Below are 144,179 nucleotides of genomic sequence, written 5' to 3'. Positions count from 1 at the left end.
CTTGTCAATGTTTTCAATAGGAATAGGTGCTGTATTTTGTCAAAGGCTTTTTCAGCATCTATTGAGATAATCATGTGATTTTTGTTTGTTAGTTTATTGATATAGTCAATTATGTAGATGTAAATATTTTTGTACAAGCCTTTTCACTTATTATCTCTTTGGGGTACAAATCCAGCAGTTTTATGGCTAGATCAAAGGGCAGCCAGTCTTTTAAAGCCCTTTTGTGTATCTTGATCTTACTGATGTAAAAGGAAGAGCATTTGACTTGGAGTCAGAGCCCCTAGCTCTAACTCTAGCCAACTCTAGGATTACAAAAGGATGGCTTCCCCCTCTCTGAAGCTGTTTTCTACTCTATGCAATGAAGATTCTAATAATATTCTCACTACCTTCCTCCCAGGATTGCTGTGGGCCTTTGTAAATGCTTTTTTAAACTTCAAAGAAAGCACTGCATAAATGAGAGTTATTATTCAATCGATAAACATTTATTAAATGCCTATTAGGTGCCAAGTTCCCAGGACAGAAGTATGAAGAATGAAACAATCTCTACTCTCAAGGAGCTTCCATTCTAATTATGTTCTATCATTATTGCTTTCCAGGAGGGTGGCAGATTAAGGTTGAGTTCTGAGTGCTATGTTAAATCACATTCTTTTTCTAAAGTCCAGCTCTGGTGTCTCCTCCTGGCTTCAAGACACTGCAGGATTCTCGAAGGTTAGGCTAGCAAATTGAATGTTCAGCAGAGTATTACAAAGCCTGGAAAACTTGGAACAGGAGTTTCCTGCAGATTATGTATCTATGGACTGAGGATCAGCCTGGCTAAATACCACTGGACAGTGATGTAGAGATTTTGTCTACCTAAAAGCCATCCAATGATAGAATGGAGACATTTAATGTCAGAAAGACCTGGGTTTGAATCCTGCCTTGGGACACGTCCTAGTTCTAGGACCATAGGCAAGTGATTTTATGGTCTCTGAGCCTCAGCTTCCTTCTCTGTAAAATGGGGATAAGAACTGAATTACCTGCCTAGTAGAATTTTTGTCAGGCTCAAAGGAGATAAATAATGTATGTAAAACTATTACTATATAAACTTCAGTCATCACATCACCTTGCTCTTATTGAATTGATTAGACTCTACATCTGGAAAGGATGGGGAGACTAACACCTTGTGAAACTTTGACTATTTTTTTGAAGCATTGAAAGAAGCAGCTATGTTTTCTAAATGAGGTTGTGGTTGTTTTTTGTTTTGTTTTGTTTTGTTTTTCAGAAATCAGCCTGAATTTTAGTTCATAAGCCTCAAAATTGTTCAGTCTCTCACCTCTATCACTGTGCTAACTGTTTCCCAAATTAGCTGAATGCTCCATCCCTTTGCCAAAAAAAAGAAAAAAAAAGAAAACTGTGGCTTCCCTTAATTTCTTTCTTTTTTAACTTGGCAATTTTGCTTTCTTCACTATGAAGCCTTATTTAAATGGGAGAAACGAGGAAGAAGGAGATAAGGAAATTCAACAAGTGAAAAATAAACCCACAATGGAAGCTAAATTAACAGACTTCAGCAACTCTTCCTTTAATGGCCTTGAATGTGTAGAGCTCCAAAGATCAATACTGAATGCTAAGTGCTCAGGGAATAATGGGCTTCAGAGAAGGGGGAGGTGGAGACAAGTGAAGCATCATTTCAATTTCATTAAAGACCTGGGGGTGACATCCTGACATTGATTTTTGTTCCCAGAACTTTTCACTGATTTAAATTCAAGGTCCCTTCATGAAGATCTATGATAGGAACTGTCCGAGAGGGAGAGGAAGAAACAGAACTGACCAAAGGCCTCCCAAAAGGTAAGACCTTCAGGTGATACCAGTTGCTTTTGTCTCAGTAAAAAGAGCTATTACAAGAGGGAAAAGAAGAAGAAAAATCAAAGGGAGGCAAAGTGAATGAGGATGGATGAACTCAGTCTTCTAGATAAGAACTGGCTTCCAACACGGTCATAACTAGGAATTCTGTTACCTAAGGTAAATTCAATTGAACAGGGAATAAAAATTGGGGAGAGGCAGAGGACAGTCTGCTCCAGTCATTGAAGCAGGGAAGGCACAAGTGGGAGCATAGCAGAGGGGTGAAACTATTGTGATCCAGTGAGGGAGAGGGACAGGATTGTTACAATGCTTCCTAACACAGGACCAGTAGAATATCCAGAGGCACAAAGACAATGGACTGGAGGACCAACCCAGTAAGAAAGCTCATCCCTTCTCTCAGCTGTTGGTACATTTCAGCAAAATGCTTATTGTTCCCATTCTAGGTATAGCTCTGGAAAGAGTCGACTCAAAAATGCTAAAAAGAAGATCTAATACAGGAACTGTCCAAGAAGGAGAGGAAGAAACAGAACTGACCAAAGGTCTTTTAAGAAGTCCTGCAAGAGGACTCTCCTGCCCCCTAAAAAGTACCTTTTCCACCCATTAGCCCACTTCCCCATTAATGTTTCATCCCTCTAGTGTAAAACTTTGATGCCTCATTAAAATGCTTATTTTTTCCATTTCTGATTTTCTGCTTGTTTCTCCATTCTACTCTTTTACCCTTTTTGATACTTTTTCTCTTTCAAAGCCTTCTAGGAATTGACAAGCAAGGAGTGAGGGTCCTCTCTTCCACAGGACCCTGCCTCTCTTTCCTCATTTTTTACAAGGCATTAATAAAAATCTTAGCTCAAGCTATTGTGAATGCATGCATGGTTTGTTGATGGAGGATAAGGAAGGTACATTGTTCTGAAGCCCAGTAATAGAAGAGGACAGCACAGTGGATGATGTACTAAGGAGAGGTGACGTTATGCTTAGACTAAAGACTGATAAAAGCACTTCAGCTGGATGACAGCCAATTGAGACTGCCCTCCTAATGGATAGTGCAAACACCGTTTGGGGACATTTACTGCAGAATAGGATGGAGGAAAGGCACTGAACGTGAGCAAAATATCATCCTTCATAGGTAGGAAACATATTGTGTGGCAGGAAAAAAAATTGCTCAAGAAGTCTCTCTTGAAGGAGAGTGGTTCTGAATGTGTGCCTGGTTGGACCGCCCCAGGGGTCTCCTGGGAGTTTTTCCCCAGTGGCCCACTGGAGTAGTGGAGCAGCAGAAGACAGTTGTATGGAGAAATAGGGTAGGCAAGGGAGCGTATTAAAACACTAATCTCTTTAGTAGGAAGAAATTTTTAAAAAATTTTAATTAAAATTTTAAGACATTTTAAAATTTCAGTTTTTAACAGTATGAGCAATATATTAAAAGGATCGCTTCATTTTTTTTTCTTTGTAACCCCAGCACCTACTACGGTACCTGGAACATAGCTGAAGTCCCGTAAATGTTTATGACTAATAGATGCCAGAAATGTAAATAGCAATATTCAGCGACATTTCCATCCTTCTCTGAGCTAGCATAGAGCCCTGTGCTTACTTCAAAATCTAGGCAATCTGTGATTTCAGGTGCAGTTCAGCCCTCTTCTAACAGGAGGCAGATATAAGCCTTCTAGGTTTGGGTAACATTCTTCACTAGTTACTTGGCTGAAACAAGCTACTACTTTGGGATGAATCCTTTGGAAAGCTCCAAATTCACCATGATAGTGGCCCTTGGATGGCCATGGGCAGATTGCTAGGCACATACTCTGCTTGGTAGGACTTGGGTTGAAGCTGAGCCCCACAGGCTTCACAAGAACCACAGGCTAGAAGGGGCAGCTGGGTGGCTCACTGGAATGAGAGCCAGGTCTAGAGTTGGAAGGTCCTTGGTTCAAATTTGGCTTCAGACATTTCCTAACTATGTGACCCTGGGCAAGTCACTTAGTCCCTATTGCCTAGCCCTAACTGCTCTTCTGAGGTACCAGAACCAATATACTTTGAACCAATACTCAGTATTGATTCTAAGCTGCAAAGTAAGGGTTTAAAAAAAAACACAGGTCACCCCACTCTATGATGAGGCATTAGAATAAGACATTAAGACCCTATATATAGTAGATACTCTCTCTAAATATATATATATATATTTACATATCATATGAGTTTGCATATATAAACAAATGTACATGTTATAAATAAATATATATGTATATATATACATATATATATATAGTTGTTGAGTCATCTTCAGTCATATAAGACTCATTGTGATCTCATTTGGGATTTTCCTGGCAAAGAAACTAGATTGGTTTGCCTTTTCCTTCTTCAGTTCATTTTACAGATGAGGAAACTGAGGCAAGCAGGGTTAACTGGATAAGAAATAAAATAAATATAAAAAGATAACTTTAAAAATATTATGTTTTTTTATAGATTTATCAGTACCATTAGAAAATGAAGCCACGTGGTCTGCTCACTAAGTCAGTTTAAAAGACCCATCATTACCTGCTGCCACCATGCTGCCAGATTGGAAGCAAAAAAGAGAGTGAGTCCAGCCACTCAATTTTATCCTCCTGTCTTTTTCATCATGTAACTGTCTACGTCATCATGTAATGACAGGAAGCCAAGGGGCTCGTGGGAAATGTAGTTCAAAGACCCCAAAATTTCCAATAACAGAATTGTCTTCTCCAAGAACACATAGCTAGTAAGTATCTGAGGCCAGATTTGAACTCAGGAAGAGAAATCTTCTTGCCTCTGGGCCCATCACTCTATTTACTATGCTGCCTAGCCACATATATATATATATATATATATATATATATATATATATATATATATATATATAGAGAGAGAGAGAGAGAGAGAGAGAGAGAGAGAGAGAGAGATGGAAAGTAGAGGGAGAGGGAGAGAAATGGGGGAGGGAAAGGGGAGATGGAGAGAGGGAGAGCCTGAGAGTGGGGAGAGGGGAGAGGAAGGGGAAAGAGGGAGGGAGAGAGAGGGAGAATTAAATGAGGTAGTATACAACTGACATTACTGAAATGAAATAAATACCTTCAGGACTCAATCAGCAGCCATTAAGTCCTAGAGACATAGACTTAGAGAATAGAAGACCTCCTGATTTAGAGACACCCTCCTATTTTACAGATAAAGAAAGTGAGGCCCTGAGAAGTTAAAGTGACTTGCCTAATACCACCCAAATAGAAACCTTAATTCCAAGGTGGATGCCTCTCTAACTCCAAATCTAGCATTCCTCCCACTGTATCACGATGGTATCTGTTTATGATATGCTACACTCGCTGCTTAGATTAATTTTAGACATATCTATCTGAGAAGATCAGGGATATAAGTGCTCAATCTTCTTACTTTGTGTTTTTATAATTAAAATAGGAAGATTTACTTAAAATCTTGGACATTCCTTTTGTGAAGGGGGGAGAAAAGGCTCCATCTATTGCCAATAAAACTGATGACAATACCAGCTTCTCTCTCCCCATTCTGAGACGTCCAGTAGCCAGTCTATAAAAACAGGACTAAGCCGGGCTTCTGGGCTAGTGTTTATAAAGCAAACTTTAGACAAGGGGACGATTGTACAGTATGAGAAGAAAAAAGCAAAAAAAAAAAAAAAAGCCATGCAAGACCTCTTAAAGGTGGCAAACATCTTAAGGTACAGCATACACTAAGCCAATGGTAAGGGATTGCCCTCTGTCAAGCTCAGTAGCACCTGGATACATTTTCTGATATCTTGAGTCGTTCCTAGTCTCTCAGAACATGATTGTGCCCTGGCAATATTTTAGATTTTTAAAAAATTAAAGATAACAATAATTTCTCCTTTTAAGCGCTTACAAGTTATGCAGCAAGGAAAACAAACTCTTAGGTACAATGTAAGTGTTCTTGTTATTAAACTAAACTGTTATGACACTCTGCTTTCATAAACTCTACTTTCTTGTTAGCTCAGAGTTTTCAAAATTGTGAGGCTCCCCCCCCCGGAGTGCTCTGACACCCCCAGAAGGAGGGAGTAACAAAGCAATAGCTGTAATTATTAGATTTGTCTCTAGTACAACTCCAGCATAAATCCCCTTTTTTCAGTGAAGACAAAGTTCAAATGAAAGTCAACAAAATTGAGATCAAATAGCATGGCAGATACCTTAGGGCTCCTTTAAGGCTGACTTACAGAAATCGGTTCAGAATGGCTGAAAGACTTCAAATACATAATAGGCAGTTTAGTGATGGCTTGAGTTAAGCCAGATCAGGGTCATTCAGTTCCCTAAACAAACATTACATAAACTTTTCCCACTGCTTACTTAAAACCTTATGATTGAAAACCCTCTGATACAATCACATCAGCATCTTCCCTTTGCAAAACAAGCTGGAACAAGCCATGGGGAAAAGCACTTTTAGAAAGAGTGGCTGGTGTCATCAGAGTTTTTGGTAAAGGAGAGACAAGTATGTTAGCAAGCTAGCCAGGAGACCTTGGACTAGTCACCTCACTGCTTGGTGCCTTGGCTGACTCATCTGGAAAATTAACAGAGTGGACTGAAAGGTCTCAAGGGTGATAACACAAGTAAAACCTAAGGGAATTGTGTGTCAACTCTGGGAGAAGGGAGGGAGACAACACAAATCATGAAACCTAGGAAAACATGTATAGATTTGTTACTGGAATAAAATAAACTTTAAAAATAAATAAAAAATAAAAGGTCTCAAGGTTCTTCGCCAGCTGCCCTGATATTCAGTTGCTCTCTGATAAATTCAAGAGTACAACTGAATATCCTAAAATATTCCTCAAACTTTCTGCTCCAAAAATACTATAAATTTGCAAATAGCTAGAACTACAAAAGGAATGAGTGTTAGTTTTTAATTCTCCTTTCTAAAACAGTTGATTATATTGACTGTAATAAGTAATGGTATTAAAAATATTAATAATAATAATATTGACACTTTTTCCACCTAGATTAATACCAGTAAAAAATCAGGGACAACTAATCTGTCTGAGCAATTTATAAGATGTTCTGGGACAGATCAGATCTCTATAGCAAGACTAAAACCAAGTTCTGGGAAAGAGAATCCCAGAGTCATCTTTGACTCATCTCTCTCCTATAGCTAATCAGTCATTCAATGTTATTGATTCCTCCTTCAAAATATCTTTTATGTCTTTTGCTTTCTTTCAGTTTCTACAACTGCTCCTGCAGGCCAGTATCTTTCCATGTCATGCCTGTATTAGAAGGTTTAAATAGAAAGGCAATTGCCTTCTTAACTGGTCACCTGGACCTGGAGTCAGGAAGCCATGAGTTCAAATCCAGCTTCAGAGCCTTCCTATCCATGTGACTCTGGGCAAGTCACTTAATTGGAACTGGATTTGGAAAATGGGGTTTTCTTGGTAGAGATACTAGAGTGGTTCTCCATTTCTTTCTCTAGCTCATTTTACAGATGAGGAAACTGAGGCAAACAGGTTTAAGTGACTTGCCCAGGATCACACAGCTAGCAAGTGTCAGGCCAAATTTGAACTCAGATCTTCCTGACTCCAAACCTAGTGTTTTACCGACTGTACTGCCTAACTGCCCAAAGAGAAAACTAAGTTTCAAGAAATGAAGTTATTTGCCCCAGGTTTCACAGGTACCAAGTAGTAGAAGACTTGAATTATATCTCATCTAGTACATTTACTTGTTATATTGCCCTGGGAACATGCTCTCTTCATCTTGATGTCATTGTTTGTAAAGTGGGGATAATAATAACCTCCCATGTTTTGGTTTTTAAAAGATTCTTCAATTACAAAAATGAATAATCTGGAAATTGGTTATGAGTGATAACACATGTATAACCCAGTGCAATTACTTGTCAGCTCTGGGAGGGGGAAGGAAATAGGGGAGGGAGAGAAAATGAATCATGTAACCTTGGGAAAATATTTTAAAATAAATAGATTTTGAATTTAAAAATTAAAAAAATAACCTCCCAAGATTGTTGCAAAGATCAAATGAAATAATATCTGTAAGGTGATACATCAGTGTTCACTATTTTTATTATTATTCAAACCCATGACCTCTGATTCCAAATCTAGACTTCTTTCTCCTCATTTGGGGCGTCTGTTACATCCTGCCCTTTATTGTTTTCCACAGACTTCCTGCTATCTACAGGCAGTGAAGATAGCACAGTGGACAGAACCTTGGTCCCAAGTCAGGAAGACCTGAGTTCAAATCTGCCTTCTCCTTGGGCAATTCACTTAACTTCTGCCTCTCTAAGTTTTCTCATCTATAAAGTGTGGATAATCTTATCTATCTCCCAAGGCTGTTGTGAGGATAAAATGAGTTAATATATGCAAAGCTCTTTCCAGTCTTAAAATGTTATACAAATAGCAGGTATGTATATGGTTTCCTCCTTGATACTAGAAGGCCCTTGAGGACAAGAACCATCCTTTCTACTTCTCTAGTTTTCCCTCACAGTCCTTGACTCCTTGTAGGCAGTCAGTGAGAACTTGTGGACTGGCAGTGAACATAAATGCCTGAAGATATTTGCAGATTCAATTTCATTTTCCACACAAAACTAAAGGATGGTCAACTGACAGGGCATCGAGTATGAATGGACTGTTTAATGGATTGGATTGCAGTTAAAAAAGAAAATAATTATCCAGCCAAAACACAGAGTAGAGGCGGTCATATGTTTCCAATCTGGCCATCTAGAGCCAGTTCTGGGTTGGAAAAGCCCAGTTCACTGCTGAGATGCCTATGTTTGCAGGAGGCCAGTGTTTGCAAACTCTCCTGTGCTGTTTGGCCAATGGTTTCTTTGGCTCCAAAACAGCTTTTAGCTCTCACTATCATCTGTCTAAATAGATTTAAGGAGAAGCCAGGAACCTCACTGATAAATGTAGTGCTTTAGAAAAAGCCTTGAATTTTGAATAGGAAGACCTGAGTCCAGTTCCAGGACAAGTAACCTCTTTAAATGGTGAAAAGGATCACTTGCCCTAGTCATCTCACATAAGGTTATGGAATCAAACAAGACAACTTGTGCTTGGGTCAAAGGGTTCTGAAGGGGCCACATAATCGCAAAGTCCTTTACTTCCCTTCTCAAAATCAGCTGTACAAGTACAAGAGAGAAAGAAGTGGTGAGAAAGCATGTAATATGAAAAAATATCTAGAGAAGAGGGAAAGCAAACCAAAGAAGACACATATTTACCTGCTTCACAATTTTGTCTATGACTAATATTGACTGTGGTGGATTCTTTTATATTCTTTCTTACAAAGAAACAAGAAGGGACCTAGAGCAAAGTACTTAGAGGTTTTTAAGAGCCATCAAATTTATTATTTGCAACCACAATTGAAACTTTGACTAGGACCTTAGTTGCCAGATCTGATCTCCCAGGAAGGACTATTTGGTGGCCCTAGTACACAGTAAATGGTGAGTGTTGTACTCATTTTCATGCTTCATTCTCATGAGGCATTCCCAATATTCTCACCACTTTTGGGACCACTTTGGTGTAACTGTGCAAAAACATTTCCAGGTTTTGTTTTGCCTCTCTCAGATCTATAGAGGTGGTATAGGACAAGGTATCTCTGCTCTAGATCCTGCTCCCTTCCAGGGTACCCACTTGGTACCCTGGAAAACTATATGTTAAAAGTTCCCAAAATTTTCCATCTCCTGCCTGATGCTGGAAAAGCTAGATAACTGTAGAGTTACTCTCCTTAGTGTCTCTCTACCTGTGACATCGAAAGTGAGAAACCAATTGGCTGTCCCTGAGTGAGACCCCTTCTTTGTGAGGATTCAATGAAGATCCCTGACCCTTGATCCTTTTGTTGCTGTCCCAAGAGGTTTACCTTTGACTTCTCTAGTGTATAGGCTGTTTTAACCCATAAAGTAATCTTAGTTGGCTAGTTAGTCAGCTCTAGCATGGAAGGAGAGGCAGGAGAGGAAAAGAGGACGAAAGCCAGCAATCTTCCCTGGTAGAGAAGATCTAGGCAGCCTCCCACAATCTTAGTATCCCTAGATGTTCCAAACTAACAAGTTGCCTCTGTGCAGAAGTTTAGGACACCTTTCCTCTTGCTGATGTGGTCCAAAGACCATCACATCTAAGGACTTGTCTTATTGCCCTGGCTTTGCCTCTCCATGCTCCTACTCTGAACTTCTGCTTAAACTTCAAGTGTTCCATTGTATGAATTCTAATAAGCCAAATAAAGGTATTTTGCTTTGCATATCACCGACCAATCTGACTCTTTTGTGATAACTACTTAAATCCTCAAAACTATTACAAGACATTGGGAAAGGCACACTCAACTTACTCTGGAATTGTCCAGAAAAGGCCACTTACTTTGAATAATTGAGTTTGGATTTACTTCCTACTTGAATAGGAAGTTGACAAGATTTCTAAAATGTTACACTAAGTCCTCATTCATTTAAGACAATTTAGTATCTTGGGGTGCCATGGAAAATTCTTATCTTGCTTATAATTCTTGCCTTAGTTTTTCCATGATAAATCTAAGGAGGAAAGATCTTCTTCAAGGTCTTCTTTGAAGGAGATTTTCATACTGGGTGAAGCTTGAAGGTTTTTCTAAGAACCTGGTCCAAAAACCTGTTTTTCTCTTTTCCTTCTTAGGGCAAATTTCTCTAAAAGGAAAGTAAACATCAGCATAAGAAAGCAAATTAGTTTTTTGTTCTTGTTGTAGGGTGTATGTGTATTTTTTTTCCATCTTCAAAATAGGAAAATTTTCTTCTTTCTTGAGTTACCACCTCATCAGAACTACTAGCTTCATCCTGCACCCTGGTGATGTGCAGGCCATAGCTACCAGTAAAAGATATGAGCCAACTCTTATTGGTACTGAATTTTTTACCCTTTGATCCTTTGCCGTGGTTTTTCTTCCACTCTCTTTGCCTGCTGGGCTCACTTAGCTTATATTACTCTCACTCTCTTTCCTTTCCTCTCCCCTTTCCTCACTTCTTCCCTCCTCCCTTTCCATCTTCTGCCTAATGCTGGAAATAGCACAGCCTGAGAGAAGGGAGCATGGCCAAGGCTGAGACAGTAAAAGGTGTCTCCTATCAGGTACATCAGGAACCCAACGGACTGACCTGAAGTCATTGATGAGCTGTCCACCTGCTAGAAGGGCTCCAAGTTGCTAACCTGAAGGTGTGTAATTGACTGAGCATTGTAAATGAGAATCCCTAGAAGCTCAATAGCCCAAAGTCCAGGACTGCCTATACTAGTATTACTGAAGCATGGACCTTTCCCCTTGGCCTCACTCTCAAAATGAATGTTGTTCCCAAAAGAACTACAAGCCAGAAGACAACAGGAGTTCTTAACCTGAGGTTAATGCATTTGACTTAAAAATATTTTCATAATGGATTTTCAATACAATAGGTTCCCTTTGTAATCCAACATTTTATTTTATGCATTTAACAAATTTATACTGAAATTGGGGTCTACCAGGCTTCCAGAGGGAGGGGGGAAAAGGGAGGGGGCAAAGAAGAAGGAAGGGAGGGAGGGAAGAGGAAGAAGGAAAGGAAGAAAGAAGAGAGGAAAGAAGAGAGAAATGGAGAGAGCGAGGGAACAATGAAGGGAGGGAAGGAAAAAAGAAAGAAGAAAGGGAAAGAGGAAAAAATGAAGGGAGGATATAGGGATGGAAGGAAGGAGGGATGAATGAAGGGAAGAAGGAAGAAAAGAAGCATTTATTAACCAGTTACTATGTGCTAGGCACTGTGTTAAGCTTTGGGGATATATATAAATAGAAGCAAAAAACAAGGTAGTCCCTGACCTTGAGGAGCTTATAATCTAATGGAGGAAGATAAAAGAAAAGTGGAGAGGTGGGGGAAGCATTAAGGGAAGTTAAGGATGAGCCAGTAGTAAAGAAGACATTATTTTCCAGTTCAGAAATTAAGGGTGAGAAGTAGGAGAATGAAGGCAAACCAGCCTGGGCTCTCCCACAAAATAAAGGTCCCAAAAGGAACTCACCAATTGGAAAAAGGGGGTCGACCTTGTAAAGGAATATCCTAGAGTGGGCAGACTTCAAGAATTGCAAAGCAAGGAGGTCCCGGTGCTGAAGTACATTGCAGGAAGAGTCCACAATAGAGAAGGTTTGGTTTTGAAGTCTAGAAAGTCAGGGACAGAGTTGGGAGAATGATTAAAACACAAAAGGTTAAGAACCCCTAATTTTGAGAATATATAGCTTTCCACAAACCCCACAGCCCTCCGCTTAGAATCAACTGGTAATACTGGAGACAGTCTTGGGTGATTTAAGTGCTACTATTGCCTCAGAGAGTCTTTAGCACATAAAGGTAGGTAATTACATAGAGACTGCTTCCTGACCAAGTGGAGAGTATAGACAGCTCTCTTCCGTATGTGAGGGAGGAAGTACATCCAGACTTACAGACCTCCCTCAAATCTGACTTTAAAGTTGGGGCCAGTTGGATAGGGGCAGATCCCTGCTCCTTAGGTAAGCCTCTAAGAGGAGGCAGGAGATCACCAGGACAGGTAACATAGGAACAAAGCCTTAGTGAGTGCAGAATTCTAGGAGAACCAAGTTTCCTTCTTGTCAGAGAAAGCTCTTAATATTTCTTCTCCATAGTAGGACAGATTTTGCTCTATCTAGAGAAAGAAACAGCCAAGAGAAAACCAGTCAAGAAAAGGCAACAAAAAAGGTCCCTGCAAAATAAAATAAAATAAAATAAAAACATAGCAGATGGAGCAATGCCAAGACAGTGAGCAACACCTTTGGGGAGCATCAGGGAACTGCAGAGGGAGAGGAGCCTTCTGATCTGGGACTAGAAGTGACTGAAAAGTTATATAGACCTTACAAAACCAGTCCTAAGATTTAAATCTGGGGTAGAGTGGAGATGCAACTTAGAGATCATTTACTCCAACCCCCTCATATTGTAGATGAGGAAACTGAGACCTAAAGACATAGCAAAAGGGCCCAATGCATAGATTGTTGACTATGAATTTAGGGAGATCTGAGTTTGAATCCTGCTTTAGATCCTAGCTTAGTGATCTTGAACAAGTCACTTAACTCTCTGAACCTTAGTTTCATCATTTAAATAGGGATTCATTATAGTGCCTGCTTCTCAAAGTTGTTGCTGTATCAAATCAGGTAACTTAGATTAAGCAGTGCAAACCTCAAGGCATTATATAAATGCTAACTATGATTATGATTATTGCCCAAGGTCACATAAAATGTAAGTAGTAGGGATTTGAATTTAGGTCATCTGACTCCAAAGCCAATGCTCTATTACATCTGCTAGGTATATAAAGCAAGGTTATTGTTTGCTTTCAAAGAGTTCTGTTTTGCTTTCCTCAGATTTCAATAAAACTTTATTTCTTTAATATTATATGTGCTTGTAGTGAGAAATCAATCCATATCCTGGATCAATCTGTAGCTGTATCCTGATATACAGAGCACAAATTTTTCTAAGTTTCCCAGGTATAGGCCATGAGCCAGAATCATAAGAAATCTTTCCAAATATGCTTGAACTGCTCATGGCACAAAGGCAATTCTAGTCCTACTATTTTGGGAGAAAAGGGAATCCAGACCTATGTTTTAATCAGAAGAGAATTTCTGGGGTGGAAACTCCCTCCACAGATAGAGACAAACCACTTCATTTTAGTTGCCTAAAGCATCTAAAGGTTAAATAACCTGCCCAGGGCCACACAGCTCAAGCATCAGGTGTCACTTAAACTCCCAGATCTTCCTGACCCCAGGGCCAGTCCTCTGTTCCTCCAATATTCTGTAGCCTTTCTATTATGATAATAAAACAAGAGATATGGCCTCTGCAAGAAAAAAGGAAATGTTGGGTAACAAAAGGATTGGTTCCAAATGGTAGTGATAGAGAGCTATGGAAAGCATTTACTTTGACAGATTTCAGTTCCTCAATGATCCCCAAGTTTCTCAATATGAATTCTCTGTCTACCAATATGGACCATATTTAGCTCCTCAGATAGCAATTCTATTACTAAGTTAAGACTCCAAATAAAGGAGAAAAAAAAGCCTGTTTTCAGCTTGGTAGGAAGCAAAGCCTTCAAGAGCCCAGGGTCACCTCCCTGTCACAATGAAGCCTTTCAACAGGACTTTATTGGAAGTTAAAGAAAGAGCTGAGGTTGCAAGAAGGGTAGGCAGAGGGCAACAAAGGAGGAAACTAATCAAGTAACCAGCAATCTAAAGTGATTCAGGGCTCTAACTATTAGCTTACACCAACACTGCCTATTCTAAGATGCCAGGAAAATGAAAAGAGATGAGATAGAGTCAAGAGCTTTTTGGATTCCAAAAAGGGCTCTCAACAGCTCAAGCTGAAAGGATCTCCAAATCTCATATTCTTTCTTCTGGTCAAGGGATTGATTTACTCTTGTTGGGACTAGGCAGCTCCTGCCTACAGGGAAAATTTCTAGACCTCTTCTCATAATAAGAATTTGTTGCCTGCATTCATAATGGAAGGAAATGTTAAATTCCAGTTAGAAGTTAATGAAAATAAAAATATAACTTTCTTGCCCATCCAAGTTGAAGGATCTCCCAGAAATATATCCTGATGTTACACCAGGACCAGATAATCTTTTCCCTTCTGATCTAATTCCTGTGAAGCTTTTTCAGTGTAGTTAAGGTGTGATGGAACAAAACTATATGACTTAAAAGGCAGTAGAAGCTCTGTCTTGAATGGGAACTCTGGCTGTCATAGACCTCTTCTAGCTGTTGCTGGCCCAGGATCCAAAAGAGATCTGCAGTGCTAATTCAATCCCAGTGACTCCTTTCTGTACTACTTGAACTTTGGCCCCTCCCTTTAAGTTTAGTTGGGCAGCTCTTTGCATCAGAAATGCTGTCTAGGTTCCTCTGTGACTGCCCCAGGCAGCTTGATAATGAGTGGACCTAAATGCACCAGAGGGCCATGTTGAATTTTACATCTGGAATAACTCTTAGATGTCATTTGGTCAAACTCTTTTGTTTTTACAAAAAATGAACCTAAAACCCAGAAATGGTTGGACCAAGGTCCCAGGGCAGAATGAGAACTGGATTCCAGGTCCTTTCAAGATTTTTTCTAAACTACTCCTTAATGCTACTATCTTGTGTCCTGGCTGCCAGACTATAGCCTAGGATTTGAGAATCATAGATTTAGAACCAGAAGAGACCATAGGGATCTAGAGTCTAGTTCAACCCCCTTGTTTTTACTGATGAGGAAACTAAGTTCCAGAGAGGCCAAATTATTTTCATATTGCACAGATAGAAAGCAACAGTCAGGACAGGAACCCAGATCTCCTGCTTCCTAATGAATGAATGAAAAGACTGTACCATACTGCATTGCTGCTAATGATATTCACACAACAACGTTTGCAAAGGGCTTTACTCATTTTGGTCATTTAATCCCGGTAACAACTCTGGAAAGTATGATTAAGAGGAAGGGGATGGGGAGGGACTCACTAGTGAGAAGCCATTCCCCTCCACGCTTTACTTAAGCACTACAAGCATGATGATCTCCTTTTTATAGGAGAGGAAAATCAGTCTCCGAGAGGATCTGTGACCTACCCAGAGGTCCTACAGCCCCCAAGTATCTCAGTCAGAATTTGGACCCTTAGGACTTTTACAACCATCTAGTCCTGAATGCAACAGACAGCAATGCTACAAAGAGAGAATCCTATCTTTCGATTTAAATCAACAAGCATTTATTAAGCACCTACCATGTGCCAAGCACTGTGCTAAGGGCTGGGGATACAAAGATAAAACCAAACATTCCTTGTCTCCAGGAAGATTGCATTCTAGGGGGGAGCGACATTGAGTGCTTCAGTTCCCTCACCTGTAAAAGGAAGGGAATGGACTGGATGATGTCTTAAAAGTCCCTTGCAGATGGAAAATTCGAGGAGACTTTTAAAGCCTAAAAGACTTTTTTTTTTTTTTTTTTTTTTTAGGAGTCTTTTTCTTTTAGGGGGCTGAGAGAGCTCCATTGCACTCCTCCACCTACAGTCCCCACCTGGCGCCCCCAGGGAAGGACATTCATTTTCCGATGCAGCAACCTTGAGGCTGGCAGCATCTGCTCCCCCATTCTCTCCCTCCCCCCACCCCCAGCATGGTAGCTACGCTGCAATGGATCCCCGTCATTAACGTGGCTTGTCAAGGTTCTCCAGGAGAAGCTGCTATAAATAGAGCGCTATAGATAGCCCTCCAAGGCTCCCCCGCGCCCTCTCCCGAGCAGGGAGGGCTACCTGACTCCCAGAGCACGGCACAGGGCCGGTCGGCCGGCCCTCCGCTCGCGGCTCCCACCCGGTGGAAATGGAGGCTCGCACACTGGCAGCCCTGGGCCGGCCTGATGGGCAATCTTCGCCTCCATTCAGCGGCTCTTCTCCCTTATTAAAAGCATAACCGCCGCAAATGTTCCAAATATTGGTTGCCGGGTAAACTGTAGCGGGGGTTCATTTGTATTCAGCGCCCTGGATAAAAGTGATAAGCAGCCAAGCCGTCCAAGGAAACAGCACAAATGAAACACGGCACTCGGGAGGCGAGATATTTATAGAAACCAAATATCAGCATTTTCCACACATTTACACAAAGCAATTTCAGCCCTTTCAGATGAGAAAAGAGCAGGCCTGGCCCTCATTCATTTCTGCCGGCATCACAGGGTTGGGGACTAGGGAGGGGGAAAGGACTGATTTGATAGGAAACCTTCAGGCAGGCTCAGATTAAAGAGCAATGGCCACATTAAATGGAGGCTGTCATATTTTCCCTTCTAACATGTCTTGGTAATAAAAATGTTGTTTTAGTAAATAAACTTGGGGAGATGAATAGCTGGCTTGTGTTTCTCCCCAGAGCCTCCCGCTGCCTCCCTCCCATCCCCCTCCACTGACCCTCCCCCCCACCCCCTTCCTCCTACCTCTGAAAGCAACAGCCTAGAGGGACTGGGACGGAAATGGTTTTAGTCCCAAAATGAACTTGCAGGTTAGGAAAAGGAAGTTTAATTCAAATGGCTATTTTATGCCTGAGATGCTCATATTACTGCTCCTTCTAACTGGCCTCTCCCCTCCCCACAAAAGAGTAAAACAGATTTCTGTATCATTTGTGGATAGATTGAGGGGAGGGGGAGGGAAAGATGTTCCCGAAATCCTCTGGAGTGTTGGGATAGAGACTTTTGAAGAGTTCACCATTATGTCAAATCAGTACTTGACCATGAATTTCCCAGTGGCATGGCACTGCACCTTGGCTAGGTTTTGTAAGAAAGAGCAGAGAAAAGAGGAGGGAGGAGGAAGGACAATAGGGAGTTGTTTGTTTTTTTCTCAGTCTAAATAAAATAAAAAGATGAGAGAGAAACCCAGTCACACAGCAGTATTTTAACTGTTTCATGATCTCATGGAGCTAGACCCTCTACAGACTGAAATCCACCCACACCCTCTCATCTCATTCTGGTCTTACCTATTTTTTCTCATGAATCCTCTACAAGGGATCCATCCAAATACATCTTCCTCTAGTTCTTTTAATATCTAATGGGGATTTTAGTACTTTCTCCTTCCTCAAATGAGATTGCACTTATCTATCTGTTTAAATGTTGTTCCTTACCCAGAATGTAAGCTTCTTGAAGGCAGGGGCTGGTTTGCTTTTGTTTTCACATCTCCAGTGCCCAGAAAAGTTCCTGGAACATATTGAACACTTTAAAAATACTTGCTGAGGAGCAGCTGGGTAGTTCAGTGGATTGAGAGCCAGGCCTAAAGACAGGAGGTCCTAAGTTCAAATCTGACCTCAGACACTTCCCAACTGTGTGGACCCTGGGCAAGAAACTTGACCCCCATAGCCTACCCTTACCACTCTTCTGCCTTGGAGCCAATACCTTGTATTGGCTCCAAGACAGAAGGTAAGGGTTTAAAAAAAATACTTGCTGAGGCAGCTAGGCAGCTCAGTGGGTAGAGAGCCAGTCCTAGAGATGGGAGATCTTGAGTTCAGACTCTTCCTGGCTTCATGACCCTGGACCAGTCACTTAACCCCAATTCCCTAGATCTTACCACTCTTCTGCTAAGGAATTGATACTTAGAATTGATTCCAAGACAAGAGGTAAGGTTTAAAAATAATACTTGCTGAATTGAATCAATACCAGGACTGTATTTAGGAAGATCTGTCCAATATTTTCTCTCACTTCATGACTAGCCCACCTATTTTTCCCATCCTGTGTGTACTGGATAATGTCTTTAATAATCACATCTTGTGTACAAGTCATTATTGATCATTTTTGGCAGTCTGCTAGCATACACCATGTGTCTCTCCAATGTCCTTTGGGTTACCTATAATTATAATCCTTTTGAGATCAAGAGTTGCATGATTTGTAGCCATACAGCATTACTAGGAGAATATTGGTGTGTTTTTAAATGTCCTTTGGCAGCAGGGAACAGTTTAGCATGGTAGAAATCACTACACAATTTCTCACATGAGATCCATCCTGCTTTTCTCCTCCTATTCAATTCTGCATCCAATTTAACTCCAGTGACTGTCCAAGATACATATACTGATTAACTCAATGGGCTTCCCTTCCAACTCCATGTCATAATCTGGACAAACTGCAACCTTTGTCTTCTCAGTGTTTCCTGTTCAAATTACAAAGCTAATTTATTTTTGTATGATCATGGATCTCATTAAGGAGACCCGGTAGCATTCCAGGGCTCCACAAAAATCAGCCTATCACCTGTGTTCTGGAACTTTTGGAGAGCCTAGCCATCCTTTAGGGAATCCCTCTTCCATCTGGATTGTGCAGAGGATATGATCCATGATGTGAGACTCTGCCTTACTGAGTATGTCTCCCCATTTTATGCCTCACCTAATGTTGATAACCACATGGTTGTTGAACAAAGTTATCCCCTTAAGCTATCAAAGAACCTTGTATATGCCCAGAAGTCATTGCTGGAGGACAAATCTTAAGCTACAATTACAGAACCTCAGAGTTTAGAGTGATCTCAGAGCCCATGTAGTCCAACCCATACTTGAATAGGAATCTCCTCTATGAAAGTCAGGATTTACTCATTGATTTCCAGAGAAGGGCAACCCACTACCTCCCTAGGCAGCCCATTCTACTTTTGGATAGCTTTAATTATTAAGAAATTTTTCATGATCATTTTCCTTAGCTTCCTTTAAGTTACAGCTAAAATCCCACCTTCCTCAAGAAGCCTATCCTGATCTCCCATGTTTTTTCAAAGCTCATTGGAAGTGTCTTAGCAATCACATCACCAGTTCTTTTAACATCAGGGGATATAGTTTTGTCTGGTACTGTTGCCTTGAGTTTTTTTTTTGAAAACAGCTAGATGCACTCTTCAGTTTCCTATCTATAAAATGGGCACAATAATAGCACCTACCTCACAGGGTTGTTATGAGAATTAAATGAGATAATAATAGCAAAGCAATTAGCCCAGTACCTGGCACGTAGTATGCACCACATAAAAGTTATTATGATTATGGTTTGCTTTGGGTTTCAGTTCCTTTCCATTTTGACCTACTCTTCCTAGGCCAGTGATCATTCTTCAAAGCAGAGAAAATGGAAGCAAAATAAGCTTAAGTAATTCCACCTTCTTTTGACTATCTGTACTCATTATCTCCATTCACCCCAAATAGTGACCAGGTCCTTTTTTTGATCTCCTATCTTGCCCCAACACACCTCTTCTGGTTGTCCTTAGCTTTCATAACCACCTTAAGCTTGTTATGAGCTTTGGCATTCTTTATTCCATTGTAACTACCTGCTGCTACTCTTTGGCATCCCTCCTACATTATTTACCTTTGCTCAAATGTGTCTTCTTGAACTTTAAGTTGGTTGGTGAGTTCTCTGCATGTATATCTCTTTGTAGACAACTCCCCTTTTTATATTTTTTTCATCAGCATTTCATTCTTAAAAAGGCACCCTCTCTTAAGCTGATTTTCCTTTAAAATGTTCAGGGAATAGGGGGGGGCATCTGGGTAGCTCAGTGAATTGAGAGCCAGGCCTAGAGATGGGAGGTCCTAAGTTCAAATCTGGCCTCAGACACTTCCCAGCTGTGTGACCCTGGGCAAGTCACTTGATCCCCATTGCCTACCCTTACCACTCTTCTGCCTTGGAGCCAAGGAGCCAAGGCTCCAAGGCAGAAGGTAAGGGTTTTAATTAAAAAAATGATCAGGGAATGGAACCCTTTCTCTCAGTTCTTTGAAATCTCCTCTCACAAAATCTAGAATCCACCTGATGCTTTATGTGTAGCTTCCAACTCTTCTGTCATGACTTCAAAAATCAAGTGGTCACTTAACTTCCAAGATTTCCATTATTTCTATTTTGATAACCAATTAAAATCAACAATCAATCAATTGTCATAATCTGATCCAAAACAAGAGTTCCTCTTCTTGATCTCCCCTATCTTGCAGAAAAATCAAATGACCCTTAAGGCAAGTCAAGAATTTGTGAGCCTCTCTCTCTGCATTTCACATAGAGAGAATTATCAGGAGATATCTAAATAATTAAAATCTCCTATCATTCCTATAGCATGCCTCCATGCCAGACACAATGAGTTTCCTAAATTCCTTTCCTGTTTCTTCCTCCTGTCCAAAAGTTCTGTAGCATACATCAATAATGATGCCTCAGTTTCTCCTTTGGCTGATTCTCACTCAGAAAACCTTTCCTATGCTTCCCCATCCAGATTCCAAGATTTCTTCTCAAAAGTATATATTCTTACTATACCGTGCTACTCCACTGACCTTTAAAAACCTATTCTATTTCTTATGAATGAGCGCTATTTTCTAGTCAGTCCATTAAATCTCAGTTCTTCCTGGGAGGCCAAATTGACCTCTTTGCATTAAGCTCTCTGTTTCACCTTGTTTATTGTCCATACTTTGTGCATTTATATGTAAATAAATACATATGACACTCTGGGCTTTATGGTTGACCCCTTTCTTGGGTATTGCTTCCTATGAATTAATGGTGAACCTTTTCCTCCTTTTTCCTATATTATATCTTCTATTCTCTGTTGTATCTGGCTTGGCAGATATATGTAGGCAGTCTTCTCCTTCCCCTTTCATCTTTAATTTAAGATCTTTTTTAATAGATTTGCAAGACAGGGCAAGTATATATCTTACTAGTCCTTGTTAGGTATGTTCCATCTTGCTAGCTAAAAGGCTATCCCTCCAACATTTCAAGCTTTAGGCCCAAGTCCAAATCTTTCTCAGATTCCATGTGCTTTGGCAGCCCAAAACTCCTTTCTCCTCTGAAGCCCATGTCTTTCTGGAGCCATGGGGAGTGCTGGATCTCAAATCAGAAGACCTCTATTCGAATGCTGACTTTGCACTTACAACCTGATAAGACAAACATAAGCTGTGCTCAGATCCTCTCAACTGCTGATGGCAGTCCTGTTGTGTTCTCATTTTTTTCTTCCTTGTAAAATCTTTTTTTCAAGCATACTTGGTCAACTTTGAGACTTCCAGGACTGAAGATCTCACTATATGTCCTACAGGCTCCTAGTTTTGGACTGCCTTGACTTTTTACAAAATTTTTTCCATAGATTAAAACAAATTTTGCCTTCCTGCCACTTCCATCCTCTGAGACCAAACAGAACATGTGTAAGTGCTCTTCCACATGACAGCTTTTCAAATATTTGAAGACTGTTATCATGCATGACTCCCCCTCCCTCCAACCCAAAACTCCTTTCGAGGCTAAATATAGCTTTTTCTATAAGTAATGCTTGTAGGGCATGATCTTCAATCCCCTAGAGTAGTGATTCCCAAACTTTTTTGGCCTACCGCCTCCTTTCCAGAAAAAATATTACTTAGAGCCCCTGGAAATTAATTTTTCAAATTTTAATAGCAATTAATAGGAAAGATAAATGCACCTTTGGCCATCACTGCTCTCCTGGATTGCTGCAGCACCCACCAGGGGGCAGTGGCGCCCACATTGGGAATCACTGCTCTAGAGTATCACCTTGGTTTCCATCCTTTGAACCTACTTTGGATTGTCACAGAAGCTCAACATTGGAAGGAAGTTCAAGGGTCAACTTGTCAAACCTACAAATTAATACCTTTAACATCTCTAACATGTGGACATCAACTTCTATTTGAAGACTTTCAAGAATGGAGAGCCTACTTCCTCAAGAGAAGCATATTGGGATAGTGTTAATGATTAACTATCTCTATTCTTTACCCTGACCTTCTCTGCAACTTCCACCCTCCCTTCTTTGGCAGTTCTCTGCAGAGCAATGCCTAATGGCTCTAATATTTCCCTATGTGCTTCTGAAAGTTGGACAGTAAAACATAATGATATCTTAGTCTTACTTCTGCTCCTAGGACCTTCCAGTTTCCAAACCCACCACCCACTAGGAAAGACTTTCCAATGGAATCATAATTGGCTCCCTTTGCATCATAAAATCACAGGAGCAAAGCAGATATTGAAAGGAAAATCTACCCCCATTCCTCCTTCTACATATTCTCCCATATCTGCATACCCCTATTGAGACCTCCCTTCCCCAGATTTATGCAAATATGACCTACAACCTATGGCAAACCTAAGGCATGTGTGCCAGAGGGGGCACTCAGAGCCCTCTCTGAGAGCATGTTCATTATCACCCCAGCAGAGTTTTCCAGAGTTTATTTCTTGAAAGCCTGAGGGATACAGGACCCAGTTGCTGCTCCAACCACACCTGAGGACATTTCTCACATTAACCACCCCTCTAAAAGGTTCCCCATCCCTGACATATAGCCTACATATGAGTGCCAGGGAGCTAAGGAAAAATCCTCTAAGAACTGAGTGTAATCTAATCCCTTATTGGATATGGAACTACTATTTTCACAAAATACCTTCCATCCCTAGCAGCTGATTGGCTCCCTGTCCACAAATGACAAGCCACAGGTGCCCGGTACTGTTTAGAAGCTGCAGTCATACATTCCCAGACTTTACTAATTTTTTCCTCCTCTATCAGCCACTTTCCTGGGATTCTCAAACTATAAGTTCAGCTACTGACTGGCAAGTGGCAAACTGAAGTAACTAAAACTTGCCACAAATGCATAGAAAATATAGCCAAACAGATGTTTTCATTCCAGAGGCTTCCTAAAACTCTGTCTGACACAGTGGGCTTATAGCTGGCTATGATCTCATGACTCATTGCAACAACAACATTTTGCTTCCTCATTTTGCTAATTGTTTGGAAAGGTTTAAAATGTCTCAGGGTGTACAGAGCCAAAGAAAATGACAGCTTGAAAGATGGCAAAGTGAGTCTAAGTGCATAAGTCATAGTCTTCCAAATGCATCTGGGCTGAAGTAGCCTTGGAAGGCCTCTTTTCACTTCTTTTTCTCCCTATCCCTGAGTGGACAGTTAAGATCTTTTATCAAGTGCCTACTATGTGTATAAACACAAATGGTCTGTATGGAAAGGAGCCTGGAGCCTAATGAGTGGCTAGGAAAGATTTGTTGGTATCATTTGGTCATTTCAGTCATGCCCAACTCTTCATGACCTCATTTGGGATTTTCTTGACAGAGATACCAGAGTGGTTTGCCATTTCCTTCTCTGGCTCCTTTTACACATGAGGAAACTGAGGCAAATAGAGTTAAATGACTTCCCAAGAGTCATACAGCTAGTAAGTGTGGGAGATCATATTTGAACTCAGGAAGATGACACTTCTTGATTCCAGGCTCAGCACTCTATCCACTGTTACCCCAAATCTCTACTCACCAGCAATCCCCACCATTTCCATTATAGGATTTAGAGCTAGGAAGGACCTTAGTGATTTTCTGGTCCAACTTCTTCATTTCACCAATGAAAAAAATGCTAATCCAGTTTGTAGGTGAAAAAAAAAACAGAGAAAAAGAGGCTAATACTTTTGGGGGGATTATGGTTGGGGTTAGCACAATGCCTAATAAGTAGTAAGCCCTTAAGAAATGCTTGTTGACTGACCCTTGATTCTACTGTTATGTAAATTCCAAGTATGGAATTTCTCTCAATTAATACAAACCAAGAATTTTTGTGTAATATATAGTCTTAGAGAATTGCTTAGGAAACTGATAAATTAAGTAACTTGCCTATGGTCACATAAATAGTAGCATCAGTCAGGATTTGAACCCATATAGTGTTGCTGTGGAAAGAGCACTGGAGGAGACTAAAGATTTGGAATTAAACCCTGCTTTTACCACTTATTGCCTGGTATGACCATGGGCAAGTCAGTTAAACTCTGTGGGCCATAGTTTCCTCATTTGTAAAATTATGGGGTTGGAACTGATGATTCCTCACTTCTGAAACTAAGGCTATGATGCTATGCTTTTGCTGATACCAAGGTCAGCACCTTATCCATTATACCACATTGCCTCACTAACTAATTTTGTTCTTCTGTCCTTTCCAGTCCCGTCTAACTCTTTCTGATCCCATGTGGGATTTTCTTGGCAAATATATTGGAGTGGTTTAACACTTATTCTTCCAGCTCATTTTACAGATGAGGAAACTGAGGCTAACAGGGTTAAGTAACTTTCCTAGGATACCAGAGCTAGTAAGTGTCTGAGGCCAGATTTGAACTCAGGAAGACGGGTCTTCCTGATTCTGGGCTGGGTGCTCTATCCTCCATGCCACCTAGCTGCCCTTCACTAACTAATACATTGGATTACAAAATCAGGATTCTAAAAAGATATTTATAGTCTGACATGACAGGATGAATCCAAGAAGATGAATTTTCATAGGAATGTATATAAGACCATACTTGAATTGGAAAAAGAAAACATAGGATTGGGTAGAAAGCAGTTAATTTGAAAAGACTTGAGGATTTTCATATATTAAGGTTCAATATACAAGTGTGAGGTGGCCTCCAAAAAAAGAGAATGTCATCCAAGGTTTCATAATAGACATATAGTGGCCAGAACACAGGAGTTAAGAGTTCAATTGAATGACTTAGTGGTCAGACCTGATCTGAATTCATGAACTCAAATCAGTGTCTCGTTTGAGAAGGGATACCGACAAAGCTAATGGGTTTCCAATAGGTTAGTCTCCATAAGCAACTAACCAAGATGGTGAATGGACTTGAAACTCTGCCCATACCAGGATCCACTGAAGAATACCATAAGATAGGTTGATCTCCGAGAAAAGAAGACTGAGGATGAAGATGATCACTGTAATTCTAGTAACTAAAAGACTGTCATAAGGAAAAAGGATTAGGTTTGTTCTGTGGATTTCTTGAGGGCAGAACTAAGTCTTGGAGAGGAGAGGTGATTCCAACTCAATATAAGGAAAAACTTCCTACTGATGATTACTGTACGAAAGGAAGGCATGAGTTCCTGACACCAGAGTCATGAAATGGAAACTAACTTGTCAGGAATATTGTAAAAGGAATTGCTGCTTTATAATTTCTTAAATTATAGTTTCTTTACCTTAAGTACATTTTATGACAGTTACTTCCTAGAACCTATGGCAATGTAACCCAGTGAAAAGAACACTGGACTCAAAATCAGGGAAGACCTGGATTCAAATCCTACTTTTGGTCCTTAGTAGCTTTGGGATCATGAGCAAGTTATTTGACCTGTTTCTGAGCCTCAATTTCCTCAATTGTAACACGAGGTTAATAATACCTAACTACCTACCTTATGAGGCTGTTTTGAAGATCATAAATGTATACAAAATGCTTGGAACATTTTAATGCACTATGTAAATGTCAGCCATTATGGTCAGTATTAATACTTGTGAGACTTTGGTTAAGTCACTTATTATTCTACATCTCAGTTTTGTTATCTATATAATAAGCTGCTTAGGTGAGTGATCTCTAAGGTCCCTTTCAGCCCCATATTCATGATGCTGTTATCCAGATAATCTATCCTGGTCCCAATACATGGGACCCCAAGGTTGAATATTGGGACACACGGGATTAAATCAGGGCCACAAGAATTAGTAAGATCAGCAGGAACCAAGAGAGGGCAACAAAGACCCAGCTGCTCTGGGACAAGAGTAACCTGGCTAAAATGCTGAGAGTTCAGGGACTGTCAGCAAATGAGGTAGGTAGATTGGAGTGAGGAAAGGGGAAGTAGCACGTCTTGCATGATTTTTAGGCTATTACTCTGAAGCAGTCAATGAACAGACACAAGAGATACTACTCACACCATACTGATGGTAGGAAGCAGGGGGAGGTACTCTGCAGATGCATATACTTCTGGGACCATAAGGAAGGAGGAGAGAGAGATTGATGATGCAGAGAAGCTCAGAGGAAGTCAGGAAGGGAGCAGAGAGAGCTCACATGGAATGGTCCCAAACTTCCGAGTGAAATAGGAGGCTGGACCATCTGTTTTAAGTATGAGGCATGAGGTGGGGCTTGTGGAGAGAGGAGAAGGATTGGAAATGTTGCTGCAGAGAATTCAATGGGGATGTAATAAAGGCTGAAAAAGTCCCCACCCCGTCCTGAACAGTCACAAGGTACACTGCAGTATTCCAGGCAGTCAGGGCTATATAATATTAGTTCCAACAGGGATCACAAATCTTCTCTCTCTTCGTAAGACAAACGACCCTGGAAAGTTTCTGCTTTTCCCTCCTACCTTTACTATATGTTCTGTAAGTAGCCTTGGGGAGCTGGATAACCCAACCTGAGTAGAAATTCTAGGGAGAGAGAGAGACAATTATTGGTAACTCTTTCTATTAGTTCTCACAATCAAGGAGAAAAGTTAACATAAGCAGGAGACACAGGACCTAGGCACTCACTGAGGGAGGAGAAGTGATAAATGATAATGAGCTACCTTCAGTTACAGGACAGAAATTTAAGGTGAGCAACCCTCTTCTAATGTGATTCAAAGGAGTAGGCACAGTGGCGAGAGTGTCAAGCCTAGCATCAGGAAGACTCATCTTTATGAGTTCAAATCTGGCCTCAGTCACTTACTAGCTATGTGATCTTGGGCAAATCATTTACCTCTGTTTGCCTCAATTTTCCTCATCTATAAAATGAGCTGGAAACATAAATGGCAAACCACTCCAGTATATTTGCCAAGCAAACCAAATGAGGTCACTGAGACTGAACACATACTTTTAGATTTAAGAGTTGGAGAGAACTTTCAAGGTCATCAGGTCCATGTCCAGACAGCAAAGCTGAGGCCCAAAGACATAATAAAAGGACTTGCCTAAGATTACACAGATAATAAGTGGCAAAGCCAAGATTTGAACTCAGGTTCTTCAAGTGAGATCCAGTAGAGCAGATCCAGTGCTCACTCTAGTTAGTTTCCTGAGAGAACTCTTGTTTATGATAGCGTGGGACCAATGCCCCAAAGATGATTTCAGGAGAATGGTGGCAATCCAAAAAGGTGCATCCTTAAGTTGTAAACATAACAGAATCACCCCCTAACTTATGGGCAGTTTGTCAGAGAGCTAGTCTCCTGACAAGAAGAATGGTCAATACTCTCCAAGGCTAGTTAGAAAGGAAGGAATCTCACACAGAGTACTGGAGGGCTGAAAGGGATAGGAGATGAATCGCTACCACCTTCTGGAAACTGAAGAAAAAGGAACCCAGGACAGTGACAGGAAGCAACAAGGGGGACAGTAACCAGTGAAACAAGCTAAGAGCAATGAGAGGCAAGAACTATTGAAGGTAAGGAGCTCTGTAGACAGAAGGGCTAGGAAGAGGATCTTCAGTGTGTGGGAACAAACTCTGTTCCATACAGTATGGTAGAGAGGATAAAGGAGTTGGCCCTGGGTTCACGAAGATCCCCAACCCAGGATAATACTATAAGTGGTTGCATCTGATCAGTTGCTCCCTAGTAGGCATCATTATTTTGGGTGATCTTTGGCATAAAATTTATCTCTGTTAACTTTTTAAAAAATTGTTCACATTTTGAGGCATATATACATATGCTTGTAAGATGTGCTGGTGACCTCCTCCTGGGAGAAGGTGCCAGCTACTGAACTGGTCAGCTCTTTTGAATGGAGGTAATGACAGAAGTGAAGGTCTCCCAATGTGCACCTGGGTCCTTCATGTCACAAAAGAATCCTTTAATCAAATATAACATAGTAAAGAATGGATAGGATTATGGCACTTCAAAGGAGATCAAGATCTCTTAGAGGAGATAAAATAAAACCAGTATATAATCAGCAGGAAAAGAGATATCTAACAGGGCTGTGTTATTAACCCAAGAATGTGGCATAATAGAAAAAAGGGCTAGCTTTGGATTTGGGAACCCTGGGTTTAAACCCTACCCTTTCCTAGGTGCCCTTGGGTAAACATTTAAATCTGCTTGAACCTCATTTTCTTCATCTCTAAAATGAGCAGGCTTCACTCATATGGTCTCTAAGGTTCCTAATCATACTACAATCAGTGGATGCCAAACTTTTTTGGCCTACCACCCCCTTTCCAGAAAAAATATTACTTAGCACCCCTGTCACATACTATCACTGCCCCCTTACAGTTATTCACCACCCACAAAAGCACCTGTGGCCATCACCGCCTCCCTGGATCACTGCAGCACCCACCAGGGGGCGGTGGCGCCCACTTTGGGAATCACTGTTTACATCTTAGGCTACTCCTTGTGTCTCCTTCCTAGGGCCATTGTGAGCAAAGCACTTTGTGAACCGTAAAGTACTATATGAATATAGTTATTATTTTGGCAAGAGGGAAGAAGAGGGAGCTGAGGATATGATTTAAAGGAGGGGAGAGATGTTGTATGGCAGGCAAAAGGAGGAGAAGGAGGTTGTTCCACGCATGTAGGACAGCCTGGGCAAAAGCTGTTTACTGTTTTCTACTCCTTGGCTGGACTTCTGTCAGCAACCTTGAAAGAGCAACTGCATTATTTAGTTCCAGAAAGGATGACTCCAATGAATATCATCCCCAGATGCTGACTGAACCTGCGATCATTGCACGTGCCCCCGTCTCGCTTTAAAAGACCTTTAGTAAGAGTTTATGGTCAGTTATCAAGGTGCATTATTCTCTGCATAGGTATTCAATGAATTTCATCAACCCTATCCGCTGTATCGAAAGGGCTGCCTTTCCATCTGCATAATTTCAGATTCTGTCAGGTTGGGTGACATGTGTGCATTGGGCCTCTCACCGCCATCTGGCAGCCTCTTTGAAATCCCAGCATTTCCTCCCCTACCCCCTCCGCCCTCCCCCACCCAGAGGAGAGGTGTCCTCAGCCAAGATTGCCAGGAAAGCAGGCTCCAAATATATGGATGCTTCCGTAGATGACAACCATGATTTAGCTGCATCAATTGCTTTTTGACATTTCCATAGCTCTTCCCTGCTTTACCTTTCGAGAAGCGTCCAGTCAGAGCTTCAATAGGAGTAAACAAGCATAAATTGGATTTTCCACATTATGTTAATGTAGAGCGCTGGGGGCTGGCTCTGTAGGTAGCTACCTAGACAGGCTCCATCCAGGAGGGGCTCCTCTAACGCCATGCCACTTCACCTAGGGGTCTTTGCCCCACCAGTTAAGCCGACTACTCTCCTGGAAAAGGGAGCCTGTGGCTTTCTTTGCTCTTGGCCCCATCTGCTTAATACTGCGTGCCCCCCACACACAATCTTATCTCCTGGGGGCCAAAGCACTTCTTACTTATAGTTTACAACCAGAACAAGATCACCTTTCAAGAATCAAATCCTTTTCCTGAATATTCTGCATGGGCAGCCACCCTGCAACTTACAGGCTTAGCAAGACCTAGACATTTCCCCTAACAGAAAGAATGCTGCCAGAACTGGCTTGTTAGAGGACCTGGGCTCCACCCTCAGTTCTGCTGCTAGTGCTACATCATGTAGGGCAGTGGTTCCCAAACTTTTTTGGCCTACTGCCCCATTTCCAGAAAAAATATTACTTAGAACCCTGGAAATTATTTTTTTAAATTTTAATAGCAATTAATAGGAAAAATAAATGCACCTGTAGTCATCACCGCTTCCCTGGATTGCTGCAGCGCCCACCAGGGGGCGGTGGCGCCCACTTTGGGAATCACTGGTATAGGGGAATGGCTGAAGGACTGGACTTTTGGGGGCCAAAATGACTTGGGTTCAGATCCTGATTCAGATACTAGGCAAGTCACTGGATTGATCAATGGGCATTTAAGTGCTTACTCTGGGCTAGGCACAGACTGAATCAGCTAGGTGATGCACTGGATAGAGTTTCAGGTCTAGAGTCAGGAAGACTCATCTTCATCAACTCCAAACTGATCTCAGACAAAGTATAGCTGTATGATCTTGGGCATATCACTTAACCTTGTTTGCCTCAGTTTCCTCATCTGTGAAATGAGCTGGAGAAGGAAATGGCAAACTACTCTGGAACCTTTACCAAGAAAACCCCAAATGGTCTCACAAAGAGTCAGATACCACTGAACAACAATAGATGGCTAGGCACTGAGAATATAAATAAAAGCAAAAGGGAAAAGTTCCTGCCCTCAAAGAGTTGGTATTCCAATGAGAGGAAACAACATATAAAGGAAAAAGGAGAATGGTGGGTGAGGGGAGTGATAGTCAGAAATGAAGAGAGAGCTGACCTGGATACTCTTCTTTAACAGAGGTTCTGGGAGGAGCTATCCAATGAGAGGAAGAGGTAGCATGGTCTAGGGTACTTCCAAGGTAGTCAATTCTAGGGCTGCAGTGATTTTCCAAGATAAAGTGTTTTTGGAAGGATGATGGAGAAGTTTAGCTTGGTGAGAAATGAATGAAGGGGTGAACTTGGTGACTTCTGAAAGCCCTTCAAACTCCAAATCTATGCTCTCATGTTCTCATTTGATCCTTGCCATGAAGTGGACAGCATAAATATCTTCCATTCCTTTTTAGAGGTGGGAAGACCAGAGCTCAGTAAAGTTAAGGAACTTGGTCCCAGTGCACCCAGCTTGCAAGTGGAAAGACAAAAGTTCAGTTATAGAAGTTTAATGACCACAGGAAGTTTCTATCCCTCTTCTCTGATAATCAGTCCTGAAAACCCTGAACTGAAAGAATTCTCCTTGCCCACGGTAGTCAAGAATATGGTGAATTTAACATATTTCAAAGTATAATTGTGTTGTTGTTCAGTCATGTCTGACTCTTCATGACCCCATGGACCATAGCTATCCATGGAGTTTTCTTTTTTTAATTTTTTAAAAATTTTATTTTTATTTTTAAATATTTTTCCATGTTTACATGATTCATTCTCTTTCCCTCCCCTCTTCCCTCCTCCCTCCCAGAGCTGACAAGCACTTCCACTGGATTGTAAAATGTTATCACTTGATCCCTATTTCCATATTATTCATTTTTGCTATAGAGCGATTTTTTAAAGCCGAAACCCCAAATTACATCCCCATATATACATGTGATAAGTGATGTCATATGGTTTGCTTTTGCATTTCTACTCCCATAGTTCTTCCTCTCAGTGTGGATAGCATTCTTTCCCATAAGTTCCATGGAGTTTTCTTGGCAAAGATACTGGAGTGATTTGCCATTTCCTTCTCTAGTGGATCCAGTGCATCCTTTTGTCAGACAATCAGAAGTTAAGTGACTTTCCCAGGGTCAAATAGTTAGCATCTGAGGCTGGATTTGAATTTAGGTCTTCCTCCTAACTCCAGGCTCAGGACGCCATCCACCAAGCCACCCAGCTGCCTCCTAGCTCAAAGTATAATAGGAACAGATAAAGTATACTTACCTAGCAGATCTTGTCACCTTGGAAATGATGTGTTGGGACCTAGGAGTAGGAAGAGAATAGTGAGGGAAAAGTGAAGGGAAGAGAAATATAGTAAAGAGGAAACACCTAAAGGACTAACCTGAAGTGCCCTACCAGAGTATGGGCTTCCAAGTGAAGGCAGAATTGCCCCAAATCAGAACACTGTTTCTATCATCTCCTTAGATCACACCTAGAGAGCTGGAAGGGACCTGCCTCAGAGGCTGCCTAATCTAACCCTTTTGATTTGCCAGTGAGGGCAGGGAGGTTGAATGATTTGGCCAAAGTAGGAGAGTTACTAAGTACAGACTGAATAAATACAGCAACCACCTTTCTGAGCCTCAGTTTACTCATCTGTAAAACAGGAACGTTAACACAGTCTACCTCAAAGAATTGTTGTAAAGCTCAAAAGAGACAATGTATATAAAATTTCTGGGTATTTGATCCTAAAAGTGAAGAGGAAACTTCTTGGGTTTCTCAAAAAAGGAGAGCAAAGGGATCAAATCTGTGATTTAAGAATGCCACTTTCACAGCTGTGTGGAGGCTAGATTGGAGCAGGGAGAAACTTGAAGGGAGGAACTCCTACAATAGTCCAGAGGTGATGGAGTCCCAAACTACTAAGGCAGTGGTTATGTGAGGAGAGAGAAGGGTATATGTGAGAGATGCTGCAAGAAGTTTTTCAGAAACAGTACTGGAAATTTTAGAGCAGAAAATGCCACGGGGTCCATCTGGTCCAAGCCTCCCACTTGACAGGTGAGGAAACTAAGACCCAGAGAGGTTGAGTTAATAGTTCATGTTCACACAGCTACTTAATGACAGATCCAAAATGAATCAATCCCATGACTCTGAATTCTTTACTTTCTATGACACTTCCTTGCTTTTCTCTGCAACCTTTCATCCCGTGTTGACTAAATCTGAGAGGTGTACAATCTATATTGCCCTTTGAAACATCTCAAGTGCACAGTTCAGGCTCCTGCAGTATTTGGAATATTTGCAGAAATTGGCCCACATCGGTTGAAACAGCTGTTGCTGCTGCTTCTAAGCATAGAGCCTTTAATTAGAGGAGATCTCTCAGGATCTTAGATCTGGTGCCTTCTTTCGGTGGGCCCCAGGAGAAGCATCTAGGAAATACACCATCTGTCCGTCAGAAGCAAGTAATACAGCGGAATAGGTCCCGGCTTTCCCACCAGGAGTCCAGAGCTTGGATACCATCTGTGCCGCCATTTACAAACTGTGGAACCTTAAACAAATCACTTGACCTCTCAGCCTCAGTTTCCATATTTATCAAGTTGGGCTAATAACATTTGAACGTCGTAGGTTTGAGCATCATATGGGGATGCGTGCATCTAGAATTTCATAACCCTGAAGTAATAAGCAAATGAAAACTATGATTGCCTATTGGAGTTTTCCTGGAGACTCCTTTCCACATGCCGTCGAGGCTTCAGAGGAAGAGGTTTCAGAGGAGGGGGGCTCTCCAGCTTCCCCATTATTAAGGCTGATCTTTTGTCCTAACATCGTATACTGGTTTGTAACTGCTGGATATACTCAGCATGGTCCATTTCTGAGGCCTCCTGGCTGCCAGTGAATGCCATTCTTCCTGCAGATGAAATGGACCAAAGCTGAATTTCCCTGTGATTGGGCCAGCCAGCTCTCCCAGCAGGGAGTCTCAGTCAACTTGTTGTTATTCTTATCTCCTAAGTCCTCTTTTTAATCGGTGGCTGGTGTTTAGCAGCTGAGGGCAGTTAAATCCTACCAAGCTGCTCCGGATGCTGTCAGAATCATTCACAGCAGTGAGAGTTCCTTGCCCAAGATCCATTTTCCCCAAAGATACACTTCTAAACCTAACTCACAGCTAATAACCCCAAACCCAAATTGATCTCCCAGCTGTTCCTCTAATGTGGTGCCAGCCTCCATTCACCCAAGCCAAGCCTCTTTGACTTGCAATAAATTGGGAAGACTTTTCATCTGGGGGCTGTCATCAACCTCAGAAACATTTATCGTTCGGCAAAGGTTTTTCAGTGGGGGCATAAAAATATCTCTGCAACTTCATGAATCCAGGAAAATCACTGCTATCTTCTTTTTCCTTAGTATAAAATGTGCCAGGGAAGGACAAGCCTCTAGCTATTTAACATATCTCTCTTTCCTACTTGTGTCATTCGTTTGTTATGAAATAAAATGAAATAAAGTATGACTCCAGATTCCTGGATGGTTTCTTCCATGCATGTATCATTCGGGTTTGACTTCTAGCCATGTGGCACAGCTGGAGGATGCTGGGAAGTAAATGCCAATAGACTACATTGGTATGCCGCAGTCAGAAATAGAGGATAGGGGTATCTGGAGCAAAAGCATCTGCTAGACTATGAAGCAAAGGGACAGGGAGGAATTAGGGTGGAAAATGGTAGTTAGAACCACAATTTAAATAAAAGACAGCTTGCAAATCAGAATAACTCTAAGGTTTTAACTTCAGATCTAGCAAATTGGCAAAGATAAAAAGGGACAGGAATAGCTACTATTGGAGAGGTTATGGAAAGACAAGCACACTCATGCATTGTTAGTGAAACTGTGAGTTGATACAACTACTCTGGGAAACAATTTGAAATTATTCCAATAAAGCAGAGGTCATGTGGTTTTTTTCTTTGTCCAAAGGTCAGAGTTTGCTGTCATAGAATGACTTCTTAAAGCCCAGAGTTATTCTTCCAGATAAGTAAAGTGAGTGCCAATAATATAAAATGGTTCCTGTTCACCTTGCAGACCTGAAATGAACACTCTTCAAGATCTCTTTGGCTCTGGGTCACAGAAGTAGCATGCCTGGAATAGTTTCTCATCTGGAAAAAAAAGGATGGAGTACTTTGTATGGAAAGGAAGTATCTGATATGGAGGGGCAGGAGGTAGTATAAACTTGTACTAGACAGGGAGCTACTTGAGAGTATCTCATTCAAGGGTTTATCTCCCTCATTGCTTAGCACAGGACCAGAAGACAGAGTGGCCACTTAAAAATGTCTGAATTGGGAGCATCTAGGTGACTCAGTGGATTGAGTCAGGCCAAGGAAATTCTAGGTTCAGACTTCCTAGCTGGGTGATCCTGGGCAAGTCAATTAACCCCCATTGCCTAGCCTTTACCACTCTTCTGCCTTAGAACCAATACACAGTATTGATTTTAAGACAGAAGGGAAGGGTCTTTTTTTAAAGTCTGAATTGAATAAAGGACAAGGTTTTCTACTCTGTATTTGCTTATAAAAGAGTAAAGAATATCCTGGTGTTTTTTCTCCGCAAGCCTTGAAGCAGGAGATTCTATCTGCTTCAACAGGCTTGAAAAGTTAAAGAGCACAAATAAATATCTAAGTTTGGCAGCTCACCTGTGCATGAAGATGCTTTCTTTGTTAGCTTTCTGGCATCAATCACATTGCTCCATTTCTTCATCCTTACTTTATCTGATTCTCCCATCCCCTTCTTACTTTTTGATTCCTTTTTATATCTCTACCTATTTTTAGATTAATCTCCAAAGCATAATTGTTCCCAAAAGTTTATGGATAGAAACATTTGACTTCTAGGACTCCCTACCTGGCTAGCATACCCTATAATTATTCCTGATCTGTGTCCACATAAGACCTTTAATCCTTAGGATATAGAATTGGAAGGGATTCTATAAATCAACATGATCCATTTCTACAGAACTGGAAACTGAGGCCCCCACAAACTATCCGACTCATCTCTGACTTTCCTCCTTGCTTCCCTAGGTACTGACACTCACTATTCTTTCTCTGTTCTTTAGTTCCCTGACCACTCTACCTGCCAATTTCCTAAAAATAGCCTCTTCCATCTCTGAACATTGATTTATGCCATTGCTCATTCTTGGAATAGACATGACCAACATCTTCCATCTTTTAAGCCTCTTCCTTCCCTCAATGTCTAAATTCTATGACCTCCATGAAGCTTATTCAGCTTCCCAAGGTAATATAAGCAATCTTTCCCTTCTCAGATTTCTCGTAGCACTTTGCCTGGACCTTTTCTTTATATTATATTTTGTATCATATCTACTTTTATATATGTTGTATCCCTTTGGTTAGGATATCATATGTTGTATCACAGCTACTTTTGTTCATGTAATATGTCTTTGGTTATTAGACTGTAAGTTTCCAGAGCCCAGAGACTTTAAATTGTTTTTCTCCCCCTACCCCACCCAGATACTAAAAAATAATTTTTTGATTTGAATTTAATTTGCCTGACGATAGGATTATGACTCTAACTAGTCATCTCTTTCTCTGACTCCATTTTCACCGTAGGTGGAGGGATTTCACAGGCACAAATCTATTTCCTAATCTCACCTAGCCCCCAGTCCAGGAACTCCACAAGCTGGGAATTGCTGGCTCTCCCCCATGGGCTTCAGAACATCCCCATCATTCTCAGCTGTCCTTAACTACCTCAGCTGCTCTATATAACCCTTCCTTTGATGGGTTCCCTATGGTCTATTAATGCTCCAGATCCTGGACTTTTTCAAGAATATGACAGGGCTCATAATTAGTTGTGTCTGACCTCCTTTAATTAGGAAAATGAGGACATGGAAAGTCTCTTCTACTTCCTTTCCATTTCCTCAGATTCTTCTATGAGAAGCTACTTAATAAATGATAGGTTGGTAAAGATAATTTAAAAATACTGATTAGGGGCATAAAGTTGAAACTTCTTAAGAAATAGTAGAAACTACTTTTAAAAGTAACTTGACCCTTAACCAGGGGTGTGCTGGTAAATGTTTAACAATGAGCTCAGGAGTTAAAAATGAGTTCAGGACATACTTTTAAATTTAATCTGCCTCATTAACATTTTTCTCCATTACTTTCTTAAGGCTAGACCAGTGATTCCCAAAGTGGGTGCCACCGCCCCCTGGTGGGTGCTGCAGCAATCCAGGAGGGCAGCGATGGCCACAGGTGCATTTATTTTTCCTATTAATTACTATTAAAATTTTTTAAAATTAATTTCCAGGGGGCGAAATAATATTTTTTCTGGAAAGGGGGCAGTAGGCCAAAAGAGTTTGGGAACCACTCCACAAAACTATAATATAGAGAGTCCTGATCTTGTAGCATTTTCCAATTTCCCAGGTGTAACTCCTCACACTGAAAATTTTGCTTCAGCTCTTGTGAGCTAAGGAGTTGGCTCTAGCATGTCCCTGCCCTTGACCAACAATTCCTAACTCATACCAACTCTAGACTTCACCCCATCTCCTTCCATACCTTGAAGGTTACACTTCCGGTGAGAGAGCATCATTTCTCTTCATTCAGAATTCAGCCACTTTCTCTTCTGCTAGCTGTTCCCCACATCTAGAGCTTCACGCTGGCTGTCATGCTTTTTCTATAATGCATTCCTTCCTAAAAAGTCCTCTTAGAAACCCTACCTTCCTTAAAGGCACAACTCTGGTGCCATTTCCTACACTCAGACAGTCAATAAACATTTACTAAGCATCTGCTAATGTGTCAGGCACTATATTAAGTACCGGAGGTACACAGAAAGGAAAAAGACAATTCCCAGCTCACAATCTCCTAGGGGAGAAAACAAGCAAACAACTATGTATGATCAAGATATAGAAGAGATAAATTTAAAATAATCAGCAGAGGGAAAGGCACTAAAGTTAGAGGGCAATGGGAAAGTTTCCCTGGAGAAGGGTGGATTTTAACCAGATTTGGAAGGAAGCCAGGGAAAGCAGGAGGCAGAGATGGGGAGAGACAACAGTCCATGTATGTAAGACAACCGGTGAAAATGCCCAGAATAGGGGGATAAAATGTCTTGCTTGAGGAACAGCATAGGAGTCAGTGTTACTAAATTGTAGAGAATAAATATGAGTGTAAAATATAAAAAGACTGGGATGATTAGGGGAGTTTGGTTATGAAGGGCTTTGAACTCCAAAGAGAGGATTTTGTATTTGATCCTGGAGGTGATAGGGAGCCATCAGAGTTTAATGATCTGGAGAGAGAGCTGACATAGTGAGACCTGAATTTTAGGAAAATGACTTTGGCAGCTGACTGGAAGATGGAATGGAGCCAGAAGAGACTTGGGGCAGGAAAATAAATCAGCAGGCTATTGCACAAGGTGATAAGGGACTATATCATGCTGGTGGCAATGGTGAAGGAGAGAAAGGGGACATTTATTAGAGATGGTACAAAGTTAATATTAATAGGCCTTGGCCACAGATTTGATTGGAGGATGAGACAGAGTGAGGTGTTGAAGATGATGCCAAGGTTGTAAGCCTGGGTGACTGGGAGAATGGAAATACCCTCAATATTAATAAGGAAGTTAAGAAGAGGAGAGTTTTTGGAAGGAAAGAAAATTAGATCAGTTTTGGTCATGTTGAGTATAATATGTTTATGGGACATCCAATTCGAAATGTTTAACAGGCAGTTAGAGGCAGGACTAGAGGTCAACAGGGTAGTCAGAGCTAGATAAGGAGATTCAAGAATCATCAGCATAAAGATGATCATTGAAAAGGTAGGCATTCATGAACTTACCAAGTGAAAATAGTATATAAAGAAAGGAGGAAAGGGCCCAGGACAGAGCCCTGTGGGATACCCATGGTTAGCAGGTGTGACCTAAATGAAGTTTCCAGCTAAGGAAACTGATTTTTAAAACAGTTAGATAGGTAGAAAAACCAGGAGAGAATATATCAAGATGACCCAGAGAGAATAATCAAAAACCAAAGGCTGATAATAATGCCAAAGGCTGCAGAGAGTTCAAGAAGGATGCATATAGAGATAAAGCCTTTTGGTTTGGCTCTTAAGAGATTGGTAGTAATTTTGAAGAGAGCACTTTCTCATGAATAACGAAGCAGAAGCCAGACAGCAAAGATCTGAGAACAAAGGACGAGGAAGTAGATGGCCTCAAGGAGTTTAGCCACAAAATAGCCTCCTGAGACATTTCACTTATTCTCCTCCCCACTCCAGTTCTTAGCTTTCTTGTTGCCTTGAAATTATTTTGTATTACTTTTTTATATATCTTGCATTTACTTATCTATGTATATATTCTATCCCCCTATGGAAAAATAGGGACATCGATGCCCTGTTGGTGGAGTAGAAGTTATCTAATCCCTCTGGAGAGCATTTTGGAACTACACTCAAAGAGCTATGAAACTGCGTACCTTTTGACACAGCAATACCACTACCAGATCTGTATCCCAAAGAAGTCGAAGGAAAAGGAAAGGGACCAATCTGAAAAAAAAATATTTATAGCAGCTCTTTGTGTGGTAATAAAGAATATGGAAAGAAGGGGATGTCCATTGATTAAGGAATATGATTGTGATGGAACACACTCTTGTGCTATAAGAAATGATAAGCAGGATGGTTTTAGGAAAACCTGGGAAGACTTGTATGAACTGACACAGAGTGAAACGAGCAGAAACAGGAGATCATCGTACATGGGAACAGCAATGTGGTACAATGATCAACTATGAATGACTTACTTATATTCAGCAATAGAATCATCCAAGACCTTTCCAAAGGACTTATGGTGAAAAATGCTATCTACCTCCAGAGAAAGAACTGGTGAAATCTGAATGGAAAGCAAAGCATTCTTTATTTACTATCTTTATTTTTCTTGGGGGGTTTTCTGGTTCCTCTTTTTTCTTTTGCAACATGGCTAATATGGAAATATATTTCATATGACTGCACATACATAATCTGCAGCAAATTGCTTGCCTTCCCAAATTGGGGGAAGAATGGGAGAGAGAATTTGGCACTTACTTTTTTTTTTTTAATTCTTATTCTTTTGGAATCAATCCAAAGTGTCAGTTCCATGGCAGAAGAGCAGTAAAGGCTTGGGGTTAAATGGCTCAGAGCCACACAGCTAGGGAGTGTCTGTAGCCAAATTGAAACCTAGAACCACCTATCTTCAGACCTGGTTTTCTATCCATTGAGCCATCCAGCCACCCCTTAAAATTTATTTAACTGAACATTTAAAATTGTTTTTACATGAAATTGAGAAAAAAATTAAATTGAAAAAAAGCTTAAAAAGTAGAAAAACAACAATAAAAACACATTATATCCCTCAGCTGAGGACAGGGACTATTTCATTTTTGTTTGTAAGCCCATTGCTAGCATAGTACCCTATATGCAGAAGGCATTTAATAAGTGTCTCTTAAATTGAACAGTGTCTAATAAAGTACCCCATGCAAAGAAAATTATTTTACAAAGATTATATCCTTCTCAAGAATTGGCTCACAATAATATGTTTGAGGGTCAAAAGAGAGAAGATTCAATTACAATTTCAAGAAGCATTTATTTAATACCTATTGCATGCAAAGCTTCAGTAGGAAATAAAAGCAAATAGAGGTCTCTGTCTTCATGGAGTTTACAGTCTAGTATGGCACATAGAACACATTCAAGTTCCCAAATATTTAATAAATTTCTATGCAAATAACTTGACTCCAAAGCAGAACATGATCAGTATTCAAAGGACATTATCAGGGGAAAAGATAATTTCCAACAGGGAGTCAGAGAGAGGACTTCATGGAGAAAGTGGATCATGAAGGGTCAGAGGTAAGGATTCCACTGTCAGTTTGGGAGTAAGGAAGGGTTTGGGTCTTTATTTTGTTTAATCCAATTATATGCCAATAAAGGAACAAAATGCAGCTGCAGTGAGCAATCCTAACAGGGCCAGGTTTTTGGCTTATTGCTGTTCATGATCTACATTCTGCTTCATTTCACTTACATACACACATTTCCCCATGATGCCATATGTACATTTTAGAGCACTATTTGCAAGCTATTTTACACATACGTAGTATAGTTAGGACTTGGAAAAGGGACTGGTTTAAAAAGGATACTTACTAGCATTCAATGTCTTGATCTTCTTTGGTTAAACATAGTTTTGTTTTGGCTTTTTTTTTCAGATGATTTCTTTACATTTTTTTTTTGCTTTTAGAAAATACTTGAACTGCAATTTTGTCTTTGAAGGCCTCTTCTCAATTACTGGCTTTTATTCCAGAAATAAAATCTCAGCACAAAGGTTGACAAACTCATATGCATTTCCATACTCAGAGCCTTTCAATAAAACTCATCTTGGATTTTCCCATGTTATCAGGAAATTCCTTATGCATTTCCCTTAAGCCACCATTTCATTTGGGCAAGGGCAAAGGGCCAAAGGAATTTTCTCAATACAATAAGAGACCTCATTAATCTCCTGCTACTCTGCCTTAACTCTGCATTCTTCCCTCCCATTTGCTGATGCCTCAGAAGTATGCCTTTATTTTGGAAATCCAATCTATAATCATCTCAAACATCCCTTCTTTCCTTCAGCACATACTTAGTGAGCTTTTACTAGATGCAAAGCACTATGCTAGGTATTGGGGGATAGGGGAAAAGATTTAGAAGAAAAGGAAATGGCCCCTGCCCACATGGACCTTACAATCTATAAAGAAGAAAATATATGTATAAAAGTAAACAGACGATATGATGGTAAAAAGTAATTTTTTAAAAAGTGCCCTGGGAATTTAGACTTGGAATAGGTTACTTCTGAAAGGTGGATATCTGGGTGGAATTCTTGGAGGAAATGAACCCTAGACATTAGGCTTTGAATTAGACCTTGAATGATTGGTAGGTTTTGAGGACATGGGACTGACAAGGGAAGAACATGTCAGGTTGGGGGGGGGGGGTATAAACAGGATAAAAGATTTGATTTAGAGCTGAAAGGGACTTCAGAATTCATTTAGTCTCATTTTATAGTTGAGGAAACCGAGGCTTAGGGAGTTTAAGTGACTTGCCCAAGGTTACACAAACAGGTTGTCAGCAGAAAATCTAGGATCCAGATGCAAGTTCTCTGATTCAGAAAAAGAACATGGGAAGAAATATTCTGGGGATAACTATTAGTCCAGCTAGGTTGAAGGGGAAATAAAGGGAAATGTTGAGGAATGATATTGGAAAGGCATCTTGCTATCAAAACATGGAGAGCTTTGGACAGACAAATGAGCATGGAATTTTTCATAGTAGATAGTCATTACAGAGGAGTTGTATGATCAAAGTCACATTTTCCAAATGTTAATATGGCAGTATATGTAAAATGAATTGAAGTGGGAAGGGACTGAAAGCAAGGACTTTAGTTAAAAGACTAAGGTCAAAACCAAAAGCAAAACCACTGAATGCAACTGACCAGACAGAAGGTGATGAGAAATGGAACTGGGGTGGTATCAGTGGAAAGGAAGAGAAGGGAATGGATTTAGGGGATATTTCAGAGATGAAATAGCCGTGGTTTGGTGATGGATTGTTTGTGGGAAGCAAGAGGAATGATACATTTCAAGCCTAGGTGATAGGGAGAGTGTAGTGCTATTAACAGAACTTGTTTCAAGGATGGAAAGGGTGGCTAATAATGTCAAGTGCTGCAAGGAGGGAAAGGACCAAGTAGAATGTGAGGAAAATAAGGATAGCAAGTATGGGCTCAAAAGCTTGACAGTGAAATGGAGAATGATGTGATAGTAACTGAAGATGATCTATAGAAGTATTTAAAGGAGGTTTTCTTAAAAATAGAGAATGTCTGAACAAGTTCATATGGGAGGGAGAGGAGAGAGAGGCAAGAGACAGAGACAGAGAGAAAGAAAGAGAGGGAAGGAGAGAGAGAAAGGGAGGAAGGGGAGGAGAGAGAAAGAGAGAAAGAGAGAGAGAAAATGGAGAGAGGGAAGGATGGAGAGAGAGAGAGGGAGGAACGGAGAGAGGGAAGGAGAAAAAAGGAGGGAGAAAGAGAGAGGAATGGAGAGAGAGAAAGAGAGAGGGAGGGAGGGATAGCAGGAGGGAAATAATTGATGGTGTAAGGAACTGGAAGAGGCAGGAGGAGGAATTCATCTAAGATTAAAATGGAGGAACAGTATTGGCAACAAGATAGGAAAAAAATTCAAAGGAGCCCAGAAGAAGGTGGCTGATTTGGTGAGGGGTCTGGAAACTAAATCATAACGATAACTAATAAAAGAGGAACTATTTGTTTAGGCTAGAGAAGGGACGCATTTCTAAGTCATTTCTAAAAAAATATTGAATGTGATGGAGCCATGAACAGATTTCAATCGCTTGATGTCCTCAGGCCCCTCTTGCCAAGGACTTTTTTTTTTACTTCTTCTTTCAAAATCTTTAGTAGATATGATTGCAGCCAGTTCACTGCAGTGAAAGGTCACTACCAAGGAGGTATCAATGCGAGCAGAGATGGATAGAGAGGTGGGTTTGGAGTCAGGAAGACCTGAATTCAAACCTGGCCTCAGACCCTACTAGCTATATGACCCTGAGCACTTAAATCACTTTTAAACCTGTTTCTCTCATTTATCTCATCTGTTAAATGAGCTGAAAAAGGAAATGACAAACAACTCCGGTATCTTTGCCAAGAAAACCCCAAACAGGGTCACGAAGAGTCAGATGTGACTGAAAGGACTGAATCACAACACCAATGAGATATAAACAAAATCTAGAGATCTTGAGTCTAAGCCAGAAATGGTGTGAAATGAATATGCTGGTTCAGGGCTGACAGATGCAACCAAGATCTAAGATACAGGAACTGTTCTGGGCTCAGGGTGAGGTACAATGAACCATACTTCAGAGAACTTCAGGACTCTTGCCAGCTTCTTCTCTCTGTTCCTGTCCCAAGATGTATACCCCCAAGATGATCAATCAGTCACGCTTTTTAGCTACATTCATCCTATCAATGAGGAAAGTAACGATTAGCTCACATGGTTTGCCATCTTCCTCGTGAAGCTATCAAGAAAAATTCCATCAAATGTCCTTTTGAAATAAAGGAACCCTGTGTATTTGACATTGCAGCTAGGCGGTGCAGTAGTTGGAGTGTTGGGTCTGAAATCAGGAAGACCTGAGTTCAAATAGGACCTCATCTGTTTCCTAGCTTTGTAGCCTGGGCAAGTCACTTTAACTTTGCCTCAGTTTCTGTATCTGTAAAGAAAAATAGTTATAATAATAGTGCCTAAATCCCAGAGATGTTGTGAATTTAAAATGAGATCATATTTGTAAAATGTTTCACAAATCTTAAAGCATTATGTGAATATGTCTTGTTTTCATCATCAACAACATTATTACTAGTCCAGTTAACTTATTAAAAAAAAAGGAAGTTTGATTTGCAGGGCAAGGTTCTAACAATAACATTAGTTTAACAAATGTCTACTATAGAGTTAGAAGAGGCAATGAGAGAGATATAAACTTTAGATCAGATCTAACTCATGCCCTCATAGAGTTTACAGTCTAGTAGAGGCAGGAGATAAAAACAGGGATAATTACATTACAAAATACAATAAGATGTGTACAGTAGAGAAGAGTAAAATAAAGAGAGTTGTAGGAAGTCCAAATGGGTATGTACTTTTTACATAATGTATACTTATATACAGTGTCCTCCATCTGGAGCCAGAAACTTGAATGCCCTTAGAATACCTCTCTTGGATTTCAGTTCCTTCGTAAAGATGTTTCTGCTGCCTTTATCCAGCTGGAAGAACATTCTGGTTGATGGAAATGATAGGAACAAAAGGGACAGTAAGTAATCCTGACACCCCTTGCCTGTAAAGATACTATTCTAACTAGTCTTCCAGATTTTAGATTCATTCCTTCCCAATTCATCCTCCACAAAGCTACCAGGTCTAACCATATCATTCTCCTGCTCAGAAATCTTCAATGGCTCTCCTTTGCTGCTAGAATAAAGCACAAACTTCTCAGCTGTCCTCAACCGGGCTCCAACCTAGCCCTCCAGATTTAGGTTACATTTTCCCCTTTAGGTGCTTTATATTCTCATTAAATTAGTCAGCTTTTGCTATTTCTCAAATTCAGCATTCCTTCTCACATCTCTGTGCTTTTTCACTGATTATCTCCATGGCCAGAATGTATTCCCCCCTCACTTCCCCATCTTCCTCCTGAGCTTTCTTCAGGGCTCAGCTTGGGTGCAACTGCCTACAGGAACACCCTCCTGGTTCTCCTCCTCTCATTCTTCAAATTATCTCGCATTGACTAAACTTTATCCATCTTGCCTCCACCAGTTAAGTGTAAGCACCTCACAGACAAGTCTATATTTTTGTTTTTGTACAAGGCATAGTGGTTTCCACAAAGTAGGTGCTTAATGAATGTTTTCTGACTTGAATTAAACTAAACTCAACTAAATTCAATGTACTGATATTTGATCACTTTCGTCTTGCCATCTTGGACAAGTCAAGCAATCTAAGTCTTATGATCTTCATCTTTAAAAGTCAATAAGAATGCCGATAATAATACCCATCTCTCAGAGTTGTTTTGGGGATCACATGAGATATTGTTTGTAAAGTTCTCTGCAGTCTTGAAGCACTAAATAAGTGTTAGCTACTGGTATTCCCAAAGTCAGATCTCTATCCTTTCCTGTCCTTCCTCTGGACATAATTCTTTTCTTGCCCTTGATATTTTCTCTAAAAGTTAGCCTATTCTGGATCCTCTGGCCCTATTCCTCCAGATCTCTTTTATTCGTTTTTCTTTGTTCAGGTGTTCTCTCATTTCCATTGTTCAGTTGTATCTGATCATGACCTTGTATGGATGGGGTTCTCTTGGCAAAGATACTGGAGTGGTTTGCCATTTCCTTTTCCAGTGGACTAGGGCAAATGGAGATTAAGTGAGTTCCCCAGGGTAACATATAGCTACTACACATCTGAGGCCAGATTTGAACTCAAGAAGATAAATCTTCCTGACTTCAAGCCCCACACTCTACCCGCTGAGCCACCTAGCTTCCTCCTCATTACTATTATGTAGATATACATTTGTGTACATGTATGTAAGTATATTGTGATATGTGAATATATAATATAACAATTCTATATTATATAGTTATATATCAATATATTGTATGTGTATATTTTATGCAAATATTTATTGCATGTTATATATAATTATATATTTTATATATATTAAGCCAATTAATGTTAGACTACCTTCTTAAACAAAAGATGAGGAAATATGCCTCTTTCTCTTTTTGTAGAAGTGGGGGACTGTGGGCATGGAATATTACATCCACTGTCAGGCACTGCCGATTTGTCAATTGATTTTGCTGAAGTGTCCCCTCCCTTCCCCTTTTAACCTTTATTATAAGGAATGGCCAGACAGTAGCACAAAGTTTAATAAACCTAGACCCCCAGTTACTAGAATACACACACACACACACACACACACATATATATATAAACCTGAGGTCCCTGTGCAGTCATACTGGTTTATTTAGAATGCTTCCTTCCCTCTTTTCTTCCTTTTTTAGAACTCTATTTGAACACTCTATTTGGGGAATTCAAGAAGTGCTGATTCAAGGAGTGCTCTGGAATAACTTTTCCACGGATCATTTCAGAAATCCCAGGCCTAATCTAAGCAGCCAGAATAGGAGTGAAAGGATAGATTTTTTTCCTTCCTTGGAAGAATCAGCAAAGAAGAGTCACCTAAAGCTCAAGGATGAGGAGGACATAGAGGAATATCAATTGGTGGTAAAAGTGAGGGGGAGAAAAGAGAAGGAGATGGAAAATTTAAAGGGAGAAGAGGAAGAAAAGGAAAAGGGAAAGAGAATGGGAAAAGAAAGCAAAAGAGAAAGAAAAGGAGACAAAAAGGAGCTGAAGTCAAGAAGGAAGTTGTGGAGGAAAAAGCAAGGAGGATTAAAAGGTTTTCAAATAGCTCTTAGTAAGAAGATGAGGTCAGCCAACATCTAAACTTGGCACGGGCAGAGCCCATAGTCACAAATCCTCATTCCTGTTTCTCAAGGCTTTTAAGAGAAGATGCCCCAAAACGAATAGCCCTTTTCCTTCTATCTGTGATTCAAGTTAGAGTTGGGTAGGGTTTTCTGGGTAAACAGCTCAAAAGCAGTTTGTTTACTACAGAAAGGAGTGAACAGTGACTATAATGTAAATAGAAAGAAAACCTGAACATCATATCACTATATATGTTCTATAAATGTTTGTTGAATTGAGTTAAACTAAACTAAATTAAACCTATTAATATTAGGCAACCTCCTTAAATGAAAGGTGAGAAAATATGCCTACTTCCCATCTTTGTAGAAGTGGAGGACTGTGGGCATGGGATATTTAAATATACTCTCAAATGTTACTGATTTGTCAGATGGTTTTGCTGAATTGCTTTCTTTTTCCTCTTTTTTTAAAAAAACCCTTATTATGGCTTAATAGTAGCCTAGTTTTTTATAAACCTAGATTCTAGCTACTGCGGGTAAGGACTTACTATAGGATAAAAACTGTTGGGAAAACTAGAAAACAGACTGGCAGAAACAAGCTATAGATCAGCATTTCATACTGCATACCAAGACTTTATACTCCAAATGGTTATCTGACTTACATGTAAAAAATAGTATTATAAGCAAATTGGAGCAAGGAAGAAATTACTTGTCAAATCTACAAAGAGTTCAAAACTAACCAAGAGACAGAAAAGATCACAGAAAGCAAAATGGACAATTTTGATTACATAAAATTAAAACGATTTTGCATAAGACCAATGCAACTAAAATAAGAAGAGAAGCAGATAAGTGGGGGGGGGAGTGCAGAATCTTTGCAGCAAATTTCTCTGATAAAGCTCTCATTTCTAAGATATATAAGGAACAGAATCAAAATAATAACAATAAGAGCCATTCCCTATTTAATAAATGGTCAAAGGATATAATCAGTTTCCAGAGGAAGAAATTCAAGCTCTCAATAGCCATATGAAGTAATACTCAAAATTACTAATTAAATTAAAACAACTCTGAATTTCCATCTCACACTCATTAGATTGGCAAAATTGACCAAAAAAAAAGAAAAGAAAATTGAAAAGAAAACAACTACTAGATGGTCCATGGGAAAACAAATACATTAATGTCCTGTTGGTGGAGCTGTGGTTTATTCATTCTGGAAAGCAGTTTGGAACTATGCCCCAAAAGTTATTAAATTGTGCATTATTTTTAATCTAGTAATACTGCTACTATAATTATTCCCCAAAGAGATCAAAGAGAAAAGGACTCATGTGCACAAAAATACTTAGAGCAACCCTTTTTTATAGCGGCAAAGAATTAGAATTAAAAGGAGTATCCATCAATTGGGGAATGGCTGAACAGTTTTGGTATATGAATGTAATCAAATACTGTTGTGCTGTAAGAAATGATGAAGGGGATGATTTTGAAGAAACCTGAGAAGATTTATATGAAATGATGAATGAAGCGAATAGGAGTAGGAGAACAGTTCATAGAATAAAAATAATATTGCAAAGACAGACAACTTTGAAAGATCTAGTGACCAGACACAATTCCAAAGGACTCATCATAAAACAAGCTACCCACTTTTGAATATAGAAGTATTGGACTCAAAGTAAAAATTGATACATTTTTTTTACATGGCCAGTGTGGGAAGTTATTTTGTTTGATTATGCATGTTCATAACAAAGTTTTATTTTTCTTGCTTTCTCTTTGGTGGGGGAGAAATAAAGCATGTTTTTATTTGAAAAAAAAATTTTAAAAATAAGGGATGGCTCACTGTATAGGGAAGGGAGGAAGTATATATCTAAAAATGAAAGTAATATAAAAACTAAAATTATTGACAAAAGTGAGATTTTTTTAAATTAAAGAAATAAATATTTTAAAGGGAGTAGTGGTTTGTTTTAAATCAAAGCCAAGTTGGATGTCATTGATGAGAAGAGAGAATACAAAATGAAAAATAAGCCATTTCTTCCTCACTGCATTCCTTTCCTTTTTCCTTTTACTCATAAAATCATATTAATACATTCTTAGTTTCTGGGAAATAATCATCTTCCCAGCTACAACATCTTGAGAACTCCAATCACTAAATTTGAAGACCTGCTCTCAGCACTCATCTAACCTCAAAATATCTAGCACTTCTTTTATTGTATTGACCCACCCCAGTAGAATGGAAGCTCCTTGACTTAATATCTAGTTTTTGGTTTTTGACTTTTTGTCTCCAGTGCATAGTACCACCTCACACACAATTCCTGGCTTGACTCATTCTCCTGACTTCTCTATCTCCTCACCAGCTGCCTTCTCACTCTGGAGAAATCTCTATCATGAGGCCCTTCTCTTCTGATTGGTGCCCAAATATGTTTCAAGAGGGGTCCGCAGCTATACCGCATCGTGACTAGTATTGCTCAATGGAGTCTCTGAAATGTTTGAAGGGATATGGCTTAATTACTAGGATCTGATTAAGGATTAGTTAAATATGAGACAGGGATCAGAAAGTCAAAGCCCAGAAAGTAGAATTCAGTTTAAAAGACAGACTTTAAAAGATCTTAGAGTTTCTTTAGCTAGTTGGCTTAGGAGGTTTTTTATTACAAAAGAGCTAAAGATGGCCCCTGAGACCACAGTAGTGGAAGAGCAGCAGATGGTAGCACAGAGCAGCAATAGAGATACATAACAGGGAGCAGTAGCAACAGTGGTGGATGCATTTAGCAGAGAGAAACTTGGCAAATAGAAGAAAACACCAAAGAACATTAGCTCAGCAGAGAAAGCAGCTCACTAGATTCTCTCGTCAGAGAATATCAGAAGCCTCGCAACATCAGAGGTATTATAGTATTTCCTGGCTACATGTATTCCCTAAACGTGTGCTCCTGTTAAATGTATTCACAGGTCATGGGTCCCTTTCTCCCCACTGGTAATGGCAATGAGGTATTGTGGGAGAAGATAGTCATCTGCACACAGGGGACATTTTTCTCACTTATTGTCAATCCTCTTAGCTTTCTCCCAAAAATTTTATGTAAACTCTTATTGCATGAAAGACAGTCACAGATAGCAAGTAAGCATATTTTTACAGAGAGGAATAAAATCAAAATTAAAGAAGTTAAAAGGTGAGGATAAGCAATAGAGTACACAAGGATAAATAGGCTCATCCTACTTGGAAGAGAGATAGAATCTCAGCTCCACCAAGAAGAGATCTCACCAGAGAAGTATGCTCATGGTATTCTCAAGGGGTGCAAGCATAGGTTATCAAGGGACAATTTTCTCTACACTTGGCTCCAGGGACTCCCATTAGCCTCTTTTAAGTTTGTGCCATTTCTCTCAAACTCTGCTCTTCTCTCTCTAGTTTCTCCAAAGTCTATGTCTCCCATAAAGAGCATTCTGGGCTCAAAAGTATGCTATAACCAGTTCAATCCTCAGCTAATCAAGAGCCACATCTTGCTACATGTAAGCAGCATCCTAGAATTGTTCTTCAGGGAATTACCCTCACCCACCTAAACAAAGGTGTTATAATTCTCTTATTTCATATTATTATCCTCACAATCAACACTGCAGCCAAACCAGAACACTAGCTATTCTCTGATCTAGTCCTGCCCTCTCCTGTCTCTGTGTATCTGTGCAGATTGTCCCCCAGACCCATAAAACACTTCTTCTTTGTTTCTGCTTATGGAAATCCTTCATTTCTTCAAAGCTCAGCTCTAATATCTCATCCTCTGTGAAGCCTTCCCCTTCTCATCTTAAAGCATTCTCTACCTCCTCAAATTTTCCCTACTATATTTTTTCTGGATTTCTTCTTTGACATATCACATTCTACCCTCCATTATAGGTATTTGTGAATGTCTTATGAACCCTTAGGAAAATATAACACAGGCCAAACAGCAATATTATTTTTCAGTAGGTGATTCATAAATGTTCACTAAATTGAAAACAATTTATAGTGTGGAAAAGTTGATCAGATCCTTTCCAAAGAGTAGTTTGTTTGTTTGTTTTTTTATGGAGAGGGAGTCAGAGGAAGCATGAAAGAAGCAGAGATGTTAGAAGAATAAAGGATGTGAAAAGAGAAGTTCCAGGAGGACAAACTATGCCTGCTTCTGTTTTCCTAAGGACAAGCCCCATTTGCACGGACCCATGAGGATGTAGACAGTTGAAAACTAAATGGAGTGGGAACTTCAAGAACTGTTCAGGAACTCAGAAAGGGAAGATAGGAAAGCTGAAATGGGTGAAGGTTTTGCAATATCAAAGAAAAAAATATTAACATTAATAAAGTACTCCATGACTTAGGTTCTGATCTTCCAAAAGTAATTTGAATTAATTTAACATTAATCTATATCTAAGTCATTTCTAGCTTGAAGAGAAAGAGAGATGTCCAAAGTATCATAGGTTCTCATGCCTGCTGACTTGACTCTCTGCCCCAAGTCTTTAGATGACATTTAGAGGACTCATGAGAAAGAAAAGATCATAACAATTCCTTCCTGAACCACTTTCCCTTGAGTTATGATTATTATCTTCATCTTGAACTTCAAAAAGAACAGCTACCAATCTTAGGTGGATCATAGTACCAATTACTCCTGATGACATAGAGGAATCTTATCTTGACAGGAACCAAGTTTAGTTATTACCCTGGTGGTACAGTGGATAGAGCACTGGGCCTAGAGTCAGACAGACTCATCTTCATGAGTTCAATCCTGGCCTTAGACGCTTAACAGCTGTGTGACCTTGGGCGAGTCACTTAACTCTGTTTACCTCAGTTTCTTCATCTATAAAATGAGCTGGAGAAGGAAATGGCAAACCACTCCAGTCTCTTTGCCAAGAAAACCCCAAATGGGGTCACAAAGACTCAAGAACACCACTCTTACTATAGTTCAAAGGAAGACCTAGCTTTTATTCTTTCCATTTTCCTAAGAGGAAAAGAACAGAAGAGGTGTTAGAGTTAGAGAAATAGTATTTCTTCATATTTCCACTGAAACCAAAAGGGAGGTTTTAAAATGGGTTTCCACAGTGAGCAAAGTCAAACTGTTTTTTTCATGCAGATGCATTTTGCAGATGTACATTCGGGTTCTGGGAAAGTATGCCGCGCCGCCCGAGAAGCCAGGGGAGCAACTACAAGGCTGCACGCCGTCCCGGTTCCCAGGACATCATGTCGGGGCCCACTTCAGAGGGAAAGGCCCAGAGCGAGCCTGATGGCACCAGCGCTGTCCAGTCCGGGAGCAGCTTGCTTTGCAGAGAACGCCTGACACCGAGTTGATCTTTTCAAAGTGGAAAACCAACAAAACCGTGTACAAAATTGGATGTTTATTTCCACCATCTGCATGGCAATATGAGTTCAAGTTATAATGGCATCCGCTCTCCATCAGTATTAGGGAACCATTTAACCAGCCACATCCATTTGCTGATTATAAACATGCACTAAAAAAAAAGTGTCTAGTGACATGTGTATCCGCACCTGCTGCCTTTGTGTGCGTCACTCAATTTCATGCCTAGGAAGCTCTGGGCTCCGTGGGGATGGCAATATAAGCAGTTTTTTTTTGTTGTTTTGTTTTCCTGGGGAACAGCATAAACCGAGTTGGCTTAAAAATACACTTAGCACAAATAGAAGGGAATAAATGGAAAATAGATGATGATTGTAAATACAAACAAAAATGTGAATTTCCTAATGTTACAAGGCCCATTTGCCTGTAATTAGTAAATATAAATGGAAAAGTATTTTACTGGCCCTGGAGCAAAAGTTAGCAGGAGGCCATTGGCCACTGTGTGGAAGGCTCCTGACTACATAGGAAAGTTTTGTTCGAGTTCCAGGGCCTTTGTAAATAAAGAGAGGAGAGAAGGTGGGGAAGGGGATGATGGGTCAGATCAAAAAAAAAAAAACAACAGAAATAAGCAAACATATCCAGAGCTGAAACTAGAGGAGGGCATTTGGGGGCTTTTTACCAAGGTATGATTAGCACTATATATCAGAACCATAAATTTAGAAGTAGAATGAACCATCCAGGTTAACTGATCTGCCTCCCTTGTTTAGATAGGAGGAAACTGAGGCCAAGAATAACTAAATAAAAGAGGAAGTGACCACCCCAGACTGGTCACACCTTACCTCGTCCATGCCTCTCCCTCCATATCCACATCCACACACACACAGACACACACAGACACACACAGATGCCAATCCAGGGTCTTTTCTTATTGGAAACATCTTTGTTTTGTGAGTCATGTTTTGTGTTGTTTGTATCAGGGTCAAAAATGACTTGTTATAATTCTAAACCCATCTTGAGAAGACTATCACAAAAAGGTACTTTATAATTCTGCTTACAGATTCAATATCCAAAGGGGTTCAGAAGTAAGCTAGCCTTTTTGTGGTGGCAAAGAATTGGAAATCGAGGGGCTGCCCATCCATTGGGGAACGGCCAAACAAATCGTGGTGCGTGTTGGTGATGGAGCACTATTGTGCTGTAAGAAATGATAAGCAGGAGGATTTCAGAAAAAGCTGGAAAGACCCACAGGGACTGATGCAGAGAGAAACGAAGCAGAAGTGGGAGAACACTGTACACAATAACAGCAATACTGGATGATGATAATCTGTGAGAACTTGGGACGATGCAATGCAATGATCTGGGAGAATCCTGACAGGGACTTTTGACTGGGAATGCTATCCACCTCCAGAGAAAGAAATGTTGGAGTTGTCTTTCACATCGGTGTATCTTTGGTTTTATTTGGGAGATTTGACTATGTTTGACTTTGCTCGTACAACAATGACCAGTATGGAAGTGTTTTGCATGACAATAAAAATTTTTAAAAAAAGAAGTGAGCTAGCAATTTATATAACCAATAGTTGACAAAGGATGAGAGGACTCATGTTCAAATCCCAAGTCTGCTCATTTACTATTTGTGTTTACTACGGATTCGAGTCTTAATTTTCTACTTGTGTAACTTGGAAAAGTCTCTGCCCCTCCCTTGGCCTCAGTTTCATCATTTGTAAAATGAGGGAGTTGAACTAGGTGGTCTTTAAGGTCCCTTCCAAAGTCACATGATCTTAAATGTGTCCTAGGAGGAGATATTAAAGAACTTGAAACTATTCTGTTTGTAGAAGAGAGTAACTTAAAAGTCTTTGTTACAGTGTCTATACATAATTTGCCCCGCTGTTTTGAATTACTGGGATAAATGGAAACAATCAGACTCGTTGAAAGTGCTACCATCCAGATTTGTAGTCTTTTGAGACATCCTCAACTTCTCCCACTCCCTCACCTCACATGCCCATCATTAGTCCAATCTGGTTGATTCTACATTCACATCTCCAGAACGTTTATCCTTTCTTCACTCACATTACAACCATTCTCTTTGCGCCTTCATCACATCTTCCCTAGACATACTTCATTAATTTTCTAGAGGGACTCTCCACCTGTCTATCAAAATGATTTCCCTAAAATACAGGTCTGTGACCCTCAATAAGCTCCAGGGTTTCCCCATTACTCCTTTTCACAGGCTCTCTGTTGCAGCCAGACTGGCCTTCCTGATGCTTCTGGTTCAGAATGCTCCATTTTCTGCCTCCGTGTCTTTTGTGTAAGTTGTACCCGATGTCTGGAATGTACTCCTTCCTCACCTCGACTTCTTGGAATTCAGAGTCCTTCCAAGCCCAGCTTGTATCCTGTGACACCTTTATCTCCCCACTGGCTGCTCTGCTAGAGTGTCCTCCCAGCCCCATTACCTGGCGCCTACTTTGTGTATAATCATATATAGACGTGTTGTCTCCCTCTCTAGTGTAAGCACCTCAAAAGCGGGGACTGTTCCCCTTTGTACCCCAGGGCCTGCCACATGGTGGGTCTTCGTGTTGGATTTTACTAAGAATTACAGTGTAGAGTCCAGCTCAACAAATTATTTGTGGGTCACGGAACAGGATAAGAGGAATGAGGCTGGGATCAGGAGGGTCACAGACAGACTTACAGACTCGAGGCCTCTTGCAGTGACAAAGTTTATTGATTTCAGGAAGAGACAGTGATTGTGGGCTAAGGGATTAAGTAAGTTTTTTACGTGGTGAGTAATGATTTACAATCTCAGTACAATGACTTAGTTTACCTCACAGCTAAATATGTAACCATCTAACCAAGCTTCTCACAGAATTCCTGCATCAGTAATTCCTTGGAAGAACATACAGTTTCTACAAAGTACAGTGGGGAGGGGTGAAAAGGAAGGCTTTGGGGGGGCCTCATGTGTGGAGTGATTCTGGCCAGACCATGGCTTTGATTTTACTGGGGTGCACTCTCAATACTGGGGGCTACATTACAGTACCACCCAACAGCTGGCTTTTCTCTTCTAGAAACTCTTTGCTAAAATGCCTCCTCCCATTTTTTACCTCCTAGATAGGCAATATCCATTTCTTCCAAACCTGGAAATCTAAGGCTAGACTCCTTGAACCCCACCTATGAATTAGGAAAGACAAGCTGCTAGGTGACCATCTTGACACTAAACTAGCAATTTCTAGTATGATTTGCCTAAATACCTAACATTAAAATTTAGTGAAAATCATTAATGATCATTACTTCATGTATATATATCTAGGTATATAGCTGTAAGTATATACAAACACATGAACCAACTACATTGCTGGAAGTGTGGTATGCAAGTAAAGAGACCTTCCATTATACCATTAGAATTTAGTGATAATCATGAATTGTCAAGTATTGGGACATGGATACCCAGAATATATACAAATACATACACATACATGTATTATATATACAACTATATATGATTATAGATTCTAAAGATTGATTAACTTGTAATAATGATTTGTGGGTATTTTTTATCCAAGGGATAACCAATACCATATTTTTCTGAGCTACTTTTTATCATTTTTAAACTATATAACACAATACTTGATTTGTTGTAACTATATATTAGAGAAACAATTTCTCACATTAGTTATGTCCAAAAGTCTGTCTCATTTTTTCTCCTCCCTCCCATTCCTCCCCACTCCCCAAGAAGACAGGTAATAGTATATAGGTTGTACATATATTATCATATAATAGATATTTCCCTGTTCATTATGTTGTGAAACAAGACACACAATGCTTACACTAGAGAAAAATTCATGGAGGAATGGCATGCTGCAGTCTGCATTTGGACTGTCTATTCCTTATAAGATGGTGGATATCCTTTCTCATCAAGAGTCCCTTGGAATTACCTTGGGTCCTTATCTTGTAGATAAGAGTTGTCATTCACCAGTTGATCATCATGTATTATTGTTGTTACTATATGCGATGTTCTGTTTCTGCTCAATTCACTTTGCATCACTTCATATGTCTTTCTGGGATTTTTTTGTGATGATCTTATTTGTCATTTCTTATGGCACAATAGTTTTCCATTATTTCCATCATACGTGACAACTTGTGTAGCTATTCCCAACTGATGGACATCTCTTCAGTTTCCAATTCTTTGCCACCACAAAGAGCTGCCATAAATACTTTAAAACCTATAGGTCCTTTTCTTCTTATGTTAACTTAGGAAATAAACCTAATAGTGGCATCACTGGGTCAAAAGGTATATACAGCTTTATAACACTTTGAGTATGATTCTAGATTTTTTCCAATAGTTGGATCAGTTCACAGTTCCACCAACAATGTATTAGTATCCCTACTTTTCTACACCCCTTCCAGTATTTGTCAGTTTGCCCTTTTATCATGTGAAATATCTCAGAGTTGGTTTGATTTGCATTTTTCTAATCAATAATGTTTGAGAGCATTTTTTCATATTGTGATATATAACTTTGATTTCTTCATCCAAAAACTGTCTTCATATCTTTTTACCATTTATCAATTGGGGAATGGTTCATATTTTTATATATTTTTAAAAGTTCTTTATATATGTGTTGGTTATATAAACAAAAAGGTAACAAAATCATATCAATAGTTGAATAATGCTCTAAGTAATTAAGATTTACAAGAAAAGGGTGCCAACTTACATTAGTATAGTTTCCTCATGAGTTCTCTGTATCAATAAGATCATAGATTCAGTCCTTATCTTTTCTATCTATCCATCCATCTCAAATCTATAGCATGCTCAGTGGCCTCAAATCTGTCTTTTAGTGAGTTATGAAGATGTTTACCTCTAGCACGTGAAGATTTCCCCTGGTGGAATGTGTGGATGAGAACAACTTGTTTCAAGGGCCATGAAGGCTGTGGAACACTTAAGAGCTTGGTCAGGTCAAGGTCATCCATTGCTTCCTAAGCCACCATCACTCATCCTGACTTTTGTCTTGCCACTGGACTTGGATGACTCTGAGAGTCAGAGAGGCTGAAAACTGTGTGAAACTCTGCCTCACTTAAATCTAATTCATGCACAAGTCAAGGATTCACTCCATGATGTCGCTGATCCTCTTCAAAAACAAAGGACATCTATCTACACACACACACACACACACACACACACACACATAGATAATATATATCTGTCATGTTAACTTCGCTGTTATGACCTGAATTTTCACTTGTATGAAATAAAATCAAGTTATATTCCAAAATTAGTCTGAAAGCACTTTCAAATTTAAATACAAATGCAAATTTAAGGACTACCAAACAAAAAATTCTGAAAAAGCTGTTTTTGTAAAAGTTTCAGATAACTTATCTAAAATCAATTATGCTTCTAAAATTAAAGCTGGGCCAGGGACAAGAACAGTGGACAATATAAAACAAATTGGACTTCAATGAGGAATATCAATAGAATTCCAATACAACTTAATGCAGCTCCTTTATGGCAGTGGTTCCCAAACTTTTTTGGCCTACCGCCCCCTTTCCAGAAAAAATATTACTTAGCACCCCCAGTCACATACTATCACCACCCCCTTACAGTTATTCACCACCCCCAAATGCACCTGTGGCCATCACCGCTCCTCTGGATTGCTGCAGCATCCACCAGGGGGCAGTGGCACCCACTTTGGAATCACTGATTTATGACATCATGCCTATAGAATTCAAACTTGAAGCCCAGCAAGTCTGACATGGACAATTAGGTGGATTGGTATAATTTTTGCATTTCCAAATAAAGGACAAGATGATTTAAAAATTCCTTTAATCGTTTTAAGCTTCCTGCCTCCTATAGCTAACAAATCCTTTGCAGTGACAGATAATTTTTTAAATGAAGAATCATAGTTAGTGGTTCTCATTACAGTTTCTCATCTCTAGTTGATTTCTTTACAAGTCTGAAATTGAATGACTGGATCAAAGACACAATCGTGTCAGGTATTTACAAAAAGAAAAAAAGAGCAGACTATGGCAATTAGAGGTCCTTTCAGTTTTTATTTGCACATGGGACAATATAAAATACAATTCACTAGTATTTGATGATTTCTTAAAAATATTATAAATTCATGCATTGTTTTATTTTTTTAACATCAAACACCAAACTTCCTGGAAACAACTTTTTCATTCAGCAAATCAAGTAGGTGAATGATTAGTTGTGTCAGTTTCCCATTCTAACAGACAAAACAAAAAACCTATTCCACAAAAAATGGACAACTCTTCATGTTTCAGTTAAGATTAAAGTTGACACAACTTGCTAATTAGCAAAAGGATACAAATGTTCCTAGAATTCCTGTATGGCCTGAGATCAAAAAGTGTGCATTAGGTGAGAAATTACAAAAGCATGTTTATTGATCTTATGATTTGTCATGCGGTATCCAAAATAGTTTAAAAGAGCATAAAAACAAAGTTAAGGCACAAAAGGATGAGGTGATAATTCTTAATCATACCCAAGAATAAATATGCAAATAAAAATTAATAGAATATGTCAGACTATGGGAAAATGCTGTTTAGAGTAACTACCAACAAATCTTTTCAGCTTGTGTCACTAACAGTATTAAAAAATACTTTTTGAAAAGGCAATTTGCATTTTCTTAAAGCCATAACAACATTTTGGGTACCCACAAATTTGCTATTTTTATAAAAAGTTTAAAAAAATAAGAATTATTTCAAGTCCTCAAAGAAATTTCTATCACATGGGAAGGTAGAGAAAATTATTTTTATCCAAATTTATATGCATTTCAATTGGCTTCTTTGGGAGTTCCTGGAATGGATGTATTTCTAACTACGAGGCTAAGTTATTGAATATTAAAATAAAAATCGAAACTAATACCAAATTTTACTTGAATTTTAAATGTGACTAAAGTCAAAAGACATAATAGCAGGATACAAAAGCTAGAATTTATTTTATTTTGTACTGACATAAAGTATGAATACCAAACCATGTTATATACAATTAAATAAAAAGTGCCTTAGAAATTACCAGTTAAACGGATCAATAATTTAGTGAAAAATAAACTTAGGTTTGACTGATAGGAAGCAAAAATTATAAAATTACAGAGCTCTCTAATGTATAAATGCACTGTGTTAAATAATAGTTTGTATTCAATTACTTATTAAATCTTTTAAAATTACAGTTTCTTTCACAAGGCTCCTTTTGGTACCACCTCCTCCAATGTAAATGCCCAAAAATTGTTAGCATGAGGCTAAAATAGTCAAATGTAAAAAAAGCCTGATCTCAAATACCAAAAGAACATTTGGTTTTAATTCAGTTTTTTCAAGGATATTCTACTGTCTACTTAAAAAAAAATTATATCATTTTGGCTTAGGCAGTTGGATTTACTATAACAGAGGATCCTTTCCTATGCAGGGATGGGAAATAACCCTCTGCTGAACTGCTGGACTGAATTATGACTTCAGCAATAGAAAGGTACATCATTAATGAAATACAATATATGACTACGTGTTAATGAACATGTTATATTTATAGTTATATGTTGTTGCCATTAAAATATATAATAAATGCCCATGTGTTGATGAACACATTGTGTGTTATATATTTATATTGTGTATTTTGGAGTTAGACATATTCAAAATACTTATTTTTATATTTCTAACCACAAGGCTAAGTTTTAGGGCTAATATGAATTTAAACAAGATATCTAAAACTTTTTTAAAAGTGATAAAAATAGCAGCTAAAACTTTATACATTAGGAATAGAAATGTTATATCATATCATTTATACTTGGGTTCATGTAATTTACCTTCAATTAGAATTATCTACTCAGCATCTAAAGCCCAAGAACTGCTCATATACAGCAGTTGAAAACACTTGCTAGTCTCTGGTCTCTACCCTTTCTTAAGCTAAATGATGAACACACAATATAGATGGCTTTTTCTATAAAACAATTTTGGCTTACATGTATATTAAGCTGCAATGCCAGCATTTACATTTGCATCATTACATAATTTCCTGGGCTCTAGAGATTTTGTTGCATCTGGTTATCTTTTTATTTGTTCTATGATTCCATTTCAAATAGTAAAATTTTTTTAAATGTTATTGTACAATGTTTTTATTCATGAATAAAAGTGAAATGAGATGAAATTTCAAAAGTAAATTTAATTGTTTAAATATTATTAGAATTTAAAAGATAACATACAATAAAAACATAGGCATCAATGTAGTGGTTGAAATATAAAATTAAGGAAAGAACAGTGCATAGCGACTAAGATTTTTAAAACATTATTACATTTGTTTATAAAGTATTCCTAACTTTCACATTTAGTGGAACTTGTATAAGTTATAGCTTCCATTTAACCGATTATGTTTCACAATAGACTGAAAGTTTAGATAATGCCCAAATGTCAAAAAATTCTCTCCCTTTAGAATGTTTAATTTGCCAAGTCAATCAAAATATAAGCAATAATAAAATCAAAAGTATAGTCAAACTTCAAATGGGCACTTTTCTGGAATTTTTAGCAATGTGGAACACAAGCAAAATACTTTACATTTACAATAGTTAATAAGCCAAAGAATTTCATGAATATCTCACACAAGAAGCAATTATTTTCACACTGTGTCATTTTCTATCCTCGCAGATGCATATGTCTGAATATGCTCAAGTTAATCTTGATGTAGATTGCTCCCCAGAAGATTACATAGGCACATATTAACTTACAGCTGATATTCAAAAGATCAAAAATTGTGATGAGTCTAAAAGAATGTATTAGATGCACTTTAAAATTTATTTTAATAAAAATGTATCTTGGGAACTATTACTATTGACCATCGCTATCTTAGAACAGAAAAGGCATCTTAAATATCATTATCTCAAATCCTTTCATTTTACAGATAAGAAAAGGAAACTCGGGCCCAGGAGTTAAATGACTTGCTCCAAGTTATGCAATCAGAAAATGACAAACTTGGGATGAAAATAGAGGCCTCTTAACTCTCAGTCTAGTATTGTGGTCATTTTGTCACTGTCAACCCGTAGGGAAATATTTCATTGAAAGTGAAACTAGATATCAAAAGTTAGCAAAATGAAAAATTCACTATTTCTTGAAAAAATCTTTAATAAAACAAACTAAAAGATGCATTTTTTAATCAACCTCCCTTTGGATATGCCTTTTTATCAACCAAAATATGAATATACAACAGGACAAACTGAGAACACATATAGTATGTAAATGATGAAGCACAGTCAGGAAAAAAATGCTCAAATATTTCAAAGAGAATTATAGGCAATTTTATTATTATTATATTACTAAGGACTGTTTGATTAAAAGTGCATAGCTGACTACTTTTCAGTTAGGAAAATGTTAAGTGTGTTTTATTTTGTGGAAGATTATAAAGACTGAGGCATAATTTTGAAACAGACCAAGAATCAAAAGATAATAATCATTGGCTAACTCAATTCACTTTCTTCAAATAAATTGACTAAATATTTTCAAAGGAATTATTAATTAAAAAAAATATTAAATTATTATTCATTACAGTTATCTTAAAGTTTATTTCATACTATAAAAAGAAACACTGCAAATGTCAGGAATTAACTTCTTTGCATTCACTGAGAACAAGTGCATTTTCCAGATTTAAGGCCATTTCTTGAATATTTTCATCTTCAGTGATGTTACGATTATCAACTGCAGAGTCACCATCACTCTCTTTGCTTTTTTCTTTTCTCACTGACTTCAAGCACTTATCAAGCCTTTTTATGAATAAATCAACATCTTGTTTTTTCATTCCAATTGCTGATGCAGCATTCAGGTAAGCACAAGGGTAGTTATTTGCATGTGACATAAAGCCTTTGAAAACGTAGCCATTTATAGTGTGCAGAATCCCCAGAGGCACGACCCTGAAAGGAAAAATTTATTTGGGAAACTATTAGCTACTTAATATATTTGATACTATTGATCCAATACCATCTACAAATGTTAATGAAAAGTATCATATAGATGTGGGATGAGAGCAAACACCAAAACCACACACATCACCACTACTATAAATATGGAGTCCGGGTCTAATTCTAAGTGCCTCCCTGGGATCCCTAAAAACAAGGCCATGCCACTTCCACTTGGCACCAGTAGCCCTGCTTTTATATCTTACATCACTTGATCAACAAGTACTTATTTAATTTCTCCTACATCCTTAGCACTATGTTAAGTGTGCACTGTAAATGATACAGAAGAGAGATCCAGTGCCTGACCCAACTTGCCCCTTTTATACTTGCAGCAGGGACTGTAGTAGACTGGCAATGAATACTAGTCAGCTCTTACAGATGAGTTTCTAATGCATCAGCAGACCTAAACTTGAACACATGAAGCAGAAGGCCTCAGTCATCTAGAGGGACATCTCTTCCAGCTTACCTCCCCTCGCCACTTATTATCTACCTATGTGATCTTGGGCAAGCCACATCCCCTCTCTGGCCTTCAACATCTTTATGTATAAGACAAAATAGTTAGACTCAGTGACCTCTAAGATCCCTTTCAGCTCTTAAGCTATATTCCCATGTACTAGAGGCACGTAGAAATAAGTTTAAAAAAAATCAAAATAAAGGCAAACAAAAGCAAAGCTAAAGGTTGAGGCAAGATGACAAATGTTAAACAACTAAACTAAGATGCATAGAGTAGGAGTTCACCAATGGAGCATATGGGACAATCAAAGGGGAAAAGGAGGGCTTCTCATTTGATGGGAAATCTCTCTACTCCACAAGAAAATATACTCTCTACTCCACAAGAAAATATACTCTTTAATTGAAGCAAATAAAGCAGAATAGTTATATCAAGATACCTAAGTTGAGGTCATTTTTCTCCATAAAGTAATCAAAAATTAAATGAAATTAGCCAGATTTTACACTCATGTTTCAAGCTAAATACCCATAGATATAGAGTAAAATTTTTAAGTGAATTGTCCCAGATATGGAATTCCACACTCTACTTAATTCAAGAACCAAGTTTTTCCTTGACAATGGTTGTCTTTTATTAGAAATTGCTGGTGTAAAGCAAGTCTCCAAGATAACCACAATGAATTCATGAAGAAAATGCTATCCACAGCCAAAGAAGGAACTACTGGAATCAGAGTGCAGATCAAAAACTGTGATACATGTCTTTTATCATGACATGAGCAATACAGAAATATGCACTACATGAAAGTATGGGTATAACCTTTATCAGACTATTCACCACCTCAGGGAGAGAAGGTAAGGAGAAAAATCTGAATTTTAAAATGCCAAAAAAAATTGTCAAAAATTGTTTCTACATATAACTGAAAAAAAGTTAAATAGGAAAACAGTTAAAAAAAAAAAAAAGAAATCATTGTTGAAATCTCCAAAGAGTTATACTTAAAAAATCACTCAAAATAGTCCAATAAGAATTATTAGTTCCTTATTTACCTGGAGAAGTTTTGACTTTTTAAATTCTGAGATCTTTAAAAAATAGATGAGACGCTCTTCTTTCTGGAATGCTTCAAGTATAAAATACCTAAAAATGAAAACTATGGGCTAAATAGCCTCCCCAAACTCTTAACAGTCCTAAGATTCTATTATTTCTGGAAAGAACGAGTTTTCTTTTCAAAAGACCCCAAGTATGCTTCAGCATATACTTAACATATGGCTATAATAAATATGATATTTGTTATATATATGTATATATGTGTGTGTGTATCCAAATATAGACACCAAACAAGAAGATAAAAAAATCAAATTTAAAACCCAAACCACCTCTCTCCAACATGCTCACCTGGCTCCAGACACTTGTCTAGTAAAAAGCATAGATCCAAGTTGTGTAATAGCTGTGTGGGTGTGTTCATCCAATGACTTAAGAGACATAGCTGAAAAAAGAAAAATGATTTTAATATGATAACCCTAGTTTTTCTGGAAACTGCAAAAACTTCAGGAATAGGGAAGCGAACAAGTATTAAGTACCTTCTCTGTGCTAGGATTAGTGCAGGGACCACTATATTTTCATCATTTTCAGCTGACAATTTTGTTTAAAGTATTCAATAACTTAATGTTGAAAATTCAATGAGCATATTTACTAGCAACATCATAAGTACATATTCATAAGAGTGCATAAACATTTGATTATAACCACCTCAATGTCTAAAAAGGCATCAGTATGTGATATCTCCAGCTAATAAGAAAGTCAAGTAAATAAATAGTGAGAACAATGACATGGTCAATGTAGGTGCTTGCTTATTCAAATCTGATGTAGTTTATGAAAAATTTTTAAATGATGTATTTGTATGTATATTTGCTTTTACTGACAAGGCAAAGAATATGTAAGAGGAACATGGAGCCTATCTTCTCTATATGCCCAAAGAATGTTCACAGAAAAAGCTCCTAGAAGTAAATTTTAGTAAATTTTAAACTAAAGCAGAAGGGGATAAGAACAAATATTTATTAAGTGCCTTCTCTGTGCTAGGCACAGTACAGTGAATTTAAAATTTATGATTTTTAATACCTGTTGCCAAAAATTTTATCCAATAAGTAACAGATCCCTGAAGATATACTGTAGGTCAGCAAGAAACATGATTCTAACTCAATGCAATTCAACAAACACTTACTAAGCACCTACTATGTGCAAGCCATTGTGCTAGGCAGTAAGAATATAGATTTTAAATGAAAACAGTGCCTGCCCCCAAGGAATTTACATTCTACTAGGAAGATATGATACCTACATAAGTAACAACTAAGTATATGCAAAGTAATTTTAAGAGAGTGTGTCAAGATAAGAGGGGGAAGGGAAGGAAGGCAAGTTCATCAGAAAAGGCCTTATATAGGAAGTGGCATCTGACATGTAGTTTGAAAAATACTCTGATGCAGAGATGAGGAAAGTAGTCTAAATATGAGGAATAATTTGCATAAAAGTATAAAGGAACGTCATATATAGGGAGTAGCTAGCAGGGGATATACATCTTAAACTCTTTTTTCCTCCCTACAAATACCTCTACTGTATAAAATGAGACTAAGCTGTGTTATGTATATAACAATAGCTCATATTTATTATATGCCTTAAGGTTTACAAAATGCTTTTCTTTACAATAACCTTTTGAAGAAGATAATATAGGAATTACTAAAACTATTTTTTTCAATAAGTAAACTGAGGCTCATAGAAATTAAATGACTTATCCATGTTCATAAAGCTAGGAAGTATCAGAGCTGTGGGGCGAATCAAGGTTTTCTGAATTTAAATTCAGGACTCTCTCTACTAAACCACACTGCTTCATTTATATAATGTCATTCTGAGACTGGCACAGTGGATATAACACCAGATCTGGAACCAAGAAGACCTGAGTTCAAATTTGATCTTGAACACTTACTGGCTTATATGACTCTAAGCAAGCTCATCTGTAAAATGAGCCAGAGAAGTGTTGTGAGGAAGTTTAATAAATTATTATTTAGGAGGCTTAGCAGGCAGGGCTGAAGGACTCTAAATGGAATGGGGAAGCAGGAAGTGTTGCTTCTCCCTCTGAGATGGACTCCATGGTGGCTGGGAACAAGTTGTAACTGACTCCTGGGAGACCTCAGAGGAAGTGGAGTTTGTATCCTGATTTCCCGGGATCCAGAAGGAAGACAGATTTTTTGTTAGAAACTATTAATCCCAACCTGAGTTGCTGGTTAACTTGGGCTGGGTTAGCTCCCATATCTACCCACCTGAAGGAGTACAGACAGTGGTCCTGGAAGAGCTGTAACATCGCTGAACATAACAGGACTCTGCAGCGAGGATGCCCACTTCAGTCCTGCTATTCTTTGGGCCCTGCCCTGCTATAGTTTTTAGCTTAAGAGTAGATAAGTCCATTCCCTGTCCCTGAGGCTTGCCCATAGACTGGTAGAATAGAACCCCCTTTTCCCTTCTTTAGACTATAGTTTTCTTTAATTAAAACCTTGTGTTTATAATTCTTTTGTCCTTGTACTACCTTGTTACTTGCTGGTTTCACAGACTCCCTGCCTAGGTGGAGCAGTATGACAGTTAAGGCTCAACAGTCACTCCTGTCAACTGCCATTTCCCAAACTGCCAAACCCAATTTCCCCAGCCTGTTAAGTCCCCACCTATTGTCCATTCCTGTCTCCTACTCACCCTTCTGAACGCAGATAAAATATAAGTTAACTCCCAAGAATTTTACCTTAAGAGTTGGAAATGGCAAACAACTACAATATCCTGCCTAGAAAAATACAACTAGGGTCACAACAATTCCAAGGCTTAAATTTTAGTTTGTTCATCTTTCATAAGATGTAGTTTTCTTTTTTTTGGGGGGGGGAAGTTTTTGCTTTGAAATTTTTTTAAGTTATGAACTGAAATCCCCAAAATAATATTTTCTTGCATATGAACACAAAAAGAGGATTACATATGAAACCATGAATCACCATTTCATAATGCTCACTTTAAAAAAAAGTATGTAATTCCATACATTACTTTCAAAACTGTCACGGCTTTCTTCTGTTCTATTCACTGAAACATGTTTTGATGGCACTCTTTTAGGGGGCATCACTATGCTAGCCATTCCTCACCCACCCTCAACTAAAAAGAAGAGGAAAAAAATCCTTTATTACAAATTAAAATAGTCTGGCAAAACAAATCCATGGTGCTCATATCCAAAAATGTATACATCTTCTTAAATCTTGAGTCTATGACACCTCTCCTTTAGGAAATAGAGAATATCATTTTACCACTGGTCCTCTAGTCCCCGGATACTCTGGATTTGGGCTATCATATCATTAGTACATTTTTTTTAAACCTTTGTACTTTGGTGTATTGTCTCATAGGTGGAAGAGTGGTAAGGGTGGGCAATGGGGGTCAAGTGACTTGCCCAGGGTCACACAGCTGGGAAGTGGCTGAGGCCGGGTTTGAACCTAGGACCTCCTGTCTCTAGGCCTGACTCTCACTCCACTGAGCTACCCAGCTGCCCCCAGTACATTTTTTCTAATGGGAAGGATATTTCCAAAAGTTCTAGGTTAATTGCAATTGTTCACCTCAGAGATCAATTACATCTTTCCAAGTTGATTTTGTTTATGATGTTGTCACAGTATAAAAGTAGCTCTGGTTCTATTCACTTCATTCTGCAGACTACTTAGGTGTCTGAAATTATTTTTCATCATTACAATAACATTTCATTATATTCATAGACTATAATTTGTTCTGCCACTCTAGTTGATGGGTATTCCTCTCCCCTTTAGATCTTATTTCATTTGTTTTTATTTCCTTCCTATGTTCTGCTATTCTCCAACTGATGGATATCCTCTTCTCCCTTAGAGTCTACTTTTTTCTTTTCTTTCCCTTTTAGTCTCCCCTTTGGGATCAAGAAGTTTGCTTTATTAGAGGCTATTATTTCCATGGCATCATCCTGCCTTTCTTACTCCCTTCTGTCTTGTTGAGCCTGAGATATATTTTTTTATTTAGAATATTTTTTCCATGGTTACATGATTCATGATCCCCACCCCCCCAGCTTTCTCCTCCCCCTTCCCATAGCTGACAAGCAGTTCCACTGGGTTATATATATTTATATATATATATACATATATATATATGTATATATATATATATATCATTGTTCAAAACCTATTTCCGTGTTTTTCATAAAATCCAAGATTTAAAAAAATTTTGATAGAAATTTCAGGAAAAGAAGCTCACAATTCCTCAAATCAAGAAAGTGAACTGTTTGAAGAAAGTGACATAAAGGAACCTCCACTGCATCAGAAGATCCAGAATGAACTTTGGGATGTAATTGATTGAACTGAAGGAGCTTGAACACATTCATTCTGAATGTAAACTCTTACGCCAAAGGGGACTGCCCCTAATTGTTTTTTTGTCAATGTACCTAACAAATATTGGTGTTGCACACTCACTCTTCTATTTCCCTCTTATCTCCAACTATTGTAGTTTCATTTTAGAAAGTGCAAAATTGTATGCCCCTTTAACTAGAAGATCTTTGGAGGTATAAGCTAGTTATAGTAAATGATTCATCCCCAAAGAATCACAGGGTGATTGTGAAGATAGGATTAACTCTCCCCTTGTCTATTTTTAGCTAAACAAACCAATAACTTAAAGTACTCTTACTTGACACTAAGTAAGAGAATTCAAAAGTCACTTACTAGAATAAGTTCATACCTCCAAAGGTCACCCCACCCCCTTGGGCAGTGCTGGGCAAATTGAAAGACTGCGATTGGTTGCCGTAAAGTGGGGGAGCGACAGGAAGTGACTTCGAGAAAACTACTTTAAAAAGGTCAGCTTGAGGATTCAGTGATTCACTCTGCACCAGTGAGCAGACTTGGAGGAGGAGACTCTTTTCCCTGGACCCTGTGTCAGCTTGCTGGGTGAGTGGCTGAGATTCCTGCCTTGGCTTTGGAGGAGGCTGTGCTGGTGGACCTCTGACTGAGAATTACCAGGAAATTCACGAGGAGATCGGACTTGGGAAAGCCCTGCTTAAGCTATAATATTTTTAAATCAGCGACCACAATATTACTTTAGAATTCTCATATTTAGCATAAAACCTAAATTTAAATTTTTAAAACGTTATTCATATTTGCAGTAGAGTGATTCTTTAACATCAAAAGCCTCATCACATCCCTATTGCACTATGTGGTCGATCATATATTTTTCTAATGTATTTCTGCTCCCACAGTTCTCTCTCTGAATGTGGATAGCATTCTTTTTCCTAAGTTCCTCTGGATTGTCCTGGGTCATTGCATTGCTGCTGGTAGAAAAGTCTACATTCGATTTTACCACAGTGTATCAGTCTCTGTGTACAATGTTCTTCTGGCTCTGCTCCTTTCACTCTGCATCAGTTCCTGGAGGGCTTTCTAGTTCATCTGGAATTCCTCCATTTCTTTATTTCTTTCAGCACAATAATATTCCGTCACCAGCATATACCACAATTTATTCAGCCATTCCCCAATTGATGGACACCCCCGCCATTTTCTGATATTTTTGCCACCACAAAGAGCGCAGCTATGAATATTTTTGTACAAGTCTTTTTTCTTATTATATCTTCAGGGTACAAACCCAGCAGTGGTAAGGCTGGATCAAATGGCAGGCATTCATTTAAAGTCCTTGGTGCATAGTTCCAAATAGCCCTCCAGAATGGCTAGACAGATTCACAACTCCACCAGCAGTATGTTAGTGCCCCAATTTTGCCACATCCCCTCCAACATTTATTGCTTTTCTTGAGCCTGAGATATTTCTAAAACAAACTGTGTGTTAGTTTATTTAATTCTCTTTTGGCTATGTCAGATAAGAGTAAGACATTTAATCTTGTCTCCCCACTCCTTCCTTTCAGTTTTGCATACCTTTCTTGCATACTCCAATTAGGAGAAAAAGCAAGTTCTACATTCTTACCTCTTTCACCAGTGTATTCCTTTTAGCTTTCATTCTCTTATACATCTTCAATGCACAAAATAGAACCTACACCCAGATCTTCTTTCTATTTAACTCCCCCAATACCCATTGAAGACATTAAGGTGCTAAGGAAATATGTGTTTCTTTTCCTTCTACTATGCCCTCCCAATTTATTAAGTTTACCTTTCTATGTTTCTTTTGACTCTTGTGTGTATATTTCAAAGGTCCTATTCAGCTTTTCTTTTTTAACAGAACTTCGTGGAAGTTCTCTATTCTATTAAAGATCCTTTCCCCTACCCAACCCGCCCTGGCCAAGGAATAATATTCAGTTTTCCAGGTGAAGTTATAATTCTTAGTACTGTATTCAAAGATCTCTTGACATTTATAATAGAAGCTGTCAGGTTTTGTATGATCTTGATCATTAGTACTAGAGTTCCTTTCTGAATGCTTGCAATATTTTTTTCTTGGGCATGAATGCTCTGGATTTGGGCTACAATATTCATGGTATATTTTTCTGGTACTTCAGGAAGCTTTAGGTGAATTTTTTCCTATCTTAACTTTGCCCTCTAGTTTTAAGAGATCTAGGAAGTTTTTGTTTGTGATTCCCTGGAATAATGTCCAAATCTTTTTTAAAAATCAGTTTTCGGGGGCAGCTGGGTAGCTCAGTGGATTGAGAGCCAGGCCTAGAGATGGGAGGTCCTAGGTTCAAATCTGGCCTCAAACACTTCCCAGCTGTGTGACCCTGGGCAAGTCACTTGATCCCCATTGCCTACCCTTACCACTCTTCTGCCTTGGAGCCACAGTATTGACTCCAAGACGGAAGGTAAGGGTTTAAAAAAAAAATCAAGTTTTCAAGGAGTCCAATTATTCTTAAAAGATCTCTCCTTGACATGCTTCCTGATTTCCAGAGTTTTTTGATCAACTACCTTACATTTTCTTCCATCTTAATAATGTTTTGATTTTATTCTAGGATTTCATGCTGTGTTATGGAGTTGCTGATTTGTTTGGTCTTTTCTAATATTCAAGGAGTTTATTACTTGAGTAAGCTTACTATTTTTTCCTTCTAAGCTATTTTATTCTCCTTCCGATTTTTTCCTCCAAAGCTTTTATTTCACTTTTCTTTTTTCTTTTTTTTTTAAACCCTTACCTTCTGTCTCAGAATCAATACTGTATATTGGTTTCAATGCAGAAGAGTGGTAAGAGTTATGACAATGGGAGTTAAGTGACTTGCCCAGGGTCACACAGCTAGGAAGGGTCTGAGGCCAGATTTGAACCTGGAACCTCCCATCTCTAGGCCTGACTCTCAGTCCACTGAGCTACCCAGCTGCCCTCTTATCTCACTTTTCTTATCCTTTACTTTATTTTTTGGTATATGTTCATATATTCCTCATGGAAAAATGCATTTTTTCCCTTTAAATCAATCAGCATTTATTAAGTACCTACTCTGTGCCAGGCACTGTGCTAAGTGCTGAAGATAGAAAAGGAGCTTACAATTTAATTTAATAGGAGAGTCAACATACAAAGCAAGCTACATACAGGATTAAAAAGATATAATTAATAAAAGAAAGAGGGACCCCTTGGGGTGAAGCCAAGATAGTTGAGAAAAAAAAAAGTATTCAACTGAGCTCTCCCAACATTGCCAAACAATTTTAAAATAACATCTCTAATCGAATTGTAGAGTGGCAGAGCCAACAAAAGGTCAGAAGAGATACTCTTCCAGTCCAAAGCAACAGAGGACAGAAAGTGAGATCTGTGATGTGGGAGTGGAGGCAAGCCTAGAGCCCACGTGGATGACATACCACTGGTGAGACTAGGTAATGGCAACAGAAGCAGCATCAACACCTTCTAGAGCTCTTAAGCCAGAGACAATAAGGAGACAAGATAATTGGTCAGAAAGAGATTACAAGGTACTCCTACTACTAGCATTGGATGTAGGGCCACTGGAGTGAAACAAATCAATTATTATAGTTTCTCATTGGATTTCTTGTTCATTATTCAGTCTGTTGTGAATTTCAGGTTTTTTCTAGAGTGGGTATGTGGGAGCTAAAAGGTACTTCAAATTCAGGTAGCAATCTTGGCTAAGAGTCCACATTTCTTAAAATAACAAAATTCAACTGTTAAAATACACTTATGTTATTATTACATTTGATAATCTGCTTTACATGGAAAAAATATATTACATAGGCACATATTATAATTATAAATAAAAAATTCATACATACCTAATTTTAATTTAGCTAAAGAATTTACAGTGAATAAAGAAGCAGCTTTGGAGTTAAAAAGACTCGGGTTCAAGTTTTGTCTCTATCACATGGTGACTCAAGTGACTAGAAAAAAAATCACTTAACTTCTCAGTGCTGCTACTTTCTAAGTTTGTAAAACTCTCCATCTGCACAAGTAAAGGGAATTTTCTTACAAGAATTTCCTAAACCAATAAATTTATATCTAAACTCCCCTCTCTTTGAAAAACAGCTTTTTCCTCTTCTCTTGCTAGTTGACTAGGTTGATCTGATTGTTATTTGGCAGGAATTTTTAGTATTCTCTCTTTCTTCTTCTCAGCAGAGATGGGAGACTACAGATTCTAAACACTGCACATTCTCCAATATAGTTAACTACATCATTTGTTCTGCTTAATTTTTTTGTTTGTTTGTTTCACAAGGGAAGGCTTAAGAAGGGATGAAATGAAGAAACGACTGATACAAAAACAATGAAATTTATTTTTTAAATGTCAGAAATAAGGTTTAAAATTATATTACACAATAATTCCTGTTACTTGCTGAAATAATCTAAGTTAGTTATTATCAATATCTCTATTTTGATTGAGAGTTTCTCAGTATGCAGGACACTCCATAGAAATAAATCAAAAAGAAGTCATGTGAAACTTTACTAGGTCAGAGTAAAAGATTTAGTTAGTGAACCCATGAAACCACCTAACTACCAAAAATGCTTCATTAACTTCTAAGAAAGTAGTTTAGGTGCTCCCAAAGTCAGAAATAGTTATTAGAAATAAGGAAACTTACCTAGAGATATAGGATTATGAGTTGTATTCAACAGTCTCTCATTGTAGAGTTCTGATAATTTTTTTACTTCAGTGGATAAGTATAAAAACATTTCCTGAAAAAAAAAGATGGCATTCAAAAAAAAAGGAAAAAGAATACTTATTAATTGCAAGATTTAGCAAAAGTGGAAAAAAAATAAGCTGACATCAACAGTATGCCTGCTATATAAATTAACCCATCCATAAACATTTCAAAGGAGGTGAAGAATTCTTTAAGAATTGCAAGTACCAAATCTCCTCTGATCTCATGTACTAAAATTCATTTGTTCATTCATTTATATAGACAACAAGTATTTATTAAGCATTCGCTACATACCAAGCACTGTGCTAGGAAGTGGGAATACAAAAACAATTATGAACTAGTTCTTGTTCCCAAGAAATTAACATTTTATTGAGCAAAAACAAACAATATGAGCTAAGTAAATTCAATGTTGGCACATCTTTCAAGAACTGAAAACATGGACTTTTACAACAGACAAAGAAACAGCATCAGTGGATAGAATAGTAGACCTGGGAGTCAGGAAGACCTGAGTTCAAATCCTGACTCAGACAACTTATGAACAGCGACTCTCTTTTTGTTTCAATTTCCTCTTCTATTAAAATGGAAATAAATTAATAGCACCCATCTCCCAGTGTTGTTGTGGGGATTGAAATGAGTGGGTAAAAGGGCCTTAAGCTAGTAACGAAACTAGAAGGAGGAAGGTGCTAGTTGAAAGGATGGAATGAGCTTGAAATGAGTTATAAATGTATCAAGGATCCAACCCTGGTTAACTGAGTGTCGAGTGAAGCTCACTGTTGGACACCAGGCTCCTTTAAGATGTCAGATTACCAGCCCTTCCCTGATGAGGAAGTAGCCTCCTACTGGTGTATCCTAGGCTGTCCTGGGTTTCTGGATAACAAATAAAGCTGATCTTTGACTAAAGGTTTGCCAGTAGTGCTGATAGTTTTGATAAGTTGTTCTGCAGGATTGGTTTAACCCTATCCTAGGCCTAACTACCCATGTTCCCACTCTTACCACCCAGGGCCCCAGGGGGTATCGGATATGTGAGAGATCAGGGGAGAAGTTGGGAAAGAACAGCACCCAGGCCTGGGTCTCCAGGGCTTTATTTACTCTTGGCCCAACTGGCAGTTGGTGCTTGCCCCGTGGTTCATGCCACAGTCAACATTCCAACCAGGGCATCTGACAGGTTGCCCCAAGCCAACACAGCAAAGTTAATAATCCTATATTACAGGATCAAATAGGATATTTGTAAAATGCTTTGCAAACTTCAAAGTACTACATAAATGTTGGTCACTTTTTAAAATACAGACTTGTAAATTCTTACTCTATTATTTTGTTGCCATAATCATCTCTGATATAATAATTATACAATTTCAGGAACATGATTTATAGTTAATACCTAGTTTTGGCTACTTCTATAAAGGATAAGCTGGTCCCAAACACCAAACAATAAAAATCCCTGGTGTTCTTTTGAATTGAATGGCACACCAAAAAGATAATTGTTCAATACTCACTTCTAATATTCTAAGGGAAGTATTCTGGTCATTTTTAATATTCACTTATTAATACTACTGTATAAATTACTGCCACAATCCTAATTCTTGGTAACATGGTTTCAATTGTAACTGCAATATGAAAACCTTTAGACCATAAAAATGTTAAAATAACTTAAAATTGCATATTGCCATTTTTGATAGCTATGTAGAGCTACTGCAGAGACTGCTAAATGGTATTTAAAATCCTTCAAGAAGATTCAATCTAGCCATCTACATTAGGAAAACTAAATGGATAAAGAATGTCTCTTGTTCAGACTATGATATTCAGTTGGATAAAAAAAAACACAAAGATATGGTCCATTATCAGTACATACATCTTAGATGTTTTCCATGGCCTGAATTGAAAAGGTGTAGAGCAGGCAATAACATGGAATTTTCAATAACATCATGATTCTTCCCTAAAATAAAAGTTCCACTGTTTTAGCAACATTCTTCTATTGAAGCTACTACATGACTACAAGTCATGTAATATCAGTTTCCTAAGAAGTTGAATTGAAGGTAACCTAAAAAGCAATGGAAAAGTAGAGTGGCTGTGGATTAGGCTGCAGTACAACTAAAACCAAGAATTGTAAAAAGATAAAAGATAAAAAGATGTGATGTATGATCAGAAAGATGGGCCAATAACATAGCAAGAGAAATAATCAATCAGCAGTGCTCATGTTCTAATGGTATACATGCAATGTATACTCTCAAACCTCATGGAGAATTTATGGGAGGACATATGAATAACTTGTGATCTTTATCACTGAAGGGAAGGGCCACAAAAGCATACCTCCAATATACTGAGTACCTATATATGCAAAGTGCAGCATTTTCTAATAAGCAGGATTTTCAATTATTTTATTATATGCATTAATATTACATATTTGTTAGTATTTCCTTATATATATTGCATTATGTGTTATAATAATTCACTTTAAATAGCAATTTGATATTTACAAAATCTTCTTCCCAAATATCCTGAGAGATAGGTTGTATAAGTATTATTATTTCTAGCTAGGTGGCAGAGTGGATAGAATGCCAGACCTGGAGTCAGGAAGATCCGAGTTCAAATTCGGCTGCTATCATTAGCTATGTGACTGAGGGCAAATTGTCAGGGTTGTTGTAAAGAGCAAATGAGATAATTATAAAACATTTAGCACACTGTCTAGTACATAGTAAATGCTATATAAATGTTAACTATTATTATTACTTTACAGATGAGGTAACTGAAGTTCAGAGCAATGAAGTGATATGACAGTAATCATATAATTAAAAAGTATCTGAGCCTGGATTCAACCAAAATCTCCTGTTCTCAAATCCATAAATCTATTCATTATGCTACAGTGCTATATAGAAAGTGGTATAAGACACTACGTTTTAAGGTTTTATTGCTTTTACATTAACATGCACTGTATTAAAAAAGAAAATATATTAAACATCTATTTCTTATATAAAGACTGATCTAAGCAGTTTTCTACAGGATAGATAAAAGGTATTTCAAAACCAGTACTATTTTTTTTGTTACAGTTAAATCTATAACTGACATATATTATAAAATAGTCCTATAATGAGAAATTTATAAGCACCCCAAGCAAATATATATAGAAAGATCTTACTTAAAAGAAATGAAATATTATTGATTCTCTCTGCCCTTTGTACTATATTTAACTTAATTTTAAAAGACTTCTCACCAGAGATAAACTGAACTGTACACCTGAATGCTAATGTCAGCTTTATTTCTGAATAAGGGAAAAAAAAAAAACTTCACACCATGGTACATGATGCTAGTAGTGGGTATGTTAAATTATATTAAAGTATTACACTTCAGTAGACTTTTTGCAAATTGATTTGCAGTCATGAAACATAATGCTTCCAAAAACCCCCACAGAAGCAAAAAATTCACTAACTCTTGCAGAAACTGGACTTAAATAATCATTTTAAAATTCTTATATGATGAAACAATGATTAGTGTGTTCCTTTGAAATATATACTATTTCACTTCTTAGATTAAGCAGAAAATGGAATTTCACATTTGACTATAATAGACATTTTTATAGGTAATAGTTTATAAAAACAAGAAGATTTCAAAGATTTCAAGTCAAGATTTCAAAGATTACACGTCAAGATTTCAAAGAAAACTTTTCGAAGTGTAAAGTCTACACTAGTGTTTTGCATATTTACTTGCGCGCACGCACGCACACACACACACACACACACGCACACATACACATACCTTTGACTCATTTACTCTAGGATGCCTTGCATGCCAGTCATAACAGCCCCAGTCCTTCACTATTGGAACCATTCCTCACCATCTTGGAGATGACTAATTAGCATATAAAAATCCTCATCCTCCACTATCTTATTATCAACCAACAAGCCCTGGCCAAGTCTAAACACCTTAAGGGTGAGGACCACTCTGACTCTATTTTAGCCCTTATAAAAGTCCCCCTCCTCAACCCTACATGACCAAATACTTCCCACTAATATCTACCTGTGAATGACTCACTGAGGTAGTGTCCCTTCTCCTGCCCAAGATGCTTCTGGTCATGAATAAGTGCTAAATAAACCTGACGGCTTTACCTGCTTCTTGCTGCCACAGTATTTTTGCTACTTCCTAATTGCCACATAAGTACAACTGATGTTCAATTTTGAAGGAATTTTTATCTGGTCTATTACACTAGAACACTTTTCTTTAGAAGGAAAAATTGACCAAGATATTCTCTTTTAAATCAAAACTGATATAAGGTTAACCACTAAGGTTTATTCTTCATTTTGCATAAAGAAGTTCCAAAGCAGCTTCTTATAGTTTAATCTTTTTTTCTGAAAGACACCCATAGACAATTTCAGGCAACTCTCTCCTCAACCAAGTAGGTTTCTTCATCTGGAGGGGGCCAAAGGCAAAAAGGTTCAATTCACACACTGAGTTCCACTCTCTCTGATCCTTTCACCCCTTCAAAACAGAAGGGCTGAGAAGGAAAGACTTCAAGCTGAGTTCTTGTCTGCCTTTACTGCAAAGAAGATAAAGCCCTTTCTGTAAAGATCTAAGCTTAGATGAAATAACTTCTAAAAATATCATTGCTGCGAATAAGGGCATGGAATAAAAAAATTCCTAAGTTTTCTTTTAACACTCCTTTTTTAGTAGGCAATAACGCCAATAATATAAAAAGGAGTTCTCAGTGATAGTATATAAATAGCTCTAGCTGAGAGCATAATAGCTCTGCCTTAGCTACTCTAGAGCTGAACCAATAAACTATCACTATTAAATTTTCACAGTTCAAGAGCAAGTACATTTAAACAAAAGAGGCCCTTACTTCTGCAACAAATCCAATAAAAAACCAATATTTATACTACATATCTGCAATTATGGTTTATGGAGAATATCCACATTTTCAATGAAAAGATTTGCTTGTTAGATGAAGTTGTTAAAATCTAAAGTTTTATTTACTTGTAAAAGCATAATCCCCAAATAAGTATTTCATTACTTTTGAAAATTCCAAGAAACATCCCTTGTACTCAATAAACAAAATATCTAGAATTTAAACTGCTAAAACTGATACCATATGTAAAATTCTTTGTAAACTTTAAGGTATTATTTAAAAGTCATTTATTAACATTCCTACTTATTAATGAAAGTATTCCTATACCTGAAGATTGTACCTCATTTATGCCTTTTCATCCTGTGATTCTTTTTTTTTTTTTTTTAACCCTTGTTCTTCGATGTATTGTCTCATAGGTGGAAGATTGGTAAGGGTGGGCAATGGGGGTCAAGTGACTTGCCCAGGGTCACACAGCTGGGAAGTGGCTGAGGCCGGGTTTGAACCTAGGACCTCCTGTCTCTAGGCCTGACTCTCACTCCACTGAGCTACCCAGCTGCCCCATCCTGTGATTCTTAATTATGCTTCCCCCTTAGATTTCCAGATTATGTTGCCTAGAACAGAGATATCAAACATATAGCCCAATGTGGCCTGCAACACTCCCCAGTGCTATCTGGCCTAGATTAAAATGTAATTGGGAGCTGTGTGACCCTGGGCAAGTCACTTGACCCCCTTACCACTCTTCCATCTATGAGCCAATACAGAGAAGTTAAGGGTTTAAAAAAAATGTAATTGGGAAATATTTAACAAAATAAATAAAAATACGAGAGAATATAGATAATGTTAATATGTAATTTTCTAAGCTATCTAGTTATCATAATGCTTCAGGCATCCTTTATGTCTGGTTTAGTGGCCTACTTCTTTTTGGTTTGACACCATAGCCTAGAGCAGTGATTGCCAAAGATATGAACCCTTAATTTCGTCATTACCCTTTTTCCTCTCTTACCACAATCTCTTATCCTTCTCTGTCCCTATGCCTTATTCACTTCAAAACTATTCTTCATCCTCACCCAAATCTCACCACTCTGGCACTCTCTATTCTCCTAATATTACTGCTTTCTTGGATTCGTTTTTCTCCCATTCAGAATAATGAGCTATAATTAACCAGTTCTACTGGAACTTATCCCTTATTCATTTGAATCTGGTATTAATGCCACCATCTACCTTCTCCTCTTCTAACAGGTTCAGTCTTTTCAGAGCTAGGTGAGGAGATAAGACACTCATACCTAAAAAGATGTCTAACAATTATCGTATGGCAGGAAGTATACTGAATCGAGAGTCATGAGATAAAGGAACAGTCAGGCTAGCTGCAGAACTTCCTGAAAAAGTCGTGCAATTATACTGACTAAAACCACTACAAATTTTTATTATCTAATCTCAGTTAAGCTTTCAATTTTGCACAACAATCTTTTTAGTCTCCCCTTGACTCCTTATGAACTTCCCTTGAGGCTTTTCCAAAACCTCATTTCTCTCCGCAAGCTAGGTTCTACATTCCTTCTTCTCAATCTCTAGGAAGAACATATCTCATGTTTTACCAAGAAGACTGAAACATATAAGTATAACATATGCTTAGGCTCCTCAGTTTTCAGTTCAAAATCTCTCATCATAATGCCCAATTCTTCTCTTTTGGACTAGGGAATCAGAAGAAGGTATCCTTTTTGCTGAGGCCAGCCATTCTACTTGAGCCTTTGACCCATTCCCTTCAGGCTTCTCTATGAGTCTGCCTCTTTAAGCATCACCTTTTCTTTCATAAGCTTCCATCTTTCCCTACTGCTTTCAAGCATGCCCAGATCTCCTTCACCTTTATACAGCATTCATTTGATGCTACCATCCCCTCAAGCAATCAACCTATTATCTTCAACCTTTCACAACTGAACTCCTAGAAAAAATTCATTGTCTCTAAATTCCACATTACCTTACTTCTCAATAATCTTCAATTGAGTTTCCAAGCTCCATCACTCAATTAACGTTTGCCAAGATTACCAATCATCTCTTGACAAATCCAATGGCCTTTTTTCTGTCTTCATCCTTCTTAAACATTCTATAATATTTGAAACTGCTGACCATTCTCTTCGACACTCTTTACTCTGGGTTTTGCTGACCCTTATCTGTCATGATTCTATGCCAGCCAATCTTGCAACTTCTTGGCCTTTTCTGGTTTAAGTTATCACAAATACATTAAGATTGTTGTTTTAGTCTTTCCAGTAGTTTGCCATTTTGTTGATCATTGAACAAAGATCTCACATTTAGAGTATCAGCACTTATAGTTAAATGTTTCAGATGGTCTAAAAATTGTATGATTCTTAACATCTTCTTTCTCCTTCTACAGCATTCCACTACAGTCACAGAAGAGGAAAGGGCAACACAGGATTAGGAGCCACTTTTAATATTTCTTTGATTCATAGGCTTAGCTGCCAATCCACAGTGATAAGCCCTTCCATTTTTAGCTGGTTGGGTCTAACCCTGTGGAATCTGTCTGTCACTGGGATCATATTCAAAACCTTTACAACACTGTAAATTCTTCCAACTGACTACAGCCTTTGAAAACGTAGCCTCATCTTCACATAAAGGTGAGGCATTTTAGTAGTACTTTGGAGCTACTAGTATCAGTATTTCATATAGCCTTATGTCTAGAATTATGAAATTTTCAAGCTAACGTATTTCACCAATTAGATGGCAGTATCATAGTTGCTATGCTCACGTGATACAAAGTACTTATCTAAAAGAATAGCAAAACTCTGGAAGCTTTAATATGGAGTCACATAGTTCATAGATATAATTCTTATGGTCTATGAAGATGACAGGGAAATTCCAACAAAAGAGCAACTAAGCTTTCAGAATCAAGAGGGTATTATAAAAGAACAATAAATTGATAGATGAGAACCCTAATTCCCAGCAACATGGTTCCATAGGTGAACAATGGCTTTTACCTACCACTTAATTTCTCATAAAATATTTTTAGTTCCATTGAGATGGAGATTTTTCACATAAAACATAACAATTTTAATGGACTATAAATTTTAAGAATGGAATATGGTAGCAAAATGGAATATGCTTTATAGTTCTTCATGATTGAAAAGACATTTATTAAGTGCCTACCTATTTTGTGCCAGGAACCATGCTAGAGACTATAGATAAAAAAATACAAAAACTAAATAGTTCTTGACTTCAAGGGTACAACATTTACACAAAGAAGTAAATACAGAATACGTTCAGAGTAAATACAAACTTCAACATGGAGGACACTAGCAACTTAGGGGGAAAGGAAAGACCTCTAGTGGGACATAACCTATTGAGCTGATCTTCAAGAAAACTGGAAAGAGTTGGGGGGCGGGCAGAGATATCTCAGAAGTAGGGAGAGGGAGTAAATTACTCATGTTCTATAAAGAAAAGACTGCAAAAAACAAAAACAAATAAAAATATATAGAGAAATGGAAGATAGAAATCCTATGCAGGGAATATAGTAAGTAAGCCAGTTTAGCTAAAATGTAGTATGTATGAAAAGAAGTGATAAGTCTGGAAAGGTATGCTACAATTAAATTGTAAGTAATAGAACATTTCTATTCTGTATAGCTAATATGCCTTATTTGCTATAGAATTACAATATTTTGTGTATGTCTAAATAAACTATGTACTATAAACAAAAATTAACTTATTTCCTTTACTGAATGGAAAAATTAAACTATATCTTAAATAGTTAGTGAGAAGGAAGAGTTTTGTGTTTTTTTGGGAGGTGGGAACATGGCAATGAAATTACTAAAGACTTCTGTAAATTTAAAAGTTAATGAGGGGGCAGGTGTGAAAGGAAAATCTTGGTTCTCTTTGTCTGTTCTGAGTTTACACTTGTTAAAAGGGAATCCTTTATTCTCTTTGCCTAGTTGGAGTTAAAACTTTGGTTAACAATAATTTAAATACCCCTACTTGGTACCTCACCAGATTGTGAGGACAGGATTAATTCTCCTTTGTCTTCTTTTGAATTAATCAACAAAAGTAAATACACTCATACTTAACCCTAAAGTAAGAGAAACTCTTACTACAGGAGTTTACCCCTCCAAAAGAAAGACACCCCTACTTAACCTTAAGTAGGTGAAAGTCTGCAAGTCACATGCTAACTGGGTAATAACTCAGAAACACCAAACTGGGTGACAAGTCAAAAACATATGCATCCTAGCAGGAGAGTTAACACCTTTAGAGGTAACAAGTCATCCCACAAAATCTGCCCCTGGGCAGGGCTGGACAATTTGGGAACTGTGATTGGCCCCTGTGAAGAGGGGCAGGAATAGGAAACCACCATAAAAGCCACAAAATTCTTGGGCTGGGTCAGTCTTGTGAAGTTGAGTCTCAAGAAGAGTGTCTCCTGGAGATAGTCTTCAAGGGAACTTCGCTAGAGACTATGGCATAATCATGGCTTCAACTTAGATTCTGACTTCTGGACTACTTCACTGAGTGAGTGAAAAGGGCCGATCACTTTACTAGTTTCCTAACTACCTACCAGCCCTCCTGGCTGAGGACTAGTATAGGTATTTTCTCTTAACCTCTCTCACATTTCTCTACTTTATTGTTTCCCCTCTAATTTGGTAAATAAACTTCTGACTTGAGATATAACTTTGGTGACCATGTTATTTCATATAATTTAAGTCCAATAACTAAATTTAACCTTTACACAGGTAGGTGGCTCAGTGGATTGAAAACCAGACCTAGAGATGGAAGGTCCTGGGTTCAAATTTAGCCTTCATAACTGTGTGGCCCTGGGCAAGTCACTTAATCCTCATTTGCCTGGTCCTTACCATTCTCCTTCCCTAAAAGCAACACACAAAGTCAGAAAGGAAGGGTTTTTTTTTTAAGTTAATGAATGATTAAGTATAATTTAGTAATTGTTGCCACTTTCAATATGAGATATAAAATCATATCATCTGAGTACAAAATATTATCATTCTTTGCTATGACAATGAACATACACACATACACAAGTCTTGGGAATTTCCAGTTTGCCCATTATGTTTTGGAATGAAAAATCAATTGAATATTCTATGTACTGAACATATTTTATTAAGTAAGAAACATGAGACAACCAAAATGAAGAGAAAAAGAGCAGAAGGATAGCAATCACTATATAGTAGGAATTTTTTTTATTAAAAAGAAAAAACATTTAACCCCCCAAAATTTTTAATAAATCTGAAATGACCAAAGTTTCAAAATATCCATATTCTCATCTAAAAATAAATTGTAAAAGTACACATGAAGTTCAACAGAGCCCACAATAGCTTAAGTTCCAAAAAGACATATCAATCAACAACCCAAGAATGTTAACGGGTAACAGATTACCAATTTCTTCCATGAGTACATAGGAAAGGATAACATCAATAACATGGAGCAATTAAAATAAAATTCTTCTTCACTAATCTGATTTTAATGCTAGCCTCAATTCAAAGTATTCCTAAAAAAATTCCTGATAATTATGTAAAAGTGAATGTCAGGCTGATCAATTCAAGTTAATATCCTATATGGCCAATGCCAATAAGCAAAATAATGAAATGTATTGTAAGGGTTAAAAATAGGGGTTTTGACAAAATAAGAGAGCAGCTTTTAATAACTTAAGTTTTAATGAGAATATAGTAGAGTTATAAATTAATATTATCTCTTTAAGCCAGAGAAAACTTCTAGCAGTTTTTAACCATTAACAATTTAGTTTAATTAAAATAGAGATAGTAAAATAATATAATAAAATGAATATAGTAAAGGAGAGAAATACAGGAAAGAGGTAGAGAAAGAAAATGTCCTAATGACAGTCAGTTGACTACTGACAGTTGGGGTGTCATATTATCCTATAACTACCTATAATTACTACCTAAAACTGCCTATGTCTACCTATAATAACAACCACCCCACAAAGTTCCAATAGAAAGATAGAAAAGAGGAAGGAGAGATTACTAACCTTATACCCTATAAATATACCAAAATTCCTAATACTCCCTAAAATTCCTAATACTACCTCTAATTATCTTCTGAGGACAATTTCTTCTGCCTGGTACCACCCAGGCCTAATATAACCTACTCTATCTATAAATTATTCACTAACTACCTAACTCCCTAAAATAATGGATAGCCACCACTCACTCTGTCAGTAGCCAACTGACAGCAGATCTTTGCCTATGAGACAGACCTCCTGCTCTCTAGAGATCCCAGAAGCAAAAAACCCTCTAAAGGCAAAAGCCCTCTCAGTAAGCTCAGGCCCTCCTTTATATTCCAGCAACTAAATGCCAACCCACACTACCAGCAACTAACCCCCAAAAACCAACTCACGTTCAGCAGCCAACTTCCCCACAACTCCCAGCCCTAACTGTCTGCAACTGACTCACCAACTGTCAGCAACTGATAGCCTGCAACTGACACTGGCTCAGCGGGAGGGGGGTGGGGTTCCCCAGTTCCTACTTCCTGTCATTGTGGGCTGGTTGATCCCCATATATTTCTATAATAAAAGGACCTCCAGGTCCCCCATTATATTAAAAAAGGAATAAAGAATTCCTTTTTACAGTACTTAATTTTATACTTTTATTAACAAATGGTATTGATAAATAAAACATATCTTGATTCTTACACACTCCAAGAACTCACATCATCATGCCCTTTTAAATGTTGCTTTATCAATGTTCACTGGTTATTTCTCTACCCAATTAAGACTGCAGCTCCTTTAAGACAAAGACTTTTTTCCCACACCCACCATAAGATCTAGAGTATGATGATACATGTAAATAGAAATACAATGACTTTTCAAACAAGATTCCTGCTCATAAATGGGGGAGTTTTAGGATGATTATCACCACAGAACTATAGAATCTCAAAAGAGTTCCAGGTTAGATCATCTGTCATAATCTACACCCAAAGAAAATCTCAATATGATGTAACTGACAAGTATTCAGTATACATTCTTTTTTTTTTAACACTTCTAACCTCTCCCCCTCCAACCCAGCATATATAATACCACCCCATTCTTCAATATCTCAAGAGATATCTAAAGTGACATTACTATATAGTTATTATTCCTTCCATTAATGTGGACTGGAACTTCATCTATACCCCTAATACACCAGATAATTTCATACCAAAAAATTCATCAACCTTTCAGTGTTAAGTCCTCTCCAATGAATTAGGCAACAATCCACTGACCGGACCATACCCAAATCTTTTTCATTTGGTAATTGAGACCAGAGTATGTACTCTGCTGGTAGAGTTTTCAAGAGGCCAAGGTTCCTCTCATCCCATGAGGTATCAGAATAACGCTTAAGTGGTCAGTCTTCCTAAACTGCATATCACTCTCCTGCTCAAAAAATTTCAATAACTAAGTTATATACAGAATAATGGTCCAAATTATTTTACTTTGCATTAAGATCTTCTAAAATCTGGCTGCAACCTACTTCTCCACTTCATCCCTTACTACTACTCTATACAGAACAACATTTACCAGACTGGTTTGCTCACCAAGTCTTTAATATACCCATCACATTCCTATTTCTGAGATGCTCTTTACCTTGTTACCTCTGCCTTTACCCTTTCTTTTCCTCCCTAATGTCTAAAAAGCTTTTTATGCTATAGGCTCACAGAACTCTAATGTCTCTGTAAAGCATTCACTGATCACTAGAGTTCCAATGATCTCTCCTTCCTAAATTGGAAAGCACTTATTTTCTAAATTCTATAATATTCATTTAATGTTTATTGTGTATCACCCTGGTAGAACTTTCAGGCTATTCATGAGGCTTCAGTCCCACCTTATTCAGTCCCCTCATTTTACTGAAACTGAGATACAGAGAGGTAGAATTACTTATTCAATGTAACATAATTAGTAAATGGCAGAACCAGGATTAGAACTATGGTTTCTTGCCTCAGTTTAGTACACTTTCCACCATAATATAATTATTAATCATCTTTTTATGTACATATGTCTAATCTGCCCAGCTAAGCCAGCGAGGACTAAAAGTATAAATCCCTGCTTCTCTTAATTGGCCCCTGAAGGCTCAGTTGGTTCAGTTAATTAAGTACTTACTAATCATTTAGAGTAGAGGTGTCGAAAACAACACTTTAATGCAGCCAAAACCAGATTAAAATGTAATAAGGAAATATTTTACAAAAAAAAAATACAAAAAAGCCCCATAGATAACATTATATTTTAAAACTAAGTCAATATGTGGCTTGAAGGGATCTTTATGTAAAAATCAGGGGTCCAATTTCTACTATAATTTGACACCAATGATTTAAAGGACAGGCTTTGGTGAAGTAAGCTAGACAACTGCCTCAGACACTTGGTTTCATTCATTCAAATGCATTCTATAAAGTCTGTAATGCCCACTCACAAATATAAGTCTCAAGTTTCCAAATTTAAAATTTATAAGCTATGAGGGCAGAGTCAAATTACCCTCCAAACAACTTTGATATAATACCTCAGAATGAATTCTGGAGCAGCAGAACCCACAAAAAGATGGGGTAAAACAATTTTTTACTTGAGTAGGAGTGGAGCTCAGATCAGCATGCCAAATAGGCTCCATTTCTGTAAGCTACCACTGGCCTTGAGGGCAGTTGAATTACCAACAAAGGCTTCTGGAGCACTCAGTCACAGATAGTAAGGGAGTTGGATAACTGGTCAGAAGGAGAATGCAGAGGCCCTTTTGTTTTCTCTGGGTGCAGGACTCTGTTGCATTGCCCACACACAGATCTAGGTTACAGGATGTAATCCCAAGGTAAGGAGGAGAACACACCAGTGTTTGCAGCTTCAGGAAAGAAGGGGATCCTGGTCATAGTTCCCAGGGGGAAAAGAGAGCTTGTGGGTACTCACAGACCAGAGCACAGAGTATTAAACACACCTCTCCTTACATCAAACTGCCTTGGAAGAACTAAAAACTTATAGATCCCTGAAACTGGCTCTGAAGACACCTGCATAAAGAAAATGAAGCTTGAGATAGTGTCCCCTTCACCATAGGAATGAAGCACACCTATAAAAGTTTTTAAGTTAAATGATAAGAAAAAAATACAAAGCATTACCCAACTGAAAGATGGTCAAATGATATGAAATGTCAGTTCTCCAAGGAAGAAATTAAAACTATCCATAGCTATATGATAAAATGTTCCAAGTCACTATTAATCCAAGCACAAGAAAAATGCTGAGAGATACCACCTCATACCTATCCAATTGGCTAACATTACCAAAAAGGAAAATGATAAATATTGGAGGGGATGTAGAAAAACTGGGACACTAATACACTGTTGATGGAACTATGAACTGATAAAACCAAACTGGAGAGCAATCTGGGACTGTTCTCAGAGGGCCATAGTCCTCTGACTGCAATTCCACCACTGAGTCTCTACCCCAGAGATCAGAGAGAAGGGAAAAGGACCTATTTATACCAAAATATTTTTAGCAGCTCTTTTTTGTACTGGCAAAGAATTGGAAACTGAGGATTTGTCCATCACTTGGGGAATGGATGTCATCTTTCAAGAAATTATCAATGGAAAACTCTTCTGATATTCTAGAAACAGAGGGTAAAATAGAAACTGAAAGAATCTACCTCCTGAAAGAGATCCCCAAACGAAAATTCCCAGAAATATTATAGCCAAATTCAAGAACTCCCAGGTCAAGAAAAAAAATACACCAAGTAGCCAAAAAGAAACAATTCATATATGATGTAGCCACAGTCAGAATAACACAAAATTTAGCAACTTCTATATTGAAGTATCAAAGGGCCTGGAATATGATATCCCATGGGTGAAAAAAGCTAGGACTACAACCAAGAATCACATACCCAGCAAAACTGAGTATAATTCTTCAGGGGAAAAAAATTTCTGATGAAAACACTAGTGCTGAATAGAAAATTTGAGTCACAAATTTTGACCCAAGAAAAGCATAAAAAAGTAAACAGAAGAAAGAAATCATAAGGTTTTAATAAGGTTAAACTGTTTATATCCATACATGGAAAGATGATACTTGTAAACTCCTAAGAACTTTAAAGGCAGTTAGAATATACATAGACAAAGGACAAGGGTGTAAGTGGAGTATGATGGGATGATGTCTTAAAAAATTAAATTACAGGTTAAGAAAAGAGGAATGCATTCAAAAACAAGGAAACAAAAAGGTAGAATGGGATTAAATTATCTCATATAGAGGAGGTACAAAAGAGAATTTATAGTGGAAGGGAAGATAGGGGAATTGAGGAGTGCTTGAATTTTAGTCTCATCAGAACTAACTCAAAGAAAGAAGAAAACACACACACATACACACACACACCCCTCAATCAGGTACAGAAATCTATCTTCCCATATAGGGAAGGAAAAAGAGACAAGAGAAAGAGGTGGGGGGAGGGAAAGGGGAGGGTGACAAAAGAGAGGACAATCTGGTGGAGGTGGTGGTCAGAAACTAAACCCTTTTGAGGATAGACAGAATAAAAGGAAAGAAAGATTAGATGGGGAAAAAATGGAAGATAAAACACAGTAATAATAATGGAGAAAAAGTTTTTGCAACAAATCTCTCTAATAAAGGCTTCATATCTCAAATGCAGAAACAAGTCAGATATATAATACAAGTCAATTACAAATTGATAAATGATGAAAAGATCTGAAAAGGAAATTTTCAGACTAGCTGCCCCTAAATCTTTTTATTTTTAAGGAATACCAAAAATGGGGACAGTTAGGTGATTCAGTAGATTGAGAGCCAAACCTAGAGATGAGAGATCCTAAGTTCAAATCTGGCCTCAGACATTTCCTAGTTATGTGAACCTGGGCGAGTTACTTAATCCACATTATCTAGCCCTTACTGTTTGCTCTTTTACGTTGGAACTAATACACAGTATTGATTCTAAGACAGAAGGTAAGGTCTTTATTTTTAAAAAATTATTTTGAAAGAATACCAAAAGCAACTACATTCTAGTACCACAGAATAATTCAGACAATATTATTGGAATTTACTGCCAGGGGACTTGATTTTTGTCCTATATATCCAAAGAAATATTTAAGTATTATTATGAAATAAAATAAATTTTTTCATGATTTGATTCTAAAGGGGGGATTCAGAGAAGATCAGGGAGAATTAAACACAGAACACCCTATTTACACTTATATTATTGAGTATATGTCATATACATAGGAAGAGAAGCTGAAAAGTTACAGTGAAAAGAAACTATTTTTTTTAGGTAGCTACCTCTACAACCAGCTTGTAAAAGATCCTTCAGATAGGATACATTACTTAATCTTAAACTAGATTATGTTCCCAAAACCATTACTTGCCAGACTCACCACAAACTGTACCTACCCTCTTGAATTTGTTATTAAAGTTTTCAAATGTAAAGAGAAAAGTAAAATTTTTAAAGGTCTCTGCCTTTCATACCAATGAGACCAGCTTTTACAAGGGCAGATTTGTGGAGTAAAGTCAAGTGGAAAATCCCTGCTGTAGCACTTTCCCTTGTAGCTGTCTCCTCAGACCTTAATATCTCTCCAATCTTAGCATAGAAATGTAAATAAAAATTCCTCCGCATCTTCTTAAAAATTCTTCCACATCTTCTTAATATTCAACAACTTCCACTTTTAAGTATTTGAATGTAATTATGCTAATCAGAAGTTGCAGTAGTTGGTGTCTTGGAAATGACCCACATACTTTTGGTACCATGCACATACTTTCACGGTGTCCAAATTGGAGAAGGTCCCCTAGATGTTGATACTAGTCCATATTGGTACTCTAGCTCCTCCCAGACAATAGTCATGCTAACAAGTGATATTGCAATATACAATATATTACCTTTCTTTCTTTTAGTAGCTCCATATAGCCATTTGATCCCAGTGATAGTAAGGTAATAAGTATATCTAAAGATGGGGAAGCCGAAGCTCTTCCTGAAATAATAAAGAACAGATTACTCCCATAAGAAGACAGTGGTCTGGAAAAGAAAAGTTATTGCAGGGGCAAAATACATTCAAGTTCTTCTGAAGGACAATTAGCTTATTTACCTGGATACATCTTGCTGATTTCTTGAACGAAGGAATCACTGAAGCCAGCAATGATAGCACCACCTACTGGAACCATAAAATTTTTGTCCAAGCTTTGAACGAAGGCATCTATTCTACCTACTCGAGCACCCTAAAATCAAATGACACAAAATATCAAGTATTTGCTACTAGGCTAACATACAATAACTAAGATAAAAAGATGCCAAAGAATACTATTAAATATATAAATTAAATAAAGTTAGATTAAATAAAAATACTGTCATTTTCTTATGAGCTTAATTTTGCTAATTAAAAGAATTAAATATTAGCCTTTTATTCACAAACCAATCTTAACTTTTAGAAAAGTAAAACATTAGCATAGACATATATATTTTAGTCTTAGTACTTTAGGACATTCATTGAAAATAAATGTTAATTAATTAATATCTATAAATCTGCCACACTATAGAACCACTAACTCTTTTATTCACTCGCCAAAGTTTACTACCTTTCAAGTCAATAAGTATTTAAAGCCATTCTAATTGTGGGAATAAAAAAAGAATATAAGATTCTCATCCTCAAAGATCCTTCAGTCTAGTTTAGCAGACAAGATATACTAATAAATGTTCAGCTAAATAATAAAAGATGTAAGTAGGACTTGGACTGTGGCTCAAAAAAAATCTAGGATTTAATTAACAGAAAGTATAGCCAAAGGAACATTCCATATAGGCGGAACATCATAAGCTAAGAAAAAGAAGCAAGAATGAGCATGGTATTTATAACAGATAATAAAAATAATTTGAGTGGAGAATTTATACTTTTCTACTCTCCCTGGAAATACAAAGAAAAGAAAATAAGCAAATACCGCAAGGGGAAAGGTCTCAGAAACAAAGACTGAGGAGAGAATAGGGGCTGTAAAGTAGAACCTATACAGAAAGTCAAGCCATTCTTAGTGTTTAAAAATCTATCCTACTAGTACTTAGTTCTGAGTTTTATGAGCACACATTTACATTATATCACGTCCATCTCCCAACTATTATTTACAACAAGCTTTAACAACAATCAACATCCTATACACTTCAACATATATCTCAGTCCAAGTAGGAAGGGCAACAATGCAACAGAAACCTAGAAACTTTAATTACTCCTTATAAACATCAGTCACTGGTCTCCCAAAGCACAAACCCAAGATAAAATATTAAGTACCATCAGTATTTTCTGCACCTAAAGAAAGCAGCTCTAAGAAAGTATAAACATTTATATTTCATACACTGTATTATCATATTATTTCTATATTAGGGAAAATTTCTGAGCCAGTTTTAGACCTAGCTCTATTCAAGCTATAGATTTTTGCATTCTCTTTATACTTCAGAATGTGGTCCTTTCATAGACTCTGGCTAACAGAAAGGTTTTACAATGACTCTTTTCCTGCCTATGTGACAAAACAAATCACCTGTCCATTTCTCAGTATGGGGAAGGGTTGAGGTTTTGCTGGACCACCTCCTAATTAGCTAGTTACCAATTAAAGACGTCTTGGGATGTTCAAGGGAGGAATTGAATAATGAGCTCCCAAAAGTGCATAGAGGTATCTGGGTCAAGAATACTGGAGGTTTTTGGAGAAGAAAAGCCTTTGATAATAATTAGTATTATCTTGATTGGTCACTTAATTATTTTAAAATTAAGAAAACTGTTACTCAAGAATTTCAAAGGCTACAAAAAATTCATAATTATCCATTTGGTCAGCAGTTACTTGAAGCTCCTGGTGAATTTGGATTCTTATTTCCTATGATCTACTTTAAACCCCATATTTTTATGACTAATGCAAAGCAAGACAAAACTTTATCCCTATCATCACACCATCAGAAATTAAGATTGCTTCTATATTACAAATCCTAAAATAATTTTGTGTAATTCCTTATCACATAATTATTTTTTAATTATTTAATTCTATTGCTAATAAACCTTTCAAGTGAAAATTCAAATAGCAATAAGTCTTAGTGAAAACTAGAAAACTTAAAAGCAGAAAATGTGAAACTAAGTGCTAGTGCCTTTCCTATACAACCTGTGCTTACCTTAACATTTCAGTTAACTCATTTGATAAATGATGATATTACCTCTCAAGACTTGGTCACATTTCTCTTTACCTGCATCCACAATTCTACTATCTATATTGCCAATTCCCACAAATACATGTTATAACCATATTTTAAGCTATGGATCCACAGATGTTCTTTATAATATGTGGAAGAATTATAGGGACTATATTTTCCTTATATGGAGAGCATGTTTTCTTCTAATGTTATTGACTTTTACTTCTCTTCTTCCAAACTGTCCTTCACCGCTGTATAAATGCATTCCCAATCAGCTGTCCTTTATTTCTTTGGTGAGACTTGCTACTTCAAATTCAAACTTTTCTATTATGCCAATTATTTCTGCTGCAGAGGTCATAAATTCTGGTCTTACAATTCACTTTTAAATCACTCAGAAACATGTTATGGTTTCATGTTCTGCTGAAAATCCACAGGATTCTCTGCCTCATCAGATGTTGAATCATTTCCCATTGTTTTACAGTATTTCTTAATAAATGTTGAAGTCATTTACTAGAACTGGAGGTCTTATTTCTTTCAAGTATTATGCCTTTCTTGTTGGTTTATTTGTCTATGTTCATTGGTCTTTTGAATTTTCTTCTTTATGAGATCTTCAGTATTTTCAGGTTTTTTCCCCTTATTTTCCCCTATTGCTCCATTTCTGACTCCCTTTCCTCTGGTGATGATTTCCTTAGGGGCTGGGTCTCCAAGTGCCTCAGCCTCCTCTTACTCTGAGCAATTCATGGTTCACCAGTCTAAGAGTTTACTTTAAGTGAACTTTTGAGAGGCAAAAATTAGCTCCAGCTGGATGCTAGGCTCTTTCTCTTAGGCTTAATGAAGTGTCACATAATCCCTCAAACACAGTGTCCTGCCCTATTCCCTCTGACTCCTCAGTTCTCTGGCCCAACAGTAAAAAGCACAGCCACACTGCTATAATCAGCCCGGACAGAGCTCTGTTATAAACCTAGACACATGTCCTGTCTCATTCCTTCTGTTCCTCTGCTTTCTTGCAGAACTGTGTTGTAGCACAGAATTCTATAGGCATCCTTTCCCTCGTGGCCTCAGCATATTTTTGCAGTTTGGAGCTTAGATCTCCAGGCACTGGAAATGAAGGTAAGTTAGGATCTGGGATAGGCTTGCCTTTTGTTGCAAGCCCAAGGGCTGGATCGGCTTGTGAAGTCTTGCTGCTGAAAGCATGATGGGCAGTGAGGAAGAGGGTGTTGAGTGGGCACAAGTTGGATGTTAATTCACAGAGTTTTTTACCTTCTTTGGGTTCTTAGTGTTCTAAACCAAAGGTATCAAATATGTTATCCTTGGCCCAAAGGTCTCCTGAGTGAAGCCCAAATTAGATTACAATATAACTGGGAAATATTTAATAAAACAAATCAAAACATAATAATATAAAATTATATTTCAAAACAAAGTCAATATGTAGCCTTCAGATATACTTATGTACAACAGTTTAGAGACCATAGTTTCTTTTGAGTTTGACACCACTACGAATGACTATGGAATTGCCTTATTTATTTATGGAAGTGCTGAAATTGCTTTATCTCCAATGCATAATTTCTGTTTTGGAAAGGTCTGAAGAATTTATGAGGATCAGAGAAAATGTCTAGTCCTTCAACATATTGTGACCCATAAGTCCAAATATAAGGAATAAAAGCTACTTTGAATTCGAAAATCTAACTCCAAGGCATCAGGAAAAGAGTACTAAAGAAGCTACAATTTAACTCATTAAATCTTTAGCTTCCTTTGTACGCCCCTATTTTTGATTACCTCATGGTCCAAGCTGACCATCAACAAATCTCGCCAACTAGCACAATGATATAAAAAGAAAAAAAAAAGCAGATCAATGGAACTTAGTAAAGAAAACTAAGAACACAAATGTCAAGTTTAGAGTTACATTTTTGCAATCTTAGGCTATTAAACATTTCTTGAGGCTTTCCAAAATAAAAACTGGAGTCATATTGTAAATAGGAACACCAAGAAATAATACATCAATAAGCAAAATTTTACATCAGCATTCCCATCCCTTCATCATAAAGATAAATCCATGACAAGCAGACTGAAATAAATATCTTTTAGTTGGGAAAAGTATAACCACTTACAGATGATCTAAGGACTAGAAATAATGGCTACTAGGCACCTGAACCTCAAACCACATCTTGAGGTCATGAGGCTGTCCATAAGAAAGGATATGCTGAATGGCCACTAGGTAGTGTAGTGAATAGAGAGCCAGGGTTGGAAATGGGAGGTCCTGAGTTCAAATGTAACCTTAGACACTTCCTAACTGTACAACCCTAGACAAGTCAATTAATCCCAACTTCAGAAAGAAGGGAGGGAAGGAGGGGAGGAGGGGAGGGAAGAAACTTTAAAATAACACAGTTACAAAAAAGAAGAACATGGAGGTCACTTATCTCAAACATTTTATTTAATGGATGTAAAGAACAGTCGAGATTAGTTAGTAAATGGCAAAGCTACAACTTGGGCCATTCATCTAATTCCAAATTAAATGCCCAATTTCTCTGAAGTAAAATATGAGTACTCTTTACTTTGTATTAAGAGATGGGAGTAATAGAAAGGAACATTAGATTTCTCCCCATTCTAAATATATAAAGGAAGACTTGAGCTCTAGGTATCTTTGTGAAAGATTAAAATTTATCCATCTATATGTTTTCACTTCCTCTTTCTCTGTGACCTCTTATTTTAGCCTCTAAACTCTTTAATTTCAGATTTTTAAAAAGTGGTACTATAAGAATTAGTGATTAATATGTCAATAGAAGTAGTATATGTACTCCAAAACTGCCCAGTCTTTAGAAGAGAATAAACTTTACTATGCTTGAAAATTTGATTTTTTAATAAAAACTACTTTTTTGGGGCAGCTGGGTAGCTCAGTGGAGTGAGAGTCAGGCCTAGAGACAGGAGGTCCTAGGTTCAAACCCGGCCTCAGCCACTTCCCAGCTGTGTGACCCTGGGCAAGTCACTTGACCCCCATTGCCCACCCTTACCACTCTTCCACCTATGAGACAATACATCGAAGTACAAGGGTTAAAAAAAAACAAACTACTTTTTTTTACCTGTTGTATGAGATGCATACACTTTGAAGACTGTACTCCATATGCATTGTTAACTATATGTGGAATGTCATATTTAGCACAGATCACAGCTAGATCTTCCAGTCTATAAAAATAAAAATACAATTTATTAACAGTCACATGGCATACTGTAAAGTTATCATATTCGAGTTATTTTTTAATTTCTTATTTGTTACTTATGTTTACTGTGTAAAACTCAATGACTGGGGGCAGCTGGGTAGCTCAGTGGAGTGAGAGTCAGGCCTAGAGACAGGAGGTCCTAGGTTCAAACCCGGCCTCAGCCACTTCCCAGCTGTGTGACCCTGGGCAAGTCACTTGACCCCCATTGCCCACCCTTACCAATCTTCCACCTTTGAGACAATACACCGAAGTACAAGGGTTTAAAAAAAAAACTCAATGACTGACACAAATATCACTCAAATATACTAGCATGTTACTTGGTACCTCAAAAATACATAAAAGTCATTTTTTTATTTTACAGCAACAAATGAAGGTTTTCAACTCAAGTAATGAAATGAGGTGATAAAAGGCAATACATATTTACAAAGGATTAAATTAAAACCTTTTTAATCAACTAAAATTCTAAAAAGTATAAGTTTTGACCTGTGTCAAACTATTGAAACATTTTTAAATTTCCATTTTAATTATTTACATTGACAAAAAATTAAGAGCTGAATTTTCATGATGAAGAAATCAAACATGCCAACTGACAATAATAAAATATTTTAAACTTCTTTTATATGTCAGTGCAACTTTTTAAAACCTTTTAGAATAGGCTCCTCTAACGTAGCTGCCCTTCAACTCTCTCTTAATTATTAAGTTATTGAGAGAGTCTGAAAATTTATAGTGAAATTTTGATTACCTATGAAAAGTTTAATGGTTAGACCAAAGTCTTACAAGAAGATACCCCACCTTGCATAACTAAAAACCACTCCTGAAATTACTTGGAACTCCTATCAACTTGACTATGAACTAATATAGGAATTTTTTGGGCTAATGTGAAATATAAAAGAAAAATTAAAGGAAATAAAATAAGAAATATAAGAGAATCTCTAATATTGCATTAATGTAGCTTTGGTCAAAATCAATGCAAATACAGAATTTTTACTTGGGAATGAGGAATTTTATGTAAGAGTTCTTTTTATCAAGTATATTTAAATTTTAAATATAATTTTATGTATCTTATATAAAGTGACAATCTCTTTGAGTAGGGCCATAAGAAGTTAGGAATTCAAAAGCAAAAAAAGGTAAAAGGAACAATATAAACAAAGATAAGGACAAGTGAGAAAAGTATAAGTTATGTTCAGAGAGTAGAGTAGTTTGGCAGGAGAATTAATGTGTATGAAGAGGGCAATATAAGTTATGACTAGAAATGCTGTAGATTATAGAGAGCCTTAAATGCCAGACAAAATAGATTGTGAAATCATTTTGGTTATAGTATAAATAATTTTCTTTTTATAGTATATGATCTTTTAATAAAAGTAAGACTATATATAATAATACTGATGTCGGAATTCAAATGACTTACTTAAATTTCTATTAAATGAAAATACTTCAGTATTCGTTTTTAAAATAAAATCTATAAATAAATTTTAACACAATTGTTTCTTATACAAACAATTAAGGGGAAGTAATTTTTTTAATTTATAAAGCCTAGAAAACAAACAAGTAGTTTAATTTTAAACTAAAATAAAAATTAAGTAAAAAATAAAATACCTTCTTAATGAAGGTTCTTAGAAGTAAGGACAATACTCTTAAGAATATTATTATAGAGAACCAAGAGCATTTTACACAACTGGAAGTAGGTGTCCAGTAGACATTTCAAATTCAGTATGCCTAAAATAGAATTTATTTTTCCTAGTAGAGAATTACTACTTCCCATCCCAAACCTTCCCTATTACTATAAAGTCATGGTGGTGAACCTATGTTACATGTGCCTGAGGAGGCATTCGGAGCCCTCTCTGTGGACATGCCTGCTATCACCTCAGCACAAAATTTGCCAGAGTTCATTACTAGAAAATCAGAGGGATGTGGGGCTTGGCTGCTCCCCTCCCCCTTCTCCACAAGCACCTGAGGTCATCACCCACCCTTTAAAAGATTCACTCTCACTGCTATAGAGTGTCACACCATCCTCCCAAACCTCGGGCTCACAATGGAATTATCCTGGATTCCTCGCTCCTTCTCAAGCCCCTATATCCAAACCTGTTGCCAAAGCCTATCAACTTTACTTCTGTAATACCTCTAGATTATGCCTCCTCTCTCCTCTAATGCTGCCACCACCAATCTATCCTTCATTCAGTCACTAAAGTGATTTCCCTAACATGAAGACCCAATCATGTCACTCCTTTACTCAACAAACTCCAGTGGCTTCTTATTCCCTCCAAGAGTAAATGCAAGATTTTTTTTTGGCATTCAAGGCCCTTTATAACCTAGCCCCTCTCCTACCTTTCCAGTCTTCTTTACTTTTCTCCCTAAGGCATATTCTCTGATCCAGTGACACTGGTTTCCTAATTGTTAAACAAACAAGACACTCTTATCTCTCAGTTCTGGACCTTTTCTCTGGCTGTTTCCTGTGCCATGAATGCCCTACCTCCTCTACCCCAAATACTGACCTCCCAATTAAATTCAAGTCTCAATTAAAATCCCACCTCCTACAGGAAGTCTTCCCAAATCCTTCTTCATTCCAGGGCCTTTCCTCTGTTAATTATTTCCTATTTATCCTGCTTGTAGTTTACTTTGTGTGTGTGTGTGTGTGTGTGTGTGTGTGTGTGTGTGTTTGTGCACATGCATGCATGCGTGTGTGTGTATATATACATTTGCATGTTGTCTCTCCAATTAGACTATTAGCTCCTTGAAGGCAGGAACTATCTTTCTGTATCCTCATAGCTTAGCATAGTGCTATATAGCACATAGCAGATACTTCATAAATATTTATTGGTTGGTTGATTAAAATTCAGAATAACTTCTCCTCAGATTGGTAACAAATTTTTCAGCCATAGTAACTCTCTAAGCCTTTCTCACTAAGTTGCAACAGAGTGATAATTTGCATTAGTGAAAAAGAATATTCATACCAACAAACTGGTTCCTTAAAATACTGAATATTAGAGAAATTATAAAATTAGTTTATATGTGGAAGGTACATTTGTTTTTAGTGCTTTACCAGTCAGTCTCAGGGATATAGTATATAGAAAAAATGTCATATGAAAGACAAAGGAAGCAAAGTAATATTTAAATATATAGCAATATATTAAAAAAATAATATATTTAATGTTAAAGAGATATTTCATCCTATACCTTTTAATTTTATAGTTGGGACAAATAGCCACATTCTGCTTCTTTCCAAATTTTTACCAAAAAGTATACCTATACTCAACTATAGGGATAAAAAATCCATCAAGAATAGCAACCATAAAAATCATATCCACTTATGCTTCAATATTTAACACCAAAAAAATTATAAATGCTTGGTTTCTCCTATCAATGCAGATCATGATCCTTTTTTTAGCTTGGTGAATGGTTTTCAAAAGTTGCTGCAACTGAAAAACATCCATCGCCCTTTGTTAAGTCTCTCATACAAAAGGCATAGCCATATTTGAAACTCTTCAGCTTGGTTGATCCTGCCAAAGCTTAAGCATCCTTTAAAAGAGTCACTTCTATGCTAAGGTGAGACATCTAAATTAAGTTTCTGTTAGGAGTCCATAAAATAATAACTACAATAATAATAAATAGTTAATATTTACATAGGCTTTATTATGTGTCAGGCAAGGTGCTAAGTGCTTTATATTGTCTCATTTGATCTTCATAACAACCCTAAGCAGTACATGTTATTGTGCTTTTTTACAGATGAGAAAAATAAGGCAAATAGTTGTGACTTGGCCAGGGTCACACAGCTGTTAAGTGTCTGAGTCACCTAGTGCCTTTAAAGACATACCTTGGAGATACTGCAGGTTCAGTTCCAGACAACCACAATAAAGAAAACACAGTAATAAAGTAGGCCCCACAAATTTTTTTTTGGTTTCCCACTGCATATACAAGTCATAGTTATGCTATACTATATACTATTGTCTGTTAAGTATGCAACACTCTAAAAAACAATTTATATACCATAATTTAAAAATATTTTATTGCTAAAAAATGCTATCATATGAGCCAGAGATGGCAAACCTATGACACGTGTGTCAGCACTGACATGCATAGCCATTTTCAATAACACACAGCCGCATACAGGGAAGTATGGGGGCCGCATGCCAAGTATGGAACATTTGCTGTGTGTGCACTCTGTGCACTATAGATGGCAATTCTATCTATATTAATTTACCTATTTTGGTTTATTAAATAGTTATATGTTACAATTATACATTTTTGTTATTTAAACTATAAATATCATGAAATTATGATTTTTTTTCTCAAAGTGACACACCACTCGAGTTATGTTTGGTTTTTTGGCGAATTTTGACACACCGAGCTCAAAAGGTTGCCCATTACTGATCTGAGCCTTCAGTGAGTTTGTAATCTTTTTGCTGGTGGAGAGTCCTGCCTCAATGGTGATGCTTGCTGACTAATCAGGATGGTGGCTGCTGAAGGTAGTTGTGGCACATGAATTTTGCCACATCAATTGACTTTTCCTTTCATTTGAACACTTAAGAAGCCATTGTAGGATTAATTGGCTTAATTTCAATATTGTTTTGTCTTGGGGAATATGGAGGGCCAAGAAAAGGGAGCACGATAAAGGGTACAGCTGGTCAGTATAATAGAACACACTCGGCATTTATCAATTAAGTTTGCCAACTTATATATAGGCATGGTTCATGAAGCTCCAAAATAATTACAATAGTAACATCAAAGATCACTGATCACAGATCATCAGAACAGACATAATAATGATGAAAAAGTCTGAAATATTGCAAGAATTACCAAGATAAAATGGACACAATGTAAGCACATGCTTTTGGAAAAATGGCACCAAAACTTTTTCAATGCAGGACTGCCACAAACTTTTAATTCATAAAATACACACACACACACACACACACACACACACACACACACACAGTATCTACAGAATACAATCAAGTGAAGTTCAATAAAACAAGCTATACTTGCATATTCTGCTTTCAACAATGCACGTGAGTTAAAAGTGCCTGGTGAGAGTAAGTAGGTTGCAGTGAATTAACAATTTGTAAGTGACAAAACTGTGAAAATATATCATTAAGGACATGTATAAGCAGGAAATAAGGACAACCAAACTCAGTCTTATCCAATTCCTCATTCTCTCTCACCAGCACCCTCCATCCCCTTACTCCACCTAGTCAATCGGCCAAACCTCGAAGAGTCTATCTCTACAACATCATAAGGCCTTTGAACTGACAATGCTACTACCCTAGCTCAGGACCCTTTCAGTTCTTACCTGGACTATTACAGGAGCTTCCTGACTGGTTTCCCTGCCTCAATTCTCTCCCCTGTACAATTTTTCCCCATATTGTTGCCAAACTTCCTCTGTTCAATATCTAAAGTACTTCACAGACTGTTTTTAGCCTACCTTTCCCGTCTTATCCATCATTGCTTTTTAAGAGACTGGTTCCACTAAAGGGGCCTTCTTGATGCAATTCTTCATCCATTACACTCCTTATCTCCCCATCCCCACACCTTTGTACAGACTGTCCTCTATGCCTAGAATGTGCCACCTCTTTGAATCTATGCTATCTTTTAAAGTTCAGCTCACAGATCAGTTCCTGTGTGAGGCCTTTCTTTATAGCCTCCACTGCAAAATTCCCTTATATTCATCTCTCAAATATTTTATATATACTTATACTGAGTAGAATTTTCACCCAAAGTTTACCTTATATTTATATTGTATATATTTTTGTATATATTTATGAGTGAACATTGTCTCTATCTATAGAATACAAGCACCTTGCAGGCAGGAGCTGTAGCAATAAATTATGCCATTATATCCTCATTACCTAGCAGAGTGGCTGACAAATGGTAGGTACTTAATAAATGTTTGCTCTTTGATTAAACAATGAAGGTAGTAACCACAGTGAAATCACCATTTCATCTAAGTATATCATGTTTTGTAGCATGTAAAACAATTCCTTCAAATTAACAATGAGGATTGGGTAACAATAGTATTAAAATAGAAAAATAGCCAATAGTTCTAATACTCTTCCTTTCCATCTTCCTGAGACTCATTATTACCAAAAGCACACTGTGGTGGAAAAAGAATTAGACTCAAGACTTAGGACCTGGGTTCAAATTTTGCTTCTGACATTTGTGACTTCAGACAAATCACTTAACCTCCCTCTACAACAGTTCCCTCATCTATAAAAGTGGGATGATAACAGCATTAAGCTTAAAGAGCTTAATTAGTTTAATATTATTAGGCTCAAAAAATACATATAAATGCCTTGCAAATCTTCAAGTAACAAATATAAAATATTATCAGTATTATCAGTATTAGGCTGGCAAAAAATCTGATTATCTGTCCCTATGTTGTCTTATGAGTTTATGTCTTGGTCTCCTGCTACCATAGTAGCCTTTTATTATCAAGTTCTTTTTTTTTTTTTTAAACTCATCTTCCTAGCAGCTCCTATTTCTTCACTTTGAACTTTATATTCCCCCTAGGGGTAGGGAGGCACCATGCCAAGCTTCTAGTTCTTCTGTGCTGCTCTTTTCAGAACTAGCTCTGATGTTTCCAGAGATGTAGTCACTGCTCTCCTGGTCTTATATTTCCTTTTTTAAGGGAACTATTCTCTTCACTATGTTTTTGTTCAAAACTGTTGATTTTTTCTTTTCTAATTACTTGTTTTTCTAGCCTTTTTTGGAGCTCTTCCGGAGGTTCATTTCAGGTTGACATCCTTTCAAATTTTCCTTTAAGGATTCACATGTTTTTCATTTTTGTATTGTTGTTCTCTTCTGAGCTTGTATTTTGTTCATCTCTCCTGTTGAAATATTTTTCTGGCATCAAGCTTTTTCTCTAGCTTTTGCTCATTTACGGGTTCCCCCTTGATTTTGTCTATATGCTGAAGCTTAGCTCCATTCCTTAAGAGTACTGTTCTACTATTGTTCTGTGCCTAGGATAGCCTCAGATGTCTGAGGACTCTGCCAAAGAAGTTTGGTTGGCCTGCTGGAGGTTTGCAACTGTTCAGTTTACCTGGTCTGAGTTGGGTTCTGTCTAATCCCACTGAGGCTGGACTTATTGGGCCATTTTCCTCCCACTGCTGCTTATTTTGTATTACATTAGTTTCCACCCTTACCCTCCTGAGGCTGGACCAAGCCAGCTGTGCTCCTTCTCCTGCCACCTGCACTGTTGCATGTCTGAGTTCTGCTGAGGCTTATAAAGTGCTCTCTCATCATACTCCAAAGAGATGAGTCTTTGCTGTCTTCTTCACATTGTTCTGGGACGGAAGCATTGCTTCCCCCCTCCTTTTGTTGGTTCTGCCACTCCAGTATTCATTTTGAGATGTTGTTTGTTTTTTTTTATGTAATTACTTACAGGGTGGTTGGTGGGCTTCAAGTGTTTTTCTGTGCTCTGGTCTTTTTTTTTTTTTTTATTTTAATTTTATTGCCATGCAAAACATACTTCCACATTGGCCACTGTTGTTAAGAGCAAACTCATAATAAACAAAACTCCAAAATAAAATCACAAAGACACTGATGTGAAAGATAGTCTGCTTTGACCCGCATCTATCCAACTCCAACAGTTCTTTCTCTGGAGGTGGATAGCATTCCCCTTCATCGTAAGTCTTTCAGGATTTGTCCCAGATCATTGCATTCTAAGAGTAGCCAAGCTGATCATCATACAGTATTGCTATAACTGCGTACAATGTTCTCCCAATTCAGCTTATTTTGCTCTGCATCAGTTCTTGCAGATCTTTCCGGTTTTTTCTGAAATCATCTTGCTTATCATTTCTTACTGTGCTCTGGTCTTTACCCTAGACAGGCTCCTGTTCCCTGTAGCTACAAGTTGTAGCACTCCTCTTGGCCTAGAACTGTGTGACTAGGACTCCTCCTCTCTATCCTAGAACTACGCCCCAGAATTGCTTCTAGGCAACAGTTACCAACTGATGCCAGTCATACCCAGTATCAGTAAAGGGTCCCCTGCAATCTCTTTCTGACAAGTTGTCTAACTCCTTGACCATCTCTGAGCTGAGAGCTCCTGAAGCTGCTGCTGTGACTACCATAGTGGTCACCTATAAGGCCTGCTACCTTGTGCTCCCACTACACTCTGAGTCATCAACCCCATTGTCATAAAGGTGAGCCTTCTAAATTGTTTTAGGCTGGAAAAATATTTCTCTCTGATATTTTATTGGCTCCACCACACAAAAAATTTTATTTGAGATGTTATTTTAAAATTGTATGGTGGAAAATATTAGGAGAATTCAGCTAAGACCCAGCTTGTGCTCTGCATCTTGCCCCAAGAAGAGACTTTCAAATATATTTTCTCATATGAAGTACACTTAGCAAGAATTATTACCTTAATTTTACAGATGAGGGAAGTGAATCTAAAGAATGACAAGAGACTTGCTCAGAATCACAAAGTTAGTAAATAATAAAGTCAGAATGAGATCCTTCACCTAGACTAATCCACTACTCTGAATATGCCTAGTGAAAGCAAAGCACTATAATCTACAAACATAACTCCTATGCTCTTGAAAATAGCCAGGTCTATTACCATGAACATGGTTTTATTTACCTTTTTATAACAGTCCTCTAAAAACTGTGTGGCAATGAAAATTAACATGCATTCATTATTACTAAATTATGTGATACCTATGAGTTTAAATCAAATTCTCTAAGCTACAGAGAAAGAAAAAGGTCACTATCTCTTAAAGATGTATTAACACTACTATTCCAAGTATTAAAATAAAATTCAGTAAGTAAAGGAAATGTTTTAAAGATTGAAAATATTAAAGAACAGTAAAAACAATATAGTTGGAAGTAGTACAGCACATCTCTCTCATACAACTACTTCAACAAAAACGAAAGATAACAAAACTGAATTGTGATCAGGAAATCTGAGAAGAAAACACATTGTCTTTGCAATGATTAGATTTGAGGGCAGGAATTGTATTTTGTCTCCTTTTTTCCCCTAGTTTAGTAGTGTCTGACACCTCATAGGCACTTAATAAATGTCTATTGATAGAGTCACATTTCTATCGTAGGGAAGCAGAAAGAGACAAAAGAGAGGTCTCTAGTCACTAAGATCAACATCAAGTCAAGAAAGTACCTCACACAGCCATCAAACCCTAAGGCTGAACTGGGTCTTTACTAGAGTATAAGAGGTCATGGACCCAACATGGGCAAGCCTGATGCTGTGCAGGGATCAGAAGAAGAGATGCTTGGCATTTGTCACTCTGACCCCTGAGTGGGGTTGCAGATCCAACGTGGACTGGGAAGTGAACTTCTATCTAGGGATTATCAACTATAACAGCAAGAAACACTCTAGGTCAAGGCTATTTATTAGGCAAAGGAACTAGAAAAGAATTGAGCTGTAGCTGAATGGTTCTGACATGAGATGGGGGGGATTCATCAACCTCAACCCTGGTCTTGGAAAAGGAGTCCTACCAAATTCCTTCTAAGATACATACGCCAAGGAAAGTGAAAAGAGAGAGAGAAAACTATAGACTTATATCTCTAGTGAACTTCAACATAAAAGTTTTAAATAAAATACACTAGCAAAGAGACTATAGTAACATAACAGAAAATTATTCACCATGACCAAGATGGATTTGTACCATGTTAATAAGAACAATAAAAATTATGTTGTTATAGCAATAGATGCAAAAAACTTTTGGTAAGATACAATTCCCATTCCTATTTAAAACACACACACACACACACACACACACACACACACACACACACACAAACAAAGGAATAAATTGACTTTTCCTTAATATGACAGATAGTATTTATCTAAAACTTAGCACCAATGTTTTACATAATAAGGATTAACTAAAGAATTTTAATAAAATCAGGGGTGAAGCAAGGATGCCAAATGTCACTTTTGTGATAGTATTAGAAATGCCAACTATAGCATATGTATAGGCAAGAAGGAAACAAAATGATTGCTTTTTGAAGATATAATGGTTTACTTTTAAAAATCTAGAAAGTGATCTAAAAATTTTAACTGAAATAATAACTTCAGAAAAGTTGCAAGATATAAAATAAATCCATATAAATCATCAACATTTCTCTCTAACACCAAAAAACCCATTAGGAAAAGACACAGAAATCCCATTTTCAAAACTATAGAACATATAAAATTCTTGGGAGTCAACCTACCAAGACATACATACATAGGAACTACATAAATACAAAATACTTTTTTACAGACTTTATATAAAGAGAGACCTAATAGTAAGAGAAATATTAATTGTTCATGAATAGGTTGAGTCAAAAAAAAAAAAAGATCAATACTACCTAAATTAATTTACTTATTTCAGTACCATACCAACTAAACTACCAAAGGATTATTTACTGGAGAAAAAAAATAGCAGAATTCCTAAAGAGAAACAAAAGATCAAAAATCTCAATGGAAAAGATGAAAAAATGGGAAGAAGCCTAGCAATACCCGATCTCAAATTATATTTAACAAAGCTGTAGTCTTGAAAGAAAAAAAAACACCTTAACTTCTGTCTTTGAATAGATACTAAGTATTGGTTCCAAGGCAGAAGTGTGCTAAAGGCTAAGCAACTAGGAAGTATCTGCAGTCATATTTAAACCCAGAACCTATCTCTAGGTCTGGCTATCTGTCCACTGTGCTATCTATCTAGCTGCCCCCAAAACAATAATCTTCAAAATGATTTTCACTGAAAATAGAAGTTGGTCAACAGTATAGATTAAGTATACAATCTATGTAAAGAAGCAAAAGAACACAATGACCTATTTGATAAATTCAAAGACCTTAGCTACTAAGGTAGCAACTATTTGAAAAAACTAAAATAATTGGAAAGTCATCTGACAGAAATTAGGTACAATCAGTTCTGCTATAACACGTTTTAAAATGTAAATTTGTTCCAATTCAACTAATAATCAGGGAACAATTATGTTCATATACTGCAAATTTCAAATTTGCTTATGCATGATTTCTTCCTAGAAAAACAGCAAGAATAGAAAAAACTACACCACTATAAAGTAACTCACAAGACGCAATTGTCCTGGTGCCCAGTTCTACCAATGTCATAGTTATTGTATATTTTCTGGTGTAGTAGGAGCTAATGACAAAAAAGGGCTATACACCTTCACCACATCCTACCTTCTGCCATTATACTCCAACCCAAAAGCCAGGAATGGTGGCCTGCTTAACTTTCTTAACACTTTGCTAGCCTGGTAACATGGATGCAGGCCAAGCATCAACCTAGACAGTTTAAGGCCACAGTCACTGCCAATATTTATTGCAATATTTATGTATTTCTTAAACATTTAACATATAAAATTGTGTTACTGTTTTTTATCAAGTTCCTATCTTTTTTTTAAAATGTTACTAACAAGGTTTTTTGAGGGTTGTGTCCCTAACCCCATTTTCCCCTACTATGTTTTGGTTTTGTTTTGGGTTTTTTTTGCAGGATTTTGCAGTCTAGTTAGGACAGAACTATATAGAACAACATGTTTCTACATATGCCAAGATAATCTCCAAATGGATACATGATTACCCACAAAAGCTGACAACATAGAGGAACAAGGGAACAAACTATCTTTCAGATCTATTGATGGGAAAGAAGAGTTCATAACCAAATAAGGGATAGAGAGGATAACAGAAAATAAAATGGACAATGTTTTTACATAAATAAAATCCAATGCAAACTTAAGTTGGGTAAAAGGAATCTGAACAGGGGGGAATTTTGTAGCAGATTTTTTTGATAAAAGTGTCATTTCTATAAGGCAATGCTTCAAATTTTATGAATAAGAGCCATTCTCAAATTAATAATAAAAAATGAATAAGTAGTTTTCAGAAAAAGAAAATCAAATTATGAAATGTCACAACTATATGAAACATTCCAAGCAAATAAAAAGTATAAAAGTATTAATGAAATGTTCCAACTCACTAATAAGCAGAGAATTGAAAATTAAAGCTTTAAGGTTCTCTCTCATACCCATCAGATTAGTGAAGCTGACAAAAAAAAAGAAAAATGACAAATGCTCAAGGTGCTACAGTAACAGGCAAATTAAATATCCTATTCAAGGAGTTATACATTTTTCTAGTCATTCTAGAAAGCAATTTGGAACTATGCCTCAAAGGTCACTATACTATGAATACTCTTTGACCTAGTAATACCACTAATAGGACTAAACCCCAGAGATCAAAGAAAAGAACCCATTTCTAAAATATTTATAGTAGCAATTTTTGTAGTGACAAAAAACTAGAAACTAAAGAGCTGTCCATCACAAGAACAATGGCTGAATAAATCATGATACATGAATGTGATAGAATACCATTGTGTCATATGAAAGAGAAATCTGAAAAGATTTGAAGAAATTGATAGTGACACGAAAAAAGCCATGAAAATAATGTAAACAATAACAATGCTGTCCAGACTAACAACCCTGAAAGTTAAGAACTCTGATCAACACAATGACCAATCACAATTCTAAAAAACTGATGACAGATTTTTGACATCCACCTCCTGACAAAGAGATGGTAAATTCTAGGTATGACCAATGTGGAAATTTGTTTTACTTGACTGTGTATATTTATGACAAGGGCTCTGTTTTCCTTTTATTTCAAGATGGGAATTAGGAGACAGGTAAAGAGAAAATAAGATTTTTGTTAATCTAAAAACAAATATTTTTTTTAAACTGGAAACATATTTAAATAGTTATGTTTTCTAAAAATTATAAACTCAGCATGTTCATAATAAAATGAATTATGTTTTCCCCCAATCCCACTCTGCTTCTGAACTTTACTGTTGTTTTTCTCCAGGTTAACACTATCCTTCTAGTCACATGGCTTCATCCTCCCCATCCCTGAACTAAGATATCAAAACAGAAGCCAACTTTTCAACTCTATTTCCACAATATCTCCTTCTCTCTTCTCACAGTCACCTCCCTAATTTAGGCTGGACCTTTCACCTGGACTCCTACAGAAGCCTCCTAAGTGGTCTCATCAGTGCCTCAGATCTTTTCTCTCTCCAATGCATCAATCTTCTACATAGAAGTCAATATGATTTTCCTAAATCAAAGATCTAACCATATCTCTGTACTGACTAATAAATGTCAATAGCTTCCAATTGCCTCTAAGACCAATTATATAATCTTCTCTGTTTGGATCTGAAAGTCTTTCATAACAACCTGCTTCTAACCTATATTTCCAATCTTAGCATGCATTATTCCCCCTTCATACATTATATCCAGTCAAACTCACTTTCTTAATGTTCCTCATATATGACACTCCATCTTCCCACCTCAGCGTATTTGCAGAAGCTGACTACCATGCCTGGAACACACTCTGTCCTCACCTTTACTCCTTAGAATCCCTGTTCCCTTCAAAGCTTAGCTCAAGCTTCACCTCCTATACAAGACCTTTCTTAATCTTGTGATTGCCTTGTCTCCCTGACAATTAACCTTTATTTATGTATTACATATGCTTATATATGTATGTTACCTTGCCAGCACAATCAAAGGACAAGGACTATTTAATTTTTGTCACGGTGTCCCCAATAGCATAGTATCTGCACATAGTAGGCACTCATAGATTTAAACAAGGCCAAATTAAAATATGGACTTGAAAATTTTTACTTGCTGTCATTTGAAAAGCAAAATATCTGCACTTGTGCATTATACAATCTCTTCCCAATAAAAACAAAGGAAAATAACTATTATGTATAAAATTAACATGATCGATTTTTAAAAAACTAATTTCCAAGTAAGATTTTCTTAACAAATTTTAATTTTTTTTAAATAGTTGAATCTTAGCACCTTTAAGGGTCTTAATTTAAGCACTGTTTTATTCTGTGCCAAAAAACAGATATGTATCACTAGGTGTACACTGGTCTTCATCTATCATTGTAAGATTGTTTTTCTTATTCTAGCACAGCAAATATCCCATCCATGATTATCAGAAGTGTTGAAAACATAAGCCCATTGAGTGAAGGAACACTGAACTAGAGATGGCAGCAGAAATAAATGAACACAAGAAAATATGACATCCAGCACAGCAGGAAAACGTCTTTTAAATAATAAGACAAAGAACACCTTTTCATGAAGAAGAGCTAATAGTATCAGGAGAAAAAAGCAATCATAAATTTAACACTGGCAAAAGATAGATAGTTGAATCTATTCAAGTGAAAACAAGTAAAAGGAATCATTTACACTGTATTAGCTCCTTTTTTTTTCCTACTCCCATTTCAATATATGCTTTTCCTATTCCATTATGCTTTCTTCCACATTTCAGAGGAATTCTCTACATCCTCTTAGGAAAATACCAATTTACCTAATTATTCCCAAAAGTTAATTAAATATATTAAAATAAGAATATCTATATTTTATTAACACAATTAGTTAATGTGTAAAGAATAACATACATGAATTATTTACCTATCAGGCACCCTTGGAGCAAAACAAGATGTAGTAGAATGAACACACAGAATGTTATCAGCTCCAAGCTCCTGGATTTTAGCTTCCACTTCCTTCAGGTCTGTATGTAGCTCATCACCTTCTAACACATTCTCTATCACCACAGGCTCAAAACCTAACAGAGGCATCCAAAAGAAAAAAAGGAATATTCATGCATGAAACTGTTAATATTAAGGTAAGATTATAAAAATAGTAGTAATCAATCCCACTCTATCACTAAAGCCTGTATGATTACTGCTTCTGGTAAAAGATAGATCATCTAAGGCAATGTAGGAAATAAGAAATGGAAGTATATTTATGTTAACACTGGGACAATGAAGACCAAAAGAATGTTTGTTCAATTGAGTATTTCAGAGATGAAATAAATAACAGAGTAATTCAAGTAATGGAATAAGGCTTTTTTAGGAAATTTTTGGGGAAAAGTTAATGAATTTCAGATATAGAAATCACTATGGATTGGATCTATCAGTTCATATAAACTCTACTAATTAAGTGCAACTATTTAACTTTAAAACAGTGAAGAATGGAGCCAAGATGGCAGCTTAATAGCAGTGAAAGCTAGAACCACTCCTAGAATCCTCCCAAACTAACTTTAAAATACTGCCTCAAAACAACTAATGACACAGAACAAACAAGGAGATGGAGTGAGGAGGCTGTCCTACAGAAAGAAAAAAAAAAAAACTTAAAAGGTAGGCAAAGAGTCCATTTTCACGGGATAAGAGGAAACCGGAAGTAAAACTACAGAGGAGTGCTGGCCCACCTACTGGGCCAGATTCCAAGCCTGCGTATAGGCCAACTTTGGGATCCCGAGACCCTGCCTAAGCCAACAGCAGAACACCCTTTGAAGTCTCACCCCTTGAAGTTACAAGTCCTGGTCCCTAAGTCCTTAGCATTTAGCCCTTTCAAGCTGTGAGAGAAGCCCCTAGTCCCAGGGCAAAATAGCTCACAGTGCTCTAAGCCCTGCAAGCCAGCAGTAGAGGAAATAATCAGCAGCTTTCAGAACTCCAAGGCTAGGAAAATGAGCAAATAGCAAAAGAAACAACTAACTATATAAAACTTTTATGGAGACAAAGAGCAAGGCACAGATTCAGTAGGGGACAATGAGATCAAAGCAACCACATGGAAAACTTCAAAGAAAAATGAGAATTGGTCTCAGGCACTAGAAGAGCTCAAAAAGGAATTAAAAATCAAATAAGAGAGGATAAAGAAAAATGGAAAGAAATTTAAGTAATGCAAAAAGAAAATAACAGCTTAAAAAGCAAAAGTGGTCAAGTGGAAAAAAAGGAACAAAAAAAATCCAATGAAGAAAAGAGTTTCCTAAAAAACAGAATTGATCTACTAGAAAAAGAGGTAAAAAAATCCAATGAAAGAAAAAAAAGCAATAGTGAAAGCTAGCACATAAAAAAATTTAGTTTCAGATATTTATTATAATAAGTATATATCATTAAGCCAGAACAAATGAAAGATTGCATATGCAGAAAAGATATACTTCTTTCAAAAGTGAAATTTGGACATTTATATACAAAAATTCTCCCTTTTTAAATTCTTTTTTTTTTTAAAAAAACTCTTATCTTCCATCTTAGAATCAATACTGTGTATTGGTTCCAAGACAGAAGAGTAGTAAGGGTTAAGCGACTTGCTCAGGGTTCACACAGCTAGGAAGTATCTGAAGCTAGACTTGAACCCATGACTTCCTGTACAAGGACATGGTTTTCAATCCACTGAGCCACCTAGCTGCCCCCTACAAAAATTCTTAAGACATTAGCAAGAAAAACTGCAGAATTATTTTAAGTACATTATGAAAATAACTACTATAAGATAAAAAAAGAAATTATGAATACAAGTTTTGATGACTAGCAAAAACAGTAAATTGGCAAGTGTAGAATTTAAGGCTATTTACATATCAATCACAAACACAATTTCTTTATTGTGATGAAGTTGCTCTTTAAAATATTATTTAAGGGGGCAGCTGGGTAGCTCAGTGGATTGAGAGCCAGGCCTAGAGACAGGAGGTCCTAGGTTCAAATCTGGCCTCAGACACTTCCCAGCTTTGTGACCCTGGGCAAGTCACTTGACCCCCATTGCCTATCCTTACCACTCTTCTGTCTTGGAGCCAATACAAGACAGAAGGTAAGGGCTTAAAAAATAATTAATTGATTGATTAAATATTAGTTAAAAAGAATAAAAAATTTTACAACTAAATACCAAAGCAACTAAGCAACCAGAGTAAAAGGATTAAGTAATTTTATTAGATGGGTTTTGGAAAGCAAATAGCCCCAACTCCTTTATTTTAAAGCTGAGGAAACTAAGGGCTAAAGAGATTGAGTTAACTTGCTCAAGATCCAATAGTGGCAGAGCTAATTCAAGTTTGATTGAGTTTTAGAAAGTAAACCAGAAAAATACCAGCACAGATTTTTTTAAATATGATGTTTTACTGTGTAAATATAGCATCAAAAGATCATGGATTTAGAGCTAGAAGGAGTTTCAGAGATCATCAAGACCAACCCTCTTATTTTATAAAGAAACTAACACATGGAAATATTTAGTGGCTTGACCAGAATTATACAGTTCGTAAATGCCCGAGTCAGAATTTGAACTGAGGTCATCATCCTAGTTTCAAGTTCAGTACTCTAAAACTTGAACCACATTCTGAAATATCAGGTGATCCAGGATCTCATCTCTGTGTATATATACTTCCTCCATCACAATGCATTCATACTTGCTCAAAAAATAAATTTTTCAAAAAATAAATTTTCAAAAAACAAATTTTTCTCCATGTTTTTTCCACAAATCCTTTACAGATGATCTACCTGACTTAGGGAGATCCCAGATAAGGAGATTCCTTCTACCACTGTGAGTGACACCCTCTCTCCATAATTTATATTCTTTGAAAACTTGTTTAGATCACTAAAAGGTTAAATGATTTGCCCAGGGTCACATACTCAGGTTGTGGCTATGTTACAAGATCAGGTCTCCCTGTATCCAAGGTTAGTTCTCTTTGCAATACACCATTTCAGTTCCTCAAGTGAAAGGGAGTTAAAGTGAAATCAATCTGAAAGACAGAAGGGAGGCAGATTTTGAAGGGCTTTAAATACAAACAAAATAAATTTTACTTTATTTTATACTAGAAGCCATAGGAAACAGTCAATGTGGGATCTAGAGACCCCAAACTTGTGGCTTAGTGAGATCTGATGAACCCCAAGTTTTAGAAATAGCTTGTAGGTTGGAGACCCCCAAAGCTTGGGCTTTCCCTGTTCCCATGAGAATCCACCCTGAAGGGAATCTCAGGCTAGCAGTTGCAGACTGAATAATGGACCCCAGGGTAAAGCTAAGTGATTCTTTTGCCTCAGAAGCTTCTCCCATTGTACCACATCCCCCTTCCGGGGATTGAACTCAGGACCTTCAGCTTACAAGACAGACATGCTGCCAACTGCTCCAAAGAATGGCCTAATTTTTTAAATGCTATTATTCTACCGGTTTTCCTATGGTAGTAACACATGGCATATGATGATCTCTGAAGAATTAAAAAATTGTATCACACAGAGTGTAATGGCAAGGTGCATAGTGGATCCAAAGAAGAAGAGTAAAAATGTCTCTGAGAAATTAAATGAAAGTTAGAGAAAAGGCTAATGTCACATGATAAAGATAAGAGATAGCAAGTGGACAGTAAAAAGTAGTCTACAGGTATGCCTACTCTTTGATCCAACAATACCACTGCTGGGTTTTTACCCCAAAGAGATAATAGGGAAAAATACTTGTACAAAAATATTTATAGTCACTCTCTTTGTGGTGGCAAAAAATTGGAAAAAAGAAGGAATGTCCTCAATTGGGGAAGAAATTGTGGTATCTGTTAGTAATAGCATACTATTGTTCTATAAGGAATAAGGAACTGGAGGAACTCCATGTGAACTGGAACAACTTCCAGGAATTGATGCAGAGTGAAAAGCAGAGCCAGGAGAACCTTATACACAGAGACTGATACTCTGTGGCACAATCGATTGTAATGGACTTCTCTACTAGCAGCAATGCAATGATTCAGGACAATTCTGAGGGTCTTATGAGAAAGAACACTATTCACATCCAAAGAACTGTGGGAGTAGAAACACAGAAGAAAAACAACTGCTTGATCACATGGTTCGATGGGCATATGATTGGGGATGTAGGCCCTAGTGCAAATATTAATACTATGGAAATAGGTCTTGATCAATAACATATGTAAAACCCAGTGGAACTGCATGTTGGCTATGGGAGGGGGGAGGGAGAAGGGGAGGGAAAGAACATGAATCATGTAACCATGGAAAATTTTTCATAATTAATAAAATAAAAATAAATTTAAATAAAATTTTAAATAAATAAAATGAAATTGGATTACTACCATAAAAAAAAAAAAAAAGTAGTCTATAGGTACCCTCAAGCTGTCAGGAAAAAGCAAAGCAGACCTCCAGAACAATGGGTGAATTCCATTGTGGCAAACTAATGGGAGAATATGGACAAGAATCACACAAGAAGGATAACCCTGGATGGGTAGTAATCTATACTGTGGGAAAAAACTTCTGAACTCATGAAATGGCATCCAATTGCTATTTGAGTAACCTTGTCAATCATTCATCTTAATTATTTCCTTTCATTAAAAACCTTCGAGGAAAGAAATTCCAAGACTATCATCTTGGAAAGTGAAAAATAACAGAAGTTTATGGTAAGAGAAAAGAATGATTCCTAACCAACTTGTCACTAGAAACTTATTCTATAAATTAAGATATGCTTTAGGGATCCATTATTTCAACTGATAGAGACTGAAACTTCTTAAGTACCTTAGAAGTTCATCTTCTTGTGTTGCTAAGACTTTTTTTTTTAACTCTTACTTTCCATCTTAGAATGAATACTATGTATTGGTTCTAAGGTAGAATGGTAAGGACAAAGCAGTTGGAGTTAAGTGACCTGCTCAAGATCACACAACTAGTAAGTGTATGAGTCCGGATATAAACCCAGGACTTCCGCTACCTAACTGCCCCCATTGCTAAGATTTTTAAAATATATATCACCTGGCTTACTAATGTTCTGGCAACAGATTACTCCAAATTTAGTTAGACTAGTCCTCTGATAGCTTCTCACAAAGCTCATATGATATAAATTAACACAAATTCTCGAGTCCAACTAGACAAACCCATATATACAAGTTTCTCTACGACATACATGACAACTAGCCTTTTATTAAAGCTCTCTTCAGTGATGGGGAACCCACTACTTGAAAGAGAGTCTATTCATTCCACTTTTGCATAACTCTTATTGTTATTTTTTTCAAGCCTAAATTTGTCCCTTTGCAACTATCTTCCTTTGCTTCTGGTTGTGCCCTCTGAGACCAAGCAGAAAGCAATCTAATTCTTCCTCCACATGATAGCTGTTCAAATTCTTGAAGACACCTATGATATTCTCCCTTAGATCTTCTTTTCTCCATGCTAAATATCCCCATTTTCCTTCAACTGATCCACATGCAGTATTATCTTGAGGATCTTCAGCATCTTAACTGCCCTCTAGATGTTCTCCAGCTTGTCAACATCCTTCCTAAAATAAGGTGCCCAAAACTGAACACAATATTCCAGGTATAATCTGACCAAGTACAATATCACTTCACTACTCTAATTCTGTTTTCTTAATACTGTCAAAGACTACATTACTTTTCTTACTACCATATCACTGTTGACTCACATCAAGTTTGCAATCCACTAATACTCTCAAACCTTTTCAGACTGTTGCATGGCCGTAACTACCACATCTTTAAAGGTGACAATGAACCATTACTGATTACTCTTTCAATCCAGACAATTAAGTGATTTCAAATCCATGTAACCACACTATCATATCTCTCATCTTTTTAAAAAAGATCAGCAGAGACTCTGTCAACTATTTTGCTACAGTTCACATAAACTATATCTACAGCATTCTTATGATCTATAAGTCAGGTAACCTTGTAAAAAAAAATGAGATAAATTTGTCATGACTTATTATTTTAAACCCTTACTTTCTGTCTTAGGGTTAAGGAACTTGCCCAGGGTCACACAACTAGGAAGTGTCTGAGGTCAGATTAAACCCAGGACATCCCATCTCTAAGTCTGGTTCTCAATCCACTGACTTGTTTTTGATGAATCCTTCACTCTCATGAGAGCCGCTTACTTTCCTGGAAACTCACTAACATTTCTCTAGCAATACATGATAAAATTTTGTCAAGAATCTAAATCACACTAAGATGGCCTGTAGTTTTCAGATGCCACTCTCTTCTCTTTTTTGAAAATCAAGGCACTCACCTTCTCAGTTCTGTGGAACCTCTTCAGGATTTCATAATCTTTCAAAGATCACTCACAGTTGACCCAGAAGTCATTCTTACATATATGTTTCTTTAGTATCCTAAGACAATTTGGTATCCTAAGTTCATCTGGGCCTAGTAAACTGAACTCATCAAGGGAAGCAAAGTGCTTTCTTTCTCCTAACATAGCATAAGTATCAATTCCCTATTAGTTAGTTTTTGGTCTGTTCTTTACAATCCAAAGAATATTCTCTCCGGTAGAGAAAAACACAAACAAGTAAGAGTTGAAAAAAACTGTTCTCTATCATTCAGTTATCATCATCCCATAAACTCTAAGCACTATATCTCTAATTCTCCTTTCATCTCCAATACAGCTAGCAAAATCTTTTTTGTTTTTCTTGGCTTTATCTGCCAGCTTCAGCTCATTCCGAACTTTGGTTCTTCTGATACTAATTTTATAGGACCAAGAATACATTTATGTATTCATTTTCCACTACTGACTTTTGCTTCTGTCTTTAAAATGTGTGTTGGTTGATAATTTTCCCTGTATCCATCTTTCTGAAAACCCTAACTTTCCCTCATCAAAAGTATAAATGTCTTACACAAAGCAGAACCACTAAAACTATATAAAAAAAAGAGAAAGTTTACATTTCTTTTTATAAACTCTAAATGATAAGAGTAACCTTTAGACCATAGATCTGTTTCTATGTTACCATTTGCAAAAATAAGTTTTTCCTAAATTCTTTCAAAGAAATGGCATTTACTAAAATTACATAGTAGGAACAGTAGCCACAAATCATTCCTCACAGATCCTAAGGCTCATTCTCCCACAAATGCAATGTCCATGAGAAAAATTATCCCAAATTCTTTTTTCTTCCTTTAAAATTAATTTTTATTTTTAAATATCTTTCCATGTTTATGTGAGTCATTTTCTTTCCCTCCCCGCCTCCCAGAGCCAACAAGCACTTCCACTGGATTGTACAAATGTTGTCACTTGATACCTATTTCCATATTATTCATTTTTGCTATAGAGCGATATTTTAAAGCCTAAACCCCAAATCACATACCCATATATACATGTGATAAGTGATGTCATATGGTTTTTTTGTATGTATCTACTTCCATAATTCTTTCTCTCAATGTGGATAGCACTCTTTCACATAAGTACTTCAGGAGTGTCCTGGCTTGTTGCATTGCTACTAGTAGCAAAGTCCATTATTTTGGATTGTTCCACAGTGTTTTACTTTCTGTGTACAATGTTCTGGTTCTACTCATTTCACTCTGCATCAGTTCACTGAAGTTCTCCCAGTTCATATGGAAAGCCTCCAGATTATCATTTCTTACAGTATAATAGTATTCCATCACTATCATCTAGCACAATTTATTCAGCCATTCCCCAATCGAGGGACAACTCTTCATTTTCCAATTTTTTGCCACCACAAAAAGTGCAGCTATGAATATTTTTGTACAAATCTTTTTCCTTATAATCTCTTTGGGGTGCAAACCCAGCAGTGGTATGGCTGGATCAAAGGGCAGGCATTCTTTTAAAGCCCTTTGCACATAATTCCAAATTGCCATCTAAAATAGCTGAATTAGTTCACAATTCCACCAGCAATGCATTAATGTCCTGATTTTGCCATAACCCCTCCAATTTATTATTTTCCTTTACTGCCATATTGGCCAGTCTGCTAGGTGTGAGGTGGTACCACAGAGTTGTTTCGATTTACATTTCTCTAATCATGAAGGATTTAGAACACTTTTTCATGTGTTTAATAGTTTTTATTTCTTTATCTGAAAACTGCCTATTCATGTCCCTTGACCATTTGCCAGTTGGGGAAATGGCTTGATTATTTTGTACAATTGATTTACCTCCTTAAAAAATTGAGAAATTAGACCTTTGTCAGAGGTTTTTGTTAAAAAAAAATTTTCCCCAATTTCTTGCTTCCCTTCTAATTTTGGTTCCATTGGTTTTGTTTGTACAGAAACTTTTTAATTTAATATAATAAAAATTATTCATTTTACATTTTGTAGTGTTCTCTATCTCCTGCTTGGTCTCAAATTCCGTCCTTTCCCATAGATCTGACAGGTATACTATTCTGTGTTCACCTAATTTATTCATGATTTCATTCCCTATATTTAAGTCATTTACCTGTTTTGAATTTATCTTAGTATAGGGTGTGAGATGTTGACCTAAACCTAATTTCTCCCATACTTTTTTCCAGTTCCCAGGCAGTTTCTGTCAGATAGTGGATTCTTGTCCCAAAAGCTGGGATCTTTGGGTTTATCGAACACTAACTTGCTACTATCATTTACCCCAAGTCTATTCCATTGATCCACCCTTCTTCTGTCTCTTAGCCAATATCATATTGTTTTGATGATCACTGCTTTATAGTTTAGTTTGAGATCTGGTAACACTAGGCCCCCATCCTTCACATTTTTTTTTCATTAGTTCCTTTGATAGTCTGGATCTTTTGTTCTTCCAGATGAACTTTGTAATAATTTTTTTTCTAATTCTATAAAAAAAATTTTTTGGTAGTTTGATAGGTATAGCACTGAATAAGTAAATTAATTTAGGTAGGATTATCATTTTTATTATATTAGCTCATTCTACCCATGAGCAATTGATGTTTTTCTAATTGTTCAGACCTAGTTTTATTTGTGTGAAAAGTGTTTTGTAGTTATGTTCATATAATTCTTCAATTTGTCTTGGCAAATAGATTCCCAGGTATTTTATCTTGTCTAGAGTGATTTTAAATGGAGTTTCTCTTTCTAGCTCTTACTGCTGGGTCTTGTTGGAAACATATAAGAATGCTGATGATTTATATGCATTTATTTTGCAACCTGCAACTTTGCTAAAGATATTGATAGTGGATTTTCTCGGATTCTTTAGGTATATCATCATGTCATATGCAAAGAGTGATAGTTTAGTTTCCTCATTGCCTATTTTGATCCCTTCAATTTCTTTTTCTTCCCTAATTGCTACTGCTAGTGTTTCTAAAACAATATTAAATTGAAGTGGTGATGATGGGCATCCCTGCTTCACTCCTGTTCTTATTGGGAAGGCATCTAACTTATCCCCACTGCAGATGACACTTGCTGATGGTTTATTATTATATAAATATATTTATACTTATAGGCATATACTATTTATCATTTTAAGGAAAGGCCCTTTTATTCCTATGTTCTCTATCCCAAATTCTTAATGAAAAATCTTCCTATGGAACCAAAGTCCATGATTTCTGACCTTGAGATAGATAGATAGATAAATGGATGGATGGATAGATGGATAGATATAGATACTTTTAAGTCATAAGAGTTCTTTGCATTACACCATAAATTAAAAAAAAATTTTTAAACCCTTACCTTCAGTCTTAGAATCAATACTGCATATTGATTCTAAGGCCGAAGAGTGGTAAGAGATAGGCAATGGGGGTCAAGTAACTTGCCCACGGACATATAGCTCTGCGAGGTATTAGAGGCCAGATTTAAACCCAGGACCTCTCATCTCTAGGCTTGGATCTCAATATACTGAGCCACCCAGCTGTCCCTAATATGAATCAATTTTGAAGAAGTAAAATACTTTGATGGCTTGAAAGGCAATTTAATTACAGAATGACAGAACTACAATAGTTCAATTAATTTAAGACTATGCCAGAAAAAAAACAACCTTAGGTTCTCTAACTTATGACCTAGGCCTTATTTAAGTAAACATACAGAAATGTGGAAGTCTCAATTTAAATTTCTGACACAATTTCCTTAATTTTTTATCTTTTATCCTTCTTGAAAATTATGGCAGAGATTTTGCTTCATTACATAACCTTGAATTGCATCTACTTCCTAATTTCCTTGAATATTACAACCTAGTCATCAGCTTTTGTTTCTCTTCAAGACATTGTGGTATAGTAGAGAACTAGACTTAAAAATAGGAAAACCTAGGTTCAAATCCTGCCTTAGATACTTGCTATGTGATCCTGAATGAGTTACTTAATGCTTCTCATCCTCAATTTCCTCATTTATAAAATGGAGATGATAAAAGCTACCTCACAGTTGTAAGGCTCAAATGAGAAAGGTACTTTTAAAACCTAGTTAGAAATTATAGCTATTATTATCATCCTTATTGTTATTCTCCAGTTTTTCAGGTTATTCACATTGAATCCCAGTCATTTGGAAGTGTACCTGTCTGATTCATGATAATAATTTCTTAGCTTTGTTTTGTATATGTATATATGCTTTTCATTGTATTCTCCTTAATATATTTTTCTTTTTTCCATTTGTCTCTAAAGATTATGTAATATTAACCTTAATATATCAATATTTAGGATTTTTATCAGTAGTATTTCCTTCCAGAAATGCAGACTTTAAAGATAACATAATAAATAATTTTTAGAGCCTTGGTTTCAGATAGCTAGTGTCAGAATCAAGATATGAACCCATATTTTCCTGACTCAAAGGCTATCACTCTATTTACTGAGCCACACAGCCTCTCAACGTTATTAATATTAATGTAACATTAATAATACATTCCATTACCTGCAGTGATCATGGATTTAAAGCAGGACTTTTGATCTATCCGTGGCCAAATAATGTATTTTGCCTTTGGTCTCTTGTGTCGAAGTGTCAAGAAACACAGAGTAAGACTCATACCAGTTGCCATTGGAACAACAAAGCAGTTAGCCACTGAACGAACACCTGTAAATAAACAATTAAAAATAAGTCAACTAAAAGCATTTATAGGATGATAGATTCAGTACTGGAAAGAATTGGAAGGTCATCTAGCCCAACCCCCTCATTTGCAGCAGGTCAGCAAAAAGTAGCACAATTAACATCATACACACCAGCCAGTCTTATGATGTCCAGGACTAATAAATTGGCTATTTTGTTCAAAAGGCTAGAACCTGCAGCTTTAGGTTGCACAGCAGCAATATCACCTGATCTTCCAATTCCATGAATGAACCTAAACAAAAGAAGGGTCAATAAATGGGGAAAAAAAAGTCTTATGCTAAATAAGTTATGTACATGTATGCAAAAAAGACACCTAGAAAATAGAAGCAATAGCTAGCCTTCATGGGTAGAATCTGAGACTTAAAAGAGACTGGGAAGACATTTAATTAAAATTTACCAGTATGTAAAGGATGAATTAATTATCTATAAAAAATAAGTTTTCCCTCTTTATTCCTCTTTACCTTAATGAAGAGAACTAAAATTTGGTCAATACTCTGGGTAATAAGGGTGGGGGGATGAGTGGCATCTGTTTCACTATAATTTTTTTTAATATAATTTTCTCTCCAAATAAAAGAAACTGTGGTATCTTGCCAATGGAGCAAGGAATAGAACCATGAGTAGGGTAGGAAAAGAAGGCAATACTCTAGGGTATAACAATTAAATGAAAACATAACAAAGGACACTTTTAAGGTATTAAAATGCCTGTATTACTTAATGCCAGAAAATGCTGACCTCTATGCTGTGTTCCATCAGGTTACATGTGTTATATCAGGCTCAAAGTTCAAGTTGGTAGTACAAACAAGGGAGTACAATATTCACACTTTCCTAGGGTGCTGTGTTTTAAGCTTTATGTGGTAGGATTTATTTTGACCATTAGCCTGACAGAAAAACTTACCAAGGTGATAAGAGCAATACTGCCCAAACTTTGGTAATGAAAAAAAAATTCCCATTACTTCTCTGATAGTACAAAGTGCTATAGTGGCATCATTATAAAAAGGCAGTGGAGAGTCAGAGATATCACCAGTGAGAGATCAAAGAAAGAAGAAACTCACCCCTTCCACACCCACATACAAAAATATTGACAGGCCACTCTTTTTTTGTGGTGGCAAAGAACTAGAAATCAAAGAAGTGTCCATAACTTAGGGAATGGCTGAACAAATTATGGTATGTGAAAGGAATGAAATAGTATTGTACTCTAAGAAATTATGAAAGGAATGGTTTTGGAAAAACACTGGGGAAACTTATATCAAATGACCAGCAGGAACTGAGAAGAAACAAAAGAACAATATATATAATAACATCATATGGACAACTCTGAAAAACTAAAGAATTCAGATCAATACAATGAACCCTGATTTCAGAGGACTGATGATGAAGCCTGCTTTCCACCTCTTAAGAAAAGCAGTGAAGAATGAGACAGATTTTTTTGGACATGACAAATGTGGGAATCTATTTTATTTGGCAATATATATTATGAGTTTTGTTTTTCTTTTTTTTCCCCCAATGGAAGATGATGAGGGTGAAAAAAAATGGGATTTTTGTTCATTGAAAAAAAAATCAAAATAGACTAATAGTATTGTTGTTCAATATTGTTGTTTTCTTCCACATCTAAGTATTCATGTTGGAACACTCCTCTAACTAGAATATACTCCTTCAAATTTTCCAGTGACCCTTCCTCTTGATTCCCACAAGTGAAAGTAATCTCTTATCTGTAAATTTAATACTTGTTTTTTGCATTTATCATAATCTGTCTTGTATTATATTCATTTATGTACACCCCATCAGACTATATTTTCTTTGACTATGCAGTCTGTAGCAGTGTCTTACTCATAGCAAACATTTAATAAATGTTTGAAGTGAATTGCCTTACTAGTATATGTAATTATCCACAATGTGCTCCTTGAAAAGTTTGTTCCTAAATTAAAGCATATTATAAATAGAATAGTGATTCTCACAATTTAAAATAACAACCAAATTATTTTTTTTAAATCCCTCTGTAATTTGAGTAATCATTTCCTAATTTGTTAGAAGTCTTTTTATAGCAGTCTGTGATAAAAGCAGAGAATACCAGTCCTGAGTTTCATATTGATAATAAGAACAATAAGCCCATTAATAATAATAATCCATTAAACTGTGAACAAGAGCTGTCTTTTGTCTTTCTTTGTATCCTCAGAACTTAGTACAATGCTTGGCACTTAATAGGTACTTGATAATACTAGCTGCCTGACTGATAATGTTCGCTTTGTAAATAATGGGATGACTAAGGTGAACTCCAAAATTTTATGCCTTGACAATTACATTTTTATAGTGCTAAACCATTTTCCAAGTGCTTTCATATACATTATTAAATTCACTGTTACTATTAGCAGCCAGGTGGCACATTGGATAGAATGCCAGACTTGGAGTCAAGAAGACTCATCTCCTGAGTTCAAATGTGGCGTCAGACATGTAGTAACTGTCACTTAACCCTGTTTGCCTTAATTCCTCATCTGCAAAACGGACTAGAGAAGAAAGCAGCAAATCACTCCTTTATCTTTGTCAAGAAAATCCTAACTAAGGTTACAAAGAGTCAGATACAATTAAAATGCCTGAACTACATTAGCCCAAGAGTATATTTCCATTATTGTGATTTCTACTTAAAATGAAAACTTTTACTACACTATATTAGACTGACTATAGCACCTACATTTCCCCTCAAATCTGACCTGTATAAAGCATCACTGTGTTTTCTTATGTATATCTACTTTTTTCTTTTCAGAGATACTGAAAAACAATATGGGTTTTAGACCCAACAGGATATAAAATTGTGCGTGTCTTTTGACCTAGCAATACTACTAGATCTGTATCCCAAGGAGATGGAAAGGAAAGGAAAGGAAAGGAAAGGAAAGGAAAGGAAAGGAAAGGAAAGGAAAGGAAAGGAAAGGAAAGGAAAGGAAAGGAAAGGAAAGGAAAGGAAAGGAAAGGAAAGGAAAGGAAAGGAAAGGAAAGGAAAGGAAAGGAAAGGAAAGGAAAGGAAAGGAAAGGAAAGGAAAGGAAAGGAAAGGAAAGGAAAGGAAAGGAAAGGAAAGGAAAGGAAAGGAAAGGAAAGGAAAGGAAAGGAAAGGAAAGGAAAGGAAAGGAAAGGAAAGGAAAGGAAAGGAAAGGAAAGGAAAGGAAAGGAAAGGAAAGGAAAGGAAAGGAAAGGAAAGGAAAGGAAAGGAAAGGAAAGGAAAGGAAAGGAAAGGAAAGGAAAGGAAAGGAAAGGAAAGGAAAGGAAAGGAAAGGAAAGGAAAGGAAAGGAAAGGAAAGGAAAGGAAAGGAAAGGAAAGGAAAGGAAAGGAAAGGAAAGGAAAGGAAAGGAAAGGAAAGGAAAGGAAAGGAAAGGAAAGGAAAGGAAAGGAAAGGAAAGGAAAGGAAAGGAAAGGAAAGGAAAGGAAAGGAAAGGAAAGGAAAGGAAAGGAAAGGAAAGGAAAGGAAAGGAAAGGAAAGGAAAGGAAAGGAAAGGAAAGGAAAGGAAAGGAAAGGAAAGGAAAGGAAAGGAAAGGAAAGGAAAGGAAAGGAAAGGAAAGGAAAGGAAAGGAAAGGAAAGGAAAGGAAAGGAAAGGAAAGGAAAGGAAAGGAAAGGAAAGGAAAGGAAAGGAAAGGAAAGGAAAGGAAAGGAAAGGAAAGGAAAGGAAAGGAAAGGAAAGGAAAGGAAAGGAAAGGAAAGGAAAGGAAAGGAAAGGAAAGGAAAGGAAAGGAAAGGAAAGGAAAGGAAAGGAAAGGAAAGGAAAGGAAAGGAAAGGAAAGGAAAGGAAAGGAAAGGAAAGGAAAGGAAAGGAAAGGAAAGGAAAGGAAAGGAAAGGAAAGGAAAGGAAAGGAAAGGAAAGGAAAGGAAAGGAAAGGAAAGGAAAGGAAAGGAAAGGAAAGGAAAGGAAAGGAAAGGAAAGGAAAGGAAAGGAAAGGAAAGGAAAGGAAAGGAAAGGAAAGGAAAGGAAAGGAAAGGAAAGGAAAGGAAAGGAAAGGAAAGGAAAGGAAAGGAAAGGAAAGGAAAGGAAAGGAAAGGAAAGGAAAGGAAAGGAAAGGAAAGGAAAGGAAAGGAAAGGAAAGGAAAGGAAAGGAAAGGAAAGGAAAGGAAAGGAAAGGAAAGGAAAGGAAAGGAAAGGAAAGGAAAGGAAAGGAAAGGAAAGGAAAGGAAAGGAAAGGAAAGGAAAGGAAAGGAAAGGAAAGGAAAGGAAAGGAAAGGAAAGGAAAGGAAAGGAAAGGAAAGGAAAGGAAAGGAAAGGAAAGGAAAGGAAAGGAAAGGAAAGGAAAGGAAAGGAAAGGAAAGGAAAGGAAAGGAAAGGAAAGGAAAGGAAAGGAAAGGAAAGGAAAGGAAAGGAAAGGAAAGGAAAGGAAAGGAAAGGAAAGGAAAGGAAAGGAAAGGAAAGGAAAGGAAAGGAAAGGAAAGGAAAGGAAAGGAAAGGAAAGGAAAGGAAAGGAAAGGAAAGGAAAGGAAAGGAAAGGAAAGGAAAGGAAAGGAAAGGAAAGGAAAGGAAAGGAAAGGAAAGGAAAGGAAAGGAAAGGAAAGGAAAGGAAAGGAAAGGAAAGGAAAGGAAAGGAAAGGAAAGGAAAGGAAAGGAAAGGAAAGGAAAGGAAAGGAAAGGAAAGGAAAGGAAAGGAAAGGAAAGGAAAGGAAAGGAAAGGAAAGGAAAGGAAAGGAAAGGAAAGGAAAGGAAAGGAAAGGAAAGGAAAGGAAAGGAAAGGAAAGGAAAGGAAAGGAAAGGAAAGGAAAGGAAAGGAAAGGAAAGGAAAGGAAAGGAAAGGAAAGGAAAGGAAAGGAAAGGAAAGGAAAGGAAAGGAAAGGAAAGGAAAGGAAAGGAAAGGAAAGGAAAGGAAAGGAAAGGAAAGGAAAGGAAAGGAAAGGAAAGGAAAGGAAAGGAAAGGAAAGGAAAGGAAAGGAAAGGAAAGGAAAGGAAAGGAAAGGAAAGGAAAGGAAAGGAAAGGAAAGGAAAGGAAAGGAAAGGAAAGGAAAGGAAAGGAAAGGAAAGGAAAGGAAAGGAAAGGAAAGGAAAGGAAAGGAAAGGAAAGGAAAGGAAAGGAAAGGAAAGGAAAGGAAAGGAAAGGAAAGGAAAGGAAAGGAAAGGAAAGGAAAGGAAAGGAAAGGAAAGGAAAGGAAAGGAAAGGAAAGGAAAGGAAAGGAAAGGAAAGGAAAGGAAAGGAAAGGAAAGGAAAGGAAAGGAAAGGAAAGGAAAGGAAAGGAAAGGAAAGGAAAGGAAAGGAAAGGAAAGGAAAGGAAAGGAAAGGAAAGGAAAGGAAAGGAAAGGAAAGGAAAGGAAAGGAAAGGAAAGGAAAGGAAAGGAAAGGAAAGGAAAGGAAAGGAAAGGAAAGGAAAGGAAAGGAAAGGAAAGGAAAGGAAAGGAAAGGAAAGGAAAGGAAAGGAAAGGAAAGGAAAGGAAAGGAAAGGAAAGGAAAGGAAAGGAAAGGAAAGGAAAGGAAAGGAAAGGAAAGGAAAGGAAAGGAAAGGAAAGACCTATAAATACAAAAATATTTATAGCAGCTCTTTTTTGGTGGCAAAGAACTGAAAACTGAGCAGAATGCTCATCATTTGGAGAATGGCTGAACAAGTTGTGGCATTTAATTGTGATAGAGTACTATTTTGTTATAGGAAATTTCGAGGTGGGGATTTTCAGAAAAAGATGGCAAGATCTACATGAACGTGGGCAAAATAAAGTGAGAAGAACAGGAGATCATTGTATACAGTAACAGCAATCTTGTAAAGATAATCAACAGTGAAAGACTTGGCTACTCTCATCAATACAATTCAAAACAATTCCAAAAGACTCATGAAAAAATGCTCTCCATCTCCAGCATGAGAACTGATGAACTCTGAATGCAAAATGAAATATGATTGTCTTACTTCCTTTTTCTTGCTTTTTTAAAAAAATATGGCTAATGTGGAAATGTTTTGCATGATTTCATATTTTTAATTGATATACTGCTTGCTTTCTCAGGGGGAGGAAACAGTAGAAGGGAGGGAATGAATTTGAAACTAAGAAATTAAAAAGAATGTTGAACATAAGTTTTAAAATTTTATCTTTAAATAAAAATAAACAAATAAATTATTGAAGCTATATGGTTTTCATTTTACTAAAATCATATTAAAACCAAAGGATTTAAATAGTCAATGGAATCCTTACATTTAAACCTAACATGAAATGACTAACAATTAAGAGATGATAGGGGAAATCTCTGAAACTATAAGATGAGTCAGTAGAAAAAATAGCAGAATTTATTAAAATGAAAATTATTATTTTCCACATGTATTAAAAAAATAAGTTGCAACTAAAAACAGTGTTTAGATATTTATTTCTAGTCTTCTTTTTCAAAGAATTTCTGAATTAGAAAATATAGACAATGATATAATTTGCTCTTTAAAACATTTTAAACATTTTATAAGGACTGTTTAAATTATTATTTTTTATTTAATATTTATATTATTTGATATATTTATATAATATTTAATATTAATAATTTAAATTAATATTTTTGAGACATAATAACATATACTATTTTTTTAATTACCTGTAATGACGACGGGCAACTAACCCAGATGCTACTCTACCTTCCCTTTCTCCCACACCACAGTTGCCCAGGAAATTGTTACTATCCATAATGGCAAGTTCATGGAGAAACAGCTCAATAGTACTTTCATCCCAACCATCTTCTGGACATTTACCCTTGAGAGAGGGAAATAGGTGTTAAAGATATAATTAAAAAAATCAGTCGTCTATGTGCTTCTTTATAAGGGTTTTACTGACATTAATGGAGAAGTGGAAGACCTGGAACTGGCACAAGGGTCTAATTCCACAGGTGATACTTAGTAGCAGTGATCATAGGCCTTTGTTCAGGGTAACAATTTCTCTGGGCTTCAGCTTCTTTATCTGAATGATACCTCTACTTACAAGGATACTGAAGTCAAATGAGATAATGCATATAAAGTTAAGTGCTATATAAATGCTGGATATTATTTTTTACATGCCTAAGATAAAAGTTTCTCCTATTTTTACTACACTATCAATGCTATTAACAATGTGGATCAGCAAAGAGATGATGCTAAGTAACAACTGGGGCTATTTCAGTTCACTTCCATTAACTTTTAAATGAACTGGTTACCTGAAAAACTAAAAAAAAATCAAACATCCTTAAGAGAAAATACTAAAATCAAGGCTTTACAGTTCACACTGATGTAGCACTTTACCTTCACTTAAGTACTTTCCACATAAGCATTTGTACAAAAAAGGTACTTAACCTAGGCCCTATTCATGGCAAGCAGTTAAAAGTGTGTGCTGATATGAATTCAACAGACTTTTGGGATGAAGAAAGTATTCTTTTAAAACTGGGGTTCTTAACCTAGGGTCCATGGTCCTAGGTGGATAGATTTCACCATGTCCATGAACCTGAATGGAAATAATAGATATTTTCACTAACCTCTTAAATTTAGCATTTCTTTCTATTACAATTTTTAAAAATCGGGGGCAGCTGGGTAGCTCATTGGAATGAGAGCCAGGCCTAGAGATGGGAGGTCCTAGGTTCAAGACTGGTCTCAGACACTTCCCAGCTGTGTGACCCTGGGCAAGTCACTTGACCCCCATTGCCTACCCTTACCACTCTTCTGCCTTGGAGCCAATGCTCCAAAACAGAAGGTGAGGGTTTTAAAAAAAAAAGGAACAATTTTTAAAAATTATTCCGAAGAGGGGTCTATAGGCTTTACTAGAATGCCAAAGGAGTCTATTACACAAAATATGTTAAGAATCCCCAGGCTAGCCATATCTTCATTTCCTACCAACAGCACTCTATCATGCTAACTTGAACTTCATCACCCGGCAATATCACATCAGCCTTGGTACTCCACACCTAAGCAGTACGCTCAGACTGATGAACAGAGCAAAGTGCTCCTCCTGAAACCTCTATCTAAGAAGGGTACTCAAGCCTGCCATCTCTTTATTTCCCACAAGCTTCACTCCTTTGGATTCTCCATCACGTTCTGCACATTCTGCACCAGGTACCTTCCCTTTCTCCCTCCTTTTCTCAGCTTCCTTTTGTCTGCTTTTAGGAAGTTAAGTTCCTTGAGGGCAGAAACTATCTCTTCCCCTATCCCCGATATCTAGCACATAATATTGCCAGACTTTTCAAATTTCCTTAAGTATGGACACAACTTCCACCTAGGCAAGTCAGTAGCTACTCATAAATTATACTCTTAGTTGCCTGGGGGTACTGACAAATTAAGGGACTAGCTTTTAGTCACCCGGGAATACGGGTCAGCCCGAATCCATGACCTATTCCTCTAACCACAGGGTAACTATGCCTTCCAAAGCAAATTTCCCACCCCATTTTACCAAAGGGAAACTGAGGTTCAAGCAGAGAGAAGTAACTCGCCCAGGGTCACACAAGAGGCCTGGAAGCCACGCCTATCTGTCCCTAGAGCCCTAGTTCTTTCACAGTCTCAGGGCTACCCGGGCATTTTCTGAATCTCGGGTTGGAAACTGTCAAGCTTGGATACAGAGGGGGAGGAGGGCGGGGAAACTCCTTGGTATTCCCAGCGATTCCTTACTTAGCACATCGCCCGGAATACAGTAAGCGTCTAATAAATGCTTGTTGACTGACTGAATGGCCTGGGTCTCCCCCTCTTCCCGCAGCTTTTAGAGAAGGGATCGCCGGTCCTATACGACCCGAGGGAGTGGACTTTGCCCCAGCACACAGCTCCTACCAATCTTACTTCCCCCGCCGGGAGGCGGACAGCCCAGCCCTTTCTAGCTCCCGCCCCCGGCTCCCAGGCCCGGGCTCCGAAGCCCTCGGATCCGAGGGCTCTGGCCGGGCTTCCCTCACGGGCTTCAGGCCTGGGAGACTGGGCGGGCACCTCGGTACCTTCTCCAGCAGGAGCCGTATGAGGTGCTCGTGGGAGCGGCGGGCCTCACAGCCCTGCCGAACGTAGGCCGGGGTCACCAAACGCTCGCCTGCAGCGAAGTTCTCGCAGTTCATGGCGCACACGGCACCAGTCACACAAGGGGGGAAAGTGACTCTCAAAAGGAGGAGCAACCAAGGCGAGTCAGAACCGAGAGTCAAGGGGGCAGTACATTTACGCGTGCGCGAGTGCGCGGCTTTTCCCCCCTCCCACTCTTCCGCCTAGCCAACCAATGAGACTAAGGAGGAGCGGAGCATGCGTGAAGGCTCCCAGAAACAATAGGGGCGGTGGAAGGCGGCATGGCAACACCCCTCCTCCAGAGAAACATTTCTGATAGGCTGAAATCCTTGATTGCTCTCCGGGTTGTTCTAACTGACGCCCCTTTTAGGCATTCACAATTCTTGCTTCCCAGCATTTCTCTTGGGGTGGAATGAAGTATACAAATATTTTTCCACGTTACTTTTAGCGAACAATGGGATCAGAAATCACAATCAATCCACCTGAACAGGGAATCAAATCATTTGATCTGGAAAATCCTTTCCCTTTCCTCAAAAAGAAGGAACTAATCACCTAGGTAACCACTATGAGGGGTTGTCCTCTCTCCAAGCACAGACAGGGAATGCCCATCTTTTGTGATTCTTTGGAAACTATACTGACATCATTGGGGAAATTGGGAATTTTCCATCCATTTGGGTTTTCCCCTGTGGATTGTTGGCCTCTCCCCTTCGAGGAGTCAGGATTTGACTGAAGGGTTCCTGTCCTATCATGATGTGAGGCTTGATGACCTTATTTCTCAAAGTCTCCATCTACAGAACTCAAGTTTTGGCAGGTTTTAACACTCAGAAAAAAAAGCATTTAGTGCCCACCAGTGGAAAAACATTAATATTAAGATGGCAACCAGCTGATAAATTATTTGTCCATGACAACCCTTGAAACAATATCAAATAATACTTCAGGTGGCTATGATACCTTAAGATGGAAATGCCCCAATTTACAAATGGTCGGCTAATATGAATAAGCAGTTTTCAGATAAAGAAATGAAAGCTATCTATAACCATATTTTAAAAAAGGTTTAAATCTCTCTTGATTAGAGAAAGGCAAATTAAAACAACTCTGAGGTACCACCTAAAAAATATTTAGTGTGTTAAGTTAGATATCTTACCCTATCCTCTCTCTGATTTTCTTACTTTTACTCTCTCTTCCTATTTGTAAATAAACTACCATTCTGACTTGAGTCTTTCTAGGAATTGAATCCCTTGGCGACCACCCTCTTGTATATTCAGTCAAACCATAATTTTTTTACCCTTTTCATTACCAGTTATAGTCTCAAAGCTTTTCCACCTAGGTAGGACTTGTTAGCACTTGTGGTCCACTGATATCACCTCCACATCAAGAGGCATCAGAGTAAGACTTTAGTCCAAAGCTTTTCATGTTCTAGGTACTCAATAAATACTTGCTGAATTGAAGACTGGGGATCATCTCCTCATTAGATGCTCAGAAAGAAATGACAAGCAATTGTAATTAGCAGAACTTATACTAGTATCACCATAAACTGGCATTAGTTTATAAGCAATTGAAACCAGTGATAAAGTATGATTGCCTGTTATATGTCTATATCTATCATAATATATAATGCTACTGTGGATAGTATAATTTTAAAAATTGATAGTATGGGGACAGCTAGGTGACTCAGTGTATTGAGAGTCAGACTTAAAAACAAGAAGTCCTGGGTTCAAATTTGGCCTCAGATACTTCCTAGCTGTGTGATCCCCAGCAAGCCACTTAACACATATTGCCTAGTCTTTACTATGATTCTGCCTTGGAATCAATACACAGTTTTGACCCTAAGATACAAAGTAAGGGTTTTTTTAAAAACCTGAAGATATAAAGCAAGAATGTTTATCTCTTAGGAGTCTTTCTCCCCATAAAGGATAAACACAGGGCTTCTGAGCAATAAAGGATCTTTGCTGTGTGCTACACAATCCAGGAGTAATTATATGTGGCACTGAATGCTACAGAGGCAGGTATAAATACTAGGCATGGCCTATAATTTATGGAAGGACAAGACCACTCTGGCCTGACAGGATCCGACTGATAAGCCAAGAACATTCAGATAAGAGGTTGTCTTTTGTGAATTTTGTGAGTAACATGGAAAGAGTTGAAGTATTCCAACAGCACCTGTCATACCTATCTGAGTCCAAGAAAGAAAGAAGTATTTATCTGACTCCAAAAAAGAAAGAAGAGATAGCAGGTAGTAATATGAAGCACCAAAAACCTATCACACCAGTAAGAGGCTTCCTAATTAACTGAGACATAGAGATTGGAAATTAGCAATGAACTCAAGTCAGTGAATTCAAGTAGATGAATCCCAAAATCAGCATCTTTTAGAAAAGATTATATTCTAACCTGGTATAGGGAAGAGCCTAGACAATTCCACCCAGTTCCAAGAGAGAATCAGAACAGGTCTAGGAAACTTTTATTAGAATTAGATTAGAAAGTTTAGGTGTCACTCAATCTCAGAGTTTTATTTTATATGCACATTTTATTACCTTACCCTGCTATATTGTATCTTCTCTCTTCTCTTATAAATAAAATCTAGACAACCCACTCATTGGTCTGGGGGTAAAATTACAAGGGACAGAAAAGAAAGAGAGAAGTGAGTGCTAGAAACAAGTATCAAGAAATACTACCAAAAAAAAAAAAAGGGTCAAGGAGGGCTGGTAGGTAAGGACTGAGTCCTGCAGATGTCTCCATTCAAGAAGCCAGGCCAGTTCAAGGATCATGAAGGCTACAGAAGCACAGTGTTTTGAATTCGAGTTCATCAATCATGCAGATTGAAAAAAATAGTGTAACCTCTTGCCAAAAAGAGAGTCTCCTGGCCAATTTCCAAGCTGCTACTCCAGTTAGTAAAACCAAAGGCCCAGAGGTGGAACCTTAACAATCCCTTCTGTCTGAGCCCATGACTGCCAGCTAATGGCTGGCAGGGTAAGTGGGCCACTATGATCACCCTGACTTATCACTTAGGGCTAGGACAAGGAACAGATACAAGCACTCTGTGGCGGGAGTGAACAGATGTGTTCCTGCTTAATTTGAAGAGTACCCCAATACAGTTAATGAGATTACAGGACCATTGTCAGAAAGGAATACTCCTGGAGTTGGATGCGTGCCATGAGAGTCCCCCCTGTTGTTGTCTACCTATATCTTCCCCCCCAACCCCCAGCCCTGGTTTACCTGGAGAGAATGTGATTACTGGGAGGTCTTATTAAACTTCTGACTACTCTGTAGTGAATAAAGCTGTTTTCTGATCACTGTTGCCTAAGGTTAAGGAGAATGAACTCTTTTTGGAAGAATTCCCCCACTCTGGGTTCTATAAAAGCAGTAAAACTAACTCAGCCTTTTCTTTTTGGACTTTCTCATCATGCATTTTCTCTCCTTCAGGCAATGACAATTTACCTCAGAAACCTATGACTATATGTGAGCCTAAGACTTAATCTTGAGACTGCTTTCTGCCTTTTTGTTCCTTTTTCTGAGCCCAGGATAATAGTGAGTAAGTAATTTAGGTGTCATCTTTGACTCCTCATTATCTCTTAGTCCCCATTTCCAATTTAATGTCAAGTCCTGTCGATTCTACTTCCATAGCACCTCTCTTATCTACTCCCTTCTCTCCTTTGACTCTACCACCACCCTGGTTTCAGGCCTTCATCACCTCATTTGCTGCTGTTTAGTTGTTCAGTCTTATTGGACTCTCCAGCAAACCAACTGTCCATGGGGTTTTCTCAGCAAGGATAGTGGAGTGGTTTGCCATTTCCTTCTTCAATTTTGTGCAGGCAGGGGTTAAATAATTACCCAGGGTCACAGAGCTAGGAAGTGTGTGAGGTCAGATTGGCTCTCTGGTCTTTCTGACTTCAGGCCCAGGGCTTTTATCCACTGCACCACCTCGTTTCATCACCTCACACCTGGATTATTGCAGTAGCTGCCTGGTTGGGCTCCCTGCTTTGAATATCTCCCCATTCCAGGCTATCCTCCACTCAGATATCAAATTGATTTTCCTAAAGCATGTCTGACCTATTCAATAAACTCCAATGGCTCTCTATAAACTCCAGGATCAAATATAACATCCTCTGTTTTGTGTTGAGTCCTTTACAACCTAGCCTGCTTTTACCTTTCCAGTCTTCTTGTAGCTCAGACCCCTCTATACACTTTACAATCCAATGAGATTGGCCTTCTGTTATGATGGTTGAGAGAAATGATTATAAAGATGTAATTGTTAAGAAGAGGTAAAGGAAAAGTCCCTGATGACAAAGGAGCTTTAAACTTTCCTTAGGTATAAACAGGAAATCAGATAACTCAACTAAACTTCCTGTAGAATTCCCCCAACCAATCACAGTGTGTTTCTTCAGGAAGACTAGCCTCCTGGCACCAAGCAATGTTTCAATAAATGATAACTAAATCTATAATATCAGAGTAACAATGATAAATTAGTAATGCATCTGACTAATGATATTACTGAAGCTAGTAAAGCTTAACTTCAGGGAGTAAGGCTGAATCCTCCTCTGGCTCTTCAACTTGCCCCAAGACTTCTTTGAGGCTGACCTGTTGCCAGGTCAAACCAACAAAAGGTCAGTAGCTAGACTGACTTTTAAAAACAAGGCTTTTACTGGTATAAATCAAAACAAAGGGGTAACTGGTAGAAGGGAAGAGGGTTATTAGGAGACCCTAAATTTAGTTTGCTCCTAGTTATGTGTTATATCTAACAGCTTTAGAATGTTGACAGCTGAACTAACCAGGGCCACTGACCCAGGCAGGCCACTGGTTGATCTGGCCTAATTTGGTGAGGCACTGCTTGCCTGTAGACAAATTAGACGGTAGCTTGATTAATTGATGCTCGACTACTGGCCCAGGGCTGACAAGCCCTGAGCCAGATGAAGAATAATTAGTTGGTTGAAATGGGTTTGACAGTGAGTTGTTGCTATTTGTCAGCTAAATTGGATAAATCCTACCTAACTAAGTTATCTAATCCCACAATCCTCCTCCCTCCACCCTGGATCCCAGGCTCCAAAATGAGTCCCAGGGTCCAGTCACTGCCTCCCTTATATAGGACACAGCCCAACCAATGATTGGTCTCATGCCCCAGGATGGCATCAGGACTTTCCCAAGATTCCAAGTGTCCAACTGCAAACTGTGCCCACAGGCATGGCTTCTTGCAAAATCTTGCAAAACTTAACTTACACTTCTTGCTGTTTTTACTAGAACAAGACATTTCACCCCAACTCAGGGCATTTTCTTTGGTTGTTTATCCTTGACTAGAATTCTGCTCTCCTTATCTCCAACTTTTGGCTTCCTTTTAAGGTCCAGCTAAAATCTCACTCCTAAAAGAAACTTTTATCTCACTTTTATCTCCTTTAATGTTAGTGCCTCCCTTCTATGATTTTCTCTGGTTTATCTTGTATATAGCTTGTGTATACACTGTTGTTTGTATGTTATCTTCCCCCATCAGACTGTAAGCTCTTTGAGAGCTGCATCTGTTTTTGTTTTTTGCTTTTTTTTCTCTGTATCTTCAGTAGTTAGTACAGGGAACTGGCATGTAGGAGGTGCTAGATAGATGATTTTTGACTGGCTCACTAACAATCCTGAGAAATGGATATTTCCAATTTGGAGAGTTACCTAATGTTTAATCTTAAATGCAAAAGGTCCAGATTTGAGCAACAGCTGCTCAGAAAGCTTTCTTAATAGTATGCATCTTGGAGATGAGTACTGACACCAGGATTGTCCTAAGGCAGAACAAAAAAGAACCAGGCCTTGGCTGGTCAGGAAACTAAGAACTGCTGTGAATTGCTTAGGCAGTGTAGGTCTAAGGTGAATGAAAAACATTTTTTCCACAGTCCCCCAAAGGATGTTTGTCTTCTGAAGGTAATATAATAAGTATCATAGGAAGAATTGTTTTATGTTTTCTGTATTTGTTCATGAGTGCCTGAGTCTTTTGTATCTTAGGCATTTCATGTGTGGCAAAACAAAAAGCCCCCCCCCATTCCTGATACTCTTTAAGCACTTTTGTGGGAAGAGATACTCCTACTTTCTTTTGAGGAGTCCCTAGATATAAACCTAAAGTTTGCTCTAGAATTTTTTTCTGAAAGAATATAGGTGTGGGAAGAGGCAGAAAGACAACCCTGACCCTCTTTGGGTAAGGACTGCCAGAATTGAACTTGGGTCCATTGGAGTCCAGAGCCTCTCCCTTTTGGGGGTCCCCATGGACCAACAATGTTTATCCTGACCCCAAGAGGGTATTGTCAAATTGAGCTATGGGTTTAAGACTATTTAGGGTTTAGAGTTAGAGAGAAGGAGGAGGAAGAAGAAAAAAAGGAGAAAGAGACACAGATATAGAATGCCTTTATAAGACTTCATTATCCAACCTCCATACCTACACTCAAAGGAGGCTCAGTTTGAAACTGGCTCCTGCCTCTTCTTTTAGGCCTAAACATTACTCCTTGCAAAGTTCACTGGGCAGTGATCCACCTCTGTCACAACATCCCAAGAATGGGCCATAAAATTTTGCTTAAGACTTTATTCAAACAAATGAAAAAGTCCTCATTCACTGATGTCAGAGATTCTTGGTAGCTACAATTATGACATGAAATCAGCCAGTATATCTAGTTATGTGAGGTATGTTTTAATCTTTACTAATTCCTTTCTTCCCCTTGTTGTGGAATTCTCCAGCCCTTCCTGTTAGGTCTCCTAACTAATAACTAAATAATCTTCCTCACATCACCCTTCAGGTTGGTAATGACTCTTCATGACTAATTTGGAGTATTCTTGGCAAAAGATACCGGAGTGGTTTGCCATTTCCTTCTCTAGCTGATTATTACAGATGAGAAAACTATGGCAAATAGGGTTAAATGATTTGCCCCGGATCATATAACTAGTAAGTGTCTGAGACCACATTTGAACTTAAACTAAAACATTAAACATAAATTAAAACCCAAAGAAATTAAGTGGTTTTCTCAAGGTAAATAATAGAATTAGAATATGAATCTAGATTTTCTAACTTCAAAGGAATCACTTTCTCACCTTTGCTAGACTTCCCACCAAAGGAGAAGCTACCAATTTGTTCCTGAGATTCTTTTTCCTACTCTAAGATCTTGATATAATTTCTGATAGATATATTTATTTTTTCTAGAGTACACCATTCATAGCAAAGGTAAATGTTCGTCTTTCCATGTGACAGACATAAAGGTAGATAAATGACAGTAAATAGAGTGCCAGACCTGAAGTGGGGAATACTTAAGTTCAAATCCATTCTCAGTCACTGAATAGATTATGATCATGAGAACTTGCCTATAACTTCATTTAACTTCCTTGACCTTCAGTTTCCTCATCTATAAAATGGAAATAATAATTACACACCTCATAGAGTTGAATATACATAAAATGCTTTGTAAATCTCAAAGTACTATTTAAATGCTAGTTATTATTATTAATTATATCACACCAAATCATATGAGCAGCTGTCGTATACAAATCAACCCCTAGAATCAGAAGCTCTAGTGCTACATCTCCTAATATAGCTGGACTTCCTTACTGACAACCACAGAATTTTAAAAAATATAATAATTCAGTCTACCAGAGTACCCAGGACAGAACCTTTTATGCAAATTCTCACTTTCGCTTTCTTTTTTGTTTTTCTAGCCCTAACCTTTTGCTTCCCAGTTCCTAAAGTCAATCACTCTCTGGGGAGACAAAGTCTGTTCAGGTTAAAATGAAGAGATTCAACTAGATGAATTCCAAGAGTTTCTAATCCTATGATTCTAAGGTCATTTGGAAGAAGAGAGTTTGCAGAATGACTCATTTGGTTTCCAAGGGAACTCTGCTGACTGAGAAAAAGGCAATCACAGGATTTTTTCACAGACTGGCCTAAAGCCCTGGAGTACTTTTCTGTTTCTGATCTGGAAGAAAAAAATAATAAAGTGATACTGTAAGAAAAGGCAATGGCCTACACTAAGATTAGCAAGACAATTCTATTTTAGGAGAGAGAGAAACTAGTTCAAGAGAGTTAAACATCAGCTAGGAACATGAAGAGTCCAATTCATTATGGCTCTTAGTTAAAGCAGCAATAGAAGAAAAGCTATATGCTGTTTAGATACTACAGAAATGTTAAGGGTAATGGGCTTTTTAATGCATGAAGTACCATAATTGAGAGAAAGTTTCAGATTAACCTTAAAGCAGAATTAGGAGGATCCAAAGTGAGACTGGTTCTTTGGTGAAATTGTCACTATATCAATGTGAATAGTACTTCTGCCATTGCAGGTGTCCATTTTCAATGCCTTCCTATTTATTCTCTATGATTCTTATCCTTGTTTTTCCATAAAAAATTTATTCAATGCCTTAGGGGTTCCCTCTCATTCTTTTGATATCTTGAGGGTACCAATATATTACTCAGAATGTCCATCTATGATAACTTGTACCATGATTAATTAATTAATTAATTAATTAATTGCCTTCCTTTCCTGGTGATATATGTGGTTGGCAATGTATTTTATGGTTTTTCTTATATGTCAGTTTTAATTTGCAACACAATGAACCAAACTATACTTAGTAGCTATAATAACAATTGAAGTATAGTGAGAAAAGTGCTTAATTTGAATAGAGTTGCATTAGCAATTTTTTTTTTGCTCTAAATTGTATTTCACATTGTATAAAACTAGGCAGGGATCAGCATGTGCCAGGTCAATTTTCAAGTCAAATTTCAAGTAAGTCAAATTACTACCACCAACTTGACCATCATCTCACCTAGTGCCCTGATGGGGATAGCCCAGGACCTTGAACCCAACAACTTTGTGTATAGCAATAATCCCCCAAATCACCAGAACTGCTTTTAGTTCAGCTCCCACAACCATCATTAAGCAACAAAATCATTGTGGAGATGGGTTCCATCTCCCTCATAACTATCAGCAACAACTGCTGACCAATTGCTACCAACAGGTATAGGAGCCTGAGATGTGATAGCAACCACCACCACCACCACCATTCCTGCTTCCATCCCAGCTGTCATAGCCATCATCATTAGAAACAAGTCTTTTGAAAAAGGGACCAACAATACTTACTGACTGCCCCATACAAAGTAGCTGGAGCAACAGGGCATCCCTGAAGGAGAGATAGGAGGGCAGCATATGCTAGACAAATCAAAATACCATCACTATCTTGATCGCTATATCTCCTCAGACCCTAATGGAAAGCCTAGAACTCTGAACCAAAGAGCCTTGGAAATGGTAATATTTCTTAACCCAGTATTCTCAGACATCTTGGGAAGTAAAGCCTGTGTAGATGCAGCCCAATAATTGATCCTAAAGGTGTTTCAGCTATCTGGGACATCTACTGTGCATCCAGAAAAAAAAGTTCTTATCACCAAAGTCTTTGATTCTTTCAAATGTTCTATCATCAGAAAGTGATTTGATTTTATCATTGGAAATAACATTAAAGCAAACTTCTAGGCTAAGATGGCCATAGAGTAGAAGCAAGGGTCTTCTCCTTACCACCAACCAACATAAAGCATCTCAAAAGGACAAAAATCAAAATCAGATGAGCAAAGGGACTATGCTGTAGGGCACAGCCTTGAAGGTAGGCAGGGTTTGGACATTTCCACGCTATAAGGAGGTAAAATTAATCCTACCAAAGTGTGACCTGATCACCCCTCCCCCACTCTCTCTATCTCTAGGTTCTCAGGGTTCTATCTCTCAATCTCTAGGTTCTCAGGGGCCTGGCTGAGGACACCACAGACTTATCCCTGAGAGCATCAAGACTTGGGACCTCAGGACAAAAACCAATCTGTAGTTCGATACACGGAGACCTGCCTACCTTCCTCACTCAGACTTCTAGCTGGGAAGGGAAGAAAAAACTAACACAGCAATGGCCACCAATACCCAAGAACTATAATCTACAACTACCAAATAAAAAAAAAATAAGAAAAAGACTTTCCCTGGATAACTTCTATGGGGAAAAATAGCAAACTACAAAGGAGACAGCAGAGGGAAACAAACAAGCAAACACATCCAAACTCCCCCCCCCCAAAAAAAATGGAAATTGGTCACAAGCTCCCAAGGAACTCAAATTTGAGTTTAAGAACCAAGTAAAAAAAGACAGAAGAAACTAGGCAAGAAAAGTGAGAAATAGTTCAAAAAGAAAATGACAGTTTAAAAAACAGAATCTCCCACTTGGAAAAAAGAAGTCCAGAAATCAAATAAAATGATAAGCAAATTGGAGACCAGAATTGACCTGCTGGAAGCCATGAAAAGCAGGATCGACCAAACAGAAAAGGAAAATCAAAATACCATAGCTGAAAACCAGTCTTTAAATATTAGAATTAGGCAAGTAGAAACTAATGATCTCACAAGACAGCGAGAATTAATAAAGCAAAGTCAAAAGAATGACAAAATAGAAGGAAATCACATTAAAGAAGAGGCACTACTATCTACTTTGCCTCTGGTATCTTTCCGTCTATCTTGCAACTGAAACCTTCCATGTGTTGTGTCTCTCACTAGAATGTGAGCTTCTTGAGAGCAGAGACCACTAATTCTCAATTTGTATTTCAAGCGCTTTGAACATAGTAAGTGTTTAATGCTTTATCCATTCATCCAAATAAAAATTAATGATTAACAAAATTTATATATATATATGTATATACATATATATATATATAGATGCATATAATAGAGGTTCTTCCACATTATGGTCACCTACACTTGGTTTATTCCCATGCTTTCTGTAATTACAGGGGGCCGCAAAATGTCATGTGGTTAGTTAATTAACCAAATAAATGAAAATAACATATTAATTGTCCACCAGATGGCATTTTTTCTACCTGTGAGTGGCCTACTATCTGAGACATTACTTGGAATCATGATTAAAATAGATACTAGATTTCTTTGTACAACCAGAAGAAAAAAATCACTCCACCAATCCAAGTCTACACCTTCTCTACAACTAATCTTAGAGAACTGTCTAAAACAGTAATAGGTTAAGTTACTTTCCCAAGTCATGCTGCTAATATGTGTAAATGAGAGGACTTGAATCAAGTTCTTCCTGCCTTAAGGGGAGCCTTCTAACTTCTCTAATATGAAATATGCTCCAAATCATCAAAAATTCAAAATCTTCCTCATCAATCTTCTTCAAGCCCCTGTCCCATGATTTATATTATTCTTTCTTCCTCATTCATAGTCCCTAATTCATAGGTTTCAGAATTTCATTCTTAATAGCCATATGATTTATTAAAATAATAATATAGCATAGAAATCAAAATAGTAAAACAAAAGGCTTTCAAATATCTTCTAGCCTCAAGATTTTTGAAGCATGGATAGTACCCCCATCTTCCCCTCACATACACACTCCTCTCCCCAGCTAGTAAGACTAGGAGATACAAAGGGAAGGATTAGACATGTTTAAAATTCATGGATACATCTTCAACAGGTGATCTGATGGAAGGGAGAATTAAGCTGTGCTTGATCTCACTGCTGCTAGGGTCCTTCATGACAACTGTCAGTCTAACTCCAATCAAGTTCCCAATGCAATGTCTAGACTCATGTCCTAGTTTACTTGGGCCTCTCTGATTCTTTACTCTAACCTCTTCCTGAAGGTCCTGGAAAGTGAGTTATATTCTAACAGATTTCTAGAAAAAATGAAACTGGTTTAATTATGTCCTATTCCTGACTTTTTCTAGTTGTCTTTATCTAAGAAAACCTAACCAATTGGTTCATAAAACAGTACTAACACCCTCTCCAACCCCCTGCCCCAGCCTCCATTTAAAGGGGACCCCAAGCCTACCACTCTTCATTTCCCACTCAGCTGCAGTCCTTTGGACTGGGTTTTATCATGCCCCAATGCAGAATACTTTTTCCATATCCTTGCTTTTCAATTTGTTTCGTGTATCCTCTTCTGTCATTAGATTATAAACTCCTTGAAGGCAAGGATTTTCTTCTTTGTATTTGTATTTCCAGCACTTAGCACAGTATCTGATACATAGTAGGCACTTTAAAAATGTTTATTGACTAATTACAACACATCACCATCCTTCTATGGGTGTTCTTGGAATTGCTGACATTTTGACCTAGAGGAAATGGTCCTAGAATGACTTGGTCCAAATCTATTAAGTGAAAGCAAACATCAGTCATCATGGAGTCCAGGGCGGGGGGTGGGGTGGGGGGGGGGAAGAGAGGAGAGTGGGGGAAGAGGGAAATCTGAAAGCTATACCAAAGATCAAGACATTCTTGATCAATGACACATGTAAAACCCAGTGGAATTGCATGTTGGCTATGAGAGGGGAATGGGAGGAGGGGAGAGAAATAAAATGAATCATGTAACCATGGAAAATTTTTCTTAATCAATTAAATTTACTTTTTTAAAAAATCGAGATATTCTTTGGGTCAGAATCTACCAAATGAAATGAGCTTCCATCTGATGCTTTTTTAAAAAAATCAGAATAAAACAAAGGCCACATTAACTTAAAGCAAAGAAAAATTTTAAGCAGAATAGCAATGCTCAGAGGTTAAGACAGTTGTGAAGGACATTATAACTATTCTTGTTCAGGTCCCTCCTTTTCAGATGAAGAAACAGAAGTAAAAAGGCAGTGACTTGTTCAAAATTATACAAGTGAAGTCGTTGAACCAGCTTTTGAACCTGGGTGCTCTGTCACCAAATTCAACACTCATTTCACTGGAGCTTGACCTCCATACATGCAAGGGCACATTCTCTTACTTTATTTCTACTCTATAAGTGAGAAAAGGAACACGTGTAGCTTGGACATCTCATTATCCTAGGCCCAGGATTTTGTCCCAACTGAAACCCCTCTTTGCTTTTGGAGTACTTTCCTTCCAAGTAATTTTTGATATAATCTCTTGATTTGCTTACTGCCTGAGGTTGCCAGCTGATAATTCTACACTGAGATAATGCAACCATGTAACAGTTCTCTGATGAATTTTGGCTACTATATAGCCCCTTTCCTGAAAGGCAGTGAAGATAGTTCTTTTGAGAAAGATAACAAGGATATTTCAGTTTTTTTGAGCTTCAGTTCTATGGCCACAGTCAGTCAGCCAGTGAGAATGTCTCAGTTGTTAAATTTGTCTTTTGAACTCACTTTGTTTTCCTCCAGAGAAGATTCCCTCAGGTCAGGTTATAATTATATTGGAGAGAATTGCCTCTGGGAAGAAACAAAGTGATTTCAAAAGATAGAATTGACATAGGGCTAAATTCAAATCCTGGTTCTGTTTGTAATAACTTCATATACTTCTCTAGTTGATACCTTCAAGAAAAGAGTAGTGAAGAGAGGCTTAGAGTCGGGGAAATCTGAGTTCAAATCCCAAATTTGATATCCTAGGTTTGTGATCATGTGTATAACTGCATTTCTCTGAATCTCAATTTCCTCAGCTTTAAAATGGGAATAATAATTGTATTACTTACCCCACAGGCTTGCTTTAAGGTAAAGAAAAGTTGTAGAAATATGATGATGATTATAAATATATATTTCCCTCTATCTTTTATTCCTTGTGTTGTGGGGGGGGGGGGGGGGTGGAGATTAACCCTTGGTCCAGAGAGGGTGCCCATTCAAGAATGACAGACTCCAGTGAAAATCCTTTAATGACAGAGAGATTTATTTAGGTTGAATGGGCAAGAGGTAGTGTAGCATGCAGGACCTCCATGAACAGAAAAAGTTCAGAATTTTTATATCCTAAAGGGATGGTGTCTAAGTCGCTTGAAAAGGAAAAAATGGGGAGAGGAATGAACAATTGGAACAAACAAGGGGGGCAACTGAGGAAGAATAGGTAACAGAATAGGTGCCTTTGGGTCTAGGAGCTAAAACATAAGCATACATCTTTTATGACATCCTGATCATAAAGGTGGGTAAGCTACCCATCTTGAGAAATCTAGTAATGTTTGAGATCCTAAGTGATATTTGAGATGTAAGGATCATAAAGGTGGGTAAGATATCTCAAGAAACTTAGAGTGCTTGAGATGTAAACAAGAGATATCCCCTCATGCTTAGACCCTTATCTTAAGGCTAGTGTAAATACATCCAAAGCTTAGAGGTAGAAGATCCTATGTTTGTTCAACTCCCAGTCCTGCAAGGTGAATTCCTCATATAATCTTTGACCTGTGGTTTCTCTAGGAATCTGAGGTGTACTGGGGGGACCTGTGCCCACCACACTTAGACTGAACTCATGCCCCCATATTGCATCTCCCCAGGTCCTTGTTCAGCTTCCTTTTTGCTTTATCTTCTACAATTAGATTACAAGTTCCTAAATAGGGTCTTTCTTCTCATGTTAAAATTAAGTTAAACTTTATAACTTGCCAGCATGACTTGCAAGATTAGAGAAGGAAGCTCTCACCCTAGGGCTGAATATTTAGGCACCATATGTTGGAGATGGTATAAGCCTCAACAAAAAGCCCTGAGATGGGCAGCTGGGTAGCTCAGTGGATTGAGAGCCAGGCCTAAAGACAGGAGGTCCTAGGTTCAAATCTGGCCTCAGACACTTCCCAGCTGTGTGACCCTGGGCAAGTCACTTGACCCCCATTGTCTACCCTTGCCAATCTTCCACCTATAAGTCAATACACAGAAGTTAAGGGTTTAAAATTTAAAAAAAAAAAAAAGCCCTGAGATATATTAAGAGCCCCTCCACTCTTCATCACTTCCTTCTTGTGATCCATCCTAGGAGGGCTTGGACAAGAGACTGGAGTCAAGATCTGGCAATGTCATTCAAATATAACAACTCGAGGTCCATTGCTAGAGTGCCTAGGACCAGATGCTAAAGTAGGTGTCATATGGATGGAGTCTAGATGGGCTAGTTGTCATGAGAATGGTTTATAGATGAGCTGGTTGCCATATGCCTACCTTGTTATTTTGCAGCAACATGATTTGGGAGCATACCAAGAGTTTGGAATCCACCAATGACTCTATAGGCAGATAAAGACAGGATTGTCCCCTAAAGGGTATAAAAGCTGTACTCTAGAAAAAGTAGTGGTCTAAGGCCATGAGGAAGGTCTGGGGTCCTATTTGTTGAAGGGAGCCAGATCCCTTTAACAAATACTTATTGACTTAGAGCTCTGCTTCAGTTATTTTATTGCAGATTGGTTAAATTTCTGACTTTACCATATACACCTATGTGTGTGTCCAAATAGTGAACCCAATCTCAAATGGTTCATGTATGGAAAACCATTTACAAGAATTCAAAACTTTAGCATTGATTTGTGCTAAATGGAACAAACCAACTTTTGCTCAAGTGAGAAATAGTTCAGTCGCCTTTCTCTACCTTTCAAAGTAATCAAAGGAAAGTTTTCAAAGCATGAATGTCTCATGAGGAACTTCTAATAGACTTTGCTTATTCTGTTTATGTCCTTAGAGATAACTTAACATTTGCATTACTAACAGCCTTTTTAAAAAAGTATGTTGATATTCTGGTTGAGAATGGACCTAAATTGTTCTCTGTATTTAGATAGGTCCCATATGGCTGTTCAAATAGATACACTTGTCTGTACATGGGCACTTTACCACATATAATCCAAAATATTTATGTGGGCAAGAAATACACATTTATTTAGACATACATCTAGGAAGATTCAGATCTGACTAAATAAGTATATTATTTTATCCATTCCTTAGCCAGCCCCTAGACCCAGGGTAGCTGGGCAGCAGAAAGATCCACTAAAGAGGTTCTCTCCACTCTTTTCCTTCCTTTCATCTCTCCCCACTTACCCCAAGTTGCTCGTACCTTTTTTTTTCATCTTTTTCCTTCTTCTTAGAATCATTACTATATATTGGTTCCAAGGAAGAATAATGGTAAGGGCTAGGCAGCAGAAGTTAAGTGACTTTCCCCAGGGTCACACAGATAGGAAGTATTTGAGGCCAGATTTGAATCCAGAATCTCCTATCTCTAGGTTTGGCTT

At 37.6% G+C, this 144,179-nt stretch overlaps 1 protein-coding gene across 1 annotated transcript; it reads right to left on the bottom strand.

The window, feature by feature from the left end:
- Positions 1-59,445: 59,445 nt before the first annotated feature.
- SEPSECS (Sep (O-phosphoserine) tRNA:Sec (selenocysteine) tRNA synthase) lies at positions 59,446-128,377 on the bottom strand. The gene is made up of 11 exons (XM_044680556.1): positions 128,219-128,377; positions 125,876-126,030; positions 119,467-119,585; positions 119,162-119,320; positions 108,292-108,445; positions 93,736-93,838; positions 88,590-88,719; positions 88,384-88,475; positions 71,654-71,747; positions 63,039-63,129; positions 59,446-61,156 (listed from the first exon to the last, which is right to left on the bottom strand). The coding sequence occupies exons 1-11, from the start codon at positions 128,330-128,332 to the stop codon at positions 60,844-60,846; spliced, it is 1,524 nt and encodes a 507-aa protein (XP_044536491.1). The 5' UTR covers positions 128,333-128,377; the 3' UTR covers positions 59,446-60,843.
- Positions 128,378-144,179: the final 15,802 nt, after the last annotated feature.

The sequence above is a fragment of the Gracilinanus agilis genome, chromosome 6, assembly GCF_016433145.1.
Source record: "Gracilinanus agilis isolate LMUSP501 chromosome 6, AgileGrace, whole genome shotgun sequence".
Taxonomy (NCBI): Eukaryota; Metazoa; Chordata; class Mammalia; order Didelphimorphia; family Didelphidae; genus Gracilinanus; species Gracilinanus agilis.
Note: the sequence above shows the minus strand (reverse complement) of the source record. Positions and strands in the feature narration are given on the sequence as shown.

Bases quoted from the DNA above. Each gene is read 5' to 3' on its own strand.
- SEPSECS (XM_044680556.1), bottom strand. From the start codon at position 128,332: ATGAACTGCGAGAACTTCGCTGCAGGCGAGCGTTTGGTGACCCCGGCC. The intron at 119,321-119,466 runs GTGTGTATGATG...GTTTATTTACAG, and splicing joins GGACATCATAAGACTGGCTG to GTGTTCGTTCAGTGGCTAAC. The intron at 108,446-119,161 runs GTAATGGAATGT...TGCCTCTGTTAG, and splicing joins TAAATCCATGATCACTGCAG to GTTTTGAGCCTGTGGTGATA.